This window comes from Rhinichthys klamathensis, unplaced genomic scaffold (genome assembly GCF_029890125.1).
Source record: "Rhinichthys klamathensis goyatoka isolate OS25496 unplaced genomic scaffold, OSU_Roscu_1.1 h1tg000269l_1, whole genome shotgun sequence".
Lineage (NCBI taxonomy): Eukaryota > Metazoa > Chordata > Actinopteri > Cypriniformes > Leuciscidae > Rhinichthys > Rhinichthys klamathensis.
Window position 1 is genome coordinate 1,122,697 of NW_026606789.1, and position 106,018 is coordinate 1,228,714.

Below are 106,018 nucleotides of genomic sequence, written 5' to 3' on the forward strand. Positions count from 1 at the left end.
CTTTTTGAAGCAGCGTAGTAGACTTTAAAAACACAAAATACAGTCATGTGTGCACAATCGAAGAGGTGCATTTTGGGATACATTCTGATGAACCCTTAGATTGGCTGTTGTATAGTACGTACTTCTCACCATAGAAAACGAAAACGAAGTCACTAAATCGTTACATCAGACCAATTTGTTTTTGAAAATTTTGTAATTTTGCTTTGGCATGTAACAGAAAGTAGAAGTACTAAAATTACTAAATGAAATAAAATAAAATAAAAATAAATAAATGAAAATTTTGAAATATTAAAAAACTAATAAAAATGACAAAAGCACAATTTTGTTTAACTATATTAAGTATATAGGCTAATTAACAGTATAAATGAAAAATATGATAATATATCAATAAAACTAAAATAATACTTCAGCAGAATAATTATATAACCACAATGTTTTGTATTACAAGGCTGTGGTTTTGGCTTAAAATGAAAAATGAAAGATCTTGATATTTACAGCAGAGCATTAAAAAAGCTTTGAAGATGCTTCGATCACTAATGAACAGTTTTGTTCCTCAAAAGCTCTCTATAAGTAGACAAGAAAAACCAAACGGCCTACTGATTAAAGATGAGGCTTGAAGGCGCAGTGGCTCCTACGAAACCACATGTCTTGTAGAAGAAACCTTGTGTATCTGTGCAACTGTGAATGTCGTTTTTTTCCATGTGACGTTCTAAATGACACTTACATGATTGGATTTCAGAGATCACTCTTTAGTGTGCCCAGGTGCCATGCCACCATCAGTCTGTCAGACTTGCTCTTGTTTGCCAAGGTATTTGAGGTATCCTGGATTATTTACAATGCAAATGATGCAAAGAAGCATTTTCCACACTACCGCAGCAAAGAATATTTTCCATGAGCTTCATCGTGCAGCACCGGGAGTACGTGCTGCCTGCTTTATCGAGCAGAGAATTACGAACGTTAGCAAGATTTCAAAGCTCATAAAAGTCATTTCGAGTCAACCGCAAGCATGCCCAGGTGAATAGATATATTTTACATTTATTGAATATACTTTCATTTCCATTACACCACAATACAAGCAAATACTGTATGTTTAAACATTATTTTCACTTGTATTGAGATTTACTGGAAGGCTAGACGCCAATTAAAAAAATAAATCTATTTTAATTGGCAGATACATTTAAACATAAATAATTTGTATGGCGAATATGCTAATATACGTACAGTATATGTGCATCTTAATTTCTGTATTTACTGAAGTGAATAAAAAAAGAAGACATTTGGAAAAAAGGAAGAAGAGCAACACATCTCAAAGAATAAACTTCCATGGCAACGTGAAAAACAGAGCATTCGGATGACGTATTTGGCATTGCAGTAAACAAAACGAAAACTCAGCAGGACTCTTAACATGTCTAATCGATCATGGCAGCAGCTTTCCAAACACACACTCACAAACACACACGCTCGGATAAACGCTATTGTTTGGGACTGTTAGCGATTGAACGTAAAAATAGACTGAGTCATCCATCTTGTTTCTTTTCTCATATTTGGCTGTTTCCTTCTTTTGGCCGAGCATAATGGAAAATCTGTTCTTTTATCAATAATCAAGTCACTACAACATACTTTTTGGAGCTGCATAGTAAATAAAAACTGTCAGGCTTGTTATATATATATTAAAAAGTACAGGCATGTATGTATGTGTGTATTTTGGGTAACAACTCCAAAAGATCATAAATTCCTTAAGATAAATCCTTAGATTAGCTCTTGTATTGTAGGAAACCTCTCATCGTAGAAAACAAGTTGTGTAAATAAACACTCTGTATATAAACACTATTAGTTAAGAAGGGCATAACACAATGTCAAAGTACAAAAATCTCTTTGTATACATCTATATATCACAAAATAAGAGTAAAAACAGTGAGAAATGATCTTTCTGAAGAGGTAAAAACCTCACTGTGAAAGGCAGATGTGGATCCACTGTCCTCGGTAAAGTCTTTCAGTTTTGCATCCAACTGTCTCTGCTTTGTGGGTATTAATATGTCCATGTCTCTTCCATGAACAAATCAAGAGCTTTGTTTTGTGGCAGTCAAATATTGTCTCATGAGGATATATGGTGCTGGGAGATAGTCCGAAGAGGAGCAATGCAGTCTTTTGTGGCCTGCCAGATATAGTCTGGCTGTAAAACAAGGCTATACCCCCAACAACATGCCCATGAAATCGGAGCCGTTCTGTATTGTGATCGATGCTCCAGCTGCATTGTCCACAAATATGGAGGTGTACTGCCCGGCCTGTTTGAAAGAAAACATCACAATATTTATTCAATGTGAATTGCCATCTGCAACACATTTTAATTCTACAATTTCATGGATCTGGAAAAATAAGGTTATTCAGTACGATATTTTGGAGGGTTTTTTTTATCAAGAACTGATTAGATCCGGGGTGGCCAGTCCTGCTCCTGGAGGGCCACTGTCCTGAAAAGTTGATCTCCAACCCCAATTAAACACACCTGAACCAGCTAATCAAGGTCTTGCTAGGCCAGGGATGGGAAACTTCTGTCCTAGAGGGCCACCAAAGCCATAGAAGTCAAGGCTGCAACATTTAGCCAACAAAGCGTAACGGCAAATGCTAACGCTGCGGCTGTGGCGGTACGCAGGAGGCTGTTTTTTTTAATGGATGTCAATGGAGAAGAGGCTTCACTACACTGAATAAACCGCTTTTGTGAGGAAATAGCTTATCATTTAATTAATCGATTTTTTAATCTTAACCCTTGTGTTCTGTTCGATTTCTGTGTACACCCCTTATGGACCGGGTCAAATTGACCCTAATTGGATTCAATACAATTCCTCAAAAATCACACTATGAAAAACAACAAAGATTTAGATACAAACTGTAAACTTTTAATATCAACATTTGTCAAACATTACAAAAACATTATATCTGAAAATATGATTTATGAAAATGTTTTTAAAACATTTTTTTAAAACAGTTTTGTTTTGACAAAATTGGAAAATAAACAGTATACTGATTTTTTTTGCATAATATTTTTTTTTTTTTTTTTTTTTACATTTTATGCTTTGAACATCGTAACTGAACAAAAAAAAAATCTGTATTATGAAATTTTTTCATTTTCCTAAATTAACTTTCCCTAGTTTCCTAAGACCTATTTTCCTAGTTTCATTATTCACTCACCGGGAAGTGAGAAACCAAACATAACAAAAACATACATCAAATAAATGTTTTTTATTTATTTTTTGGCTCTGTGAAGCTGCCTTTGAAAATCCTACATAAAAGTTTTGGTTAAAAGCTAGGTATTTTAGATATTTTGAATATTGAAATGAGAGCTTATTTTACTATCTGTGTCTTTTCAAAGATTTTCATCTGTAATTTGCAAATAATTCTGAACACTGTAATTTTAGCTTTTTCAAGTGTGTTTGGTTAGGGTTAGAGCACTTTTAGATGCACTTGCACGTTAGAACTGGAGTTGAAGTGTCCTTACATACAGAAGATAAATGTTTTTATTTTGTGTCTGTACAGTTGCTTTTGAATGGCTGTCTATGAGGGTCAAATTGACCCGCGAACATCACGAACGTAACAGTAATTTTGTTTGTATATGTCAAAACACATCAGCATGTTGAAACTTTGCATGCATGTTCATCATGATAAATGAGAAAAAGTCACAAAATATCAAGACAAAAAATAAAGGTTAACCAGTATTTCCAACAACTTGAAAATCGAAACGGGTCAAATTGACCCGCAACATAACACAAGGGCTAACTAGCTTTTTTTAAGAGTTCAGCGCCAGAAACCGAGTAAACGGCAGTAGAAACACTAGATTTGTATGATGAGGATACAGTTAATTAACAGTGAAACTGCATTAAACTGAGTGGAGTATGTTCAACTAACTCTTACCTGAAGTTCCAGCAGTCCATGGACAGATACTGTAAAGATCTTGCTGTTACTCTCAAGGCCAACAATCATTTCCAAGGATCTGCACAATGGTATAGAAAATATTATGAGCGAACAAATTATTCATTTGTAGACTTCACGAATCAATAAAATGTGTTGCCATTTCTTTGTAATTGTCTTTTGGTATTTACTAGCAATTTCTGAGTGAAATGTTTGTGAGATCAGTTAAATCATTCTGATCACTGAACCAGCTCTTTTCAAATCTTCCACTTGAATGCAAGTTATGGGACAGTTCACAGATTCTCATGTCCAAAATCAGGAAGCACTGCATTGGTTAGGCCACTGTACTATAATTTAATCTTTTTTTTTTATTTAATCTTTTTTTATTTAATCTTTTATTTTATTATTTTATTTTATGTGCAAAAGATAAAATAGTATAATTGGGAAATAATGCCATTATATTTTTACTGACAGATGTTTTGTGTAAGTCATGGCACAGTGTTAAAGTTATTCAAAGAAATATCAATTTATGTTTTGTTATAAAAATACATTGATAAAAATGACTAATTCCTAAAAATGCATAATTTCCTATTTCCTATAATTTCCAAGATCTATCAAGCAATACATTTAAAGATTTATCCTTCAGTATTGTTGCTAAGACCAACAGGGACCCCACGAGTCAAAGGTGGCGGTAAAGGTTACTAAGGTGACAAGGACCAGACTGAAGGTGAGAGGACATTTTTTAAAGGCCTGCTTCACTTTAACACAGGAAATGCCTTGCTGGTTTCCACACAAGTTTGAACAGACAACATGCTTTACAGCCCATGCGTTACTCACAAAGCGCAAAAAAACGCTAACGACCAGCAAACACTGGAAGAGAGTTTATCCAGATCTGCCACCCCCGTTCCCCCTTCTGCATCTCATGTATACCCTGTTACTTAGTACTTAGTCATTTTTTTTCTTTTAAGTAAATTCATTTTCTTTTGATTTGTGAAAGAGGATTTTTATGACATGCACTCACACGCTGAAGCCACTGAAATAAAAAACACATGCAATGAATGTAAAAAGGAGCTCAAGAAAAATACTAATTTTCATCATAAGCGATGTATTCCTCTGAGTCTGAGTCATGAATTTATATTGATGTGGATGTGGTCTGTGGACAACGGGCACAACATCGAGTGTTAATAAATAGACTGCTTGAGGGTAAATTAGACATAATGTAATCATAATAACTTTCCTTGCAAAATTGCTGGTGTCAGATTTTCTCCTGGATAGTTTTGCTAACAGAACTGACACTTAGTCTGACAGAAAGTTCTGAAATCACCAAAACTCACAAGAAACTTTGTGTGGCCAGTCAGACACACACTAGAATTCTAGCACATTAACTCTTTCCCTGCCAGCGTTTTTGGTTTTTTTTTTACAAAAATGTCAGGGCCCCCAGAATATTTTGTTGTATGAATAACTGAACATGCAATATGTATGCTAGCTGTGCATTAAATTATTTTAATGCATGAAGTGGAGGCAAAGAACCACCTGACGCAAAGTGAAGTGACGTATGTGTGTGCGCTTCAATAACAACAGCCCATTAATATAGAACGGTGATAAAACTGACTTGGAACTACCTGTGCTTTAAACGGTTTTATTGCACACCTTCCAGCCAATCAGAATCGTGTATTCAGACAGACCATGGTATAAATCAAAAGAAACAACAGAGACTTTGCTTTTAAACAAAAACAGTTTTGAACAACATTTTGAAAAAAAAAAAAAAAATTCTACCACATTTTTGTCAAAAATGCTGTTTTGATCCAACATGGCTGCTTCTCTCAATAGCCAGGCCAGATGTCAAGATTGTCAGAAAATAATGACAAAATTTTAGTCTGTTTGTCAACAAATATATCTTCACAAGTCTTGTAATATGGCGCACAAGTTGTATGGACCCTTTTATTAATACTTTTATAGGGGTATCACTTTTTAAGCTTAAAAGCTTTAGTCTCTATTTATTGTAATTGCATGAAAAAGTATATAAAACAAACATTTTCTTTCGTTTTTCACAGAAGAATGACATGAGGGTGAGTTAATGATGATAGAATTTACATTTTTAGGTGAACTATCCTTTTAATGTGAGAAATGTGACCAAACTTACGTGTATCTGTGGCAGAGGGATTCAATGCAGATCAAAACTCGGACATTGTCTCTGGCTCTCAGCTGGTTCTTACTTCTCTTCACCTCAGTGTGGTCTGCAAGAAAGAACACAAATTACAAAAAATATATATATTTTCTTCAGACATGCACTACAAACTGTTGTATGAAGAGTAAAGGCTGTTGAAATGTTGTTTGACAGAGTTTTGTATCTGGAGCACATGATGCCACAGCCAGTCATGTTTGACCTCCAGCCGCGTCTAAATATTGGTCTCTTCTATAAGTCTGCAGTGGATTTGTGAATTTGTTTGGGGATGTTGATTTTCTGCCACAGTCTACTGCAGAGAGCCAATTTCTTTTCCCGGAGATGCATGTTGGCGCCACGGCTTAGAAGAGTTTTGCATTCAGGGTCCCTGGGGCTTATTTCAGTGTAACTCCACATAAGCATTGCCTCTGAAACCATGGATGAAGTCAACAGGATCACTGGACCCCTTTTTAAAGCATCAAGCAACAAAAACAAAATACGCTTGTGCGCTTTCAGGCACAGCACTTTTTTTTTACTTTTCTTTTTTTTAGCTTTTTAAGCATGCGAGATTGTGCAAGACACCCTCAATCTCAGCAAACAAATGCTGCACGGTTGGAATGTAAGTTTCAAGGGAATGCAATCCATCTGTTGAGAATGTGCCAAGTCTGAAACACATCCATTACATGATGGCACCTTCTGATAGAGATGACAGTGAAATATTAATTTGTACTCCATGCAATTCGTGTTTATAGCCGAGAAACTGAATTTTCCATTAATCTTTCTTCTGGTTTGGCAGACAAAGCCTCTATCTAAAGTCATTTTAATGTAAACATTTTTAAGAAGCTTTTTTTCTATATCCATCATACTGTTCACAAGGTTTGGTTAAGGTAAGCTTTTTTTTTTTAAAGAAATTAATACTCAAGGATGCATCAAAGGGATAGCTCGCCCAAAAAGGACAATTTTGTCATCACTTACTCACCTTCAAGTTGTTCCAAACCAGTATGAATTTGTTTCTTCTGCTGAACACAAAAGAAGATATTTTGAAGAATATGGGTAGCCAAAACCGTTGACGGGCCTCATTGACTTCCATAGTATGGAAACAAAAATACTATGGAAGTCAATGGGGCTCATCAACAGTTTTTTTACCCGTATTCATCAAAATATCTTCTTTTGTGTTCAGCAGTAGAAAGAAATTCATACTTTTGTGGAAATTCTGTAATATATTCGGTAAATATCAGTTTCCACAAAACTAATAACAATAAGAAATGTTATGAATATATATTAGAATAATATCTGAAGTATCGTGATCCTGAAGACCGGAGAAATGGCTGCTGAAAATTCAGCTTTACCATCGCAGGAATAAATCACATTTTGAAATATATTAAAACAGAAAACAGCCTTGGTGAGCATAAGAGACTTCTTAAAAAAAAAAAAAAAAAAAAATGTAACTGAAAGGTAATCACTGTATATATATATATATATCTCTACAAAATATAACTTATTTATATTATTAATATAAATTCCATTCACTGGTAATCCCACCCATGTTCTTCCGTTTAAGTTTTAAGAACAAATGATGCATGATTATCATTAATCAAACTGCTAATCATTATCATACCCCCAAAACCTCATGTCTCACACTGAAACAGGCACAAAAAAAAAAAAAAAGATTACGAAAGACAGAATATTTACTGGGTGAGATGAACCTTTCAACCTTTCCTTACCAATATGAACATTGGCAGAAAACTGATAAATTCCAGTTACAGGAGCTGTAAATCGGCCAGTGGACTGATCCATCCCCGTCCCTCTGAGGAAGGCACCTTTGGCAGGAGGCTGAAGGTATGAAACAGGTGAGAATTATAGAGGGCTTACCATAAACACACCTAATAACCTTTTCTCAAACAACATCAACACCGCTCACTCTCTATCTGAAAATCATATACGTAAATTGCTGACTAGCCTTCCAAGCATCTCAAGAATATGTTTTTCAGCAGAATTCTTGCTCTCCACACTCTTATAAACTCACATGCAAATCAAAGCATCCCACATACAGCATTAAAAAATATACCAGTTTTAGGGCTCAGTTTGGGAGCACATAACCATTAAATGGCTAGAAATATGTAGACATCTGCCAAGAATCCTCCGATTCTGTTTTTGATCATAACTGCACACTGCAGCCATGCCAGACCACATTATTCTGCATTACGCCTCCAGAACCCACCAAGAGTTCCAGACTCAGACGCTTTTATAATGAGTCCTCCGATTAGTGTGCTAAACACTGTTCAGTTCTGCCATTTTTTTTTTGTGCTGTCAGCTTTGAACACATACAATGAATGCCTTTCATGCATGTCCGATCCAAACAGATATGTGAGAAGAACGTAAATTCATTCGACATGCATTTCTACATTGGATGGATACAAGTTTGCATTGACATTTACAACAGTTATTTCATCCATTTGACAGATTTGAAAGACTATATGATCATAATTTCTCTAATATGGAAAGTAAGAATCATACATCCTCAGTGATCAGCAGATTTAAATGCTGATTGATTAGAGCTTAGAGTGAATCTTGTCTGCATTAATCAATGGAATTTGTTTTCTGTGACTGCTGTAAAGAACGGTTAACAAATAACATGGATATTCGTGTGTGTCCTTGGCTGATCAAAATGCCACAGGGTATAGCTCTTCCTTAAAACAGCATGCTGTTTTAAATGGTGGTGTCTATTTTTATACACACCTCTCACTGGTCCAAAACCTCACACAGAGTACCTTTTGTACACCACCAAGAAAGCAATGTTTTTTAGGAGGAGGGTAAACGTGAGTAAACTTTCGGCCAATCCAGTGTGTCGTCACCAATGTTCATATGACAAGAGCCAATCATAAGGTTACTCTCACAGGTGGCTTTAATTCAGCTGTGTAATTAAAGCTGATTGGGTGGGGCTATCTGTTTGATTGACCAATGGCAGACAGCTTCACCAAACGGAGTTTTTGCCATTCAGTTTGATGCAGGATGCAGAAATTACACACTTCAGTTTGAACGCACACATGTTGGAAGCGTTTCGAATTGGTGTTTGTTTAGTATTCTGTAAAACTGTCACAGTGAAGAAGCCAAATGGAACGATGACAAAATAAGCCAATTTGAAATTATTTGCAACAGACTGGAATTTCTTACGTTCTGGCGAAAGCTGAACCCGCTACCACAAAGAGACGATCACATGTGCACTTTGGAAATTGTATCATTTACTGTAAATGACTGTTTCTAAATCACTGGAATGCTCTTTCGAATTGTCATTAGTGTAAATTTGCTGCTCCACAGTTTTATAACACATGGTTTCCTTCTTTTGTTTGGGCTGTCAACACTTATATGCTCAATATAAAGCACAAGTAATGAACCTCTCATAAAGGTGCTCTTTTTTTCTTTTTCTTGTTCGTTTGATATTAAAGATCTAGATATAAACCTAATTGTGACTGATTAAATCATTTGTGGTGGGGATAGAACAGTAAGCGAAAGAAGAAGTTCTCTTCTTCTTTCGACAAAGAAGAAGAGAACAATGTTGAACATGGTTGATTAAAATGATTTTTAAAAAATCCCAATGTCACCCCAGTTCACAATGAACATTCTCAGAACTTTGTCTAACGTTCTGGCAAGGTTCTCTCACAGTTATGAACCAACATTTATCAAGTAACATTAATAGAATGTTCGTTCAAAGTTTTCTAGTCTTTAATAATGTTCTCAAAACGTTACTACAGTACAGTACTTGTTTAGAATGTTCAGAGAACATTCAAAAGTAACATTCCCATGTTTTAAAAATGATACAATGAAATGTTTCCTTAACGTTCGCATTAAATAAAATAAAAAATACGTTTTAAACATTCAGGGAACATTCAGAAATAACATTTTCATAACTTAAAGGTGCCCTAGAATGTTTTTAAAAAAAAATTTTTATAATGTTTCCTGGGTTACCCTTATAATGTTAGTATGTTTTTTAGATAAAAAATTATCATAATTTAGAAATAAATGGCATTTTTCCTAGCCTGCTTTTAGCCTCTGATTTGAACACTCTGTTTGAAGGGGCGTGTCTGCTGTGGGATTCAGTGTAACCGCGGCCACTGCTGTGATTGGCTGACATGCTTGCATATGAAATAGCAACGCATTACATGTGAAACTCTCTCCCGAATACTTTTACTACTGCTATTATACGTTTTTACTATAAAAGCTATCGAGATTAACGAATCGCGAGATGTTTTTAAAGTATTTAGATCTATTCCCATCACATAAAATGTTGCCGTGATGAGCATTGAGCAGAGGACAGTCTGTTGATCGCGAGAATGAAGATCTTATCATTGCAAAGCAGTTTCTGCACTCTCTCTGCTTTCACCAATGCAAACACGATGATGTAAATACAGTAAGAGCTTCATTGTGCAGTAACGTGCGTCATTGATTTCATAACGAGTTTGGCAAGTGTCCAGATAAACTCGCGCTGTGTGGAAAGATTGTTCTTTGATCGCTTTCTGTATATAATTTGTTCACAATTTAAATACGATTATTTTCATCCTACTAAAAGAAACGATGTGAAGCTGATATTTTAGTCACTGGCTTGACTTACTGATGCATAAACAGTATTGAACGATTTTGAGAGAAAGATTACCTGTCTGAACTTGAACAATTACACATCAGAAAGTGTTGCTTGGTAGCTCGATCCGAGGCCAGCTCTGTATTGGCCCAAGTTGAGGAAACACTCGGTGAAATGTTTGGAAATTTCCAGAGAAAATAAAATTAACCCATTGTTTCTCCAGAGGCTCAGATGAAGGAACTAAAAAATAATTTTGTGTTCATGTGTACATCCACACTGAGCAACTGCCATGCTTCGGCTGCGCAGTTCCGCCTGGCATTGAGGGCTGGCATTATGCAAATATTTGGAGGCGTACATATTAATGATCCCGACTATTGCGTCACAGTCGGTATTGTGTGGAGAACCGACTGTTTTTCAGGGGTGTTTTTCATAAACGTGAATTAAATGAGAACGCGAAAACAGTCCAGTTTGAGATTCACTCTATGTCATGTCCATGCACTCAGAGGTGTAGTGGTAAAAAAAGAGGTGGGTAAACTATAAATTCTGGTGGACCACGACGTGGTCACCCGGTAAGGTGGGCCACTGCCTACCGGTGTATGTGTATCTCCTGATGACATTGCTATATAGGGAGGGCTCGACATTAAGCCTTTTCATACGCTTAATCTGTCATTCACTTGTCCGAGTAAAAAAGTTTCTCGTCCGGATTTTTTATTATTATTTTTTTTAATTCTGAAACAATATTCTCATCAGTGTTCAATCACCTTTGATATTTAAATCGGCATATTATAATATCTGCACCTTTAAAGGGCATCCCCTCCCCCAATCTTATTAAATGTATGCTTCATCTTTCATTTTAAATTCCTAAATTTGATCAATAAATTCAATTATTTCGAATAATAAGACACTATAGGGCTGATCAAATTAAATCATTTACACTGAAAAATTCCAATTTTATAAAATAATGTTATGAAATTGATTTAAATTTACAAATAAGAAACGTTGGACAGAATGATCTACTTTTAAACATAACACGAAACCGCCAGTAGGTGGCGGTAGGCGACCGTCTTAATGAGTGAGTCATTAATTCATTCATTCAAACGATTTGTTCAAACGGCTGATTCATTCAAGAATGAGACTGATGTTTATGAATGGGTCATTGAATCTTTGACTCAATCGATTCCTTCAAAATGCTGAATCATTCAGTAGGCCTAATGAAAACAGGTCGAGTGTTCCTGTGAGATGCACCGTGGTTCTGCTGTGATTTTTGTTTGGAACTATTTTCGCTGCTGAAACAGAACAAAAACAGCCAATATTGCATCTAAAATGTAAGTGACTTAATTTTAACTGTTTATTGAACTGTTGTAGGAAATCAATGTCACATTTTCAATCGTGATGGTGTTCAGGAAAAATAATTGAGGTTGCTTAACATATGTAAAAAATATAAAAACTCCACATTTAGATTTTTTATAGGCAGTATGTTGTTAACTGAGTGTGTGTGTGTGCGCTCATTTGTGTAGATTTCTCCCCGAGAGGCTGCGCGAGCGTCAACAGCGCAACCTCACCGTCAGTAAAAGTCAACAACACTGACAGTAACGTTAATGCAGCGCAATATGAAAGAGTTCGTCTTAGGTTTAACAACCTATGAAACTAGTAATGAACAATATGAAACTAAAACGACATAAGCTTAATTTATAGCTATTTAGAGGAGGATAAACGCAATTTAGAGGTGGATAAACGCACTTTGGAGGTGGGTAAACGCTATTTCCGAATATTGGGAGGTGCGTAAACGGCGTTTACGTGCGTTTAGCCTCCACTACATCCCTGCATGCACTGAACTCTTGTTATTTGACTATACCAAGGTAAATTCAATTTTGAATTATAGGTCACCTTTAATATTAGTAAAACATTCTTGGAACATATTTTTGTTAGCTGGGATAGAACACATTTGTATTCATGAACCAATGACTCTTTTCTTTTAAGTGAATTAAACATCTTTAAGACGTAAAGGCACAGTATGTAAGTTTCGCTGCTAGAGGTCGCTAATTCGAAACAATAACAAAGGAGTAGCTTGATGACACCGTGAATGAATGTGGAATTATGGGAGTTGTCGTCTTCACCTCCACAGCCAATGGAAAACAATCCGGCAGGACTCAGGCAATAAGTCATGTTCATGGATGAGCTAATGTATTAAAGTTTTATTAACGTTACTGTGGTATGAAGCAGCGTGAAGCAAATGCCAATGAGAGACACCTGCGCGACACACCGGTATTGGAAGGATATAAGTAGTGAATGATGACAGTAAAGGGTGAGAGAGGACTTGGCCTAGGACATTTTACGTTGCTGTTTTTATTATGCTTAAATGCCAGTCAGCCGCTGCCGCTCATTTTGTGTTGTTGTTTATGTTTATTTTACGATTAAGTTACGTTTAACATTTGTCAGTTCCCGCTTCCTTCTTCCTTGAACTTGAACTTTGTTATGGTTATTTTTGATCACTTAAATTCACATTATTTTATTTTATTCTATTGAAACAGCCACATGCTGATTTACTACTCATACAGGTCACTTTATTTGACAAATTAAAATTGTGTTTTACGTGGTCAAAACAATCATACTAAAAATACATTTGAGTTTGTTGAATGTTATGTTAACGTTACTCTGTGCGTTCGATCGGTGGCTGCAACGAGACACTTGTTGCACAATGCAGTAAGCTAGATCGGTATTAGAATATAATATTAATATATGCTGGATCCCTTGTGTTGCTAAATTTTAAATAATACTGTATGGTAGAGAAAATGCTGTATTACAAATAAAGCTCTTGATATATTATGTTAGCCACTTGACTGAATACTGATGTCTCTGAGGTGAAGGGTTGGTCAAAATCCCTTGCCTCTTCAAATACATATATAATCATATATCATTTTGAATGGTTATATACTTCCTTTATAAAAATCAATAATCAAATATATTCATTATCACATAATAATTTTTATATTCTTATGCTTGTGAAATTATATTTTCTTAAATGCATGGATGCAAGTAACCAGTTTCTTTTAGGTGCATTCCAATCTTACTTTGAGATTGCACGTAGTACACGCAGGACACGAAGGCCACGTAACCCACAAGGCCGTTTGTCTCTTTCTCTGGGATCAGTAGAAAGGTTAGAGGGTCCTAAAGGCAGCGTGGGCACATATGATTCTTCGCTGGACATATGGTCAAGCTATATTGAGCGTTACTATCAAACTTTAATTGTTGTATTAAAATGTATTCTTTCCAGTGTATTTCCTTCCTTGGGAGTAAATGTCAGTGATCTGTTTTTCTCCCAAACGAGTGAATGTTTTAGCATTATGTTTTGGCATACTTAACTGATAATAAGGAGCTCAGACTCTCTTCAGCCTTGATGGGAGCTGTTATTTGCTAGTGTCTGTTATTTGTGTGTGTGCGTATGACATTCTATGTAGGTTCTGGACGGTCGGACCAGACACCCCGGCGCCCTTCTCTAACCTGCGAGGCCACCACAGACCTAAATCCAATGAGTGGACGACAACTATCTTTACTAATGGCGATAGGCACCCCTATCTCCTCACATGTGTTAAATTGTTTAGGCTTTCATGTTTCTTAGCCAATGAGAATCATTCAACCTGTAAGCAATGACGTAGCTTAGACCTTGGAAATGGTATAACTGCTGTGATCTTTATAACTGTAAGCGGGGCGGCCTACGAACTCCTGTGTGAGTCTTGAAGCTGACTTCTGCTGATGAAAATGCAAACTATCTTCAGTAAAACTTTTCTTTAATTTTTTATAATTCTGACTCCGGGTCTTCATTCTTCATATCTGGTTCTGGGTCTTTGACTGTATACCCCTTACAGTTATGGTGGAGGATGCGCTGGCAATTATTCTCGGTGACACCCCTGGCAAATCAACAAACAAGGTAGTAAGCTTTTGTTAATTGTTAGGGCTGTCTGACTGGAAGAGATTTTGAAGGAGAGCGGGAGAGCTTCACTCCGATGAGGCGAGTGAAGCTTCACTCCGATGAGGCGAGTGAAGGAGTAAGTTAATTATACTACTGACAGTATAAGAAGTCGCTGAGAGCGTCGTTAAGGGTAACGGCAGCAGACAGCGCAAGCGAAGCGTGCTCTGTGGGGGCCCCGCTGGGCATTACTGGTGTAGCACCACCCCAGCAGAGCACGTCCCTGGGCTAGAGGTCCAGTGGCACCGTAAACCTGCTCAATCTCTTCCATTTCAGACAGGGGATCCCCGAACTTAGTGAAGTGAATCAGGCAGTTAGGGATACTAACAATAACAGGGTTGTTTGCCAGGGATGCATCAGGAACGATTCCGAGAGAAAAATTAAAAAAGTTGTGACCCAAATTGGCATGGACCAGTATATGTAACTGTGATTTTGGAGTATACTTTGCAGTTTCATCACGCAGAAGCCAAGCTGTGTTGTTCAAAGATCGCCGCCTCCATTTCTGCAATAACTTCAGGTGAGTATGAACTATGATTAAGATATGAAAAAAAAAAGTAAAAAAAAAAAAATGTAATAACTTAATCAGTAACCTGAAGAGTCCTGAAACAAATAGTGAGACAGGAAAAGCAAACGCTGTAAGCAGCTGTGCTCTAAAGCCCTCACTTTAAATAAATTTGCAGAAATGATTAAGTAAATGGTAGTCAGGATTTTGATTCTGATTGGAAATTTAAACAACTTGACTGGCTACAAACAAACAAAGAAACAGAAAAATTAAAATGTTTAGCCTCGTATTGCTTACGATGATTACAAGAAGCAAGTGAAAGAAATTCTGGGTCAGGGATAATTTCCCTGGACAAGCGACTAAAGTTAAACAGACACTTTGTGAAAACAATATTTTGCAGCTTATGAAAATTAATGTTCTGCCAATAATAATGATGAAGATTATGATTGGGCTATTATGATTAAATCCGCCACTGGTGGACTGTAAAAGAATACAGAGAACTGCTTATCAGTGGCTCTGTTTACATTCCTGAATGGGACACACACTGCTTCAAGGGCGTGTAGTAAGTTGGAGCCGTTGAGGCTGACACATGAACCCTTTTGAAGAAAAGATCTATAATACTAATTTTTATAAGTGAATTGATGAATACAGGTTGATGTAAAATGAATGACTCCAACAAATGTGAGTTGCAGAATATATCAAAGTAACTTAAAGGATGATTGTGTTGTAATTAAACATTTTAAAAAGGTTTTAGATGATATAGAGAGACTAATCTCACAGATGATTTACAATAACTGCAAAAGTATCACAAGCAGAGAGTGCTTGCCTCGTCAAACTTAGTGTGAATACTAATTGGAGATTGATAAACTCCAAGAGAAATCTTAAGTCAAATATTAAACTATGGTTGAGAACTTGACAATTAAAATTGAGATTGAGAAATGTGAAACGTTATTGAGAACTAGAATAATTATTTTTATGTAAGAACAAATAAGCAGAAGCAGTACTGGATTAACAGTTGCTAAATGCTGATTAAACAAACAGCTTGAAAAGTTGACCATGAAAGAACTAGAAGCTGATGTTTGCTTTCAAAAGATAAGTTTGTTATTGGCTGTAAGGAAACAGTTTGCTTATCTGAATCTGATGTGTGCTGTGCCTGAAACTGCCAGTGCAACAGACTCAATCTGAGTGGAAATTTGTAATGCCTAAATTTCCTGATGTGTGGGCAAAAGACAAATATAAATAATATGTTTATTTGAAACCGTATGTAATATCTGGCAAAGATGCCTTAAGCTGGGATAGAGTTAAAAGATGGTAGATAAAGTTAGACGTTCAGAGTGCAGTGTACCAGTCCCTCTCTCATTCAATGTCTCTCTCTCAGTCAATGTCAGCTAAAAGCTGTTACCTGAGTCGGTGTCATAAGTGATAATAAGCTATTTGTAGTGACATCTTTGATTAGGTTATTTTAGGACCAGTAACTTCTTTGTCTGATCTTAGTCCCCACCATGAAACGGGGGAGGGGCCGACGGAAATGTACACTGAATGTACGGTTGTGATCTAAATTCACTGAGTATAATCCAAGTAGCTAGGTTGCTGCTTTTAAGATAGTTAATGGATTTAAGTGATTAAATACTGTTGTTATTGACCTGTCTCCCTATGTGAACACTATTAGGCAATCCGAATGGCTCTGGTGACTCTTGAACGTGCCTTTCCTAAGCTCTAGAAAACAGCTGAGTTCTGTTGAAGCAAACAGCCTGTGATGGGAAAGAGCGGTCACCAGTGGGCACGAGTGGCTACTCAATGACGGGTAAGACCTTCTATTGGCCAGACAGGGGGCAACCCAAGCCAGAGTGGATCACGTAAAGTCACTGGGCATCTCAAGATGGAGGTGTTTATGTGAGAAAGGTATGAGAGTGGAGCGGATGACTGTGAGGCCAGCAGCATCCTTTATCGTTAGGGCGGATAAGCTGTGAGGAGTTACAGACAGTCTGACCCCGAAACGTGAGTGTTCCTCTAATACCAATCACCAGAAACCGCATTCATTGTATGGCTTGTTTTTTTTTATTGTGACAAGCGTCTGCAAATATGCCAGGGGAAAACACCCTGATGGAGATTATAGATAAAGGGCTAACAGGAGGGGGCTTTCAAGAGCCAGCTGAGGCCATGAAGTGATTCCCATTAGTTGTTGTGGAGACAGTAGCAAAACTTTTTATGTACTGGTTTGCCTTATGGGCAAGGAAAATCATAGTGTTGATTTTGAACTAATAGGTCTATGACATAGTTTTAACTCCTGAAGGTCGTTAGACATGGTGGTGGCTAAAGATGAAGACAGTTTTTGTAGATTTGAGAAAAGTCTGGATAACAAGGTGAATGGTCAAAGGTTATTGTAATTAATTTAATATTACATTTTGTCTAAGTTACAGCCTTAGAAGGCTGTTGAAAAAGATTATTTATTTATAGTGCGAGAGACTGCTTGAGCAGAGGAAGGGATGGTAACTGTGTCTGTCTTTCCATTATTGGCCTGCTAGAGCAAGCTGAAGCAAAATAATGATAATGAAACAAAACAACCCAGCTGACCTTGTTAAATTCTAATGAATAATGAACAAGACATGCTTTGAAACTGGTTGGGAGACCATGTAAAATTAGGTAGAAGCTACCGGAAAATGGGAAGTTTAAAATCTTATTTAAAATTTAAATCTTTTAGCAATAATATAAAGAAAAAATGAACATTGAAAATGAACAGTTAACATATGTGTGTCTAGTATGAGTGCGTGTGATGGTGACAGCACTTTATGTCTTGTATGTATTAGTTTGGGGTACTATTATTTCCTGATTTTGAGGATATTGTGTCATTAAACTCTGGAATTAGTGTTTTATCATTACAGATGGGTTAAGTGAAATGACCAACTTTAAAAAAAGGTTGATAATTCCAAGACAATCTGATGAAAAGACAATGCAGAACATGGGACGAGCTTTAATTGGAGTGGTTTTCCAGCTCTGTCTGCTATTGGTAATTATGAATGCTTTTGTCATTTATGATATTGAACTGAATTACTCTCTGGATTAGTATTTTATATAAATTGGAATTGTAAAGAAGATTGCCGTCCATTCTGGGGTAAAACTCTTGTCTAAATTCAACTGAGGGTCTAAATTTAAATAGACAACTAGGTGGGATCATAAGGATAATCGTAAGAAAAAAAAAAAAGAAAAAAAAGATATATATATATAGACTTGACGGCAGAGAGACAAAGTGGCACATTGGCTAAGTCACTATCCAAATTATCCAGAGTGAGCTCCCTCATTTTTATTGAAAGGCCGGAGGGCGAACAAAGAAGGAGTGAATATAACTTCTAAAAAGAAAAGGTTTTATTTCTCAATCCCTTAAATGTATGTATGACATTAGATGTCTAAGAAAACTACAATTTAATAAAGGTAAAAAGAGAAAGCAGCTATATGGCTGTGGGCTGGGATCTGAGTAACATAATATTTTGGTTTCTGTAAAACTGTAAAGATAAGCGGAACTGAGACAAATACTGTGAGAAGTAGTTATAATGAAAAATAAAGTTGAAGTTAATGATAAGAAAACAAGAGTATTGAAGAATTAATAAAATACCATGATTTCCCTAACGAGGGAACTTTAAGTGTCACCAGGCTGACAGTGGTGAGAGACTCGGATGCAGAAGGAACTGGCATGTAGGGCATGATGGAAGAAATATAGTAGAAAAAAAAATGTATGTTATGAAAATACAATTTCTGATAGGATTTATGGAAGTCAAATTAAGTTTAAATGGTATGAAAAAGGTTAGGGTTAGACATTGTATGATTGACAGGGATTCAAGTTATATAAGGATAAGGAATGAACAAAAGCTTTATTAAGCAGAATGGGGAACGATCCTATATTTTAGTGGTAAAATAATGACTGAAATGATGATGTGAATTTGTTTTATTTTATTTCTATTTTTGAAACAAACAAAAAAGGGTATAAGATGTTATACAATTAAAATGGTACATGCTATGTGACTGTAAACTGAAGGATGATTTCAGTAAAGACTTAAAGTGCTTACATCGATTATTATGGGTCTTAATTATTAATATTTTATTGTTTGTTGTTTATTTTTAGTTAGACAACCATTGTGTTTTAAACCTAAAGGGTCTATAAAAGGGGTAGTGAAAATAATGGATTACCCATCCAACTTTGTTTATAATAAAAGGATTTGGAAATCATAATTTTATAAATAAAATAAAAACTAGTGCATATATTCTGGTATTCATGATTATAGACAATGTCTTTATTTAGGATCTGAGTAGTGACTGTGGATCTAGCCCATGCTAGTAGGAATACAGCAATAGTGCTTGCTTATTTAGCCTGGCTTCCAGAGAACAAATATGTACTTGTTTCGTAATCAGTTATGTGTGTTATAAAAATTTTAACCTGACTGATAAACTGAGGAAGAATGACATTGATGTCCTGTTGTGAGTGGAAGGTGGGAGAGCCTCTTAATGGGGACTGGAATTTTTAGTATCCAGCATGTCCGTGACGAGGTGAAGAGACAAGTGTGACCCGTCAGGGGAGCATGCGTCACCACTCCTCCCTTCCGTAGTGACCTCACTGGTTAGACCAGACGTGGCGGTATTGGACCCCACATTGGTCTAAAACGGGGGACTGAAGGGTTGGTCAAAATCCCTTGCCTCTTCAAATACATATATAATCATATATCATTTTGAATGGTTATATACTTCCTTTATAAAAATCAATAATCAAATATATTCATTATCACATAATAATTTTTATATTCTTATGCTTGTGAAATTATATTTTCTTAAATGCATGGATGCAAGTAACCAGTTTCTTTTAGGTGCATTCCAATCTTACTTTGAGATTGCACGTAGTACACGCAGGACACGAAGGCCACGTAACCCACAAGGCCGTTTGTCTCTTTCTCTGGGATCAGTAGAAAGGTTAGAGGGTCCTAAAGGCAGCGTGGGCACATATGATTCTTCGCTGGACATATGGTCAAGCTATATTGAGCGTTACTATCAAACTTTAATTGTTGTATTAAAATGTATTCTTTCCAGTGTATTTCCTTCCTTGGGAGTAAATGTCAGTGATCTGTTTTTCTCCCAAACGAGTGAATGTTTTAGCATTATGTTTTGGCATACTTAACTGATAATAAGGAGCTCAGACTCTCTTCAGCCTTGATGGGAGCTGTTATTTGCTAGTGTCTGTTATTTGTGTGTGTGCGTATGACATTCTATGTAGGTTCTGGACGGTCGGACCAGACACCCCGGCGCCCTTCTCTAACCTGCGAGGCCACCACAGACCTAAATCCAATGAGTGGACGACAACTATCTTTACTAATGGCGATAGGCACCCCTATCTCCTCACATGTGTTAAATTGTTTAGGCTTTCATGTTTCTTAGCCAATGAGAATCATTCAACCTGTAAGCAATGACGTAGCTTAGACCTTGGAAATGGTATAACTGCTGTGATCTTTATAACTGTAAGCGGGGCGGCCTACGAACTCCTGTGTGAGTCTTGAAGCTGACTTCTGCTGATGAAAATGCAAACTATCTTCAGTAAAACTTTTCTTTAATTTTTTATAATTCTGACTCCGGGTCTTCATTCTTCATATCTGGTTCTGGGTCTTTGACTGTATACCCCTTACAGAGGCATGGTACAAACATGTTACTCGTGGTAAATCAAGAAAACGAGATTCAAACAATAAAACTAACCATGTTGAGCTATATAACAATGATTAGTTTTCTGTCGATAAAGGCATCCAAACAGTTGCTCAGCTGTCTAAAACGCGAAATATATTAAAGCTTCTTTGGTGTTTCCATGGTTTCTACGGAAGTAAAACCGGAAATCGAGGGTAACGTGGATATGCGTGGTGACGCAATGACACGGGCCGTTACACTGGTTAAAATAGCTAAGTTCTCTGGATTTAAACATTGTTACACAAGTACACAAGTCGACAAAACATATAACATTGTTCTAGTGGTTTTTGGATATTTTAATAAAAAAATCTTACATATTGTGCCTTTAAATTAGCATAGTTACTGTCAGGTTTTTCATATGACACATGCTGTTAAATGTACACATAATATATATTTTTTTACCACATTTAGTTTGTTCATTAATGTTGTTTAATGGAATTTATTGGATTGCATTAATGCCATCTCTAAAAAGACTGTGAAAAACTCATACTCATGAGAAACTCATGTAAACACATTTGTCAAAATGTACAATTCCCATTTCTATGCATAGTTGCTTTGCCCTGTACGAAACATTTCTGGCCAATAAATGTACTCGATTCACCCGTCTTTGGCTGATGTAGCAAAAAGTTTTGGACCCTGCAGGCACTTACTGTCTGAAAGTTCTGCAACTCGGCCAGAGTCTTTTTGTCCACGACGACAGGGCCTTTGAGTTTGCAGTGAAAGGCTTCTTCAATTCTCCTGTAGGAGGTCATTTCCTCAAGAGTAATCAGAGCCGTAGGCAGCTGACTGGGTTCATTGGGCCTATCCACTGCAGCTCGCCGCTCTGTGGCCTCTGTTCAAGCAGATCACAAGTAGACACATCACTGCATGCAGTTAGACACCTCATCACTGTGTGTCTGTGCTAATGTCCGGCTAATCTGCATGATATCCCCTTGATTATAAATATGAAACATGATGGACATTTGGTGAGATTTACATGTTGTGTATTGTGGGTCCTCACCTTTGATCAGTTCTTTGAACTCTTGCAGCAAGACCTCTTGAGTGACCTCTGCCCCAGGGGATCCTGGGGGTCCCTGAGGCCCCGGAGGACCAGGAGGGCCCGGGGGACCAGGCTGATAGTCAAAGAAATATAATTGTTGTATAATTTTAATTCAACCTCATCAAGACTCAAAGTTCTTTGAATTCTCAAAAGAGCATCTCACTTTATGTAATGACGTGTTAAAACTTGAAATGTATTAAGGAATGTATTATGCAATACATTACAAATTCTCTGGTAGAGATAAATTATACATTAAAAGTTAATTCTCACTTATTAAAAAAAAAAAAGATATCTGCACTGAATGACTTTCGGCTCCATTAATGGTTCTCGCACATGTATGTGGACAGAATCAAATTACTCTGACCACACTTCCTACCGCAACATCACTATTGAATCTACACCAAGCAACAGTATTAGTTCAATTCCAAAGCGAATGAGCCAGTTCTTTTTAGTGAATCAAAAGCTGTTGTCTGATTCTCGAAAATAATGGCTGAGTCAGGTTTAAGGAATAGCTCAAAATGACAAACTCAGCATTTCTGAAGTGTGATACGTCTGCAATTGTGCTTGTTAATTCATATCATCACCTAACGATTAGATTAGTAAGCAACAAGCAAAACATTTTTACTAAAGTACAAAAAAAAAGCATGCACATCCCCTAAAACCGACACTGGAAGTGAATGGGCAAAAAGACTATATGTTCGAGAAAAAAGTCGGCACACTACGACTGCAAACACAATTTGTCTTTACATTAGTGATGTAACTTAACATTCTCATATTGCTTTTTATTGATTTACAAGAATTGTACGGTGAATGAAAATTCCGCTCTTTTCCACAATTTCAGCTTTGTCTCATGTGTTACTGTGTCAATTATGTCTTTGACATTTGATAATATGTGATTGTAAAGACTTCCTCACCAGTGGTCGTTTTCGTTTTCGACATTTTCCGGGAAAGTTGCCCACAGGCCTCTTCACAAAATCCATCCATGATCCAAGAGGGTCCACTCTCTGGTTCTCACTGACCTGCTGAGTAAGAAAGAATAAGAAGAAAATATTTAATGACATGCATGTTGTTGTTGTTTTTCTGTATAACTCTAAGTATTTCAAGTATGTGGATATGATGCACAAATGACAAATTCTCATAATTTTAGGTTTGGTTAGCGTACACGTCAGAGCATATGCATAAATAGGTATGCTACTCCCAGTTTCATATTTGATGAGTCATTGGGAGAAGTACTAACTGTGATTTATCAGATATTTATGCCAGAGATCATTCTTCAGTTGCCATTGAGAGCAGAGAATCGTAGCTACATAACAACATCCAATGAGTCATAATTTCTGCTTACAACCCCTCACAGGAAAATTGTGCCTAAAGATGCTATTAAATGGTGCCAGACATCAAGGCAGGTTGCACAGTGCAGTAAAGAAATAGGTCTTTTTTGTGGCATGTAGCACTCATGCCAAACACACTCACTCAAATTTTCTCCTGAGGACTTTACCCTTTGCTTAATTACTCCTTCTCAGTATTTCTCCAGGTGCTACGTAAATTTTGCCCAGTAGGGTCTGTGAAAAATAAACAGCCTTTCTAAATTGATCTCTCTCAACAAGTTTCCATGAGCACAACATTACTGTTCACCTAAAAATGAGAAGCCCGAGACATGTTGCATTATACTGTGGGTTCCTTTTTTTAAAACTGTATAAAAACACATACAGTGGCTTTCAGTGGAAACATTGCTGGCTTCTTCTTTTCAGTAAGCTCTCAGAGCCTGAAGTTCATTTCTCAGAGGTAGCTAGCTCCAACTCAAAGAGAGGTTATCAAATATGCAATCTCTGATATAACTCATTCTATTTGGCAACAGTTTGAACCCTCTAAATCCCACACTGGAATGAACAATCATCAACCAAGCCAATGACATCTCCCCCTTTTTTGGGAGATGCTACAATTTGAGCTACTTTTTTTAAATAGTGGCATTCAGAATTTTAAATAAAAATTGACGGCTAAGACGGCTCTCTGGTAGAAAGAGCCCACTGTTTGAATGGATGTGATGTACATGAGTCATTTTACGTCATATCCCTGAAGTAGTAATGAAGTAATATTTTGGAGAATGTTTACAACAAAAAAACAGAGACTAAATAGATGTACTTTTACTCAGCTATTTATAAGCATTTATAAGATACAAATCCAACAATGATCTTTAAAATTTAATTTATACCATCAAATTAGTCCATATTTAACTGGTCATTATGATCTAAATCATTATTATTATTATCTAAAAATGAATATGAATTAATATATGGATTAAAATAAATATATAATGTGAGTGAATAATATAATACAAATATACAAATGTATTAAATATTAATATACTTGAGCTAATAACAAGCTAAAGGTAACATTTAAATTATATAAATGGACACTGCAACTATGGTCATTTGTTTATCTTTTGTGAAGGGTCATTTCATTATGGGTTGTGGTAGCGCTGTGCTTGAATTTATTTTAAAGGATGTGCCGTGTCTATTAATGTGTATCAGTAACGTCTTCAGCTAGTCAGCTTGAGATCCTTTCCATCTAAACTGGTTCTATCTCTTAATCTGAATCTTTTATGAGCGGTATGATAACCATTTCCATCCGCACAGAGCCAAAGCACAACCAAAACAATGTTCTTCCACAAAATGCATGAAGTTTAGTTTTTTAACCCCTAGAGGAAAAAAAGTTACATAGTGTACATTTAAAAATCTGATGCATTCTAAAGACCTTCAAGAAAGTCAATACACTAAAACATTGCTTGCATAGCACTGTTTGTTCATGAAATTGTATCTATCAACTTCAAAAGCTAAGAAAAAAAAATACTTTTTACTTTGAAATGTTAAAACTTTCATTCAAGTATGTTTTTGTTTACCTACTTTGACTTTTAATTGATAACATTTTGATACAGTATACCAAAAATGTAACTTGAACTTCCCGAGAATACCAAACTAAATATTAAATAACTTTATAAATGTGAAATATAAATATTTATATACACATAATTGTTCATTTATGACCAACTAACCACCAACAATACTGAAAAGCTGACAATGTTTTCACTTAGATGAAACACAAGGCTTTATAAATTCCAGTAACCACAACTATGAATTGAATCTCCTTGAGCCCTTCCCTAAACTTCAAATGACTGTGGTCGAGATATAGACAAGTTGTAGAGGTGAGCTGTCTGAAATGGAATTTGTTTAGGTTTGGCACCAAGACCTGGATCACTTATCTGTTAAACTAACATGCTGCATCTCTTCACAGAAAGACTTGCCTCACGTTAAGCTGTAACAAAGTAACCCCTTGTTTTTCTTATACATACTAGAATGAGAGGAGCTCATAATTTAGCTTGGGCGTATTTTTTTTTCTTCTTTTTTTCATGACAAGAGACAAAATAAACAACTTAACTCGGACACAAGCCTCGCGCATGTTGGATGTCTGAGTGTTATTGTTGTGAATTAGGAGCCTGAAGACAGAGCAGATTTGTATAGATACTGTTACAGCAAAAGGCAATCCCTCAGATCTTCCCCAAACACAGGGAGAAGACGTGATTTGTTTCTTTTCCATTGTCTTTTATGGAATGCTTTATAAACACAGACTGTATACTGTATATAAACTGCATTACTGTATGTCAAAGGCAAACCAGCACAGAGCTGGCTAGCAGTGCCAAAAAATGATCTGCAGGATTCTAATATTACCAAAAAGAATAAACTCTTCGGTCATGAAGTCCCCTTAATTCTGTTGATTCAACGCGGTTCTATTAAGAATCAATATCTACTTTGGCGGGTTCATTAAGTTGTTTAATTTCCTGTGCCAAATAGCACAGGATAAGCCACAGATGCAAGCACAGAAGCTAACTTAAAGCTTGAGGGGACCAACTTCACCAACAGAACAGAGTTACGATCAGTTTCCACAAGATTTGCAAGGTGGTCGAGTCAACACATTCACCTTCACCTTCAAAATATACAAAGAACTGTCATTAACACTTCGAATGATCAGAGTCGGATCAGATGGTGCATGGGGAGGATCCATAATTCTGTCAAGACAAGGATTAACTTGCCTGAAGTTGCTGCTTGGAAATGTCGTAGAAGTTTGTGGAGACACATCTATATCCGCGTAATCTAATTTTATCATGTTCCCTCATGTTCTCTTCTCAAAAAAGTATAAACCATTCTCTGACTGTCAGAAAACAATGATTCTGTCACTCTAGACATGCAAGACCAGTACTGCTAAAGGTCTCTGAAAGTTTTTTTTTTTTGGATACAAAGGGAACATTTTCACAGAGACTTATAGGCTGATATGGAATGTGCAGTGGTTTGCTCAGTGCGATAAACTTTCCAATATTTCAGAGTGCTGTGTACACAGTCGATTCGGTTGACAGCGGTAGCATGGCTTGTATGAAAAGCCCTATATGCTGAAGTATTTCAGATCATGACAGATCATGGCAAGCTGTTATTATCTCAGCATACCACTGAGGTGGATTTTTCTCTGATGAGTTTGTTTTGGGGCTGTTAAAACAGCAGAGCTTTGTGGAGCAAAGCTGCCAAATGCTCCATTAGAGACTGAGTAAAAAAGAGTTTCGATGAGTCTGAAAGCTGAGAAAATAATGGCTTATGAGTAAACCCTAAAACCACTAAGCAGACACAAAGTCCCTCCTTTTCATATAAATAGATCAACAGTACTACTGCATAAAATATTTTGTAAATTTTTTTAAAAGTCCACCTAAAAAAGAAAACTGTGTCATTTACTTACCCTCATGTCGTTCCAAACTTTCCTTTCTTCTGTTGAAAAAACAAAATAATTAATTTTAAAGAATCTTTCTGCTTTTATCCATACCATGAAATTCAATGGGGTCCAAAACAAGTCATTGTTCTATGACTTGCATTGTATGGAAAAGAAAAAAAAAACATATTTTTGCACAAAAAAGAAAGTCAGACAGGTTTGGAATGACATGAGGTTGAGTAAATGATGACAGACATTTCATTTTTGGATAAACTATCACTTTGAGGTGAAAATCAGTGTTCACTAACCAGCCAAAAATTTCTAAGTGGCTTAAAGGTATCTGCTAACTCTTCTACAAGTGCAAGCAGAAACCTGTCATTATAAAGTCATTTCTTTATGTAGCGTGTCAAACTTTTGTTTAATTGCAAATGTTTTTTTTTTTTTTTTTTTTGCCAATCTGCAATTAAATGATCATTTTTTTGGTTTACCAGAACAAAGCACCTGGGCAATTCGATCCAATCTGTATAGTGCACTTATTATTAGTGCTAAGAGTTAGCAAAAATGGAATTTCAAAATATCAAACTTCCAACAGCTACCTATTAAACACTTATTTTTAGATTTAAACTGTTTTCAAATAATTAGCTTGCAAAATTTCTCCACAAGTCTTAGTGCTCACTACTCATTTAACATACAGAGGGGAAAAAATAAGAAAATGGGTTTATTTTCAGAGAGAAATGTCAGAGACTATTTTTATGGCAGCGCGCCACAGCAAACATAAACACAGCCATAAAAATCTGCCTTGAGGCCACAATCAACAATTATGCAGCAGTGTTTGATTGTGAAAAACCTTGTAACCTCATCTGTATATCCATTTCATTACACAGTTTGAAGGTATGAAAAGACACAAAATGTTTTTACTTGACATTAACTCTGTGACAAGTAATAGTCCAGACATTAAAAACTGGGTCTGTTCTAACAAAGCTATGAGGTTTAGTGACGATCCAGATTTTACCAGACATTACAGTAAGTAACACACCGAGAATTTTGTTAAATATACAATACCATTACATCTTTTTCTGTCTAAGTGTAAAATTTTGTAGAAGTCATCAGCCCCCAAATCAAATGTCAATATTTATTTATCAAAATTTATCAAAATACTTACAGATGCTCTTCAAGATTTAAACTATTGTCAACACTACAAAGAAATAACACTTGTTGACATTGCGAAATAAATTCAGCATGCAATACAAATACATCAGAAACAGTTGGCAAAAACAGTATACAGGTGCTTTACACTGAGAAAGAGTGACTGAGGGCTTTCCCAAAATCATTGTTGTTTCTAGAAGGGTGTATCATGTCTGTGCGTTCATCCATGGTGGATGATTTTACCTATCCCATGCCTTTGGGGAAGGATCCCCCTTACCGTATTGAAAGATATACAGATATGCATGCATCCTACATCTCACGCACCCAATATTTCCCAATTCACCCACCATTTCTCATATCCTCACTAACAAAAGAAAGCACTGAGGGGCACCAAATATTGTATACGAATAATACTCTTCAGTAGTCACTCATCATGAACACGGTATGTGTGTGAGGGAACAAAATGCGATGATGGTACGTTCCCAAACACAGCTTTATGGGTCGGTACACAGATTTATGGGTTTGATTATATGGACGCATTCACACCACACCTCAGATTCTTACCTGCAATTACAGTTTCTTTTGGTACCAAGTCATTACTGCTTTGGAACTCAGAACATAGTGATACGAAAGAGAAATGATTATTTGGCTGGATATCAAGCAGCAGAAAGCTTCAAAGGCCATCATTTAACAGGTAACAGACCCGGCAACACTGTATATTTCATTACCGAGGCCTCATTATTCTGTAATTCCTTCCCTGTGGACAAGGTCTGATAACTAATACACTCCAAATGGTCGACAGATAGAGTTTTTCTTTCGCATGTATGTTGAATATTTGTTTGGCAGTTACCATAAAGCTTCTTTCATCACATTCTTACGTGAGCAGTGAAACAGGCAGTTAACCGCTTTGTTATTACTCAGGGGGGAACGCTGGAAATGCGCCCATTATAGACCCACAGGTCATTAAACAGTGACATCAAAGACGCCTGATTCCAATTTACTCTCTATCTTCACTTGCACCAAGCACAACAACATGCGTGCGTCAGAATACACTCGTAACTTCACAAAACCAACACGTAAGCGAAGTAATGAGGCTTTGTGTTGTTTTAATAACTCTCGCTGTTCCATGCCATCGTAGCAGAGTAAACATTGTTTAGATATTTATATGTATATCAAGTGTGCATTCCTGGCTAGTGAAGACATGTGAGGGGGGAGAGAGCCACAAGTCTTATTATGAGATCTACTGAGGAATTATCCTGCCCTCCTCTCGCCATAAAAAAGTCAAAGAGTTGAAGAGAGTCTGATTGCAGCCTCACACCTGCTTTGTGTGCAAATTATAACGTTGAGCTAGTTTGCGCTAGTGCTCATTTCCCTTATTATCTGTGGTAGGTCAAATGGACAGCTGAGAAATGCTTCAGATAAACATCTACATCAATGTACCTTAATGCTGCACTCTCCAAGATGGCAAAGAACTCCTGTGGTTTTGAGATTGCGAAAGCTCACGAGTAATTTCGAACTCAAAAGACATAAAACAGGATAATTGTAAGATATCACGTACATAGCTATTTAATACATAATATTTCAATGTCAGCTAACAAAAAACTGTTTGAGATGTTCATACGAAGTGTTACTGGCAAAGTTGTGTCTATAAGAGAGTAAAAAATTTGCCTTTCGGTCTAAGACAGATTTTTTGATTTGAGTTATTTGTACCATGTCTGTACATGGTGTTCCTCGGTTCCCTGTACTCAGTGTCCTATAATGTGAATGACCCAATGGCCTAAAAAAAGCCCAGTGTTCAAGTAAATATCAAACCTTTATTGCGATATTTCTATTCTCTGCAATTATTCACAAAGTAATTTTCAATATTAAACAACTTCTTATTTATAAAGCCAACTCACTCTCACCATTCACTGTTCACTCTTTTGTAGGGCTGGGTATCGATTCCTGATTAGATCTGATTCAGATTCACAAGCTCGCAATTAGATTAATGTATAAATGTAAATGAGAAATGGTGCAGGAAACACTGGTACAGGGAACATTTTAACTCGGTACATTATAAAAACATAAATACATTTAAAAAAATTAACAACATGCCCCAAACAAAGCAGTGAAGTGAGTAATTCAATGGAATGCTGTTATCTACAGGACGTGAAGTGCTGTACATTTTTACGAAGCCAGTGACATTAAGCACAGATTAATAGATCAATACTGGGATTTTAAGAATGAATCGCAATCAATAAAGAAATCAATAAATAAACAAACAAAAGAAAAACATAATATTTCTACCCTTGTAGACCTACTCTTTTGGTCTTTTGGGAGAATAACCACATGGATCCAACAAGTCCCACCTATACCTGTAAAGAGGATCTCCATCTCCATGAATGTCACCCTGCATTGGACCCCAGCCCGACTGACGCTTTCTGGCAGTGACAAATCTGGCAAAACACTGGGTTTTAGAGTGATTATGTCATTACTCTCTGATTGTATGGGACAAGATGAAAAGAATGTAAGCAAGGGGAGGGAGAGTGACTAATCCTTCTTGAGGTGTCCTCTTTCAGGACCCTTTCTGTGAGGCTTTGTGAGGGACTTATGCGGCCCGCTGCCCCAGTTTTTTCAGGGGGCCGCACCGCCCCTATCGGATGTCCCAGACACAGCGGAGTCAGCCTGGCCTGTGAATGACAGAATCAATGGGCTGGGAAAGAGCTCTGCCAAGGGTCTTTAAATATCTCCCCACCTAACCTTCCCAGGAATTACATCATGGCAGCCTGCCTGTGCTGGGCCACGAAGGGAGGAAGAAGAAGATGATGAGGAGGAGGAGGTAGCGAAGGAGACACGCTGAAGGTACAGCATCAAGAGGTTGACTCGAGGTCAACAGAACTCTTTTAGGGGACTTCACTTCAAATAATTACTTATGTAATGCACTTCAAATAATCATTTGAAATGTAACCCTTTTGTAACATTATAAATGTCTTTACTGACACATTTGATCAAATGTCTTGAAAAAAAGTCTTGAACAGTATACACACACACACACATACACATTGTAAGACGCATCCAGACTGTCACAACATACTTCAGCGATGTGAAAAAACTCAATAAAACAATAACCCTTGTCAACAAACTCACTGAAGCACAGTAGTTATGGTGAGCGGTTGAGAGTGGTTGGCACAGGGGTAGCATAGAGTTATTTGAGAATGCCAACTCTATGGGTGGGCTGAGACAGGAGCTAATTTTCCAATGGAAACCCTGATATCTAAACAATACAGGAGCAATAAACAAATACAGGGTTGGAATAGCAATACATTGACCTTGGTGGAGCCAGAAAATGTCAACGCACTTATGGACGATAATTCAGCTAAAGACAGCACGATATGATATTTTCCAAGGTTTATGCACATAGAAATAAATGGTAATGAGTCCCTGCTTATCGTTATCATCATCTGTAATCTACTGACACCACAAGTCTCAAATAACAAAACAAGCCCTCCTTGCCGATCTGGTGGCGGGCTCTGGTGGAGAACCCCTACCAAGAGGACTAATCGATGCTCTCATCAGACCTTCTGAATGTGCATTCTTCACATAACTCAAGCCTCAATCATCCATTTCACACATTAGAGCCTGTTCTCAGGCTCCTAAATGGCACACACCTGCAATACCGCTCTATTTATCACACTGAATCTCACTCTGTAAAGCTGTCAAGGACTCTAGCTCTCTAGAAACATACATGTTTGAGTCTGTGCCAAGCTAATCAGATAGGTTGTAGCATCTCCATCAAGGGCTTTGGATGAGCTCGCTGTAAGCTTGTTCAAATAGTTTGCAAAGCAGTCTGAGACTTCTGCTCAGGCGCATTTACAAAGTATGATGAGAGACAACTGTGACTGCCAAAAGCATCGGCTTTGCTTTCTGATGAGTGTGCTGACATATTTAACAGAGCATATTAATACACATCATTCTGAGGTATTTTCTCTGCCTAGCTGTTACAGCGTGATTTTGACACACTGTGAGGAATGATTGGTTGCTAAAATGCATAACATTTACACATTTGTCAGATGTTTTTATCCAAATAACTAAAAGTGCATTTAAGGTATATATTTTATCACACTGTGCACTTCCTGGGACTCGTATTGAGCTACAGGAAAACGTAGTGTGCATTAGCCTACCAACTATAAAAAAATAATATATACTACATAATTAGATACATATAAACACTTCTGTTCAACAGTTTGGGGTTGGTAAGATTTTCTCTTATGCACACCAAGGCTGCATTTATTTGATCAAAAATACAGTAAAAACAGAATATATAAAATAACAGTTTTCGATATTTTATATATTTTAAAATGTAATTTATTTCTGTGATATCAAAGCTGAATTTTCAGCATCATTACTCCAGTCTTCAGTGTCACATGATCCTTCAAAAATCACTCTAATATGCTGAAGAAACATTTCTCATCAATAATGAAAACAGTTGTACTGCTTAATGTTCTTTGGAAACTGTGATCATTTTTGGTAACACTTCATTTCACAGTGTCCCTGTTACACATTTTTACATGTAGTTACTATAATAATAACAGTCAATTATGCCTACATGCAACTAACCCTAAACCAAACCTTAACCCAACCCTAATTATATAGTACGTACATGTAGTTAATTACTATTACTTAGAACTTAATTGTATAATTACACTGTAACAAGGACACCTTAAAATAAAGTGTAAACCTAAGATTGTTTGATGAATAGAAAGCTAAAAAGAACAGCATTTATTTGAAATAGAAATCTTTTGTAACATTATACATGTCTTTATTGTCACTTTTGATCAGTTTAATGCAATTTTTAAATCTTAATGACCCCAAACTTTTGAATGGTATACACAATACATTCACATTTTTACTGTCTCTTTTTGGAAATTCATTTATTGATGCAAAAGTAAATGCTTTCTATAATTTTTCATGTGACTTTACTTACTGTATAGCACCCAGTTAGGGTTAGGTTCTCAATAAAACAGAGCCCCAAGACAGTTAAAACACTAGTAACAGTGGCGTCAGCTGTCTGTGTGTTTTTACAGCCTTCAAACTGACTGATTACTGATATCAGATGTTTAAAATGAAGACACATAAAACAAGCCAATTACACAATAAAAAAAAATCAAAAACACAAAGTAAATAGCCATGTGACACCCTGACCCTGTCAGAAATAAATCTGCAAAAATTGTACCTTTGGCTTATACACTGTTGACTGCATATTAGTACTTTAAGATACTAATATGTACCCTTTAATAATAAGCATCTTTTAGGGGTAGACAAGGTAATGTGCACTTTTGAGGATGCCCTCTCAGTAAAAAGCTGTTCAGGGGCCTAAAAAATTTTTAATCATTTTTTATATTTGTTTCTGACATTGATCAAACAACGGTAAAATGACAATACAGTAACAAGAAGTTCTATGTGCAGAGCTAGAAAATGAACAGAGCTTAAATATATGAGAAAAGCAAAGAAAGCATCATATGATATCTACCTTCGTGCTTCCATCCAGCTCCTCGCTGTTGGAAAGAGTGGTGTTGAATGCTTCGGTGTGCTGCGGAGCGAGCTCCTTCGGCTTCTTACGCACCTTCCTGCCCTCGGCCCACCCTAGAAGGATGCACTGGCTCCAGAGCACTGCCGTCACCACAGCTAGCAGCCAGCAACGCATCTTCAGAACACCAGCCAGGAGACCGTGGTTGGGTCAGAAAGCAGACTCTCTCACAGTCTCTCTCTTTGCGGGAAATTCTCAACTTTGAGAAATACAACAAAAAAAAAAACAGCAAGACGTCCCACACGCTTGACCTCACTGGAAGAAAAATACTGTAATAGGCAGGCAAAGCGATTAAGAGACTTGTCCACTCCACCTGATACCTCAGCCTGGTCTTGATCTTCTCATCAACAGCCAGCAGTATGAGACAGGGGCTCAAGCTCCTTTGGCAAAAACAAAGCGAAGCTTACTCGACTATGAAATGTGTCAAGTGTGGAGTAGTCCTGGGAAATGACAGGTCGTCGCTGAGCTGACAGCAAATAAACCCATTAGTGAGATTTTTCACGCTTCCTGCCCCGTGGGGGGTACCAGAGGGCAACTGAAGAAGGTCCCAAGGTAGGGAGGGGGGAGTGGATGGAGATTACTCAGATTCCCTCTCACTTTCTCTTTGGTTCTTTACCTCCGTCTCACTCCTACTGGGATGTGGAGTCTCTGCGGTGATGCAGCGGAGCCGATTCTCTGGTAAGCAATGCTGAGCTCTTGCCCCATCAGTCTTCACATGTGGTTCCTTCTTGAAGCCTAGGTGGGAAAAAAAGGTCCTGAGGGAATTGGAAGTTGGAAATGCTCCAGTTTTTCGTAGCCTTTGGCCTTCTATTGCCTTTTTTATCTTGCAGTGAAAAATCTGTCCCCCTCTGAGGAACTTCAAAGAAGTGAAGCACTTGATGGGACAATCACACCCAAATGCATCAGCCCAGTTCTGCAGGGTGACAAAAAAAAAAACCCCACATGCGCGCTCACCTTAAAGTGCAAGATCTGCGTGGACTTTGTGGTAGGTCTTGCTCACAGTTGTATTTTCACCCTCTCCAGATCTTATGCTGTTGCTCCTGCACTCTCTCACTCTGCTTACAAGAGGGCTCGCAGCAGAGTTTATCACAGCCCCCTCTCTGTCTGTCTCTCTCTCTCTCTCTCTCTCTCTCTCTCTCTCTCTCTCTCTCTCTCTCTCTCTCTCTCTCTCTCTCTCTCTCTCTCTCTCTCTCTCTCTCTCTCTCTCTCTCTCTCTCTCTCTCTCTCTCTCTCTCTCTCTCTCCCTGATTCCCTTGCTTCTCTCTTCCTCATCAGTGAAACTGGCAACCTCAGTGGACTCAGCCCTGTTTTATCTCACTAATGAAATACTCAAGTCTTGAGGGAGAGCTCTTTGGCAGGCAGACTCTAGGGAATGCGTGTTCATGTGTGTAGGTGTAAATCTCTGTGTGTGTGTGTGTGTGTGTGTGTGTGTGTGTGTGTGTGTGTGTGTGTGTGTGTGTGTGTGTGTGTGTGTGTGGTGTCCTACTTTGCAGTAGCTCTGTACATGTGACATTTAGTCTCAGAGAATTCAAACAAGTTGAACAGAACTGCTTTAAGGCACTAGAATGTTTTTTGACCAGCTGACTAGTTATTTGTGTGTTTTAAAGAAGAGCTGAACTGAACATATATATGAATTTACATGGAGTCACCCAAATAGCTCGAAATATGTCCATCTGCATGTACTCATTGAGATGAAAGTGTCAGAAGCAGGTTCAACAGTACAAACAATATTTCCCACTATATGCACACACAAAAACTGCCAAAACCTGGCATTAAAGGTGAGTGTAATTTTTGTGATCATCAATATAACCAAATTCTGTCATTCATCCATCCATTATTTTACTTACTGTTTCACATTAGCACAAAATATATAGGCTAATCATATTATTATAATATATCACACTTGAAATGGTTACATTATGTACATTTTTAACTTAGTGGTTAAAAATACAGTACTTTCTCTCAGCACTGCAACCATACTGGGAGATATCCTACAAATCGTGACGCTCTTCCCCCCTCTGGTGGTTGGAAATAAAGCTGCAGAAATGCATCTTGACAAAACTAAAGAATGTTCAGTCTAGTGTCTTATTTGTATATTATTGTATAATACTCAAATCTATCAAGAAATCAATATGCAAATTGTACTTTATTTTATTAAAAAAATGTAATCCTGCTTGTGATTTTTTTAAATTCAGTGTCACTTCACTGTTCTTACAAATGTGAGCATATGCAGTACCATAATAAAAACAAAGAACCATTGGTGTGTGTGTGTGTGTGTGTGTGTGTGTGTGTGTGTGTGTGTGTGTGTGTGTGTGTGTGTGTGTGTGTGTGTGTGTGTGTGTGTGTGTGTGTGTGTGTGTGTGTGTGTGTGTGTGTGTGTGTGTGTGTGTGTGTGTGTGTGTATAATGTAAGTGATGTGAATTAATTTTGACATCACTGTCTGCGTAAAACAATTTTTGCAAAATGTGTTTTCATCTTAGAATTGAAAGATTATACCAAACAAATACATTCAGTTTACAGTATGTAACAGCATCCAAAATTGTATGAGTTGATATGCAGTGGGAATTAGATGACAGAAATTTGCCTACTGTTCATCTTCTAGATGTTGTAGAGACCCTCTCAATGTCCTTGTCTTACAGATGGTATAATGCCTGAAAAGGTAAAAAGACTGTGTTACTTACAATCAAAAGATTCCTCTCTAAATAATCAAGGGGAATCAGCAAGGAAATTGAGAGGGTCGCTACAACATCTAGAAGATGAACAGTAGGCAACTTTCTGTCATCAAATTCCCACTGCATATCAACTCGTACAAAATCCAATGTCCACTTAACACTAAATACCATCTTTCTCTGGGCAAATGTAGAACACACAGGTATACTTCTCCATCACACGGGAAAAAAGACTCAAGTTGATCTTTGGCACAATATGGGGTCTATCTGCCTGCCCACATTTGATCTGTGTACCAGGTCCAGGACTGTCAGTATGAGATTCATTTATCATGGACCTTAATACACAGAAAGACCAAGGACTTGTCTATAATAATTCTCAATATCCTGTAGGCCTAATGCCTGTAGCCTATGAATATCAGATGATGTCACCAACGTCTCACTGACGTTTTTTTGGCCTTCTATATTTGTAGCCTACCAGTATGGTCCTTCTGGTAAAGCTGCCCGATTAGGGAAGTCTTGCTTGATAAGAAGCCTTGTGAGGACATCAACACACCTGCATCTGATAGTTAAAAACCTGATACCGGACTTTGTTTATAATAAATAAGTTAATGTTTCCAATGTTTATAATAAAAGTTTCTATATTTTGCTGTGACTGAAACAGCCCCCCAATTGTGAGTTTGACATAACATTCCTCAGAAACTAACCCAGTAAGGCTTTCCGATGAGAAGAAAAATAAGAAGATAAACATTCGTATCACTGTATATTTCATACCCATTCATCAGCTGGTACAGTAGATGGCGATATATGCGTTTTCCCTGTCACCTCATGTTACAGAAGAAGAAGATGGCTGCACGATTGCTGAGTCTGACAACGTAGCAATGTTTCTTTCCTGAACGCCTGTTTGGTATCAGTCTGTGTGAAGTCTTGCGGTTGTCAGTTTGTCCTGCGTCTGTTTGCGTGTGTTATCGGAGTCCAGAAAGGGGGGACGTCACTGTCAGGGCCATAAACCGCTCCAGTGACCAGCGTTTGGTCTCGAGTGGCGACGTGTACAGGAACTGCGCGATGAGCTGCACATAAACAGTTCGCTCACGGCGCTTCAAATACATTAGGCCATTGTCTTCTATTCATTCATCTGACATTTGATTTCAGGTAAGGACCTTTTAAACAGACGAGTTGGTAGGTTGTTATGTATTTCCATTCACAAGTAGCATATTCGTTCAGCAGGTGTTGTTAAACATATTTGCTGATTCATATTTAATACTAACTGATAAAACGGTAGCCGACATAACTAACGGGTTAATTTATTAATTGTTTTACTTCTGCCAATGTATCACGACCTTGACTAGTAAAGCATTTGAATTTGATCTCATATTGAGAAAAAAACAGCTGGTTTTAGCAGGTTTTCCAGTCTTTTCCAAGAAAGTGCCCATAATCCCTCTAAAACAAAAAAAAAAACAGCTTAGTCTGATGTTAGATTTGTTTATTATTTCACCAGTACAGTTTCACCTGCACTCTCATTGAATATGTTGAAGTCTTCTTATGCTTGTTTTAATACAATTTTTCTTTTTGTAGGGTTTCATCACCTGTTTATGACATTTATCAGTAAAACCATGTTTAACCGTGGAAAATCTCAGTTTAGCCACCTGGCAGTATTTGTGATGCTGGCTTTGAATGTTCAGGCCAGGCCAGCGAATATATCAGCATTAAAAGACAAACACCCCAGCAACAGTAAGGAGGACAACGAGATCCTTCCACCGGACCATCTGAACGGTGTGAAGATGGAGATGGATGGTCACCTCAATAAAGATTTTCATCAGGAGGTGTTTCTGGGGAAGGAGATGGAGGAGTTTGAGGAGGACTCTGAGCCCAGGAGGAACAGGAAGAAACTCATTGAAATCTTCACCAAGTAGGTGTACAGCTGTGGAAACAGTGACATTTTCCCATGACGTGCTTGTCATTCTAAAGGTATTTGTTGCTTAACTCAATGTGTCGGTTGTTGATTGGATGGAGGCAGAAAGAGGCGTAGAATAAGGAGGTAGAATGATTGGAGTAGTCTGGTATATTTCACCAGAAAAAAAGTGTCATTTTCATCAGAAGATTGAGTTATGATAGTATAATTTAACTAAAAAAAAAGTTTATAAATGAAACATGCATGGATGAATCATTCACAATAAGATCAACAAGATGTATTTAAAAAGTTCATGTCAAAGTCCTGCACGGGTCCTGTTTAGTAAACCCACACCCGGCCCGCACCCACAGTACTTAACAGAACACCTGACCCGTTATCCGACATCAGCACTAATTTATTTCCGTATCTGACCCATTTGACATTAAAGACCGCGACCCGAACTGCAACCACATTAAATCTATTACATCAGGTAGACAAAAAATATTTATTTTCTCATAACACAAGCAATCAAACCAACATTAGGTATTCTGAGTTGGTGCACTTTAAGAAAAATTGACATGCAGCCCAACATGGTATAAATACAAAACGTTTTCCTACATCGAGAACAATCTGCCCATAGAGGCTGTTTGGTTTGTTGTACAGGTGAGATGGCATTACCTGCTCTGGCTTTCCAGCCTGTCGCACCTCATACGGTGCCGTTGGGACAGCTGCAGGGTCATCAGCTGGACACCGCCGTTCATAGATGTTTCGCCCCCAAGACCAGTACATCTCCAGGCGGAACGGAGATGTACTGGTACGGAATTTGTTGTGCATTTTTAATTATGCACATTTGTTCAAATCCCACCATAGGCTATACAGACACTTAGAGATCTCTATAAATGAAAAGAACATAAAGCCAAAGAGGAGCCTTTACTCTCATATAATATCTGTGATATTTTTGCGGATTTACTCTGCATTTAAATGTGGCTGTCTCTCCTGAAACTCTGTAGTGTATACTGTATGCGCGGCAGTTGATCCTCTTAGCAGCATGAAAGATAAAACAAATGTATTCAAATTGTGAATAGATTATATACAGAGAGCAAAAGTGATAACAAAAAATCTTTTTCACTACTTTTTAATTGTCTAATTGTACCTATTGCTGCATCATCAAAACATCATCATCTTATTCTGTTTCTAGGGTGGATTTTAATAAAGACAGGAGCGTCAGTGCTAAAGAAATGCAGCACTGGATCATGGAGAAAACAGAAGAACATTTTCAGGAAGCCGTTAGAGAAAACAAGCTCAGTTTTCGTGCTGTGGACCCTGATCAGGATGGTAGGTGTATATTGTTATTTAGACCTGTGCCCTATTTTTTACAGTCAATGCCTGTGCCATATTGAAATTATATGTTAAACATGTATATAGTTTTTGATTTCCGGAATGATGTTTTGATAACACATATCATCTGGTCTTTACATTTTTGGTGATGTGAAAGAGAAATTTGACCTGAATCTGCTCAATTTGTGCTCTCTCAGGACATGTAACTTGGGATGAATACAGAGTGAAGTTTTTAGCCAGCAAAGGTTTCAATGAAAAAGAAGTGGCTGAGAAGATCAAAAACAATGAAGAACTGAAAGTGGATGAAGAAAGTAAGTTGTAATGTAGAAGGTGTATTTGTCTAGTATGGTATAGTACTCTTAGTTAAGCCATTTCTAATGATATCAATAAAACATGACCTCACCACAGCTCAGGAGGTTTTGGAGAGCTTGAAGGATCGCTGGTTCCAGGCAGATAACCCTCCAGCTGACCAGCTGCTGAATGAAGAGGAGTTCCTCTCGTTCCTGCACCCAGAGCACAGCAAAGGCATGCTCAGATACATGGTCAAGGAGATCGTCCGAGATCTTGGTAAGCAACAATTCATACCCAAAAAATTTCTTGTGATTCTTATTAGAGCTACTTTATAGCGAATTCAAATTGAATCGAATTTGTTTCATAATTTATGAATTTTGCAACATTGAGACCAGTGTTGGCGGAACGCATTACAAGTAACGCGAGAATTGTTACGCGAGTATCAGATTACTTTTTTTAAGTAACGAGTAAAGTAATGCATTACTTTTAAATTCACAACACAATATTTACTTCTTAAAATAAATAATGCAAGTAATCCTTTGTTTTCCCATGTATTGACTGACAGCTCTCCTGTCCCCTTGGTGAGAGAAATCGGGAGTGAGTTGCAGAGGCGTTGTGTGTGTGCTGTGTAAACATGATGGTTATTGTAGTTCTATCTAGAATAGTGAGAAAGCATTTACTTATCTAACTTGCACAAAAACAGATTCAGTATTCCTCAAAATGAATAAAAACAGTAAAATGCAAGCTGTTACACAAACCTCTAATAATTAAAATGGTAAATAATACATCATTTATGTATTGTATTTAATCTCACTTTATTATCTAATGTCTTTGCTTTTGACCTACGATGATCCAATTCAACCATACTAATAAGCAAAAATGACTTTAGTTAAACATCACATTTGTGTTTAATTTTTTGCTTCTATTGCTAAAGTAGGAGTGTGATACACTTTTGGTGTGAAAAGGCCATTATATTGTAATGCATTACTCTGCATACAAAGCAACTAAGTAACGCAGTTATTGACAGCTACACAATATTTGTAACAAATTACTTTTAAAAGTAACTTACCCCAACACCAAGACGGAATTAGATCAACATTGAATATGACACTATTGCTTTGTGTAGAGCTTATTGCTGAATTGAACTCGTTTCATAATTGAAGAAATGTATTGAACTGAACTGAACTGACTTGACAATTGTCTTTTTAGAGCTGCTTTACCGCAGAAATTAAATTTGTCCCATATTTGTCTTTCAAGTTATTTTCCTGGGCCCGTATTCCTAAAGAATCTTAATGTAAAAAGTAGCTCCTAGTGACAAAATTCTAAGAAAATTCTTAGAAATGTGGGCGTTTACTCTTAAAATTAAAGAAAAAATCCTAGTAAAGAAAAAAGTAATTCAGAAAGCATCTTAACCCTTAAAAGAGGTCTTAAGGTCAAAATTGTTAGGAGTATGGATGAGGACTTTTAAGAGGCTTAAGAGTTTCTTTAGCAGAGGAGAAAATGACAGAACGATGAAGAGGGAGAAGAAATGTGATGCAGACAATAGATGACGACAGTGAGTTAATAAGACGCTATAGATGAGATTGTGCAGTGATCATGTTTGTGACTGATCTTATTAGAGAAACGCTAATATCTCCGACACAGCGCAGGAATGCCATAACGCCAGAAATGATCACTACATTAAGATATTTGGCAAATGGGAAAATACAATAAAGCAATAGTGATTTGGGTCTGTGACAACCTTCTGTAAGCAGTGATCACACAAACATTACAGCACTTTCAGAACCTCTTATTGTGTCGGAGTTCATTTAGTTTCCACTGGACATTCCCACCTTGCAGGCTCAAAAAACTGTATTTATGAATATAGCAGGCTTCCCTGGTGCGCACAAGCAGGGGAATGAACCGTTAATAATGTGCGCTATAAGCTCCCACGTCCGCTTCTCGCTCCATGCTGTGACACCCTGCCCGAATTTTCCTTTAAGGACGGCCTAGTGTTCATCCACTAACTCGGCTAACAGTAAACACGGTTCTTCTGACCAGTCAGGCTTTCTCGTCTTTCTTGTTTTTTAATCCATGTTTTCAAAACAAACATTCAAACCACCACTTAAATAGACAGCAATCAGTGTAATTGGAAAGAGTGGAACAATTTTTATCATTCTAAGCCAATCAAATTAACAGCAAGGTAAAAAAAAAGGATTTATATACATAAATATAATGTGTGTGTGTGTGTGTGTGTGTGAGTAAACTCTATACTTAAAATGGCTCTTTTTTTTCCTTCTTGGACAACCAACCAATCACAGTCTTCAAAAGATTGTGTCATACATAGCAACGGGGTCAGCCCCGCCTCCTCACTAAGATGAGAGTTTTTGTCTTTTCCTTACTCAGAGTTGCTCTCAGATCGGTCCCGAATCACTCTTAAGCTAAGACTCCTACGTAAAAGTTTTTAAGCTAAATTAAGAGTTTTCTAAAAGGATTCTTAGATTCTTTAGGAATACGGGCCCAGGTCATTACTTTGAAGCTTTGTTGAAACAATCGGTATAGTATAAAGCTCTATATAAATAAAGAGGACTTGACTTAAGTGTACTCCATGTTTTAAATTCCTAAACAGATCAAGATGGAGATGGAAAGTTGACTCTTGCTGAATTTATCTCCCTCCCCATGGGAACTGTGGAGAATCAGCAGGCCCAAGATATCGATGACGACTGGGTTCGTGAAAGGAAGAAGGAGTTTGAAGACGTCATTGACGCTAACCATGATACGATTGTAACCATGGAAGAGTTGGAGGTTGGTTAACGGATAAGAGCACTTTTTTTAGCGACTAATTTGAATGCATATTTGTCTCTTGCTGATATTCTCTCTGTCCCACAGGAGTACATGGACCCCATGAATGAGTACAATGCTCTGAATGAAGCCAAGCAGATGATTGCTGTGGCGGATGAGAACCAAAACCACAACCTGGAACTAGAAGAGATCCTTAAATACAGCGAGTACTTCACCGGCAGCAAACTCATGGACTATGCCCGTAACGTACATGAGGAGTTCTAAGACCGTCTCCTCAAGTCTTAATGAATAAGAATAGCATGTATATATCCCTATTCCCTAGAGTGTCGCAAGGATGATGTTGGTCCTTGCTTGCTTCCCAGATTGGGATCAATAAGTGCTTTTGGACATGTGTTTGTAACTGTACAAACCTGCGAGCCACAAAACCTTCTCTAATGTTGCAATGTGCAGGTATGACACATTTAATCGGACTCTGCCTTCATAATGTCATGTGATTTCCATATGAGCCCCATAAAGTCCTATATATAATTAATGTTAGACACTTTGTCACTTTCATTATGTTTTTGAGTGTTGATTATTAAGTGAAATGTCTGTATATGAGGATTTGGTGAGGGGAAAGAGCGTTTTAAACTTCCATTGATTAAAAAAATAGATTTAATGTAAATAATTTAGTTAATTGGAGTGCCATAATATATGTTTTGGGTGGGTTGCTTTTGAAAGGGTTTGAGCTTCCTGAGCTACGATGTGATATTTCCAAAGATGACGAGCCAGCAAAATGATTTGGGTGGTAATTTTGTGAAAACTGTAATAGCACTTCTATTTGAAATCATTAAATGCAAAGCAGTCAAAACGTCTTGTAAAGAAATAATATTAAAGGGATAGTTCACCCAAAATGAAAATTTTGTCAAGTTGTTCCAAACCTGTATGAGTTTCTTACTTCCTTTGTACACAAAAGAAGATATTTTGAAGAATGTTGGTAACCCAACATAAAGAAACTCATACAGGTTTGGAACTACTTGAGGGTGTGTACATGACATTTTTTGTGAACTATCCCTTTAATTGAGAGAGCATAGGATAATGAATCCGTGAATATGTGACCCATTTGCATTTTTAAGAACCCTGTTATTCACAGTTTGTTGAAGTCATAAATGTATATAGACTGAATATTATTTTATTACTTTTAAGAATTTATTTTACGCTGTTACCTTAGCAATCTTTCAATTAAATATAGTCAGTATAATAGAGCAGCTTATTCCCTGTTGACATTAATATTTCTCCATTGCACCTGTCTGAGAGTTTGTTAAAAGTAATACAAAGTAATTTAAGTTAAACATAAAGGAAATGCTTTGAGGGGAATTTGATTATTAGAAACTATAATTTACCCTTTTTAAATTGTTATTAAAAATGGAAGGACCATTACATGTATTTTCTGGATTTGAGAATAAAGTTTTATTGAAATACATATTTGCCTTAAAAAAAATAGGCTAATGTGTCTAATGTGTGGCTATCTGTGTATAAATTTGAGCTCAGTTTTGGTGGTAATCCTTTTTGAGCATGTTTTGGTAATAGTATTTTTGGATTCTTTTTTGATATCAACTGAACTCCCATTATGTGTTTTTTCTGGATGTTAAAATATAGCTGCTATAATGTGTTAATCATCTTTATACAGAACATTGACTGATCATTACATTCATAATGTGGAAGTTCCAATTGACTTGCTAAAGTAAAAAAGGCAGAGTGCTGAATGTCATGAAGTTTTTAAATGCATTGTTTTGCATTATATTGAAATATATTTTCATAATATTATTCTGTATTTATGCTACAGTATTCATAACTAATGCATGAAATTACATTACCTTTCAAATTACTTGTGTGAACTGTGAACACTGGTAACACTTGAAATATTTGTTATAGATTAGAGAGGTAAAATTTGGGCTGAAATTTTACTATAAAATGCCGTACAGTAATTGTAGTTCACAGTATTATTTTAGACATATTAAACTTTAATTGGTTACCTTGTATCTTTATTCTTGTATCTTTACTCAATTTCTAGGAAAAATCTTAACAATTTATTTAGACATTCCAATTATTTATTGATACACATGGTGATTATAATGTAAATATATTCTCTTATTTTTTTTAATAGTCGCTCATGTCAAATCACACTCCAGGGAATTCCACTCCATTTACAATTTTTTTCTTTTTTTAATTTGTAAATACAATTAAATGTAGAAACATTTACTTTCACTCAAATATGTTTTGCTAGTTGTAATTCAATAAAATCCGGAGTGTTTTCATTGCTATATTTCTGGACTACAGTACTGGTGTTGCAAAATAGAATAAAAAGTTGCATTTTTATAAGAATAATCTACATCACTCATATGTTCTCACTGACTCATTTGACAATGACTATTTTCTTAGTTTGAGGTGTGACAGTGACTCTTGTCGACATTTGTTTGGTTCAGTTCCTGTTTGGGAAGAAGCAAAGCAGATCACATCCTGTTCAAACCGAGATGGTCAACATTTTTAGAGTTGGTTTAATTGTCAGTTAATAAATTAAATATACTTATGAATGTTCTATACTTTTTTTAGTTTCATTTCTGCACTTCTCTAACTTACACTGTGTAGGCTGCTGTGAATACCACTGGCTCTTATGAAAAATTGCTTAGGTTATTTGAATAAAAGCGCCTTGACTAAAATTGTTTAATCGATTAAAAATAAATATTGAAAAGAATCTTCACGACAAATAGCTATTTTTTTTTTTTTTCACTTCCTGGTTTCTAGTGTAACCACAAGGAGGCAGAAAAGTGTCAAAATTCCTAGAACGTTGGTATGAGCATCACGTGTGCATACAAACTCTACGACCCTAATAAATATTATTACATGTTCTTTACACTTATCTACCGCAAAATCCGATTTACCTCCAGCTATTATTTGTTGTCATCTTAAAATCCATGCACAACAGCAACGATTTTTGCAAGCATTAGGCCTACACAGGCATGCCATTTCCACACTTAATGCATCTAATGAGCATCCAGCTGGCGATCTTTAAATTATTCAAATGAGTGTTTTTTCTCTGTCCAATGAATAAAACTGTCCCAAATGATGAAGTTTTAGCAGAGCCCTACTATAGGGTGTGGCATTTTGTAAAGAGCAGACAGACGGGTTTCAAGTACGGTGGTGGTGGTAGAGAGGCTTTTTTTTTCACTGCTAGTCTGTTATGTAAGGAGGGAGAGTCTTCCCACCTCCCCTCTCTGTTTTTGTTTTTCTCAATGAGCCAGGCTCTCCCTGCGCCTGTCCACTAGGCCCCTTTCCTGGAAACAGAGCCTGGCAGGGGCCACTCAGGGGCAGGTTTGGGGGGGTGGGGGAGAGAGTAATTTGTGGGAGGGGGTCTCCTTCCCCTTCCTGCAAATCACATGGCTCCAGACTTGAGTCTGAGCCTTGCAGAAACCTCAGATTTGGTCAATCTGGGCACAGCTCTCGTTGAGCATATGCGTTCAGGTCACTGGGTGCACGGACTGTAAGTCACTGAGGGTGGGGGGCTCTAGGCAGGATTAAGTAGCTTATATCCTGTTCACTGATTATTGATATGTACAAAGAGCCTGACAACTGAATGAATCCTGAAGATATCTCGGCATGTTGTGATACGATTGACTGTTTTCCACGTATCTTTTTAAAGTCTTTTTACATTTACATTACATTACATTTAATGTTATACTATTAAAATAAACAAATATAAAATTGCTTCCACATTATATTATTTTATTATATTTGTATTATTATAATTATATAATACGTATCACAGGAATACATTTCATTTTAAATAAACTTTTTTTTTTTTTTTTACTTTTTTATCAAAAAAAAATAAAGCTTTGGTCAGTCTTCTTTCAAAAACATCTAAAAAAAAAAACCAACTTTTGAACAGTAGCGTATTTTTATAATAAATTGAATGCATCTGATCACTATGTTAAACAGCTTGTCAGATTTCTTGTTTGCTTGTCTTGGTAAACACCAAAGATGCTTGAGTGTTAGGGAGCAGGTTCTACTTTCGCCCTGTCCTTGTTCAAGGCACCAATCCAGAATTGTAACCTTATAAAAACACAGGGCTATAGGGCAAGTTCTAGGATTGTTTCGGTTTAATGTACTTTTTGCGGGCAGGTACAACTCCATGATGTTACAGTACTGATTTACAAAAGGGATCTCCTTCAGAAGATATCTGAGAGGAACAAGTTGTTAAGAGCCCAGTATTAATCCTACAAGAGTCTTTGCACACATTTTTGCACTTTATGTATCGTTGTAAAAGTAAATTGTGAGAAATGGAACGAGTGGAAATATCACGTTTTATGCCTTTCTCCTGTGTAAACAAATTACACAAAAGGACAATAATTAGTTGAATCATTAGAATTTGCTTGTGAAAGCCAATGCTTTCTATGATTACCTCCACCTTAAGAGTGACTGTAATCATTTTTTCAACCAGCTTTTGCTGACTTAATTTCAATATTAAGTCATTTTAGAGAGCGCCCACATCTCGATTCGTGTTAAATCAAGATATAGCTTCATTAACTGTCATTTTATCTCTCCGCTTTGACCTTTGAGGAATTCTTACTCGACAGGACAGACAAGGGCCACTGTCTACAGCAAGGAAGTGGCATTAAAGTTATAACACATAAAAGCTTTAATTTGCAATGAACCGATAAAGTGTTGTTACATATTAAAAAAAAAAGCTCATTTATCATAAAAGCATATTGTAGTGTCTTCTTATCTTCTTTAGTTCCTTCTGTAAAAAATATTTGTTTGAAATGGTTTGATATTGTGATGTAGCCTGGATGCCAGCCCAAACCCCGCCCACAACATTTTTTGATCGGGAAGTTCGGTCTGGACTCGCTCCATTGAGGAGTAATTATGATCGGTTCAGAAATCGTCGGGCCAATCAAATTGCCAGGGCGGGCTTTATACGATGATGGACAGATGATCTGCAGGGAGTAATCCTCACGTTATCAAAGAGCGCTTGGGTTGAACTGGTTTCCCTCAGAAATGACTGCCGCTGGAGAACTGAGATGTATAGATTCCGCTATCGCGTCCGTTGTAAAAGAAATCGACAGCACATTCATTTTAAAAGACGAACAGAGAACTGCAATCAAGGCATTTGTCGATCGGAAAGATGTGTTTGCCGTTCTTCCTACGGGATTCGGCAAAAGTTTAATTTATCAGCTGGCTCCGATGGTAACTAAGAAGATGGGACGCAATGAAAACCCTGTGGTCGTTGTGGTTTCTCCTTTGGTCGCACTCATAGAGGGCCAAGTAAAAGAAGCAACACTCGTTATTTTACTTCTTCCAGCGAGCGTGCATTTGAGTTCTGTAGTTGACAACTGTGCTATGCAAAGTAGTTGACTTACTGCGTTGCTCTCATTGGTTGTAGGTCTATCCAATTGAGTGCAGAGTTTTTTTTTTTCCTGGTTCGGTTAAGACACGCCTCATAATCAAAGCCCTATGAAGCAGTATCAGACTCACATTCTGACTAGAATATGAGTATGACGAAGTCAGGCTAATTGTGATGTGTAAACCCAAGGGCTCTTTGGTGATCCCATGCCTTCCATTGCAGAGTTGCAAAAACACTTTTTCAAAAGCAGAACATGTTTTGGAACTCTCCGGCTTACACTTATTTTAGTCACATATCTGACATCTGCACAACTTCCACATTTCTGTGAACAGTTCTTGTTTATGTCTTGGTTTTGTGGTATAGAAATGGTCCCGTTTGGGAATAGAATAGATTTCCAACAGGAGTTTTGGCCAGTACTCAGGCTGGTAAAAAAGTCTGTGGCTCTTTTATCACTTACATTTACCATTCTCTACCTCTGTTCCCTTGATTGAAAGATAAAAAATAAAAAAAATGATAGAAATAAGGGCGTACAACTTCTATTTTTTTCACACAGCTGACAATGACAGTTTTACAATGATGCCTTGGCCAATGTTTCAAATCATGACATAAAATGTTGTCAAAGCATCAAGTTGTTATCTAATCTAAAATTATTTATTATTTAATTACCTGATTAACGAAAAGATTTTAGTAATGTCATACTTCATAACCTAAAGGAATTCTCATGCTGGAATCAAAATGACACTTGCATTAATTTGAGTAATTAAAATAAAGTATTCAGCACTCAATTTATTTGTACTATTCAAAGCAACTTTGATTTAATTTAATTAATAATTTGATTGGGCTTTAGTTTATTTATTTATTAATACACTAAAATGGCACTTTGTCTTTTAATGCAAATTGTCTTTTAATGTTAAACTAATGTTTTTTAAATTAAATTACCTATTTTTAGCACAGAATCTTCAGGTTACTCGAGTTGTGAACTAATAATACTAACAGATATTTAGAATTGATCAATAGCCAATCCTCTTCATCATCACAACTACAGTGATGAGGAGGATCAGTAGGAAAATGGGTGGATTAGGTGTGATGCAATTTGAAAACATGAGATTTTTTTTTCAAATATTACAAATTTAATCGCATCACTCATTTCCTTATCAATTCCCTCATTATTAAATTAGCATTCCGACACTGTAATTTAGATTTAAAAGGACTACATCTTCTGAATACTGATTTGCGACAAAACCAGCACTGGAATGTTTTCGGTGTGGAGTGTGCAGAACAGAAGAATGCTTCAGCTACTCCCACTTCCTGGTGATCCAATCCGAAACGACCAGCTGTTTCAAGGCGCCCCTCCGAGTCCGTCTAAAGCAAAACAATACACGGAAAAACAAATAAATCGTCAATTATCGACTATTTTCGCTTCTTAACTCCTTAAATTATACATATGAGCGAATTGGTCGTGTCTTTTTTAAAAATGCTATTTTGGATCTACCCCAGTTACGGGGTTGTTTATCTGTAGTAAGGGGAACTTGAAACCGTCCTTGCCCCATGTCCTCGGTTGTTTTTCTTCTTTCGCCTGGATTCTCCATGTTGTTGGAGAAAAAGTGAGGGCTTTACCTAGACCAGAGGGGGCTATGGATAAATATACGAGCGATAAAGTAACCGAGACGCGAATCCTAGAAAATAGCAGATAAGATAAAACAAAAACAAAGTGGCATGCCCCTCCCATGTGGAAGAGAATAGAAGGCGGGAATAAATAAATATCACAATAATTTGTCGCCGTAGGATTGAGATTTTGTGCGAACGGAAATTATTCATTTCAAGCCTCGCTAGCTTTTAATGCCACTAACAAATGCGGACCGACTGTTTGTCGCTGGAAAAGGTTGGTTGGACGTTAAGGGCTGTGCGTTTGTTAGATGGAAAGTTCTATCATCACTCAAGTGCAGAGAGAGGATTCTCGGTTGTCTTCGAAAACAGGTAGGCAATGCGCTGTCACATACTAAATGGTGATGTTTCCGCGCTGTCAATTCTAACGATCACATATTAGCCATTTTCGCGTCACACTGTTCGATGTGCGATTCGAACATGTTCGATCGATGCTCGCACTGTGACAGTTATTTGTCATATTAAGCTGATTGACATGTCACAGTCGCGAGCGGAATTCGTTAAGTTCCAACCGTTGAAACTTAACGAATTCCGCTCCGAACAGCGAAATGTAAATAAGATCAATATCGCATTTGAGGATATATATAAGCGCTTTGTCTTTCATTGTAGCGTAAGTTACTAAAGATACATCTCAGTGTAACTTAATTTTATTATTAATTACATGTTTTGCTGTTGCAGTCAGGCATTGCTGAATGTTTACGTAATATTATCAGTTTTTAAAAGGATTTTAGACGACCTGCAGAAATCTGACATGCTTTTCTCGCTGTATTTTTCTAAAATTATTATTTGGTATATAATTAATAAATTATTATTTTCCATTTGTTTATTTCGATTTTAATTTATATTCAGTTTATTTACACAATAGATGTAATTCTGGTGTTTTTAAAGCAAACGTGTAGCCAATGTTAATTCGCGTTTCACGTAAGACACTGTTGTTTCCTATTCTGTGGACGTCGTTTCATCGCTTGGTGAATGGATAATTTGAGTGACATGTTGTTTTAACGTTATGCGGATTGTGTTTCAAAAACATTTTCTGTTTAATCGACTTACCTACACTCGCGTATCTCACGCTCTTTCTGAAGTAAAACTGTACAAAATATCGAGTTGAAATGTGAAAAACATCGGGCTAATGGAGAGCGCAAGGTGCCGCGCTGGAATGCACACAACACACCCCTCACAGCAGCACACGCCCTCCATCTGCCGCGCGACGCTACCATTACACACACACACACACACACACGTTCAAACCTCAACGGTTAATGAAGGCCTTATCTAGATGTTTAACGAGTAAAGGCCACAGTGTTATTCGGAAAATAACATTATGCGGAAAATAACCATTTTCTAACCCCTTACTTACTACCTGGTGGGCCAGTCTATCTCCTTTCGGTGTTTTGACCAGTGTTTTTCTTTTTCTCATGTCTAGTCAATATGCGCAGAGCTGTGCGCTTATTTTAGATCTGACGCAAATACGATATCAACAGTATGACCATACTTAACTGATGTCAATTTGGCTGTTATTACAGATGTTTACGATCTATGTATTAGTGAATTACGAGCTGCCATAATGTTGGGAAAATAGCCAAGCCAAGTCTGCACAAATTCCTTGAAGACCCATTGAACTCAGTTTGTACTTGATGGCATTAAGTGTCCAGTGACCTTTTTTGTGGCCATAATAGCCAAGGCTCAGGAATTATAGTGCTCAGGATGTGAACAGATGCATTAGTGCAAATGTAAGACACATTAATATAAAAAGGCTAAATCAATTTACAAATATAGTTTAAAACATATGTGCCAGTTAGTTTCTAAGACATACTATTTGTATTCATGATAGTTTCATTTAAAGAAATAAAATAATTTGACATTTTGTGCAAATATTTTGATTCAATAACTCTGAAACTGTCAAGTGGTGTAACCATGTAAAAAGCACTACATTCTGTCTTTTCATCTTGCACATGTGTACTCAACTTCAAAAATATTTTCAAAGATATTTTTCCAAGGCAAAAATATACATTTTTGAGTCATGTTGAATATCAAAAAAGTGCTTAAAAATGGTCTAAACGAAAGTATGTTTTTAGCAAATTAAATGGCTGCAATTGACAGTCTAAAGGTGTCCTCTGTTGTGACATGACGACAAAATGGCTTCCCAATGTCTGTTAGAATTTTTTAAAATATTAATAATATTATTTTTTGAGAAATAATAATAAATATTTATGTCTAATTTTAGAAATTTAATCTTTTTAATGAGACTATTTTCCTTTTCACAATCTTTAGTTACACTACCTAGACATTTATTTTTACCTTAACCCCCACGATAAAATATCAAAATTAATTTTAATTCAGAAATTGAAAACATGAAAATATCATAGAAGCCATGTATTCAAGCCATTTTTTTGAATAACAGAATAGATCTGTTCTACGTCACCATTGACCCCCTCAAACAGATAGCCTACCAAATGCAAAGAATGTTTGTGATGTTTATGTAAAGTTGTGTATATTTGCTATAGTACCTTGTGGAATTAGATTAATTGACTTTGTTGAATATATTGCATTAATAGTATTCAAATCAAGCAAGAACTCTGGTGTAGAAATTTGTAATGTAGTAGACCATTATGTCTTAGCTTGTCATTAGCTGAGTATCCATCAGCTATGGGTTAGTACATCATAACCGAGTGAAAATGCAATCCATGAATATAGGCAATGAAAATCAATACTTAGTTGAAATATAATGGTCAGACAATATGGATGTTTTTCACCAACCAATACTGAGGCTGATATCTAGAGATCAGGGTGACAGACTGGCGATGTAATGCCAAATATATATATGTAATTCAATTTAATGATAACAAATGACATAAAAAAAAAAATTTGTACTATCCAAACTAAAGACAGATATTCTCTAAATGACCAAATCTTTTATTATTAACCTCATCGAAAATGCGGTCTGTCACTATATACTGTATGTGCTCTTAAGAGCTCAGTAAATTCTTACTTTGAGCAGTTTTATTATTTTTAATCAGGAAAACCATTTTGATATTTAAGTGCATTAGAAATGTGTTCAGTTTAGGCCAGTGCTCAGGCAACAATCTGAATGCCTGAAAAATCGCTTCCATATGTATTGGTAATACGTTATGTCTAAAAACGATTTGTTGCAGACCAAATCTAAGACATCTTGTACTGCTGTTCTGCCAGTGTGAAATACATGATGCAACACAACTGAGAAAAAATATCTTATTTAACTGGTCTAATTATACATATCAAGAACATGTTATTGTTTTCTTAACAGATTCCGTGGACTCCAGTTACACACAATCCCTTGAAACTCAAATCCGTGCTTGCCATTTAATTCGCCATGTAGATTTTTATTATCTAGGACAATAGATGACAATTCATTGAGGATGAAATTAGTAACTGCTAGATTTCTAGCAGTTTTCTTTTGTACATCTGCCTTTTGGGATTGTTTTATTTTTTATTTTTTACGCACTCTCATTTGATCAGATCTGAGCAGAAGTGTAATAGCTAGAAACACTGACCACTTAAAAGCTTCTAACAGAACCTTTGACGGTCCTGAACAAAACGCTCCTTCCACTCTCCGCTCACAAAGCTTGTCAATATCGCTCGATCCTCACGTGACAAATGTTTTGAAGAAAGTGCATTTGAATTCATTGATACATTTCCCTTGTACTCCATTTCCGGAGTCCTTTTGTTAAGCAGGGCGTTATCAGAGAGTGTACAGATGGGCAAATACAGCACAGAGTAAATGATGACGAAGGAGGCCATTTTCTCTCATCCTCCCTCTGCTGTACATGCTGCTCGTATGTTACATAAGATGATTCCTATGGCTACATAAGTCCCCATAGGGAACAAGAGGGAGAAGAAGTGCATGTGATCAGCCCCTGCTCATGTTATGGTCAATTCCTTCAGCTGAGAAAAAAAGAAAGAAAAGATTACTAGTACTGAAGTTACATCACCATAGGAATAAAAACAGATTCTAATCACTGCATGGCGTACTTTCATGTTGCAAGAGCTTTTATGCCCATTTTTTCATTTTTGCTTCTTGGGAATCTCAACAGGCATGTCTGAACAAAATCATGTTCCTCTTACATGCACATATTTGCGAGCAAAACTATGCAGAAATATGAAAATATGCAAGGAGCCCCTCTGTAATGCACAACCAAGCTCGCTACAGATGTTTCGTTACAAAACATAGGTCTTATTTCTGTGGATAGGAGTTAAGTCTGTGGCGTATGCACTTTTCTGCCAGGCTCTTCTGTGATGAAATGGCAGGAGTGTGTGTGTGTGTGTGTTTTGCTCTAAAGGTACAGCAGAAATGTGTGGGCTTTCCCACCCTCTGAGATTATATAACATATACCAGCCGTGGCCAGCAGCCTCATTTAAAACAGATTTTCTGTTTCTGTGCAACGTGTGCCATCTCTGGAGAGGGGCGGCTGAGCATTTGGTCATTTTGATGTTGATAGCCGCCACATTTACTGACGAAAACATACATTTCCAGTGCTCTGAATTATTTAAAAGATCCATCAAGCATTCAATGCAAAAGGATCTAGCTGATTGGCGAATGTGAATATTAGTTTTGTTTGTCATCTATTGGAGACTAAAGTGGTTAATTGAAAATATTTAGTAACATTTACTAATGTACTCTGGGTGGGGTTTGACAGCACTTAATGGGATTCAAATGGGATTGTTTATAAACCACGCAACATGAGCCTTTTTATGCTATGTTTATGCAGTACAATTATCAGCAGGACTAATATATGCAAATTATGCATTTAAAAAGGGTTTTATTGTTTTCAAACAGATCAGGTGAATAAAAACTCGCCTCAGAAACCTGGAAGTCGGAATATCTTCAAAAAGCTCATCTGTTGCCTTCGAGCTCAAGATGCCCAACTGCCAACGTCACCTACCCATGATGCCTTGCTAGCGCCCGAGGACCATGGGACCATTGCCAAAGTATTATAGGAATCATTAATCAACACTTTCTGTTAGTTTATATACTTGATGCATAAAACAAATTAGATTAAGATAAGATTAAGCAGATTTGTAATATGTTCCACTTTACATTGGTAAATTGTAGATGCCCATTTTTTTTTAAATATTAAATAAAACTATTAATTTTATATGTAAATTGTTAAATTAATACCAAATAATATTCAATGAAATAATATTTCATCACATATTTGGTTAGATTAATACAAAATATTAAATATAAAAACATTATTTATAATCTGGATGTGTAAAATTAAATGTTTTTTTTTACATACATGTATAACAAGTAGTCCCTTTATTTATTTTTTTGTGAATCAAATATACATTTTTCTTGGTGTTGTTGACCCTCTGTGTGTTCTGGTCTCACCTGTAGATACCAGGAGAGTGTCTGCTGCCTGAAGTGACCTCTCAGGACCAGGGGAAGATCTGTGTGGTCATAGATCTGGATGAAACACTGGTGCATAGCTCCTTTAAGGTACACCCAGTAACACTGATTGATATGGTAAATTTGACGATTTAAGGAAATACTGTGCAACTGAATATTTCAAAATAGATAACTATAACATTTGCATGTAATAACAGTTTCTCACCCCACCAATGTTCTTAACCATATCCACGTTGTGTTTTTGTAGCCAATAAGCAATGCTGATTTCATTGTGCCTGTGGAGATTGAGGGGACCACACACCAGGTGAGATCTGATAAATGTTTGTGTATGTGAGAAACACCCTGCCAGTGCGCATTGACTTGAAGTGTGCAGGACATCTGCTTGAGGAAACAGTGGAGATGTTGTTCTATATTCAAAAGTGAATGATGAGCACCATCTGCTGGACTGACGTGAGAACAACACTTCAGCACTGGAGGAGGATTGCAACGTCATGTTGTGTACAACCAGAAGAGACAAGATTTGCCCATTGGAAAATATATATATATATATATTTGCCCATTGATTTTTTGGTTTTACTCCCAAAGCGGTGATTTAAAAAAAAGCAGCGCAACCAGAATACTTCTGTTTTTAAAATGTGGAGATTGAATTTACATTAAAATATTCCTAAACCTTTGTTGTTCTCGCCCACTTTTCATGGAAAATCTGCATTTGGCCTCTGCCTGGTTCAAGTAATCCAGGATAGGTTAGTTCCCACTAGTACGGCCTATTCTTGATTACTTGTTTCAGGAGAAGGCTACGAGCAACAGCACTCGACGCGCCTTAGTGCACAACATTTTGTGATTTGTTTGATTAAAAAAAACTACATTTGACTCTACTCTTTAAGTGGTGCGTTAAAATACATTAATCTCATATACAACAAACTCATCTGTGTTTTAGGTGTATGTGTTGAAGAGGCCATACGTGGATGAGTTTCTCCAGAGGATGGGAGAACTGTTTGAATGTGTTCTGTTCACTGCTAGCCTTGCTAAGGTATCAAACATGCATCACATTTCATGTTTCTTTAGGAAAATGGTAGAAATTCCTTACTAGTGTTATATAGTTATGCCCTTGTAGTGTCAGACTGATTTTCTTCTCTAGTATCAAGTTAACCCATCCCTCCTTCTCCCCGTTCATGGCTCTGGTAGTATGCAGACCCCGTGACCGACCTGCTGGATCAGTGTGGCGTGTTCCGGACGCGGCTATTCCGTGAATCTTGTGTGTTCTATCAAGGCTGCTATGTTAAAGACCTGAGTCGCCTCGGCCGTGAGCTCCACAAAACCCTGATCCTGGACAACTCCCCTGCCTCATACATCTTCCACCCTGAAAATGCTGTAGGTTTCACTGTCCTGCTGCTATTTAGCTGTTTGTAAAACCCTGCCCTGTAGATGCCCTCTAGCTATTTAACAAGACGAGTCCAAAAGTCTATAGATAGATATATGGTATTACTATCTATATTTATCAATATCTCTATGTATGTATATATATATATATATACATGGTAATACTTTTATTTAGCAAGGATGCGTTAAATTGTTCAAAAAAAGTGACAGTAAAGACAGTTACAAAAGATTTCTATTTCATTTAAATGCTTTTCTTTAAACTTTTTTTTGTAATGGCTGAAAATGGAGCTTTCCAAGAAAAAAGAATCTCAACCATTTTGTGTGCATAGATCCGTGGAAATATCAATGCTGTCAAATGAAATAAAAAAAGATCCCACACTCGCTTGTCTTCTTACCAAATTTAAAAAAAAAAAATCTTTATTACGCAACAAAGCACATATGGATTATTCAAACGTTTCGGCAATTAGCCTTCTGACCAAACATTTGAATAATTCATATGTGCTTTGTTGCATAATAAAAAAATAATAATTTAAGACACACTTGAGTGCAGATCTTTTGTTTTTTCATTTGAAAATGGAGCTTTGCCATCACAGGAGAACAATTAAAAAAAAAATTTAAATGCAACAATATATTAAAATAGAAATCAGTTTAAAATGCAAAAACAACAACAAATATATATATATTTTTTTAAGTACAAATATATATATATTATTAAACATGTATTGGTTAACAAATGTTCAAAAGTTTTGAAATTGTTCATAATGCCTTTTATCAAAATGTTATTTTGAATGTTATTCAGATTTTCAATGCTGTCTTAGTCTTTAGGACCTGCTGTAACAAAATATTGTTTCACCATCTGAAATATGTACATTTAATTTACCAAATGCACTGATATAACGATCTTCCTGATTTTATAATACATAAACCCAATAGATTTAAATAATCCCAAAATGATTGCATTACTATGAACGCAGTACGCTATTGGCGTATAATAACCTGTGTGTGCCTTTAACAGGTTCCCGTCCTCTCCTGGTTCGATGATTCAGAGGACACTGAGCTGCTTCACCTCATCCCAGTATTTGAAGAGTTAAGTCAGGCTGATGATGTCTACAGCAGACTCGAACAACTCAGGGGTCCATAATCCCTACACCGCCAGACCAGGGCAAACCTCCATGTTGTGTAGCACTGACTGCCAATCACACACAAGCGGCTCATATGACAGTAGACTCCGCCTTCTGACCTGAAAACAAACACGAAAGCTCATAATTCTGCTCCGCACAAAGTATATGCGGTTTTGCTACATGGTTTGAGGGACCTTAAACACTTAGTGATGATGAATATTGGGGTCAGAGGCCAGCTTTGTCTCAGTCATTGAGCTTGCCTTTTGCAATAACAATTTACAGATTTTATATTCCTTTTTTACTTTTCTATTTTTTTTTTGTTATTAGTTTTTTTTTAATGTTTATGATGACATCCTTTGGGAGATTAAACAGATTGCAGGGTCTAATTAAGTCACCAGTAATCCGCAACAGTGAAGCTGAAGCACAATAAACTTTCAGGCCAGTCTCTCTATGCAAGTTCTACCTGAACTCGTCTTCACACTTTTTTTAATCTTCAGCATTCATAATCACTTTAAAGGAAAACGAGTGTTGCTAATGTATTCCAGAGAAATGTCGCAAATAGAATACACATTGTTTTATCCAACATGCTATGCATAGTTTTTCCATAAATGCAAATGTGACACCAAGCACCCATACATCTTTGTTGTCTTATTACTTTAGGCCTTGTTTAAACGGCACAGTTTTCTACTGTCGCTGAGGTGCGTTAACATGGCATTAAAAGACCTGTTTTTAACACTGTTTCATGTGAACTACAACTACATACCTTCCTGTATTCATCTTAAAGTGGCCTTATCTATCTGCTTCGTGTACTTGATGGGGTTTTCTTATATGCGAGGAGCAGAATTAACACCACAGAATGAACCAAAGAGATTTATCTTGTTCAGTTACTGTCCTTCTCTCTGCTGTATTTATGCAGACAATTACTTGTGCTGTCATTTATGTGTATATTTGGTTGAACTTGAAAATCTTTGTTTTATACATCTTTGAACTTGAAAATGTCCATCTTTGTATGATCTGTTGATGCAGACCAGATGCTCCACCTCTGTGCTTCATCTTATCTTATTTAAACATGATCATGTTTATATTATAATTTGTTTTTACTGTAGCACAAATATTCAAAATAGCCATGATTTTTTATAAACACAGCCAAGTGTTCGAAGGGCAGATTATTGCCTTTTGGTTAAAAGATTTGCCCTGATAAGGACTGTGTTGTCATATTTTTGACTTTTGTATTGCCGACAATAAAACATTTTTTGTGCAACATGTAATTGTTTTCTCTGCATTTTTTCATTGAGCCATTGTAAGCTATTATTATTATTAATTTCACATACAGCCGCACAGAATTCAAACATGCAAATAGCATTCAAATAATTTATAACATCCACTTTTGAATGATAAAACGAGCATTTGAATTCTTTGCCCTAAAATATCTCATTTTGTAAAAAAAAAAAAAAAGAGCATCTCAAATTTTCAATCAAAATACATTGTTGCCATCATCTGACAAGCCAGTTGTACGTCCTCCTTTTGAACACTAGGGGCACCAGAATCCACCACACAGTATAGGAAGATATGCGTCACATATTCTGTAATAAATATACTACAAAAAAACGTACTTAAAAAGGTTTTTATTGAGTTGAGTTTTATTGAGTGATGGCGACTGCTTAGAAAGGAGATTATGAAAACACATTTATGGCTTTTGCAGGACAGAGTGAAAACAAATCAGATAGCACCTTATATAAACATTTTACAGATATATTAACAACTTCATCATAAATTCTTTTGTAAACATACCAAACTAATATAAAATATTCCTGACAATTACAACAAAGTAAATAACAAAGGTTATAACGGCAGGCAAATTAGAGAACTACAATAGTAACGCAAACTACTTATTTAAAAAAAACAAGAATTTTAAGTAACATGCGTATAAGATTGAGGATGACTACAAAGTTAATTTATCTCTACAAAAATTTTACACAGGCCTGGAAAGACTGTCGAATGACAAAGTATATATGCTTGGGAATGTTTTCAATTAGTCTTTTGTTGTGGTCGCTTCGTTAAAAAACAGCTATTGAGGTCAGCACAGATTGGAAAGGATTCGGGTTGTACTACTTATCAACTAACCTATGGCTTTTTGAGCAACCACTTGAAAATGGAAAGGTTTTTTTTGCCTGTAATCCATTACACAGGATTAGCCACAGTTAAATGCATGCAATGCACCTTAACTTGAATTGCACCAAAATGCTTTATGCTGAAGAAATATGATGGGTTTGTAGGGGGGGGAGAAAAAAAACCCACACACGACCGTTTCCCAAAGAAAACCCCTTTTGCTGAGTAATCAACATGAAACCTGGCTCACAGGAGGGTCATTTCTAACAGCTGTGGAAAGATGCGCAAGGCAGAGTCAGCGTTACTACGTCGACATAAAAAGTAAAGAAATCATCAGCCACCTTTTCAAAATTCGCACGGAATGATTTGATGATTTTTCTCTCATGTCCAGTCAGCCAGAGCCAAACGTCTTGGGTTTAAGTTTAAGCTTTTTTAAAGTTCACTGATTGTACGCAGGGTAATCCAACAATACACAGTTCAGAATTAAGTCATGAGTCACAAGTTTCTTTAAATCATTGCAAAACACAAGTAACATACACAAAAAAACAAAACAAGTCATGGCCGGGTCAGGAGAACAAACTATCCAATAGACGCACAGCGAGACACGTACACACAAAGTCAGGCACAGTACACGTTTGAACAGAACGTAAAAGGAGTAACCAATAAAAGGTGGTCTTGTCTTCCCACACTACTCAAAGAAAATAAATAAATAAACGTAAATAATAATTCACTGTGGAACACTGTAGCTCTGTCTTATACGAATCGCACTTACTGTATGTTGCTGCTACGAGGTTTTATTTTCTTTAAACACAATGAATCAAAAGTCTACGGCTGATGCAAGTTTTACACAGATGCATGTTTTTTTTTCTCGTTTTTTTCATGAAATATGCATATTAAATTAATTGAAAATCACATATATTAACATTCACTTTCCAATAACTTTACACAAATGTTACCAAAGAGAGTGTGCACTGATGTTGCATGAGAACCAGAACATTCTGTGAGATTAAAAACTGGAAGACTGCCGCGATGAGCTTGGATTCGTCCTTGAAATGTAATTGAACAATAATATGAGCTGAGCGTCACTACTTTTGCTACCACTTGAAACAGAGAACACGAATGAGATGATAGAGTTGTTATAATGGGCTAAAATGACACCACCACAAACACATTGTAAAAGTCCTTCTTTCCAACCATCAGGATAGAAACGTGGGTATTTCGTGTATGGAGGGTAACATGTGGCATGAGCTTTTCTCGGTCAAAAAAATGGGTTATCCCGTAAATATCCTCCTTCGAAAAATATTTGAAGTGTCACGAGAATCGGGGTACAAAAAGGTTGGTACCTGGTTATCATTCAGTCCCTCTGAAACCACTTCAGCCTTGACTACCACACGAGGACAGGCTGTCATAGAGGGAATCGCTCAGGGACTCGGGGGTCTCGAGGACCTGGGGATGGCTTGGAGACAGGCCGTCGTCAGGTCTCTCTCTCACCAACTCCAAACCAGTGTCCCTCACCATCTCCGGGTTTGCAGGAATACGGCTTTTGCCTCTACGTGGCTGCCCGGGTTGAGGAAGACTTCTCGGGTCTCCTTCACGGCTGGCTACGGAATCACTAGCCTTGTTGCGCTGCAGGAAAAAAAGACCCAAAAATGCAAAGTGAGTAACAATGAAAAGTACATGACAGAAAAGTCTTATCTTAATAATAATACTTTCATAATTCCATGAATCATAATAATACTTAAATACAATCTGTATGATACTCTGATATTAAAATTCTGGTAGATATTTATTTTTATGGTTTGGCAGACAACCAATAAACGGACTAAAATCAGTCATTTTAAATGATATGAGTCAATTTAGGCCCAAAAACAATGTACAGTATGAAAAATGGATATTCATTTTGAGATTTGCTAGATTGTTATCATATAATTAGCATTTTTAAAGATTAACTTTCAGTGAACATTAGATGGAGGCAAAGGTAATCTAAATGTAAGAAAGCAAACACACCGCTGAACTTTACTATGTATACTAAAAGAAATGCACTACTAAGTAAGATGTTTTGGGAGTTTTTTGCAAGAAATTAATACTTTTATTCAGTAAGGATTCACTAAATTGGTCAAACGTGACATTAAAGACATTTATAATGTTACAAAAGATTATTTTGAACTTTAGAATCCAAAGAATTCTGCAAAACTGGAACACAGTTTTCAAAAAAATATTAAGCAGCACAACTGTTTTCACCATGAGAATAAGAAATGTTTCTTGAGCAACAAATCAGCATATTATAATGATTTCTGAAGGACCATGTGACACTGAACACTGGAGTAATGATGCTGAAAATACAGCTTTGCCATCACAGAAACAAATTATTTTATGAAAAATTATATTTTAAATTGTAGTAATATTTCACAAAATTAATGTTTTTCTATATTTTTAAATCAAATAAATGCAGCCTAGGAGAGAATAACTTACCAAAAACTTTCCAAAAAAATTACCGATCCCAAACTTTTGAAATTTTTTTATAAAAAAGGGAATTAGATTGCATTGTTGTACTGTAATTGTCTTGTTGGGTGAAACTAGGATCTAAAGTGATGCTCACCCTCTTAAATGAACTCTTATGACTCACTGGCTCCACTCCGTCACCAACGCCAAGATAAACCTCAGACGACTCTGCAGATGCTTTGAGGTTTGGGAAAGTCCAGTTCTTTGTGGGGCCCAATTTCATAGGTGCTCCACAAATATCAGTGCCTGAAAAGATAAATCAAAGCTGAGAAATGGAGGGGGACCCACCCACCCTGGAACTCCTTCGAATTATTTAATGTATGATCATTCTTTATTGAAAACTCCCATAATTGATTAAACATAAATGACAGCTAAAGTATTATATACCTTCATGAACGATGTTTGCAATCTGGCTGGATGGGATCTTGTTCTCCAAATTGCTGGTGTGATGGTCCATATCCTGACCCCCCATAAAATCCTCTTCTAAACAAGACAACTCTCTCTCCAAAGTCCAGGCCTTATGAGGCATTTTCATCCCTGAGCCATGTTTTCCCTGGAGATGAGAAGGGTCACACTCCCCATGGGCCTTCCCTTTGGGAATGCTTTTGCAACCAGCATTTGCACTATAGTCAGGAAGAGGGAAGGTGCCAATGCCACTGTCAAGGGTGTGTGTAGAGATTCCAGATCCTTAAAAAAAAGTATATTGAATATTATACAAATAATATATGAATATATATAAATAAATGTATGATTATTATATACATGCATATTATTTAAGCACAATCATTCCTACCTACATGCATGTATAGTGTATAGTAGCACTGCATGACAAAAGGATCACACTCTAAACATCCAAATAATGCTTGCCACACATACAGTATGTTGCTGTGTGACTCACATATGGGAGCCACAGAAATTCAGACGCACCTAGATTATTCATCATCAGTGACAGGTTAAAACCCGTTTTTGTTGCTACATGCCAACCAATCAAAATTCCTGACTCTGGAAACATTGAAAGCCATGATGTCATGCATTGTAATCATGCCTTACCTGGAAAATGTTCATGATGAATCGTCTCAGCCAGGTTCTCATCTGATGTGACATCTTTACTCAGTAATGCAGAAACCTGTGAAAAAAGAATAGTCAAGTTAACATTAAAGTACTTTTAAAACAACAATGTACATTATATTCATGAATTTCACTTTTTACCTTTTCCATGTCATCACTGCTTCTTGTCTGACTAGCGATGCCGGCGCTCTGGTGACTGAATACAGGTCTGGACTTACAGTCAAACGAGAGGCGTCGATGTGCCATACTGATGCCACCAGTGTCCTTTCCATCCACCCTTATAGAAGAATAAGAATTAAATTGATGTGAAAATACTAATCATTGTTTGTCTACAGTATATTTACATTTCAGTCTGTTGCTTATAAAAGCTTATGGTTATAGAATACTAGATGTACTACTTTTATGATAATCGTATCTGCTTTCTGGAGCTTTTTATTGAACAACTCTTTTTGAGCTACACACAAAAAAAAAATCATACGTTTCGAATGGATGCGAGTACATTTTTAAATTTGGGTTGAACTATCGCTCTAATTTGTTAAGCCATATGCAGAAGCCTAGCCAATATGACAGCTGACTCAAAAGTCATATTCAAATAATGTCTCAAAACAAATTTTCTCACCTTACTCATTCATCAGTTATTACAATTAACCTTTATCATCTGAAAACCTGCACTACAACTATGCACTTAAAGGTTAAGTTCACATGGAATTTATGTTGTCTTTGACTTGTGGGTTACTTTTATGATCCATGCATGAAAAGAAAATGTCTTAAAATAAAAACACTGAAAATACAACTGAAAATATTATATATAACAATAAACTAATTTATATATTATACATTTATTTGCATTGTACCAAACCAAATGGGACTTGGCAAATACATTTTTTGGTGGAATTTCCTGCTTTAAATGCCATGCCATCTTTAAAATAAATTTCAAAATATTGTTGTTTTGTACTTACCGGTTTAGCAGTTGCTGCATGAAGTTGTCAGATGGCACTCCTCTGTACATCACAGACAGCTGGCCTTGGGCTTGGTCCATCACCACCTCACAGGAATGTCCCTTTCCTTGTCGGTCCAAGGCCACTCCATTCACATAAGCCCGTTCTTCTTCAAGAGCTTTATGCAAGCCCTCTGCCTTCTCAATCAGCATAGAAATGTTTAGGCTCTCACTCTCTGGTTTCTTCGCAGCCCCCTTGGAATCCTTGCCCACCGAGGATATATTGAGTTTCCATTCTCTCTTATCATCTTTCACTTTCGACGTTTCTGGTTTACGGTTAAGAGCTGGCAACTTGCTTTTTCTCAGACCAAACCAGTTGGCAATTCCATTGGAAGCTTTTTGCTTGACCTCAACCACTTGCCCTTTATCTTGCTCTTGCAGTTTCAGCATATTTTCCTCAATGCCCTTCATGACCTTCTGCTCGATAGAAGACTGTGGGCTGGGGGCAGAGTGCCTCTTTTCTTCAGCGGGCTCTACTGGCCTTGGTGGAGGAGGAGGAAGACTCTCTCCATAGGAAGAGTTCTTCTTCTTATTGGCCCTGAGATGGCTTCTGTCCTCAGATTTGGACATGTACCTCTGAAACTCTTGAGTAGGCTTCCCATCTCGGTTCATAGAGGGTGGCACAGTTTTAGTTGGTGATTTGAGTGGGGTTTTATTGGGGCTGCCACTCTGGGGACCAGTGACATTTTTTGCATTATACAGAAGGCTATGGGGTGCTGTATTCTTAGCATAGCTGCGCAAAGCCTGCGCAGCCTCTAGGTTAGTAGATGGTGGATGCATCTTAGATTTTGGGCTTTCTTGCTTGGCTAAGAATGTTCTAGAGGATTCATGTTCAAGTTTGGAGACTAATGTGCTAGACGGAAGAGACCTGACAGCTTGCTCAACATGCTGAAAGGCTCCTTGTTGTTTCGAAACAGCACCATCAAGATGACCTGAATGGTATGATTTATCCTCAATGGAATCTGTATTTTTAGGAAGTCTATATTCTCCTGATTTACAATCAGAGTTTCTGTCAGAAGTTTTGCTTTTATCGGTAGTTCGTGTTGGTATGCTTGCAGCAGACTGAATTTCTTTCTTCTCTGCAAGCGGAGGACAAGCTGTGTACTCCTCCGGGTTCCTCAACTTGCCAAGTGCAGCCAGTCGTTCTTTAAAAGAATGACTTGATTCACCTGAATGTCTACCAATCCCTGATTTCTTAGGAACAGGCGGTGGATCGTTCCTTTTAAAAGGTGATTCGGAGCTCTGAGAATCATTATCAACCATTTCGCTTTTCTCTTGGCTCCTGGACCTCGTGCTAATCCCACTTTGAGCCTTCTGGGATGATGACTGACTAGGCAGACTGCGATGATTGACTTGCTTATGCCACACTGGGCTCTCCGAGCTGTCCTCTTGGTCTGAAGAATCAGACTCTGGTGAGATGTCCTTCTGCTTGAAACTCGTTGGTCTCTCTATACCAAACTTTGTCTGCTTTCCTTTCACACCTTCATTAACTGGGCTGGAATTTTGAAGAGATGAGCTCACTTCTCCAAGCAGCTGGGATACATCGGTGCCACACGTTTTGGAGATATCCGAGACGTTTTCGTAAAGTGGAATTTTCTGAGGGGTCTTTTGAACATGAGAACTTTGTGCAGGCTTGGCTACTCGACTTGTTTTAGGGATACCACAGCCAAGTTCTTTTGGCAATGGTGCAGGAACATCATCAGGTTGGGGTGGAGAAGTTGGAGCAGAGTGGGACTCCGATTTAGAAGGGGGCAGCTGTCTTTGCCTCTCTGTCGTGGTGGCTTTTCGCGTGGCTACGGGTGAATTGTGCACCTCATAGTTGTTGCTCCGGCAAGGAATCTTTGAGCTACGAGTCAACTGAGGACTGAGACGAGGTGGAGCAGGTACTGCAGTACGTTCTCCAATAGTGGGTATTTTAAGGAACTTGAGCAGTTTGGAGGGCGAGGCCTTGACCTCTCTAAGGCAGGAAACTTGATTCGGGCTGACCGTAACTTTCGATCTAATGGACTGAGGGTCAGATGGGGTGTCTTTCACAGGGACAGAGATATCATCCAGTACTTTTGAGGCAGTATGATTCTCATTGGGAGAAAATAACAGACCTTTGTGGACTGGTTCAATGCTGTCCATCTCACAGTGTGTATTTTGTAAATTGTCTTTGAGTCCAAGAGTAGGCAGCTTTGAAGTGGCTATGCTGGCTCGACAGACACAGTCAGTGTCTTCTTTCGTTGCAAACTCTTCTTTCTCAAGTCTTTGTGGCGCTACAGCGTTTAAGTGCTTCAAGTCAGAGTCCAGCAGTGCCACATCAATTGTGCTATCATCACAAATCGTCTCATTGCAGGTGCTGCTGCTTGACCTGTTGGATTGAGATTCGAGCAGAAAGTCAGATAACCTATTCTTGTCTCTTGTTTCTACAGATACATGACCTGAGACTCCTCTGGGCTGATCTCTTTCTGAAATGGTTAATCTCGAGTATGATTCAGGGGCTTCTAATGGGTGGGGATCATTCTGTGGGTTAAGACCTTGCTCTGCTGAAAGAAAGGACATATCTCCAGATGCCCTATTTACAAACAGTTCACTTGTACCTGTGGCAGGTTTCACGAGACTCTGCATTTCCATGTTCTCTTGGAAATCGGGCCGAGCCAAATTGAGGTTATCGATGGTAATGGGGGCTGAAGTGCAACAATTGTGGCTACTCTTGGCTAAGCTGACTGAATCTTTATTGGACAGCATCAAGCATGTGCTACAACTACCACACTTTACATTACTGTGCTCTCCCCCATTCAAATGCTGATGTGTGCAAACATCTGGACAGGAATGGGAACAATGTGCTTTGGGTGCATTGCACCTGGATGAATTGTCTCTGCAGGCTAATACAGCCTCCTTAGAGGCAAGAGCCTGGCTGTAGTCACAGATCGAGGGAATTCCAGAGGAACGATGGTACCGAAGCGGATCCGTTTCTTCAAGCTTGCGGAGGACCTCCAAAATGTGTGCTTTCTTCTTCAAAAATGGAGACATGGCCTCCATGGACGTGGATGAGCCTTGGGTCTCAGGTATGCAATTTTGTGCACATTCGCTGTTGCCCTGTGGGACCAAATTTAAGGATGAGGAAAAGATGTCATAAAAGACAGATTCAACAAAGACTTTGTGTACGGCTTCTACCTTGGCCTGTGCGGTCCTCTGAGCCTCAATCACTTTGTTAGGTTCACTGTGCTGCAGCTCGCCGATGTGCTCCAGACAGGGTCCTGGCTGCTTTGATAAGACACATCAGGTAAGCTTTAAGCTTCTTATTATATGAATCAATTACTGGATTATGCAAAAAATATTATCACAAGTATGCATGCACAACAAGGATATTTTGCCTGTTTACACACAAAATCCTTGAAGTCACAAGAAAATAAAATGCTGCCCAAGCAGACCAGGAAAATTAAACAGGAAGAGGTTAATTGAGCCATTTTCTTCATTTTGCAAACAAACCTAATAGGACATCCCTCTGGAGTTTGAAGAATGTTTTGTGAAAAACATACACTTTAAACTAAAATAGGTCTTGCACTATTTTTTTCAATCATATTTTGAAGGATTTAATCATTTACCTGCGTATGTACACATGCTTGACTGTGCAATTTCTCCTGCAGGAGCTCACACAGTGTTCTGTTCTGCCTCTCCAAATCAAACACACGCATTTTCAGCTTAATGCATTCCTCTCGGAGATCCTAAAAGAAGAATTTACAGCATAAAAAAACATTTTAAAAAATATATACCACTTATAAAATATACAGTAGATATATTTAAAAATCATTATGAAAAATGTGAATTAAATTAATAATTAAAATAAATATAAATTAAAAATAAATAAATCTTTAGACTTTGCAGTTCAAATTAAGTTTTTATAAATATGTTCCTGATGCAAAACCACACAGTTTTTACCTTTTGATTGAGTAACGCTTGGACAACATGGTTGGCCACCTAAAAACAAACACATGAATTAAACATAATACACTTTTTATTTATCTTTTCACTAATGAAATCATTATCTGACAGGCCCTGATATACTCACATTATTTATATAGCACTTTATACAATAGATTGTTTAAAAGCAAGCAGCTTTACAGTATTAAACATTAAAAAACACTTCTTTACAGTACTTAATGTAACGCAGAATTAGAATTAGAATTTCTACTATAAAGCTCTGCAGTGTATTCATGTTTTTACTCGCGGACGTCACCTCGACAGACTGAACAGAAGAAATTAACCGGAGAAGATTTTCACGTCAAAGAAGCCGGATCCTCATAACACACCTACCTATGGCATAATCGCCATGGACCAATGGTAGAACAAAGGTGTTTACCAGCAAGAGCAAACTTCTTCAGAAAATTTGTAAGCTGTTTCGAATTCCCGAAACAAACACACAACAAACTTCAAACAAACGCCACACAACTTCGTTCATCTTCGATTTCACTTGAAAAATATAAGGGCTTTTATGATTTTATACACTCACCGGCCCCTTTATTAGGTACCCCATGCTAGTAACGGGTTGGACCCCCTTTTGCCTTCAGAACTGCCTCAATTCTTCGTGGCATAGATTCAACAAGGTGCTGGAAGCATTCCTCAGGGAGTTTGGTCCATATTGACATGATGGCATCACACAGTTGCCGCAGATTTGTCGGCTGCACATCCATGATGCGAATCTCCCGTTCCACCACATCCCAAAGATGCTCTATTGGGTTGAGATCTGGTGACTGTGGAGGCCATTTTAGTACAGTGAACTCATTGTCATGTTCAAGAAACCAATTTGAAATGATTAGAGCTTTGTGACATGGTGGAAGTAGCCATCAGAGGATGGGTACATGGTGGCCATAAAGGGATGGACATGGTCAGAAACAATGCTCAGGTAGGCCGTGGCATTTAAACGATGCCCAATTGGCACTAAGGGGCCTAAAGTGTGCCAGGAAAACATCCCCCACACCATTACACCACCACCACCAGCCTGCACAGTGGTAACAAGGCATGATGGTTCCATGTTCTCATTCTGTTTACGCCAAATTCTGACTCTAACATCTGAATGTCTCAACAGAAATCGAGACTCATCAGACCAGGCAACATTTTTCCAGTCTTCAACTGTTCAATTTTGGTGAGCTCTTGCAAATTGTAGCCTCTTTTTCCTATTTGTAGTGGAGATGAGTGGTACCCGGTGGAGTCTTCTGCTGTTGTAGCCCATCCGCCTCAAGGTTGTGCATGTTGTGGCTTCACAAATGCTTTGCTGCATACCTCGGTTGTAACGAGTGGTTATTTCAGTCACTGTTGCCCTTCTATCAGCTCGAACCAGTCTGGCCATTCTCCTCTGACCTCTGGCATCAACAAGGCATTTCCACCCACAGAACTGCCGCTCACTGGATGTTTTTTCTTTTTCGGACCATTCTCTGTAAACCCTAGAGATGGTTGTGCGTGAAAATCCCAGTAGATTAGCAGTTTCTGAAATACTTAGATCAGCCCTTCTGGCACCAACAATCATGCCACGTTCAAAGTCACTCAAATCACCTTTCTTCCCCATACTGATGCTCGGTTTGAACTGCAGGAGATTGTCTTGACCATGTCTACATGCCTAAATGCACTGAGTTGCCGCCATGTGATTGGCTGCTTAGAAATTAAGTGTTAACGAGCAGTTGGACAGGTGTACCTAATAAAGTGGCCGGTGAGTGTACATCTAATTGGCTGTCTGCATTAGACAAAACCATTGCAAATCTCCATAGGAAGGCAAATGTATGGCTTGGTAAGAAACAATATTTAACTCACCTCATCCAAGCATCGCTCATATGCTTCTCTCTGACTCTCGTTTGCTAATGAAAGGGCAGAGTTCTCGGCCTGTACAAAAATAGAACAGTTTAAACAGCAAGTCGAGGAAGAAAAGTAAACAAAACGGTATTCTTGGTTAAAGTATATGGCACTTACTTGAAGTTCTCTCACTCGTTCCAGAAGCTCACTACTACTCTCTTCCTCTAGATAGGACTCCAGATCACCCTCCTCAGACTCAAAGTCCTCATCTGCTCTATTTTGGGCCTCTTCCGACATTGTCTTTACCTTACAAGAAGAAAGAGATAGTATTTTTTTATATTTATATATATATATATATATATATATATATACACAGTATAGAGGGAAAAAAAAGCCTTTTATTGTGCCATTTTTTAATAATTCCCCAACCCACTACGTAAAGTGCTCTGAGTGAAAGAAAAGCACTATATAAACGTAACAAATTATTATTTCTTATTATAATATTTCTTAGAGCTGAAGTGTCAAATGTTTTTGATGTCAATATGAGTACATTCTTCTGTCCAAGTTTAAAATGCAGGGACAACTACAAGTAAGTCTAGTCAAAATTGTGGCGCTATCAAAACATTGCTCGGAATGTTGGAGCTGCCTGACATGGCAACTGTGGTGGGACTACTTGAGTTTGGGACGGGACTGCTAACGTTTGCTACGTTATCACTACGTTACTGCTCACGTTTGCCCAACCTATAGAAGATGAGGGAAGTGTTTTGCAAAACTTGTTTGAAGACAGGTATTATTTATGTAACCCTTTGATGTGCTAATGAGCAACAAATTACACAATCCAGAATTTCAAATTCTTACTTTTTAAGCCCTGTGTTTGCATACAGTAAACAATTGGTTGAACAACCTGTAAACCAGCTTTCCAAACATTCTAGTGCACTTTCTGAGTTGTTACAGAACAAACACACTGCCGGTGTATGGAAAGAATTTTCTGTCAATTTTAAATAAATCAAAAATGATAAAAAATGAAAACTAAAACCAGAATAACAATTTCATTATAGAAAACTGTACGCAAAATATGTGACAAAATTGAAAACGAAATTAAATGATTTTAGTTTAGTTTTCATTTCTACAGTGACAATGCATCATCCCTGTCAAATTGAAAAAAAAAATACAATTGGTGATTCATTTGACGTTTCATTTTCACTACAATCCCGAGGCAAGACTGCCAATATTAAAATGAAAAGGCAAACGTGAAAAAGAAACTGCAAATACAGTTTTTACAAAGCTTTTTATTAATGCTCACACACTAATAGTGACAATTCAAATGTAAAATTTTGTTTATTTTATTTCCTCTTATTTCACAGTTTTCATTTTCAAAGTCAACCTGTATGCAAATGATATGTTAATGGTTTGGGTGGGGCTTATTCTGAGAGTGTCTAAGGGTGAATGAGAATAAGGGTGTGGAGCGCGTAAAAGAGTTAGCGTGACTATCAAGTCTTTGAGACAGCTGGGAGTGAGTAAGCAGAACTCTTGGCAGATTTTGCCAAGTCCCTGACAAATCACATCTTCACTTTAATAGTGTCATCAGAGGGGATTAGACAAAAGAGTACTGAAAACACTAGAGGATTCCAGCCATCACGCCGTTTCATGACCTACTGACTTACTGACTGGGGCACAGAATTGGATCCTCGCGACCTGCATTCCAACTTAGACGACAAAAGCGTGTTCAAAGACATGTTCTAGTGTGTGCTAAAGAATACGAGGACTCAAAATTCGGAGGTATTCTGAAATTAAAACAATGATAATGATTTAAGTAAATTATTGCAGTGAAACGAATTAAGTCAAATCTCATTGGCAAACCAAGAATTTTGCCCATCACACCAATTTCTCTCAGGCTGCGCTGATATGGTTGATACCGAAAAATATTTATATTTTGAAGCCTATTAACCAATAGGTTATATTGGCCGGTATTAAAAATATACATTTTGTGATATTACCAATTTTACTTATCGGACCAATTCAAATGAACATTTATCAGCTGAAAACCAATGTTGACATATTGTGCATTCTTAATAAAATTTTAACCTTTTGAACTAAAATCAAAATCTCATTTAAACATTCTTCTCTTGTGTTGGAAAGACGGATGGCTATCAGTGTTTTGTTGATGTAAACACCCTTATTGTTTCACTATACCACAACAGTAGCCTCCAGTCATCTTCATCCACCCATTCCCAGCACTGCACTATACCATAAATTTGACCTTCAATATGAACACCGGATGTAGTCAGAGGATGGACTATCATTGCAAAATTGAATCTAAAAATCAATATGTTCATGGGACTCATTCATAATTGATCCTCTAAGTATTCGGTGTGCTCATTTATGTGGCAAGCTTATCTATAGACGTCTAACTCTTTGTCGAGTGAATAGCTTAAATGGAAACTCCATATCTGGAAGTAAATGAATACAAAGGCTATGGGGGTCAGAGGGTTGATGGAGCGCAGCGGGTCAGAGAACACTGCTCTGTTTTAACAGTAAAGGATGGCACTACGACAGGCTCCAGGCCACACTATAGAGCTGGTAGTTCCTGTAGTGCCAGGAGGCTCCTTTCACATGACAGATTCTTTTCACAAAGACACAAGGAATAGCCTTCCGATGGAAGATGTATTTGTACCACAACTGTGACAAATCAACCCATACAGAAAGGAAGCATTTACACTTTTCATTCAAAAGACACTTTTATCCAAAATTAAAGTAGATACATAAGCTGTAAATCGTAGTTAAAATATGGAATTTAATTCATTTACAAATCCATAAACCTTACAAACTAAATGCCTTAAAAATATTTTTACTGCCAATGTACCAGATGTTTGATAAATAGATAAATAATCCATATAAAACTAAAATAAATAAAAAGAATATATTAATATTTAAAATATAAATATGTATTATATATTAAAAATAAAATAAAATAACTCACCAAGAAAGGAATTTAGTACAAATCCAAAGCCTTGGGCAAAAAGCCTTAATGAAATTTTCTATCTAGTAGCCCTCTGAAGAATGAATATAGCTGGCGGAGTAGAACTAACCAGTATTCCAGGTTAAAACTCTTGTCTTCTCTGAAAAGTAAAACTTAAATAAACAGCCCTCTGAATTTCACTCTCACGCTCACGTTCTCATGCGTGCCTGCCTGTCCTGTGATAAAGATGATCTTGAGATACAAGGAAGTTAAATCTACATATGAGTAAGCGGTGACATTTTGGTTTCACAACATTTGCAATACAGGATTAGCTAGAACTGTGTCATGTCTCTGCTCCATTTTACCCCGCTTTCCAATCGCTGGTGGCCAGGGCAGGGCAAAATCTCAAGAGATCACCAGAAGCCTCGACCATCTTTCTTTTCATCTATGAATCACTCACAAGCAATGAAAAATGTATGGGTGAGTAAACTGATTCTGGTGAAACACAGCTTCAAAAGCCTATTTTGGGGTCTGTATGATAATATTGTCAGTGGAGAGAGTATCGTCAGTAGGGATATGGGACGATTACCGGTTTCACGATAAACCACGATAAAATGTCCTGGCGGTTAGTATTATCGTTTAAAATTTAATTATCATAAAAACCGTGTTTGATTATCGTGATTTTGAAAACTCGCGGTAAATCCTGTCCAGCCAGAATCTGTCTGACGCAGGCGCGCAGATGCAATGTTGTTTTTTTTGCGCGAGAAGACATGGCGGAAGGCAGTGACAGCGCACGGGAGATTTTTCAGCCATCCAAGAGGACAAAATCGGAGGTATGGTCGTATTTTGGCTATTACAAGAGTCCCGAGGGCAATTTAATCGAGGATGGGCACCCTGTCTGCAAATCTTGCAAGAGGAAAGTCGCTGCAAAAGGGGGAAACACGTCAAGTCATCTAACGTTACGTGACAACCACCCACTGAATTAATTTTTACCTTAATAGCACAACTAACTTGGGCAAATAATTAGACAAAAAAATTATTGGAGATGAATTATTTCATTATCTCACTTGTAATTATTGCAAAGCTTCCGCGAAGAGAAAAGTTTTACAGCAAGTGGATTTGAGCCAAGACGAACGAACATATTCAAACTATTAAGGGTGACATTTAAGGGATAATGTATTGTATTCATTCATAGTAAACTAATAACAGTTTTATTTTTTATTTTTTACCACAGAAATAATTTCAGGGACATGAAATATTGAATTGTGATTAACTTAATGTTTTTAAATCTTGCCGGTTTATAAATCCATTATACAAGTTACAGTGTCCAAATCAATCGTAAAGTAAATGTGATCACTTCAACAATATTTTAGTAGTATTAATACTAAATTACTCTTTTAATACAACACTCTTTTAATACTCTTCTAATTTAATTTTCAATACAATCAAAACTGAGACGCAAGACATACACATTTGAATGAAACCAGAGATTGCGTCCACGGTGATCCGAGACATGGATGTGCGCTGTGTAGTGCGTTGCTATTTACAACAGTCATTATAAGTATTCCAGTAGTTTAGTCACCCTGACCCAACCAACATATTTTGTTCATTTAAAGTGTGTGTGCGTGTGAGTGTGTGTGAGAGAGAGAAAGCGATTTATTATTTATTAATAATAATAATATTCAGTCATACACACATCCATAAGTGTTATTATCATTATTAATGATATGGTTTAATGACGGGTTCATTAAAACCTGCACTACCTCTCACTCTCAGGGCTCCATGTTAATGTTAATATAATGTTTATGGTTAAAAAAGTCCATATAGCTGCTAGCCTGCTAATTGTATTTTTTGTTTGTTGATTTTCAAATGTTTTCAGGGTGAGCATCAGTTCTTTTTGAACATTTCCATCTCATTTTAACAAAACCGTGATAATATTGATAATCGTGATAACTTTGGTCACTATAATCGTGATATGAAATTTTCATACCGTCCCATCCCTAATCGTCAGGCAAGAAAGACAAAGAGAGACAACACTCAACATTCCTCAAGAGATGTTTAGACTAACTAAAACTAACATTAGCTACTAAATATGGATCATTATGGTCGAATAAATACTTTAATAGTAATTGATATTATAATTAATATAATAAGTGTTTTAATATTATTCTGCATTCCTTTTTCAACTTCAGGTCTAAATTTAACTAATTAATCCAAATTCATAAGTTTAATTTTCAGTTTCAGCCCTACCACACCTGGTTTAAAGGGTTAGTTCACCCAAAAATGAAAATTCTGTCAGTAATTACTGACCCTCATGTTGTTCCAACCCCGTAAGACTTTCGTTCATCTTCGGAACACAAATTAAGATATTTTTTATTAAATCTGAGAGCTGTCTCACTCCTCCATAGGCTTCTTAAGGGATCGAAACTGGCCGGCCCAAAAGTTATGAAAGACATCGTTAAAATAGTCCGAGTGACTACAGTGGCTTAATCTTAAGTTTATCAAGCGACGATAATACTTTTTGTGCGCAAAAAAACTAACAAAAATAATGACTTTATTCAACTATGCATTTCCTTCTCTGTGGGCCGTGAGATGTCACGTAGTGAAACTACGCAAAGCTTCTAGGTTGTACGTCACACACATCACACATGACCAGCGTTGGCCAATAGTGAGCCTACGTGTAACGTGCAACACAGAAGCTTTGCGTAGTTACACTACGTGAAATCTCACGGCCCACAACAGAACAACAGAACCGGAAGACAATACAATGCTGAATAAAGTCGTAGTTTTTGTTATTTTTGGACCAAAATGTATTTTCGATGCTTCAAAACATTCTAACTAACCCACTGATGTCACATGGACTACTTTGATGATGTCTTTATTTCCTTTCTGGACAAGGACAGAATACCGTACATACATTTTCAATGGAGGGACAGAAAGCTCTCGGACTAAATCTAAAATATCTTAAACTGTGTTCCGTAAGAAGGTCTTACGGGCTTGGGACGACATAAGGGTGAGTCATTAATGACATAATTTTCATTTTTGGGTGAACTAACCCTTTAACCACACCGCTGAATTGGCACTCAATTCCCTTAACAAGTACTATTAATTCAAGGTTTCACCCAAAAATTCTCTCCATGGTGTCCCCAAGACCAGGAATGGAAAACAATCAGTCAAACTGCTTTTAGAAACATTAGCATGCTTTTGAGACAACAGATCAGATTTCAAATCCTGACTAACATTTTGCGGTGATGCTCTTGTATTATTGTCGAACTGTGGCTCTGTCGAGAACAGACGTCCTGAGGGCTGTTGGCCTCACCTGCAGCACAATCATTTCTTAAACACAGAAGTACTGTGTTCAGTGCAACAGGGCTTATCCTCTGTGCTCTTGTAAGGATCTAAGCAGATTAGCATCAGTTTGCATCTGGCCCTAAACTTAAGGTTGCTGCACACACACACACTATCATATCGCTCTGTGCTGGACACGTGTCACAGCCTACCCAGATCTGCACTAGGATCTTTTGTTGATTAAATAGATGAAATGCAAATTGTGTCTTTATTTACTCACCCTCATGTTGTTCCAAACCTGCTATTTGTTTCTTAAAAAACAAAAAGGGAATTTTTTGAAGATTATCTTTACCACACTTAAATATAATGAAAGTAAATGGGGACTAGGTCTTTCAAGCTCCAAAATTACACCATAAACACGGTTCATATATGACTTGTGTGCTATACTCCAAGTCTTCAAAAGCCATACAACACCTTTGTGCAACAAAAAGAATGAAAACCCCATATTTACTGATAATCATTCTCTCTGGTGAGCTGTTACCTGCTGCAAAAAAATCACTGAATCAATGAGTTGAACTTGAGAACAGGATTAGTCTGAATCTTGATCAATTCATTTAAAAGATCCAATTAAAAAAATTTGACATCACTATAGTACATGAATCATATGGACCACTTTTATGATACTTTTATGGTGCTTTTTGCAACATTGAGAGTTATTAAACTGAATTGAAACAATATTGAATTTAAATTGAGACGAACAACCACCACACTATTTCCTTCTGAAATTGAATTTGTTTTGTAATTGATTCCTTTTATTTTCAGATTCATTTTATTATTTTGAAGCTGCTTTGAAACAATAGATATTGTATAAATCTCTATATAAATAAATTTGACTTTTGTTTTTGTTTTGGAGCTTGCATTATATTGACAGCTTTACATTACATTACAGTACATTAAAAAAAAGAGTGGCTGGAATATGCTTAATAAATTCACCTTTCCTTGTTCCACAAAAGAAAAAGAAAGTCATACAGGTTGGGAACAACATGAGGATGAGTAACATTTTGGTGTGAATCAGGCATTGAAAAATCCATATTCACCAACCAAAATTTTGGAATACCAGGGGTGGACGTATCCGCCAGAATATCTAGGACAGTTTTAGCCCTACTGTATATAGCACAGTATAGTGGAGTCGGTTTTAGCGACAAGCAAAAACAGAGGCAAACAAGCACCCATGCCAACAAGATTCTTGGCAGCGCTCAAGCACAATGCAAGCCCCTTAATCCACTGATATGCTGTATAGTAAACATAGCAATAAAGCACTGTGGCAAACCCAAAACAGGGCCCCAAACTCATTTGTCTGTAAAGCAGTACATTTATTGAGGCTAAGCTTCTGAGAGACTACTGTTAATGTTGGTAGGACTTATATTCTCCAATACTTCTGAGTCACTGGCTTGGTATGATGCCCAGAGGAGAGAAGTCTACTGAATGTGACTAAGTCTAGAAATCAAAGCTCCACTCAGAGACGAAACCCCAACAAAGCCTGGCGGAGTCAGACACCAGAGGCCACTGTCTGTTCTGCTGGATATATCAAACACAAGAGAGCCACTCTTATCTGACAATATGAAGGACACAGCTTCTCGAAAGGTTGGCAAACTTGATCAAATGATGTAGAGGAGAATGTCTACACAATCAGAAAGAAAGACGATGGAGCTTTAGATTGCACACAATGTCAAATGAATTTTTACCATCATGCATTGAACCACTTATGGGCCAATTTGAACAAATGCACAAGGGCATCAAGACTAAGAGAAAATCACAACCACATACCTTTTAGTACATCTAATTTATATACTTTTAGCAATTACAAAAACAATGTTAAAACATTTTAATCTGGTAATTAATAGTATAAACAGTTCCAGCAATTTCTAATTCTCCAAAGAAATTTGGTACAAGCCTATTTAACTTAGTCCTTTGTGTCAGTGTGCAAACCCCCCCCCATATTTCTTTCACCAGCTTCAGTTCAGCAATAAGCCATGAATGGATGAATGACTGCCATGGATCTGCTTGGATCTGCCAAATTTTGCATATTTGGGGGGAGGCTCGTACAGTTACGAATGATATCTCGAATAATGCAAATTAGGATTTAAAAGAGTGTCGATAAAAAGGGAAAGTAGATGTTGGGGGAGGACCTGCATGGCTCAGAGGGGTGGAATAAAGCCAGTGTGAAGGCAATCAAACAGAAGTAGGGCTCTCTGGGATTCCAAAATGTGCTGGGAGCTCCGCCTCCATCCCCCACACTCGAGGAGTTATTAAGAAACAGCCAATCGGCATCCGAAGAGACGGTCTCTGATTATTCACACCCTGCACAATGGGCACAGAGCCCTCAGACACCTTCATAACCCAATTATTGATCTGTTCACATGATTTACGAGCTGATAAAATGATCAATCACACCAGGAGAAGAAATAGACAGTCTGCAAACGCATTGAATAGAGTTATAATGAATAAAAGCATTCTGTGGAAAAGCAAACAAACATATAGACATTCCATCAAGTCCCTAAGGGCATTATTTTTTCCTCTTCGATGTAAATTATTCCCGGGGATAAAGAGCCTTTGAAGTATGGCGAGACAGCTTCTATTCCTGAATGTGGCATTAAATAAATAAAATCTTTAATAATGCAGGTTTATGCAGCTGGGGTAAAGATTTCCATTGCAATTTTCTGTGTGCTTTAAAGATGATTTGGTCCACTTGCTCTGGCTGTCGCATCGGTGACAGCAAAGGCCCCACAAATGTTTATGGACTGTCTAGTCCTCCATTTTGCTCCAAACATGAAAGGTAAGGCATGTTACTCTGTAGCTCTCAGCAAAGTTACCATGCAGCCATCTGCAGACTCATGCACTATTGTTGTTCCTTTGCGGCAGTGCACCTATCTACACAATTGTCTCCATCTACACAGCCTTGACTGCAGCGTGAGCTATACCTAAACACACTTAAATGAGGACTAAGCAAAAGCTTCAGCTTGTTCAAGGACTACTTTGATTCGCAGACTAACTGTAAATGAACTCCAACCTAATTCTCAATTACTTACAGTTGGCTTGGAGTTAAATAAGATAATCACTCACACCCAAACAATGAGTCCTTCAGGCATCACACTGAAGGATGTACCCACGTTGTCCATGAACCAATGCAAACAGACTTGTGCTTATTAACATTTTAGCATGCAACTGCTTCTCTAACCTAGATGGCGATGAAATAGACTTTTTGATAGTCCTTATAAAAATGGCACCAGCTGTTTTTCATGACAAGGAAAACTTGTATTGGGTCGTTTCAGCACGCTACACCGGCTTAAGCAAACCGTTTTGATTGATTAGCATACGGAAATGATGATCAATGCCATGGTGATCGTAGATGATCACCTACAGCTTTCAAAAACGTTAATGCAGCAAGGTAATATTGAAAAAAATACATCATATAGACTGCTCCAGAACTGTTTGCCAAGGGATAAATGCATAGTTGTTCCACACTAAGCCAAATCTGATATCTAACGGTTCACGAAACACACTCCTGACAAAGTGCCTGCTAACACAAGTCACTGAAATACAGCGAAAAACGTATAGACAGGATTCGACTGTGGCTAAAAAGCAGTGTTGTAAACAGCTATGCGTAAAATTACCTTTAATTCCAGTCAGAGCATCCCAGACGTTTCAGTGCAGCCCATGCAAGGCAAATGTGAGACACGGGAGCAGGATCCGCAAACGCCACAAAGAAACCCTTTTGCAATATTTTAGCGTTCCTCCGAGGAAATCCTCCTCACGCTACTCTGGTAGTACAGTGCCTGTCCTTAGGCAAGTGCGAGGAAACTGTATCTGCTGTCTGCAGTGGACTCCATGTCCTCCCATTGTTCAAGGGAGTGTGAGGCAGGCATCCTACCCCAATAGACCCAGCCTACTACAACAGCTGTGGGCCAGCCCCCCATCTTTCCTCTGAGTGTCTCTCCCTCCTCCAACGGCTGCAGCTAAACATTAACCCTACAACTGCTGGAGAGGCCATAAAAATAGAGGGGGTTATATTTCAAAAAGCCACCCCGAACAAAGATGAAGACAAGGACGGATATCCGAACAGGCGCAGGAAAAAAAAAAGGAGTTACCCAGGCAACTCGGCCCCTTGTCAAGGAGCAGGAGCTTCTTTTCTAAGAGGATTGAGACTGCTTTATCAGACTTGCACTGATTGGATTGCAACTGCAGATACTGTGGAAGTCAATGTAGAGCTGCATGACCAAAACCTGACCTGGATAAATAACACTGTAAGCCAAGTGACTAAAATAAAATAAAAAACTAGGGGAAATTAAAAACGAACTGTGAAAAGACAAAAAAAAATTATCTCATTCCCTTTTTAAAGCACCCCTATTTGAGCTATACGCATTCAGATTGGTGCCTTTGGCCATGTTTTGTGTTCAGAGTGTTCGGACTTGAACGTTAGGATGCAGCATTTAAAAAAAAGTGTCCAACTTTTAAACAAAACAATGTTCAGTTAATAACTTTTAAAAAGTTCTTCGTACCTCGCTTGAAGGGATAGTTCACCCAAAAATAACAATTCTGTCATCATTTACTCCAAACCTGTATACATTTCTTTGAGCTGTTGAACACAAAGGAAGATATTTTGAGGAATGTGGGAAACTGAACAGTTCTGGCACGATTGAATGGCCTGGTTAAAATACCTTCATTTGTGTTCACCAGAACAAAGAAATGTATACAGGTTTGGAACAACTTGCGGGTGAGTAAATGACAGAATTTTCATTTTTGGGTGAACTATCCCTTAAATACATCCGAGATGATTTGACAGATGCCAGATTTTCTAATTGTGACAAGTGATCTCAGGCTGAAATTGTACCAACTTGTGAAGTTTGTATGTTTGTTTTAAACGGCATGCCAGCTTCTGTGGCTATTTTCATAGAGAGAAAATGTATGGTAAAACTATATACAGATGGTTTTTACAATCTATTTTTGCTAAAAACTCTAAAACTGCATCTGGTTTAACCTTATTAAAAATTTCTTCAAGAGTGTTAACGGAGTAAAAAAGGTTTCTCACAGGGTTAAAATCAGCACAATCTAATAAAACATGCTTCAGGGATAAAGGGTTTTGCAATTGGACTAGGCGTCCTATATAATGTGAATGTAGCTCGATTACACATTGCGTCATGTATACTTTGACAGGCAGACTCTACTTCGCTATAACTAGATTATAACTGCACATGTATACATGTTTACTGGTAACCTGAGAGGAGATTTTGATACTGTCGTAATCCTCCCCTAATAAAAAACAATCCCTTTGCTAGGACAGCAAAATACTTGCAGGCACTAAAACCTTATCTAAATATCTCAGTGTTATGGCTACAGGGCTAGTCTCTGAGGCCAAAGGGCTGAAAAAGCTCATCCCTGACTGTGAATGAACCTCAGATCATGGCCTTGCCAGATACTAATTCATACGTGCATGTCTGTAGGAGAAATTCCACCTCAGCTAGCGTTAGTGTCTTCACATGAGTCGACCAAATTGGATGAAATGACCCAAATGCAAGGGGGTCACATGTTGTCTTGGAGTCAACAGTCAAGGGGTGAGAGCTTTCTGGACAAAGGTCCATTGTGATCCTTTAAACTCCACTTTCACGTCTCTAAACACCCAAGAGGGATAGACTTACGGCATTACACACAATGATCCGGATCCATAATGAGGTGCATTGTGACATGATGGTTTTAAATGTCAGGAATTCAGATCAGAGTCTTATTGGGAGGTCGTCTTGGCTTTCCAGTGCGTTACCAATTGACTACTCAGCAATGACATGCAAAGTGCAGCACACTTGAAAGCGTCTGTAAGCCTCAGGTGCCAAGTGACATTAACATGCTTGTAACAGTTCTGCTCAACTACATCTCCTTAAACACAGCTGGACATTTGGCCTAATTAGACAATCTCAAAGGAAGTATTGTAGGCAATTACATTTCAAGACTGTTGATTGAGCCTGACTGGGCAATATCTGACTCACAAACTCACAAATGTTACATAACTACAACAACATAGTGATTTGATAGAGCTGATAAGGGAATCTTGGATTCTGTGTGGGAGACAATGAAACACTTGATCTTACTGAAGATCTCCTGAAAACCAAATTATATTCCAAAGATGCAGAAACAGAGAGAAATATTTTAAAAGATAGGGATGCATGATATATTAGACTACTTCAGTTGTTATTATATTTTATATTAGTATCTATAACTTTTCTGCCTATATATTATTATTAATTTAGTGGTATTATAGTAGATGGATGGATGGAACCAAATAAATAAATAATATTTTATTCCATTCAATCTGATTTAGGGGATCTCAGAATGAACAGTTATCCATATTTAATTATGTAAATAAAACTAAATTGAACTATTTATTTACAAAATGACACTATTTTAAAATATCAATCAATACAATCATTAAAAAAAGTTTTTGTCAATGTCAAATCAATGTGATGCTTTCATTTAGGCATCACAACAGTAATTTGACATCTGCTGATTTTAATGATTGATTTTTAGTGTGTTTTTCTGTTCTTCTTTTGGATAATACCATATATCATATATAATAATAATAATAACAACAACAACAATAATATTTAATGACTGCCACATGAAAATTCAGCGTATTGATATCGGCTTGAATTTTAATACTGCCGCATCCCTAATAAAACAATCCTCGTGACACATTTGCCAGTGTTTGGTCCAACTCCATTTGCCAGCAGTTGGTCAATGACAAAGCATTTGGGTGACTCAGGATTAAAGGAATAAATCAGGCTCATGGCAAAAAAAGCCCCCATTGAGAGTGAGACAGCTTAATGGGCGGTAATGTGCTGAACTCCATGTGAGGTGGAGGGGCTGATCCACCTTTTAGAAATGTGACACTAGTCTAGGGTGGAGAGGGAGGGGCAGTACGCCACTGTGCTAAACTGACCGCTCCTTCTGCCCCGTGGGGAATGCATCTTCTGTATTACAGCAACAATTACGTAGTGGTAAACACTGACAATTGAGCACCATGATTTTTCCGATAAACAATAACTTCTAAAATTATTTATCCTCCTAGATGGAAGGCACATCAATTCAAGAATCTGTGTGAACACTAAATTCCAAACATAACACACATGTACGAACTGTACAAACATGCTGAGACAAAATAACCCGCCTGACAAAGCAAATTTGACTTGGAGGTCACAAACACACGAGTAAACGCTACATCTGCTGGACAAGGACATCTGGTAAAGCCAAAGCGGAATAATCTTGTAGTCATGGTTACCACCTTGACTAAATGTCACACCGGTTACTGTATTGGCTACGCTCACAAAAAAAAAAAGAGGGAGGGGAAAATGGGCTCGGGTTCCATTGATAAACAAAGAAGAAGAAAAAAAGCCACACATATAACAAACCTGGAAAAATGTTCTTCCATTGTAAAATAAACAGCTCGGCATAATAAAACAGTGTGCATATGCGCTCGGTTTGCAGGCTGGCATGTGAGTTGTGCTGGCCGAGCCGGTGTCCCCGTGCCGGCACTGCAGTAAAGTGCAGTGAAGCCTGGCTTTCAGCAGTTTGCAGAGCCAGTGAACATGGACACAGCTACTAAACATCTGGACACCAGGCGTCGTGGCTCAAAGCGAATGCCCTCCGGCACCTTCCAGCTGGGCCGCCGCAGCCATGTCGGCTCCCTACCTTTCCTCTTTTGTTCTGCCGCATGTGGCCACAGTCCACTTAGAAACGCAAGAATCCATATTTAAGCCGTATTAATGTATTCTGTGTACTTCCGTCCAGCCATTAATCCTCTGCGCTACATAAATATGTGAATTCTGTCGGCCAAAAAAGGTTGCGGACCGCTCTTAAGGGCCAGATTGATAATGTGGGTGTTTTAAAAGAAATGACCCTGTCGCAGGGCAGGATGCATATTTAACATAAACATTACATACATCAGCTTTGGTAAGCCTCTCGGGGGAATAGTTGGTGTAATTAACGGGTTAAAGGTCGCAGGATCCTAAACCACCGACGCTTTCATTTCGAGAGAAAAAAAGAAGGGAAATGAAAGCACGTGAGGCCATTTTTCCCGGCTTTCAAACAGGGTGGTGGTGTGGCTTTTCAAAGGGGGTCCGTGACTGTAGTCTCTTTGTGCCAGAGAAAAGGGACCCCTGCCATATCAAATGTATAGTGCTGTACAAGTGCCCCACTCTACACCACTGACGATGAGGTTTGTTTGACTCTCATTGCTGCCCAACCAAATCATAGACATTTATCCCCTCTCTCCCCAAACAGGATGTGCCATTGACCTGGTTTGCCTGAATTGATTAAGGCCACATTCCAAAGCATATTTCCGCAGAGTAAAACTATGAATTGAATGTTTGTTGCAGCTGAAGACTGGCACACTGTGAGAAACCAAAGCAAATGTTTGCTTCGTTTTTTTTTTCTGCAGTGTGAATGTGAAGCAAAATAAATCCATATATTTGTGCAATGGTGCATCGCTTTCAGTAGGTCACTGCTGATTGGTTCTCTAAGCACCACTGTTTAACGCAAAATATACTGTTACTTGCTAATAAGTATACAGGAAATAGGAATGTACTCTTGACAAACCCACTGTAATAATATATACCTTAACATATGAGTCAATGACATAAGTGTGTCCATGATAAAGAAAGGGGAGAAAAAGTTAAATTATGTATTTTATACCATTTTTCTACAAAAGATTAATGACCGATGTTGTTATTGTTAACTAAAACTTTTTTTAAATATATTTTTGTTTATTAAAATAAAGCTTAAATAAAATTAAATCTAAATATTAGACAAAAACGTAAACATTTTTTTTACGAAAATGAAAACAAAAATGTTGCCTTGGCAACTACCTAAAATAAAATAAAGTTCAAGTTGAAATAGGCTACTAAAATGAATAAAACTGAACAATTAATGGCTAAAAAGCTAAATTTAAATATATTGAAAAAAATATAAAAATACTATACTAGAACATATAAAATGTATACTAGACAAAAATATCATGTGGTGTAACCATGAAGCATAAAAGAATATATTTTCACCATTCATCCTCACATTTTTCAAGGTTTTTATTTTTTACAAATATAATTTATTATTAATTTGATTTTTGGGCAGTCACACACACCACTTGACATTTTACAACCTGAACCTCACCTTGTCATAAAAAGTCAAATGATTTGATATTTAATAAATTAACAGATCCAGACAAAAGAAAATGAGTATCATGCCAGTCACCCATATAGGCTACATGAATATGTAAAATACAGGCAAGGATGTGCAAGAAAGTCTCACTGTGCACCTCAAAAACACAACAAAGTCTAGAGGGGGAGAAATCAGCAAGAGTAATTGCTCTCATCCAAATTTCTGCAGTGTTTGTGAAAACAGTAGTAATGTCTTGGGGAGATGGCAGCCCACTCCCCTGCTGTGTATACGGCATATCTTTCCAGCATCCCAGAGTAATTGATGAGTTTTCTACATTTATATGATCCCCCAATCCATAACCATGGTAACTGTTTGCCAGGAGCAGGGTGGGGGAAATGCACCAGCAGGGAAAACTGATAACAGAAATGGTTGTCCGAACTCAGCATGGGTAAAACGAGACCCTGTGTGTCTGGAGGGAGGTTTGTGCATGTTTTGTGCCAACGCTGGCCCATCAGTACACTTTTTAGCCTTTTGTGTTGACAAGAAAGATGCTGCTGTAATGATGGCTTCCATTTCCTCACACTAAAACAAGACTACTTGGCCTCAATCAGGCTGCCAGGTTATACGAAGGCTCTCAGAGCCAAACAGCCACTGCCAAAACTTCCAATTTCATGCCTCAGCCCTAATTGTCCAAGGAGCCATGTTTAGATGACCGAACGCAGCACAAGGAGGAAACTGCGCAAGCTAAAAACTCTAGTTCCATGTTTAAATTTAAGGAAGGGTTCACTTCCCTACTTTCTGAGGTGGTTCCTTAATGCAAAACACTGCAGGCAAAAACACAGTTTTTTCGTGCACTGGTAAATTTTGGCCTGTTTGGCTTTTCATAGCGTGTTGTTTCAGATTAATAGAACGAAAACATCTAAAATACATGTTTTTTAAAGGGATTTGTGAAAATTCTATAATCACTTACCGTCAAGTTGTTCCAAACCAGTATGAATTTCTTTCTTCTGCTGAACACAAAAGAAGATATTTTGAAGAATATGGGTGACCAAACAGTTGATGGACCCCATTGACTTCCATAGTATGGAGAAAAAAAAATACTATGGAAGTCAATGGTGCCCATCAATTATTTGGTCACCCATATTCTTCTAAATATCTTCTTTTGTGTTCAGCAGAAGAAAGAAATTCATACAGGTTTGGAACAACTAGAGGGTGAGTTATGCACCGCTTTTGCACTTTATCTATTTGCGTCTGTAGATTTCAATTACAATAGATATCTTTAAAGGCCGTTTTCTCAAAAAAGTCAGAAATCTTCACTTCAGCAGCACTTACAAACACCAAACTTTACTCCTATCTATATTCTGAAGGTTTTACAGAGGGCTTTGTTCATATATCATTTGCCTGATCCCCCCCTCCCCCTCTTTTCTGGCTGTTATGGAGTGATAAAAAAAAAAGAGATATCCAAAACCCTATCTGTAAAAACCTTTGACTCTAATATGTCAACAAAGTGAAAAACAACTTTGAACCTGGCTTTTTCAGATTTGTTTTCTGGAAATGTATGCAAATTAGAGCATATTTCATTAGATAATGCCACAGTTGCATACTTAAACATATCAGAAAACTTGTAATACTAAAAATGTTTGCAATTCTTAAATGTAATCAACCAACTGGGGAAGCATGGTGACAATTAGTTAAAAAATATTTACATAAAGACATAAACCTTTTAACAACAAACATTAAAGTGAGGGGGGGGGGGTCTGCAATTTATCACTTGTAAATTTTCCCACAGCACCCTGTGTGATTTCATTCCTTTATCAGATGTTTCACAGGGGTTTTGTTTGTATGCGGCTCATGTGGCTCTGCTTTGTGATAGCAGCTGATCGGCGTCTCTGCTGTGCACTAGGATCAGGTGGCCAAGCACAATCTCCCCCAACCATTCTGGGCTCCAATCCATGGAATAACATCATAAGCCACAACCTGGAAAAACAAAACACTGCACTGTTCGCAGGCTACAGCATAACAGAGTAACAACTTTAGGCCATGTGGGAGCTGTATCGTTTTGAAATGCATTACAGCGCTATGACTGATAGCATCTTATTTAAATATGTATATATGGGAACAATAGTTGCGTGACCACTTTGGCACAGCCATTACATTTAGGAATGCAAACTACACTGGTTTAAGTCAGAGGATTTCTACAGAATTTGCTATATTTATTAGTATGGAGTCAGTTGCAAAAAACTCATGTAGGTGTTAAGGTAGAGACACACCAAACCGACGCCAAACAACTAGTGCTGATGAAAGCCGACTGTGTTGTCGCCTGCGTCGGGGCAAGAAAGCTGCACTTGAACACACCGAGAGAACTACAGCCGACTGCCAGCTAGCATGCGCGTTCTGCGCATGCGTGTAAATGAGACAACTGTCTATTTTTGCAGATATATTTGTCTATATTCGTCATTCAAAATGAGAAATTGACGCTGCCGGTACACATATCGTAAACAAAGCAAGGAACACCCACGTAAGATGATCTAAAGTTAGAACAGACGTTCTATGCCATTTTGATTGCCATTCATTTTTATTTTGATCATTCTCTCTTCTATAAAGCTAGGAGTTATATTTTAAGCAGAATAAAAAATAAATAAAAAAATTGCACCCAGAAATGAGACTGTAATTGCATTGCAGAGTGAAGACGTCCAACAAGAAAATCTGCTTCACACAAAATGCCTAGAGCAAACTAGCATGTGTGTGTTCTATAAGCAAGGATAAATCGCATGCAATATATATATATATATATATATATATATAAACAAAAAAAAAAACACAAAGAGCTTAGACAGATATAGTAGCACAAATAGATAATCTGGAGCTATGGAAACGTTTTCATATTTTCACACAGCACTCGGACAACATTCCGAATTCCTCACTAAGTGTCTTGGAATCTTTAATAATGTGATCTTGCCTATGTCATCTGACTCCCATTAAGGACAATGCATATCCGCCGGGCATGCAAAAAGATCAAAAGATACACAAAGATAATGTTGTGATCATGGGAGTAGTTCGCAGAATTACCACACAACCATGACTATCAGCAAACTGGGAGCAAGGCTCCCTGCTGCATCTAATGTCCTCTGTGGCAATTTGGTTTACTGAGCAATTTGGAGTTTATCTCGCCTTCGATTGCTGTCAGCTATTTTTGGGGACATTATTTACTTCAGGCTGTGCAACATGGGCATCAAAATTTCAAGAGCTCTATGATTCTTCAAATAGAGGCACCACAAATGAAACTTTTTCAAACTATGTTAAGCATTTATCACACACACACACACACACACACACACACACATACATACATATATATGTATAAAGATCTGAACTTTTAAATAGATTTTGGTATAATGTGATGGCAATGACGTGTAATGCTAATGACAATTTTCACTTTTTGTAGTAAAAAGTTATGGATAAACCATGGAATTGATAACACAACAATTGAGTTATAGCAGTCAATTAACTTTTAATCAACAGCTTCTGAAATAATATTCTCAAAAAACTGTCCGGTTTGGTGGTAATGACACCCATCCAGTAAAGCAACTCTCAGATTATGAAGTGAAAATTAATTAAAATGATCTTTAAACGTCCACTTGAGAAACGATGTGCTAGATACTTGTATTTTCCATAATTAAGAACATTTTAATGGTAATGACAGCAAGAACGGTGATTCTTTGATAGATAGATAGATAGATAGATAGATAGATAGATAGATAGATAGATAGATAGATAGATAGATAGATAGATAGATAAGAGTAATTAAAGAGATACAAAAAAAAAAAATAAGAGACAGAAAAGTTCCTCTAATTGAACAATCTCCCAAATATCTTGAATATTAGATGTGGGAGAATTGTAGGTTGCGAGCCAGCCTTAACATGGTTTTGAACATGGGACTTGCAAATGTGAAAAACATCTGTAAAATATTAAAGGGGAGGGGCTGGGGACATGCTTTTACCCTCAATTACTCTTGAATTAGTTGCTGTTTTAGGGTCTCTAGCAGAATGAACTGCCAAAATTAGCAATTTTACAATGCAGTCTGCGTTCTCATCACACACAAGTAAACACAAAAGTTGTGGGTTGCCAAAGTGTGTAGCTATAAACAGACTGCACGTTCGCGGTGCTGTAGAAAGAGGAAGGGCTATAGCTTTAACTACATAAAACAGAGTGAACCGGGGAAACTGATGCAAAGGCTTAGGATAAGATCGGATTATTGTGATTTTTGTGCACTACCATGAAGAATGCAAAGTCCATATTTTAAGCAACATATAAAAATCTATTGTTGCAGAATTAGTGATTTAAAGAGCCAAGCGCAATATTTCTGAGCAAAGCAGGATATCACGACAAGCATCCTCAGTCTACAACCCCACCGGTGTCCCAGATAGCCGGATGGCTAATGCCCCACATTTCCCTTTCCAATCTTACACCGCGCACATCAACATTTATAACCACAACAAAACCCTACAATATCCATAGTACATTACATTTTGCAAAATCAGTATACTTTTGACACGTAAACGTCAAACTGTGCGCGCGATAGCTGGGAAAAAGGAGATCTTTACCTCGCGCGATCCTTGTGTTGCTTCGGAAGGTGTGAAAATATCCCCGATGAATATCGCTAAGAAATACCTTGAACTGTACTTTTAAATTCACAGCTTGTGGACATGTTTATCTGTTTCCCCAGCCGCTGATTAGAGCTTTTATCGTCGTCTCTTCCCATCCGTCTCTCTTCCCGTGTTTAGGTTAAAGCACTCGCAGGAAAAGTGATGTCATGGCTTGAAATTGTGTTGCCCGCCCCACTTTTATTAAAAGGCCCTATCTTGGGCTCCACGTAGCATTTTCAAAAGCATGTTTTCATTTATAGTTTTGCCTCACACATTCATCTTGTTTAATAGATTTTTTTTAATTTGCTAAAATAGTCTGTTTTATTAAGCTACGGTGTCATCGCGTTATTTTCGTTACGCATCTGCAGTGATTGCATTAATCATGATTTGTGACTAAGCAGCGATTCTTTATTTATATCTGTCCTTCAAGATTAAAATGCAATTCAGTGTTCTGTGGCCAATCTGCATATTTTCTTTTGTGGTGTTTATGCCTTTAATTGTATAAAATGTAATTTATATAATAATAAATAAATTCAAAAATATATATAAAATTCCAAACTCTATTATTTTCTACTAATCTTTTCTACTTAATAGCCAACATGTTCCAAATCAAACTGCTTAATTTTCAAAGTAGGGAGCTCACCTAGTAATTGTTCAACATCCAGACACATTGTCCAGGGTTCTCACTCGTTTGACCAATTTGCATGACCTTTCCAGTCATTTGTGTTTACTGTACAAGGATTTCTGACATAGAAAAATCACTAATGAATCTTTATGTGAACCAGTTTGACTGAATTATCAAAAAGAACCAACTCAAAATAACAATTTGCACACAAATCAAACTTGCAAGGAAGTTCAACAAACCAAGGGTGCGTTTCCCAAAGCCAAATGCATGGATGCAAGTTCTGTCATTACCAATAAGAGTTTAATGGTACATGCGACCAAAGTTGGCTAACGATACTTTTGGAAAACCCAACCCTGATCATTACAAGAACCATGTTATATCCACTATAGAAATTTCCATGACTCTGATGATAAAAATGCCCTGATATTTCTAGGAACCCTGACGGTCCCAGAGGAGCTCCGTTCATGAATGCAAAATTATAATTAACAAGAGCAAGATGAGATGTAAAGGTTTATTTTAGTGAACAATTCCCAGTATGAGTCATGAATATCATATCGAACCAGAAATGTGCTGGATAAAAATGGAGATGGTGCTTGGAGACTTTCTGTACTTAAACACATACCTCATCTTTGCCTTACAAAATACAAACTATGTGCATATACTGTCACTGGCACTGCTGTGCAGAAGACACTTGCAATCTATATCAGAACATGTGCCATTGTGCTATTTTAAGTAAAGAGAATGTTGGGTTAAATTGTGATGAAAGCAGACTTCCGGAATATGGCTTTTAAATAGATATTTGAACTGTTTGAAATATCAAGGGTACAACAGCTGAGAAAATCAGGTCACAAGGTGCTCAGGATAAGGCATCTGTTGTTTTCGTGTCAGAATCCTTTGATGAATTCAGCATGGGAACCACTTGTCCAACTGCTTCAAGTATTTCAGATTCAACCTGTAAAACAAGACAGTAGCTATGGTGCTTAAATGCCCACTTGTCATTGCAAAGAATAGACACACCACTGAGGTTGCATCGTTTGCGTATTCCAAGTGATAATTACCTCATCTTCCACAGACACCTTGTCTCTCTCTGAGAGCTCAACATCTTGGGCAGATCCGTCTAGATATCCATGCTCCGTCCCTGTCAGTATGTCCATGGGGGCCTCGGCAATCTCTCTGATGGTTTGGTCCTCTAATGCAAGCGCTGTATCAAACAGCAAGGGGGATGGGGGACACTGCAATCCCTCATCTTCAACATCAAGATCCTGCACACCAACAGACTTTAATTACATCACTGATGATTAGGGATGCACCAATATTTAAATTCGGCATAGAAATTATTTTATGGTATGGTCAATAACCAATTAATAGCTGATAAATTGTATGCTATTTTGTCTAAAAAAAATTTAAATGCAACAATTTAGGCATTACGTGATTATAATGTACAGTATGAAAATGGCTAAATATCACATTTTAGTGTTAAATTATAAGTGTTTTAAAAAAAAAAAAAATACGGCAAAGGTAAACTACATGTAAAATTGGTAAATGAGAGAAATTCAATATCAGATTAAAAAAACTGCTTTTGGCTGATAACTGATTTAGTATTCATATTTTGTGCAATGACAATGTACCAAATAAAATCAGAAATTTATATTAAAAATATAGTGCAAAATATAGTACAAATCACCACTAGCTTGGTATTAATCTGAGACTTTCATAATTTTTTTTATTTAAACTTTCTTTTAAATGTCTCAATTAATAGCACATTAAGTTACGTTTTAGGTGTAGTACCTAACCAGTTATTTTATAAGTGAACGTGTTTTTGCAAAATAGCTTATATTTAATAAAATCTACTTAACAGCTCAACATCTAATTGTCACTGACGGCCAAATAACCAACACAAAAAAAAACCAGCAATATGGGTAAATTTGCAATATTGTTTGTTTTTGAAAGCAGGCAATGGGAACAAATAATGGAAAAGCACATAAATAGCTTGTGGCATAACAGGAAAATGAGACGTTTCCAAAAAAGAAATTAAATTAGAGGTTTTACTATGGGCACAGAAAATGTTAGAAACAAAATTAAAGGAAGAGGACTGCTGAACATTTAGATTAATTTGCTTTTCATTCATGTGAGGCTACGGGATATGATTTACACTGCAGGGAACATGTTTGAGCAGCACTGTTAGCAGGCATGTAGATACTTGATAGATACCTCAGCAATCTGAAGAGAGAGTAAGGGGTTTTGGTGAACAAATTTAGCGCAGATTGCAGACTTAATTATTCTGATAATGGGAAACTTTGTGTGAAGGAAGGGATGTGCCAAAACACATATGAGAAAAGCAATTGCACACAGCGATTTTTGTTTTAATGAGAAAAACCAACACAAATCATACATCACTGAATTCCAGAGGTAGATTTTCTGTTGGCTGGAGCTCTGCAGCACTGAGGTACATGTCTGTGGGCGCAGACGCCAACTGCTCCGGGGCAAGAGACTCCTGCTCGGGCTGGTACATGGGTGGAGGCAGAGACAGGTGCAGAGGACAGCGGGGCTCCTCAGACTGTCCCATGTGCACAGGCCGATCACATGGAACGTCCTTCAGACCAGGGCACATCTTGAATAAAACTTGGCCACTATCTTGATAAATGTCTATTGTGAAGGGTTAAGGAGATAATGACAACTGGGGAAATAACTTTTAAATGTCAAAGATATGGGAGGCAAGATGAGGTGGAGAACATGAACTGTTCCTTCAAACAGAATGGACTTCACCATTAGATAATTCTGGGAAGTAAACAGACCATTAGAAGACTTTTGTATAAGCCACTGTTTGAAACCAACAGCTACAGCAAACTGCGGGCCTTGATTCAGGGCTACAAGAGCATGTGTGATATGTGTGATATGTGTGTATGTGTATATATATATATATAATGAAAATATACTATATTATTATTAACTAAATGTCTATTTTCATTCAAAAGTCTGGAGTCAGCAAGATATTTTTATAAGAAATTAATAATTTTGTTCAAACAGAACATTATTCTGATCAAAAGTTTTCAGAACTATTTTCAACAAAGATAAGAAATGTTTCTTGACCACCAAATCACCATAATATAATGATTCCTGAATGATCACGTGACACAAAAGACTGGAGTAATGATGCTGAAAATTCATCTTTGCCACCACAGGTATAAATTACATTATATATTAAAATAGAAAACCGTTTTTAATTTTAAAACAATTTCAAACAATTGTAATTCACAATATTACTGTTTTTACTGTATTTTTTTATCAAATGAATGCAGCCTTGCTGAGCATAAGACACTTAATAAGCAAAAAAAATCCTACTGACTCCAAACTCCTGAACAATATATATACAACAAACTACTCAAATTATCAGTCTAAATTTTTTTTCTATTTGCCAGAAAACAAACAAAAAAACAAGTTTAATAGATCTGAACATTACATGCATAGATACAACAGAAACGAAAAAGGATACGAGAGACGCAATGTCGTGTCATCGGCAGACACTGATTTGAACAGCGTGTCCCTTCCACAAAGGAAATACATCTCTGGCCTAAACGCATCGCCTGTGTGGTAAAAAAAAACACAAAAGAATTAAAAGGATGCACAAATGACGTTAATAAAAAGTTACTGAGCATGGCAATAGGCTCAGACTGATGTCCATTTCACAGTCTGAAAATCAAATGTCATTCAGGTCTGTAGAGATTAAACCTTTTATTGTCGTATAAGACGTTACTAGAAAGTCCACCCATACCTGTGGCGTGCCTCCCTCAGTAATCGCTTGTCTTCGCTCTCTGAGCTGACGATGCAGCAACGCCTCCACTCCATAGCGCCGACGATAACGTCGCAGAGCCTTTAATTTTTTTAGGTTCTCTCGTTCCTTCATGGACAGGCCCTCTGGACCCGTTAACAGGCTGCTCCCTGCATCACAAAATTGATTATATTATATGTTGACTGAACACATGAATGCAACCAAAGAATAACAGCAGCAGCCTTACCAATTGTTTCATGCTCAATCTTGCGGCTATGCAGGTAGCGTCGTTTCTTTTCTTTTAATAAGTGTTGCAGACGTTTGAATTGGTCTATGTAGAGGGACTGAAGTCTGATTAGTTTTTCACGTGTGATGAGCGCCACTTCCTCTGCTGTGTAAACACCCGCATGCCTATAGAAAATAAGTCACACTCATCAACTGACATCTCAGGGAGGGCAGCACGATAATGGTTAAACTGATAATCATGATTATTATCATAACTATTTTAGTTATGTATACAAGTATACAATATATACTGTATACTAATACAAGTATACAATGTATACAATATATATACAAAGTATACAATATATCAGTATACAATATATACTGTATATATTATAGTATATTGTATAATATATACAATTATAATTGTATATATAATTATAATTATATATACAATTATAATTATATACTAATATATAATTGTATATATAATTATCAAAAGGGGTGTCTTTCTTCTCCTTTTAGCCATGTTCATCTCACAAAATGGCTAAACAGTGCAAACAGACGGTGGCTAAGTAGTTTTCAACTGCTTTGCATTACGAAAACTGGTAGAACCTTTGAGCAGCTTCTCTCAAAAGCAAAAACGTGAAAAAGTGAATTTCCTAATATTAATTCCAAATAATTTTTACTAAGTATTGTTGGTTGCATGGACCGCATTTATTAACTAATCCTGATAGCAAATCGAGAGAAGCAGAAATCGTACAAAACAAAGCAGATAAGAAAATTTAATTGAGCAATGTCTTACTTCAAAGGGTCTTCATGGTCACTATCAAGACTTTCAGCATCACTGTCAGGGTCTCCTCTCCATGTCTGATCCAAAACAATTGGATCCTGCTCCTCCTCACTCCAGCTCTCTTCATCTATACAAGGAAAAAAATATAGACAAATTATATCGACAAACGGCATAAAACAAAATACATGTAAGACACTGCAACTCTTGTATCATTATTTTATTCTGTTATGCTCAAATCTATTAAACATTTATTTGTGTCAAATGGCAGAACAAAAACTAATAATTTTAATATTTCTGTAGAAATAAATAAATGTTTAAATGGCACAACATATCACCATAAAAAAAATCACATCTATAGATAGGGTTATTAGAAAACAATATCACAAAATAAAGAACAAAAAATGACAACTTAAATAAAATTATTACATTAAAATAATAAAATGCATAAACCATTAGTTAGTATCCTTTGATGTTAGTTCAAAGACAGCAGAAATCATATCTAAAAATAAAAAAAAGCATTTAAATTTTTAGCCAGTATAATAAGGTCTTTTGTTGCTTATGCCACATTTAATGTTGATTTTTACTGCTGTTAATTTCCTCTGGAGTAGCAACCAAACTGGAGTCACTTTAGTTATCAGTTCACACACACAGGCTTGTTTACAACACATTCAGACTTAAAACAGATTTCTCAATGGTTGCAAGGCCAAAAGCAAGTAAGAGCACGATTAGACGCGAATTAGATCTCACCTAGTATGCGACTAGCTTCACTTCGGCCCTCGTGACTGTGAGCTCCAGATTCTGGCCGACTATAGCCGCTGAGCTGAGACAGTAGAACTTCAGGGGACGGGCCGGAAGCAGATGCCTTCCGCATTTGGGCTTGTTGAACCAAAGCATTTCTGCGTGCATGCTCAGCACAGAACGCAACCCTAACAGAAAGAAAAACAACATTAATAGTCAAATAAAAAAATAGAAACCAGGTACTTTCTTAACCATGCTAAGGAAGTAAAAAAAACACACTCACCCCTCTTTTTTCTCTGGTTTTGGGGCTGCATTGGGGCAGCGCTTGCCATTCTTGTTGGAAACATAGCTGCATTGCCTGTAGGGAGCATTTTTATCTTCAAGAACATGTTTGATGCAGAACTCCAGGCCCTCCAGACGAGGCTGTGAACAGGGTCTCTGGGTGAAGGAGCAGGTCTGAGGTTCTTGAGAGCGAGCAGCTTGAGTCACTCGACCTCTGCTGGATGGCAGAACGTGGATCCGAATCCTGTTCATCACTGATGCAATGAGAAAGTCAACATACATAACCAAATCAAATACAGACACCATAATTCAGGTCCTCTGAATTTTCAGTCATTCATCATTACTGCATAAATATTTTTAAAAATTCGAGAATAATGAGGCTTATAAGAGGACGCTTAAAGCATAACCACAAAAAAATAATTCTTAGAATAACTTTTAACATTTCATTATATCCTCATCCCTGATATTTCTACATACCACATGCCATAAACAAATAATGCAATTAATTGTCATGACTGTATATCAACAAAGGGACCAAAAAGTCAGTTTAGCATTGGCTACAACATGATTATGCACATCTGCTAAAGATAAACAATAACTCGTTTAAATGCTTTTTTTTAACGTAACATAGTAACGTTAAGGCACATCAGCACACGAGATTGATTTAACGTTAATTGCACATCAGCACACGACTGTAAGTTACATCAGCACACGAGATTCGTTTAGATCCCGTAAAAGCATGTGGGATATACAGTAAACTCCAAGAGCATTCAGACAGTCGTATAGATCATTTCTTTAACTTTGCATTCGCAAAAAATTGTAACGTTAGCATTACAGATGCTAGGAGTTCCAAAACGTTTTCAGAAATCATAAGATTGACATTTTAATCTTATGCAGAAAGCGCCAAATCCATACGTCAGTGCTGCTGTTCGGCCATCTTTGAATTGGGAGGATAAGAGATACTCTTGATTTTAACTCACAAAAACTGATATAATTAATCAATATATATCATCAATTGAGTCCAAAAATGTTTTTATACGTTATAGAATATAATTTCTACGTGAAAACTCACCTATGGAGTAATACTGGTTAACGTTTACGTGAGATCATCTGCTGCCCCTTCCAGCTTTCAACGCAATGCACTAACAATGAGCTCTGTGTAGGAACGTCATCCATTTTAGCGCCCTCCTACGTTTAACGTTGATTGGACCACAACCTTGAAAGGAACCATTTGATTGGAGGAAAATACTTCACGATCGAGTATAGTCCTTTATTATTGGCTGCTCTATCGCAGAGCAGTTTTTGTTGGCAGCAACTGTATGCTCCAAAAAGTGTAACAAAATAAAAGCAGTCCAGCAATAAACAGAAGCAGGTGGACTCTAAAATAAATAATTTAATAATTGCAGGAGGTTTTTCTGTTGATAAATTCATGCTTTGTTTTGAGCAAGAGATTGATCTTTTCCATAAAGCTTCCACGACTTGTACATCCTTCTCAATTTCCTCAGATTTGGTTTGGGAAGATCCTGTGGGGATATAAAAAAAATAAACATAAAATATTAGAAAATATACAACAAATTTTTTATTGTTGCAGATTAGTTGAAACATACCTGTTGATCTTCTAAGTGGTGAAGATCTGCCAGAGGGACAATGGAAGGTCTTCCATGAGCACACTGGAAAGGAAGATGACAAGAGGAGAGCGAGCTCACCAGACTACAGCACTCCTCTTTACTCAAAATGTCATTGAACTTAATTGCTCCTGTTAAGATAAATAAATACATTTAATTAATATGCACAAGAATATTTAGAAAATGCTAATTATTGCCTACATTCTTAAAAATAGCTAACAAAAATTGACAATCGTTAAATGTACTCAAAGTGTAAACAAACATGTTTAGACACATTGTGGCTTCTTTTGTATAAATGGGAGAAGGGGTAGACAGTTTCTGTGTTCCCTATAACAGTTAATTAACAGAATATATTTAAATTGAACTTAATGGTGGATTTATAACACTAACCATGACACGCTTGTGAAGCGAGAACATTATGTACTGTCAGAGGCAGAGTTCCTCTAGCTCTTCCTGTTGAGTGGAGAAGCTGCAGTATGAGTCAAAAGAACAAAATATCATAAATATATCCCATTCAAGCTCCAAAAACATCCCATTTGTAGTATTTTGTTTACAGTGCTGCGTAGTAACTGATTACATGTAATCTAAATAATAATAATCAGATCCAAATCAGATCCAAAAATTAAGTACCTGTAATTAGAATATAATACATGTTAAAATACTCATAATCAGACTACAGCTACTTTTTTATAGATTACATTATTACTTAATATTCACAAAATGGCAGAATTAATTGATTATCCCTAATTATCTTTTAAATGTTCTTTCCTAAAAAAGGCGATTTCTTAAATACGTTCAGAAAGTCTTCGCGTTTTGTGGAACTGCACACACAGACCAGCCGACTATAATTACGTGGAAAATTGAGAGGCCACAAGGCATAAACAAATAAAATATTTAATCATTTTATTAGTTACTGTTTTGTTTTATTTTAGTTTTTTTTTTAGCTTTTCGTCAATTTACAATCCCTCTGCAGTTCCTTCCCAAACCCTAGTTTGGAAGACCCTTACGCAATGTAATTTTAATTTTATTTTTAATCGTTTCATTTTGTTGTTAACAAAAAATGGAATCATTTTTCTTTCTCTTTGTATTTTTTATCAATATGGAACAAGATTATACTATTCAAATCAAAAAGTCTAAAAGTAATCAAAAAGTAGTCAGATTATATAACTTAAAAAGTGTAATGTATTAGATTACATTACTAACTAAAATTTTTTGTAATTTATTTCACTAATAGACAACAATCTGTAAGCAAACTACCCAGCACTGCAAATTACGTACGGGCATGCCAGCTCACCTCAATGTGTTCTCGCAGGTAGTCCTACAGAATAAAATATACAGTGTATGAGTCTAAATTGAGTTTAAAACAATAAGACGACAAAAACAAATAAGAACTGAGTCTGACCTCTGCAATGGTTTTAATTACTGACCGCCTTCCACGGCGGAGCTCTGTGCTTTCTTTCTCGATGAAACATGTGGGAAGTCTCTCCAACAACACATTCAGTGACTCACTCTTTGGGAACCTTACATCTAAAGCAAGACCCCTCAGGAAGGCCTGACAAGACCTTCAAGAACAAAAGAGAGATTTATGGCATTTTGTTTTGGCAAAGGTGCAGAACTAATTGAACACACATGCATGTTTCAAAGAGAAGATGACGATGGAATCAGGAATGTTTAAACAGCTCAAACAGCTGCACTGACCTCAGAAGTCTCAATTCCTCCTCTGTTACATTAATCTCCAAGGGTGGGGTTACACTTGAAGAACACAGTCTCTTTTTTCCAGGTGTGTCTGGGTCATCCTCATAAGAGTCTAAATCAAACAACAAGCAGTGTGGGAAAAATACATTGAATCCTTATCCACCTCTTCTTTATTAGACTTTTAATGCTTTTACATGAACTTTGTTTTGTTCTTATTCTTATAAGTTTGGGGTCGGTAAGATATTTAAATGTTTTCAAAGGTTACATTTATTTGATAAAAAAAATACAGTAACAGTTGAATCTCTGCTTTCTATTTTAAATGTGATGTGATGGCAAAGCTGAATTTTCATCAGCATCATTACTCCAGTCTTCAGTGTGACATGATCCTTCAGAAATCATTCTAACATGCTGATTTGGTGCTTAACTCTTACATGATTACCATTTTACCTACAAAGCACTAAATGGTTTAGCTCCGCAGTACTTGAGCGAGCTCTTAACGCATTATAGTCCTTCACGTCTATTGCGATCTCAAAATTCCGGCCAGTTGATAATACCTAGAATATCTAAATCGACTGCAGGTGGGAGATCCTTTTCCTATTTAGCACCAAAACTTTGGAACAGTCTTCCTACCATTGTCCGGGAAGCAGACACACTCTGTCAGTTCAAAGCTAGACTAAAAACACATCTCTTTGACCTAGCATACACATAATACATTATAGACTTCTATAAATTCAATGTTAGGCTGCATAGATTAGGTCAGCCGGAACTGGGAACACTTCCCTTAAATCTTGATGTACTCGCTACATCATAAGAAGAATGGCATCTACGCTAATATTAGTGTCTTTGTTTATCCCGAGGTTTTCCCGCAGCCTGCCGGATCCAGGCCGTGTCCAGATCTGACGAAGGAGATTCGCCTGGACCCGATGACAATGCAGTGCTGAAGTATCCACTATCCTCTCCCTATGGAGGATCCCTTTCCCACTCTACAGATAAAGCGCTGTGAATTCCGGCTCGCGTACCCCGAAGTGATAAAATAAAACAAAATTCTGTATCAAAATTTATAGGCAAGAAAAGTAGTTTGTTTAGGCTGGGTTGTATGAATTACAAACCTGCGCACATATTTTAAAAAGCACATAACTATAGAATTCTGAATGAGCATGTGAACGCCGTCTGCGTTAATCACAGGTTCGCGTTTAAAGTCTGATCATTTCGACGGAGGTGAATCAATCAAAGTTAACTTTAGCTGGAAGTAACATTATTCAAGAACCGCTATAACGCCAAAACAATCTGTTACCTTAAATTATATGTTTATCTCTGTAAAGCTGCTTTGAAACAATTCATTGTTAAAAGCGCTATATAAATGAAGATGACTTGACTTGACTTGATTTACCTGTTACCAACCCCTCCAGTCGAACTCTTTCATGGGCAGCATGTTGATCAACCAACACTAGAAGATTTCCTGCAGTAGAAGGCAAAGACAAATGTTTAGGACATCATCACACTATTCAATGCAATGATTTTCAGGCCATGGCACCTTCATTTGTACTGCTTTCAGACACATCCTGTTCTGTTGTATTTATCAAACAAGCAAGGAACTTCTTGTCCACTTGATTGATGACCTAAGGTTTAAAAAAAAAAAATTTGTTTTGTTTTAAATCTTAGATTCATTTTCACCATTGTAAGTGTCAGTTCCTCAGTGCACAAAAAGAGTTGATGTATAATACTTACTCTCATTGTGTGGATCATATTCTTGGTAAACCGGTAGGGGAAAAGAATATTGTGTATCTTTACAGCAAGACTCTCAGCTTGACCGCTGGTTACATCCACAGAAACCTTTTCAGAATAATTATTAGTGTGAGCCAAATTAATTAGATGTTTTTTTTTAAAAATATTCTCCCTTAAAATATTTAATTTATTAAACCAGTAGTCTTTATACCTCTGGAGGCCGTATGAACACCGGGTTACTCCATTTTGAGAATAAAGTCGACAATGAATCGGGACCTTGGGCATCCTCTTGAAAGAGTAAAAAGAAAAACAATTAGTTAATGTGCACTAAAAAGCTGATTTCAGTCCTGATGTCAGTCTAGAGCTGTACCTCTGCTGTCTGTCCCAGAGTTAAGAGCTCTTTCTGCTCTGGGTTTGGGCAGAAAGGGAAGTACAATATCTGTGTGAAATGGATAACACCTGTACTCAAATCCTATGGGCAAAGACAAGCTGATTATAACATAAATATCTGTACATTAGTGATCCAAAAACGTCTCTCTGAATTTCTCCCACCTGTTCTTGAAATAACACTGACCGCCATGTTAGTGACATCTGTGGTACATGACACTTGAGTCTCCTCCACAGGAGGAGAGTCGTATTTGCTGAGCCCTGTAACTTGGTTTATGTAAACTAGCTTTCCTAAGCAACTGTCATAATGAGCCAGCCAGCTGCTGGCCATTGGGATTGTTTCAACACTGTCATTTGTATTCTGACCTTCATTTCCTGTGTTGCTGCACAGAGGATCATGCAGAGAGGTTACTCTGGCTTCATCAACACTGTTCACACTTCCCAAAAATGAAGGCACATTCTTGTTGCAGAGGTGAGGGTCTTCTAAATTTGAGGAAGGTATTGTTGTTGGGTCCTGCTCAATCAGAGCGAAGACTGGGTTGTCTTCAGAAGAATCATGGACAAGCGAATCAACAGTTCCAAAGGATCCAAATAATACATTTTCTTTTTCTAATTCATGGGACTTTTCTTTAAAGTTTGAGTCTTGTACAACTGGAAAAGACAACGTTTCCATGGGAAGAAAGTCTGTATCTCTGCTGACCTCTCTGAGTGCCATTTTATCATGTTTGAAGTAGGAACATTTGGCAGCCAATGATATTTTTTCTCCCTCGTTCCATGGTGAAGATTCTGCATAACATTCAGAACTACATGGAGAATAAGCATCTGAAATGTTCCTCAATAAGGGCTTGTCTATATCATCTAAGCACAAAGTAGATCCTACAAAGCAGTCATTAGATTTTCTAGAGGATTCTGGTTGTAAATGGCTTGTTTTTTCTGTACTTGGTTGTTCTTTTTCAGGATCCTTCCCAAACAACCTTTTGAACTTGTCAAGAGATCCTGTTTCAAAAGACAGAGTTAATTTATGACATGGTGCAGCTCTGCAAGTCTTTGAGCTGGTACCATAAAAAACATGTTCGTCTTCTTGAATGTCATCTAATGGCAGCTTTCTCTTTTTTGGAGAAATTTTATTTGGGAAGCAGAATTTTTTTAAACTATCTTGCGCCCCTTTTACATCCAGAATTGAAATCTTGTGTTTTTTGCTTCCCATCAAATTTATGTTGTTGTTGTTAACAGTAACTGGCAAATCATTATGGCTTATATTAGGACAAATTGCATTTTCATCTTCTTTGCGATTGTTATTCATTTCTGTAGCAACTGCAAATGTGGTCTGCAAGCGCAAATCGCCACCCTGAAGAGCTTTTTCAGCGTCTGATTCTTCACTGGAAAAGGTTTCGGTGTTTATTGACACTTGCTCCAACATTTGACCACCAGAGACTTCCAAACCACTTGCATTATCCTTTTTCTCAGTCAGTGCGTCACACTTTTCACGCGTTTGCTCAGCACTGAGGTTTTGTTCTGCCACAGGAGTCTTTGCATTCCTCAATGGACTACTTGATGGACCATCGCTGCCATTCATGGAAAACTCTGTCACCAGATTTTCCTTAGTAAGAAATGCTTTTACTCCTTCTTCAATGCAGATGAGTACATTATCCCAGTCTTTGAACTCTATCAGTGACTTGGCTGGTTCGAGGCATATGTCATACTCTGAGTAATGGCATTTGATATTTAAAACATAGACGCCATGGAGATCACATCCGCCTCTTTGTTTGGGGCTCGATGTTAACGAATATGCGGTTGGGCTGTTGTTTTGTCTCGCAACACTGCTAACTCTCTTCAGAAGGCTGTTGAGTGTTTTATGAATGCATGTCTTCAGAAGAAGCCTCCCATTTACAAATAGGAATTGCAAGCTGTTATTGTAATGTCCCTCACGACCGATATAACCAGTCATTTCGAACTGCTCATGGACGTAATTGACCTCTCTGAGCTTTTGGGCTCGATTCAAGCCATGAATCTGCACAAACCTGTAATAGGTACTGCTTGTTTTAGAGAGCTGCACCATCATGTGAGCCGAATTTTCTTTTTTCACTGTGAATGACACAGATGGGTGCATCAGAGATATGGCCTCCACTCTCTGACGGATGCGTTCGGTTTCTAAAACAGCATCCATTCTCTTTCTTCGGACTGGCATGTTGTGGAAGAGATTGTAGACGGACACGGTCGTCCCTGCAGAGGGACGAACAGTTTGAGCTTCTAAAACATCCGATGCATTTGCTTCATTAAAGGTTTTAACGTATGTTTTCACCGACAGCTTAGTCCTAGATGACATTTCAACCATTTCTGCAAGGGAGACAATACTGGAAATCGCTTCCCCTCTGAACCCATAAAATCTGAGATTATCCAGATCCTCCAGCGAGCTGCATTTGCTTGTGTTGTATCGGTATCCCACTCTCTCCATGTCCTCCTGGCACATCCCTGAGCCATTGTCGATCACCTGCAGCTTGCATGCTTCTATGTCTATTTTGACAGCCACACATGTTGCTCCCGCATCAATGCTGTTCAATAGGAGCTCCTCCAAACATTGCTGCAATGAGAAAATAGCAACACCAGAGCGCAGCTTTGCTTGAACATCTTGGGGCAAACTCTTGATCATTCTGAAAAACATAAATGTTAAAATACTTTAATGCACAGAGATGAAAAAGTAAAATTAAATATTAGTCAAAAATGTCAATAACGACACACATAAGAGAAGTATAATTATCTTTTCATTTGAAATAATAATTAAACTAATACACGTCTATACCTCTTTGGTGTGTTGTGAGATGTTATTTGTGACTGAAAGTGCAGAAAACAAGCCGTCTGTCAGTTTTGTCAGCTTTGACGGTTGCCATGTAACAACACCGGTAAGTTTGCTAACTGTCTAAAAAAATTACGGTTTCCTTAGCCACTCAATTTAATACGGTGTTTCTACAACTTGTGATAAAAAAAAAACGTTTGCATGGCATTTCATTCGTTAACTCGTTTAAGTGGAACAACCATTATTTCTGTTATGGGTTCGATCCACTTCCACTCACAACAACGTGAACTGCAGCGGAAATGACGTGGGATAAGCAGCAGCGTGAAGCAAGCGACCGTAAACCAGGCCTACTAGTGCAGATGTCATGAATAAGAATAAAATACTTCACAACACCAATAAATATTCATTTAACCTTCATACATTAGAAGTTGTATAAAAATTTTAATATATTTTTTATAGAAAGTATCAATGTTATTTTGTGTTTTTGCAGAACCATATTTTTGATAAATAGGTATAGCTCATTTGATTATATTTCATCAGAGAAGATTTATCGCTAAATAAAACTAAAAAACGAAATGAAATAAAAAAAATATAATATCATATACTATTAGTTAAAATCACGTTGCATGTAGGCTATATTAATAATTATAATCATAACAATGTTTAGCTATCATGCTTTTAACTCAATGAGACTGAGCAAGTGACAGAATAGAAATAAGAAAGTTTTTCCACTAAGAAAGTCTCTAACATCTAGTGTATTGTTATTATTTATGTTATATCCCTCTATCTTCTAATGAAACTCGGAAAAACAATGCAGTGAGCATATATAGGGCCAATAAATAATCTAAATCGATGTGATAAATAAGCTTGTTTTATGCTTGATATGAGGTTTCCAAAGAAAAAAAGCAGTTGCAAAAAAATATACAAAATAATCTAAACATTATTGAGCATGATAAATTGGAGAAGTTTCAGATTTTCTAGAAAACTAATTTCTCTCTCCATTTCAGTCTACATTGTGTCAGCTTATTGAGAGAGAGAGAGAGAGAGAGAGAGAGAGAGAGAGAGAGAGAGAGAGAGAGAGAGAGAGAGAGAGAGAGAGAGAGAGAGAGAGAGAGAGAGAGAGAGAGAGAGAGAGAGAGAGAGAGAGAGAGAGAGAGAGAGAGAGAGAGAGAGAGAGAGAGAGAGTTTGGTGGTCAGCAGTAAATCTTTACTGTGCTGCTCTCCAGGGTGCTGAAATGCGTTGCTGCTGAATGTGGGGGACATAGTGGCATGTTCTCGGTGACCTTCACAGATAAAGATGTGTCATCATGTATCAGTATATTATGAATTGGTATGATTTATAGTGAAAACAAAAAATAGCGGCAAGTTTTGCATGAAAACCTTATTGAAAACGTCACTGATGCATTTTCCCTTCTCGCAGCATTTATTGTTCAACGGAATGGATTTGGTTGCGTTTTGGTTATCACTCTGCATTACTGCGCGCTCTTGAAAGAAACTGAAGTGCATCGAAATTGAGTTAAGACTTAAAGCCTGAATTCCTGCCAAGTCAGTCAGTGTTTTGTATCTTCGGTCAAGGTCCTTTCACATGTGTTAGTTAG

The 106,018-nt window shown here is 37.3% G+C and overlaps 6 protein-coding genes and 1 non-coding gene across 10 annotated transcripts; 2 read left to right on the top strand and 5 right to left on the bottom strand.

The window, feature by feature from the left end:
• Nucleotides 1-1,572: 1,572 nt before the first annotated feature.
• On the bottom strand, nt 1,573-34,448 carry c1qtnf12 (C1q and TNF related 12). Of its 2 annotated transcripts, none has more exons than XM_056267995.1 (8): nt 33,268-34,448; nt 22,781-22,885; nt 21,828-21,939; nt 21,478-21,659; nt 7,792-7,900; nt 6,047-6,140; nt 3,907-3,985; nt 1,573-2,285 (listed from the first exon to the last, which is right to left on the bottom strand). In XM_056267995.1, exons 1-8 carry the CDS (start codon nt 33,439-33,441, stop codon nt 2,187-2,189), a joined length of 954 nt encoding a protein of 317 aa, XP_056123970.1. In that variant the 5' UTR covers nt 33,442-34,448; the 3' UTR covers nt 1,573-2,186. The 2 variants fall into 2 exon arrangements, with proteins under 2 accessions (XP_056123970.1, XP_056123969.1); XM_056267994.1 differs by having other exon boundaries at nt 22,781-22,888; nt 33,268-33,535.
• Nucleotides 34,449-37,011: 2,563 nt separating this feature from the next.
• Nucleotides 37,012-43,144, top strand: sdf4 (stromal cell derived factor 4). The gene is made up of 7 exons (XM_056267993.1): nt 37,012-37,142; nt 37,566-37,899; nt 39,080-39,216; nt 39,417-39,530; nt 39,628-39,786; nt 42,119-42,294; nt 42,379-43,144. Exons 2-7 carry the CDS (start codon nt 37,583-37,585, stop codon nt 42,553-42,555), a joined length of 1,080 nt encoding a protein of 359 aa, XP_056123968.1. The 5' UTR covers nt 37,012-37,142; nt 37,566-37,582; the 3' UTR covers nt 42,556-43,144.
• Nucleotides 43,145-49,123: 5,979 nt separating this feature from the next.
• ctdsp2 (CTD (carboxy-terminal domain, RNA polymerase II, polypeptide A) small phosphatase 2) lies at nt 49,124-57,674 on the top strand. The gene is made up of 7 exons (XM_056268034.1): nt 49,124-49,648; nt 54,150-54,301; nt 54,711-54,812; nt 54,970-55,026; nt 55,660-55,752; nt 55,908-56,093; nt 57,118-57,674. The coding sequence occupies exons 1-7, from the start codon at nt 49,588-49,590 to the stop codon at nt 57,241-57,243; spliced, it is 777 nt and encodes a 258-aa protein (XP_056124009.1). The 5' UTR covers nt 49,124-49,587; the 3' UTR covers nt 57,244-57,674.
• Nucleotides 57,675-58,833: 1,159 nt separating this feature from the next.
• nckap5l (NCK-associated protein 5-like) lies at nt 58,834-89,932 on the bottom strand. 3 transcript variants are annotated; one of them, XM_056267992.1, is made up of 12 exons: nt 89,721-89,932; nt 69,846-69,974; nt 69,690-69,758; nt 67,824-67,862; nt 67,490-67,609; nt 67,059-67,145; nt 63,862-66,980; nt 63,044-63,179; nt 62,885-62,960; nt 62,222-62,521; nt 61,932-62,080; nt 58,834-60,958 (listed from the first exon to the last, which is right to left on the bottom strand). In XM_056267992.1, the coding sequence occupies exons 2-12, from the start codon at nt 69,963-69,965 to the stop codon at nt 60,707-60,709; spliced, it is 4,467 nt and encodes a 1,488-aa protein (XP_056123967.1). In that variant the 5' UTR covers nt 69,966-69,974; nt 89,721-89,932; the 3' UTR covers nt 58,834-60,706. The 3 variants fall into 3 exon arrangements, with proteins under 3 accessions (XP_056123967.1, XP_056123965.1, XP_056123966.1); XM_056267990.1 differs by having other exon boundaries at nt 67,059-67,148; XM_056267991.1 differs by lacking the exon at nt 89,721-89,932 and adding an exon at nt 79,590-79,876 and having other exon boundaries at nt 67,059-67,148.
• Nucleotides 89,933-90,884: 952 nt separating this feature from the next.
• kansl2 (KAT8 regulatory NSL complex subunit 2) lies at nt 90,885-97,358 on the bottom strand. The gene is made up of 10 exons (XM_056268028.1): nt 97,267-97,358; nt 96,196-96,448; nt 95,922-96,100; nt 95,187-95,301; nt 94,404-94,567; nt 94,160-94,326; nt 93,881-93,971; nt 92,780-93,033; nt 91,446-91,649; nt 90,885-91,339 (listed from the first exon to the last, which is right to left on the bottom strand). Exons 2-10 carry the CDS (start codon nt 96,444-96,446, stop codon nt 91,244-91,246), a joined length of 1,521 nt encoding a protein of 506 aa, XP_056124003.1. The 5' UTR covers nt 96,447-96,448; nt 97,267-97,358; the 3' UTR covers nt 90,885-91,243.
• LOC130102236 (small nucleolar RNA SNORA2/SNORA34 family) lies at nt 93,124-93,258 on the bottom strand. The gene has a single exon (XR_008809162.1). It is a non-coding gene; the product is annotated as a small nucleolar RNA SNORA2/SNORA34 family (small nucleolar RNA).
• Nucleotides 97,359-97,451: 93 nt separating the features above from the next.
• mlh3 (mutL homolog 3 (E. coli)) lies at nt 97,452-104,543 on the bottom strand. The gene is made up of 13 exons (XM_056268027.1): nt 104,427-104,543; nt 101,792-104,277; nt 101,610-101,711; nt 101,451-101,527; nt 101,243-101,347; nt 101,049-101,133; nt 100,905-100,973; nt 99,518-99,626; nt 99,222-99,381; nt 99,114-99,137; nt 98,210-98,288; nt 97,802-97,950; nt 97,452-97,717 (listed from the first exon to the last, which is right to left on the bottom strand). Exons 2-13 carry the CDS (start codon nt 104,274-104,276, stop codon nt 97,622-97,624), a joined length of 3,540 nt encoding a protein of 1,179 aa, XP_056124002.1. The 5' UTR covers nt 104,277; nt 104,427-104,543; the 3' UTR covers nt 97,452-97,621.
• Nucleotides 104,544-106,018: the final 1,475 nt, after the last annotated feature.

Excerpts from the sequence above, each read along its gene's own strand:
- c1qtnf12 (XM_056267994.1), bottom strand. The coding sequence starts at position 33,441 with ATGCGTTGCTGGCTGCTAGCTGTGGTGACGGCAGTGCTCTGGAGCCAG. Across the intron at positions 21,660-21,827 it reads GTTCAAAGAACTGATCAAAG|AGGCCACAGAGCGGCGAGCT; the intron begins GTGAGGACCCAC and ends CTGCTTGAACAG. Across the intron at positions 7,901-21,477 it reads AGTTGCAGAACTTTCAGACA|CCTCCTGCCAAAGGTGCCTT; the intron begins GTAAGTGCCTGC and ends TCATACCTTCAG.
- sdf4 (XM_056267993.1), top strand. The coding sequence starts at position 37,583 with ATGACATTTATCAGTAAAACCATGTTTAACCGTGGAAAATCTCAGTTT. Across the intron at positions 37,900-39,079 it reads CTCATTGAAATCTTCACCAA|GGTGGATTTTAATAAAGACA; the intron begins GTAGGTGTACAG and ends TTCTGTTTCTAG. Across the intron at positions 39,217-39,416 it reads TGTGGACCCTGATCAGGATG|GACATGTAACTTGGGATGAA; the intron begins GTAGGTGTATAT and ends GTGCTCTCTCAG.
- ctdsp2 (XM_056268034.1), top strand. The coding sequence starts at position 49,588 with ATGGAAAGTTCTATCATCACTCAAGTGCAGAGAGAGGATTCTCGGTTG. Across the intron at positions 49,649-54,149 it reads TCGGTTGTCTTCGAAAACAG|ATCAGGTGAATAAAAACTCG; the intron begins GTAGGCAATGCG and ends GTTTTCAAACAG. Across the intron at positions 54,302-54,710 it reads ACCATGGGACCATTGCCAAA|ATACCAGGAGAGTGTCTGCT; the intron begins GTATTATAGGAA and ends TCTCACCTGTAG.
- nckap5l (XM_056267990.1), bottom strand. The coding sequence starts at position 69,965 with ATGTCGGAAGAGGCCCAAAATAGAGCAGATGAGGACTTTGAGTCTGAG. Across the intron at positions 69,759-69,845 it reads AACGAGTGAGAGAACTTCAA|GCCGAGAACTCTGCCCTTTC; the intron begins GTAAGTGCCATA and ends ATTTTTGTACAG. Across the intron at positions 62,522-62,884 it reads TCATCATGAACATTTTCCAG|GATCTGGAATCTCTACACAC; the intron begins GTAAGGCATGAT and ends CTTTTTTTTAAG.
- kansl2 (XM_056268028.1), bottom strand. The coding sequence starts at position 96,446 with ATGAACAGGATTCGGATCCACGTTCTGCCATCCAGCAGAGGTCGAGTG. Across the intron at positions 95,302-95,921 it reads TGAAGCTAGTCGCATACTAG|ATGAAGAGAGCTGGAGTGAG; the intron begins GTGAGATCTAAT and ends TTCCTTGTATAG. Across the intron at positions 94,568-95,186 it reads GACCATGAAGACCCTTTGAA|GCATGCGGGTGTTTACACAG; the intron begins GTAAGACATTGC and ends TATTTTCTATAG.
- mlh3 (XM_056268027.1), bottom strand. The coding sequence starts at position 104,276 with ATGATCAAGAGTTTGCCCCAAGATGTTCAAGCAAAGCTGCGCTCTGGT. Across the intron at positions 99,382-99,517 it reads GAGGAATTGAGACTTCTGAG|GTCTTGTCAGGCCTTCCTGA; the intron begins GTCAGTGCAGCT and ends TTGTTCTTGAAG. Across the intron at positions 99,138-99,221 it reads TAATTAAAACCATTGCAGAG|GACTACCTGCGAGAACACAT; the intron begins GTCAGACTCAGT and ends TTTATTCTGTAG.